This window comes from Ambystoma mexicanum, chromosome 5p (genome assembly GCF_040938575.1).
Source record: "Ambystoma mexicanum isolate Mex_15411 chromosome 5p, UKY_AmexF1_1, whole genome shotgun sequence".
NCBI lineage: Eukaryota > Metazoa > Chordata > Amphibia > Caudata > Ambystomatidae > Ambystoma > Ambystoma mexicanum.
This window is the reverse complement of record NC_090930.1, coordinates 622,379,198-622,523,376: the sequence shown is the minus strand read 5'-3', so window position 1 is coordinate 622,523,376 and position 144,179 is coordinate 622,379,198.

The window sequence follows — 144,179 nt, the reverse complement described above, 5'->3', positions numbered from 1 at the left end:
AAACAGCCAGAACAGCTACCTTTGCATGTTCCTCGGGCACAAATACATGCACCCTTCCAACAGTATGAGGGGTCCTCTGCAACACGGACCTGCATCTCGGGGACCCTATGCGAGGTCCCCTGTAACTGTTACCGACACCCCAACAACATGCGTACAATGTATCATAACTCATGTAAAACTCCAAAAATCTGTGTGTGAACCCCTGCAGACCATTTGTGCACCACATTACACTGTGTAGGCCCACGCCTAAGTTCGATCAGATCCCTGGCTGCGTACACACACCCCTAAATCCAACATGCAAACCCACCTCTGCACTGCGATTCCTATGCGCAAGTGTTCTTACGCCTGCCTTTGGGTGGCGGGGAAATGAAGGGATTTGCATGGATATTTTCCAGGCGAGAGGTTGTGCGTTCTCGTCCATGAATATGCTTTGTCGTGTACATTTGTGGCCGTGCTATGGACTGCCTGTGGCCCATCCCTCGTAATGCCCACATTTTCCCTTGTTCTTCCTCACTTTCCGAGTGCCGCCCCCTACTTCTCCCTCTGTGCAGGCCTCGCCGGCGCTCTGCGTGGTGTCTCGTGCAAGGCACTCAACCGCTCGCAGAGACGTGCCGAGCCTGTGCGAAGTTCCTGCAAGTTATGAAAAAGTTCTGCGCAGTCGATTCAATGAATCAACTAATGGGTTTTCACACACAGAATGGTGTGCAAATCCCATATTTGCCACACAAATAATTCTATGAATCGGGCCCATTGTCTTTATTAGGATAAAATCCTGGAAGAGAACTGTGTGATCAAGATCTGTTTCAAGTAAGACTGTACTTTATGAGGGAGGTAAAAAGACTCACAAAACAAGGACTCTTCCAGAGAGGATAGTGCACTGAAATATTCCACCCTTCTACCAGTGGGTTGAAATTTAAGAGCATCCCCTTTTCCATTCATGAACAAAGGCTTACAGGAAACATAATGGTTACAGCACCCATTTGCTGAACTCACATTGATACATTGATACACATGTCAACATTTTTGGTATTTTCTGCTATATCCAGGACCTTAATAAATTGTTCTAGGGTCATTGAGCATACAGTTCTTACAAGAAGCTCAGGTTCTATCTACACTCTTAGAAGTGGCTCTGCCGTATTAAGGAAAGAACATGGATATTTTTGCATCAATGTTTGTTTGTTTGTTTGTTTATTTATTTGTATGGCGCACCGGACCAGAAGGTATGAGGGCGCAAGCATTACAAGTATATTCTCAACTTAGTTACAGTGCTGTACATTATTTACATTTTTATACAAAGGAATGCCGTGGGAAGATGCACTTACAAGAAGACAGTGAAGTGCAATTACGAAAGAGTTACAAATTGAAAAAGAACATTTGCAGTAGTTACAAAGGTGTCTCTAGCTCTTTTAATATGGTAAACAATTCTTTAGTTTGGTCTTTGTTCTTTAGCCACTGGATGTAGTTACGCCTAAATTGGTGGTAGGTTTGTGGTGCTCTAACGGACGGTGGTAGTGTGTTCCAGTGTTGGGCTGCTTTCACCTGGAAGCTATTACCGCCCAATTTCGTTAGCTTGAATCTGGGAACAGCGAGTAGGTTAGCATTGCTATTTCTGGTGTGTCTGTTGGGCGTGTATCTGGTTATTCTGTCAGCTAGGTAGTGGGGGGCTGCATTGTTAAGGCGCATTTGTGGGTTAGGGAGGCTACCTTAAGCAGGATTTTGTCCGAGGTGGTGAGCCAGTTATGAGTTCTCCTAATATTCGAGATGTGTTCTCTTTTAGGGACGCTAAGCGCTGCTCTGAGAGCATTGTTCTGTAGGATTTGGATTTTATTGGTAACCTGTTTGTTAGCACCTACATAGAGGGAGTTACAATAGTCCAGTTTTGAAAGTATGAGGGCTCTGGCTAGAGTAATGCAGCTTTGGGTAGAGAGGAAGGGTTTGGCAAAGCGTATAAGCTTGTAAGTGTAGGCTGTGGTGGAGGCCATGGAGCTGACCTGTTTATGGAAGGAGAGGGTGGAATCGAGGTACATGCCGATGGTTTTCACTTCCTTAGCTACCTTTATAGAGTTGCCGTCTATGGTGAAGCTGGAGTAGTTGAGGTCCAGTTTGTTTAGGTTTGTGGCTGATCCGAGGATGATGAGTTCGGTCTTGTCATCATTCAGGCATAGGCTATGGGAGGCCATCCATGCCTGAATGATGAGGTACACCTTGTTCACCAAGGCCAAATCCTTGTTGTAATCTCCCGTCAGTGGGATGAGGATCTGGGTATCATCAGCATAGTTAGTGTAGGTGATATCCAGAGCGTCGAGATCATCAAATAGGGGCTTAGTGAACACGTTGTACAGTGTGGGGGAGACACATGACCCCTGAGGGACCCCACATGTAATGGGGATGGGGTCAGCAGAGGCCGTGGTGGAAAAGACGCGCATGGATCTATTGCTCAGGAATGATTTGATCCAGACAATAGCTTTTTGGGAAAGGTGGGCAGCAGAGTCTAAGTGGCTACATAGGATTTTATGATCAACAAGATCGAAAGCTGCCGAGAGGTCTAAGAGGAGCAATAGGGCAGTTTTCCCATTATCTCTCAGGGTGTCGATTTGGGCCTTGAGGTCAATGAGAGCGGTTTCTGTGCTGTGTTGGCATCTAAATCCTGATTGCCGGTGGTTTTGTTGAAGGAATTTTTGAATTTGCAGATAGGCTGTCTTGTCGAGGATTTTTAGTAGGAAGGGGACGGTGGTGATGGGTCTGTAGTTAGTGGGTACGGCTGGGTCAAGTGTGGGTTTTTTTAGTAGGGGGAGGACCCAGGATTCTTTGAGGTTATTGGGGATAGTACCTGAAGAGAAGGAGGTGTTGATGAGTTTGGTAATGAATGGAGATAGGTCTCTGGCTGCGTCGTTGATGATTTGAGGTGGGCATAGGTCGCCTTGGCAATTAGAAGGTTTGAGGCCGAGTATGATATTTTCCACTTCTAGCGTGGAAACTTTGGAGAAGCTGAAGCGAGTGAGGGGGTTGGGGGAGGGTGTTGATGGCTGGGACGTGTGGGGTTGGGTTTGGAGTTGGATAAGGTCTCTTTCTTGTTGTTAATTTTGATTTGGAGGCCTGCAACTTTGTTGGAAAGGGCATTTTGGATGCTGGTGCACCATTGTTTGTCTTTCTTACAGGTGTCTGGGGCCGGGATGGGTTTCTCTAGCTCTTTTAATATGGTAAACAATTCTTTAGTGCTGGATTTTCCATGTAGTATTCTCAGGTTGTAAGATTCTTGTTTGGCGAGAAGGATTTCTTTTTTGTAGGTAGAAGTTATTTTGTTGAGGATCAGCTTGTTGCTGTCTGTGGGAGCTTGTCTCCAAATTTGTTCCCTTTTGCGTTTCTCTAATCTAAGGGCTTTTAGATGGGGCGTGAACCAGGTATTCAAGTGTTTTATCAGCTTGGGTTTTCTCAGTTTTAGTGGTGCGATAGCATCTAAGGCTAGGCGCATGCTATTGTTGTAGCTTTCAACAAGATTGTGGGGGTTTGAGTTGGCTGGGAGTTTGTTCAATATAGGTAGAATGAGAGGGATACGTTTTTCCGCAGTTATATTTTTCTTGCTTCTAGTCGGGATGGATGTGGCTAGGGAATTGTTAGCGATTGGGCTGGACGCTTCAAGTGTGAAGGAGAGGAGGTGGTGGTCTGACCAAGGTTGCGGGGTGATGGCAGTGTTGGAAATCACGCAGTTGTGGTCTGCTATCCAGTCAAGGTTTCTCCCTTTGTTATGAGTAGGGGTGGACACTCTTTGGGTGAAGCCTAGTTCTGACAGTGAGTTATTAATGGCAAATGCTTGGGTGTCTTTAGAGTCATTATAGCCAAGTTTAAAGTCTCCTAAGAGGAGGCATTGGGAGGTATTTTTTAGGTTGTTAGAGAGGATGGAATTGAGGTCTTACTCGAAGGAGCCTAGGGGTCCCGGGGGTCTGTATAGTAGGTGGATGGTGATGTTTTGGGAGTTAGTGGTGGGGAGTTCGGCTGTGAGAAGTTCACATGATGAGTAGTGATCAGTGGTGTCAGGTTTGAGGTTGAGGTGGGTTTTGGCAATTATAGCAAGGCCACCGCCTCTGGAATCTGTTTTGTCTGCTCGGAGGATGGAGAAGTTCTCAGGGATGGCAAGCGTGAGGGCTGGGCCAGCTGCTGCATGAAGCCAGGTCTCAGAGATGGCTAAGAAGTCTAGTTCTTCCGTTAGGATGAGGTCTGCTATGTCTGTCGCGTGGGCTACTACAGATCTTGCATTGATTAGAGCACCTCTTAAAGGTGTAGTGGCAGGTTTACTAGTAGTAGAAGTGGGGGATGAAGATCGAGTCTTGTGTTTGGTCTTAGTGTTGGTTTGGGTGGGCTTAGGTAGGTCTGTGCAGTTGTTGGTGGGGATAGCCATGGTGTAAGGCTGGGGCCAATTTGATGGTTTGGTATGGGTAGTATCCCTAGCTCTAGGCTCATATATTTTGGGGAGTCTGGCGCGTAGTTTGGAGTTTCTAGCAGTGACTAGAAGTATTCAGGGAAGTCATTGGGTGACAACACTCTACATTCATTTTATTCTTGGAGTGTGTAGCCAACTTAGACCTGGTTAAGCTATCTGTACATTTGGCTGCCCTTTCTAATGTGCTCCACTCCCTGGAATGTGGGTGTGAAATCAAAGAGGGAACACACGTAGGGTCATCTACACAGTCCAGCAGGCCTGCTGGATTAGCCTACTCATTGTCCACCAAGCCATTCTAACAGGTGTCTGCATTTGTACTCTCAATCTCCTTAGACCCATCTAAGGAAACAGTGAGTGACTAATGATCAAGATGCATCAACACCACCTGATAACAATAGTGAAGAGAGGGGTCCTGCTCCCCTTAAAGCAACAAGCTTGATTTCAGAGACAGTTTGCCTCCTGTGGAAAGTGATCATTTCTTTCTCTCTGTCTGGGCAGAGGTTATCAGAAGTGTCACTGGCACCTACTTAAGCAAAAGGAGCACCTCTACATATGCACTTGGGTGATCAGCCTCAAAATATCCACCACAAAAATCTCCCAGAGAGTTGAAGGTCTATCCTTTTTGATGGGGCATTTTTAAGAATCGGAGCACACCCATCCTCTCTAGCACAAGGCCTGTTCTCCCTATACCTAGCCAGAGTATTTGAAAAGTCAGCTAAACTACTAATTAAGACATGGTCAATAGAACAATTCACATTCGGAAAAAGGGGGCCGGTAAGGGAATATATAGCTTGATCAGCTGAAACGTGCACTATGTAGTGTAGAAAAAAAAAGAAATCCAAACATCTATGCATTCTTTAGAGGGATCTGTAGTTATGCAGAATTTCCCATCTGATGATGGTTGGATAGGAAGGGGGAAGTAGGAAAACCGGAATGGGGTTTAGGGAGAGGCTATGGATAGATTGGGGATGTTAGGCTAAGGTTTTGACCGCTGTTCATGCTTCTAGTGCACTGTTACAGTCATACAAACATGTGTCTCTGTTTCTGACTCTACACACACATACAATATCACTATAGCAGTAGAGAAAGGCACAACAACATAATAAATACACATGAGGTAGTGCACCACTTAACTTAGGTTAGCTGTCACCCAGAATGTTCCTTGTTATCTCCTGTAATTTCATTGTGCCAGGATGTGTCGTAGTAGCTGTTCAAATGCTGTAAGAGAGTGCTACAATTAGTGCACACATGAAACACTGCCGCATGTGGCTGGCCACGTGCAAGTGCACATGCAGGGGATTTAGCGAGGATGCACGTGGCTACCAAAAATGCAGAGTAGGGGCTGCATTAAGGCCTAGTATCATTCCTACCTTAGCCAGGCAGCCTGAGCCCACAAACCAAGAGAACAGCATCCTGATCATACTAGTTCAATTGCAAGAGGCAGAAAAGGGAAGTGGTACTGGATGTACCCGATCTAATCGAATGAAGGCTGCACCCTGCAAATCACAATTTTTGGCGCATGATGAAACATGCTGTGTATTTGGGCAAATCACCTGTACACATGCGAGTAGTTCATATGAAATGCAATTGCAAGGTGTGCGACCCATGTACAGATTCAAGTACGTGTTCCCGCCACATGCCGGTTTCTATTATCTGATCTCACTGTACCTGAGAACATGTTTGCGCCTTCAGCCGTGGATGTTCTTCTTAAGGTGCTGGTCTTTGACGCGAGGTCTGTTCTATATCACAGACCTGGAAATGAAAATGGAATTATCCTGTTTCCTTTCAGTGTTGGAGGTAATAGTAACAGCAATGGTTTATCATGCTCACATAATGTGTTTTCCTGCTGCAGGAGATTAGTGGGTGGCTGCACATCCATTGTTGAACTTTCTTTCTCCCCTATCAAGGACTGCACGAGGGCAGCTCCACTGATGCCCAGCTTTGCCAGCAATGAGCCCAGAGGGAACTACTGTTGTCCCTAATTTAACAACCAGTCACGCATGGTGGCTCGTGGCTGAGTCGCTCTGGAAAATGCTGTGACAATGCATGTGAAACCGAGGACTGACTCGCGTTCACTACAAGATTTCCTCACAAAACAGAAACACTTGGGGGCTGCTTCATGGAATTTGTGCGCCGAAAAACAGGGATTTGTGCGCCATTATTCCTGCAAACCCCTGTTTAACAAATGGGGATTTGCGGGCAGAATGGCGCACAAATCTCAGTTTTTCGGCGCACAAATTCCATGAATCAGCCCCTTGGTCTCTGTCAATCTTCAGCAATTTCACATGGACTGGGACTAAAACTTGCATTTTGACTTGGCAAGAGTTTCTGCTTGGCTTGAAAGGTTACAATGGGATGGGCCGGGTGTCGGAAATATGGTGCTATGCCAAAAGCTATTTTGGATGGGTGGCGTTAGGGAGATTCTCATTCTTAATGTCTTAATGATAGAACAGTTGAACATTGTGTGATTTACTCGAGAGGTGCAGCGCAAAACATCTGTGATTGCTTCAGTACTGATACATCAGTGCAGGTCATGATAATTATGGTGAATGGCCCTATACAAATGACAAAATGAATGCATGAATACGGGTGCACTGTGAGAGACCTGCGGGCGTCTACATGGGAAAAGTGGTTGTCAAAGCAACATGAGACGTTTTAGTGAGGATACTTTTTTGGAAGAATTAATAAGTGGTTCATTGGTTCAAAATCGCATGTGTCCCGTTCTCTAGCAACACTTGTGAGTGGTACACATATTTGCAACCAATCCTTTCTATTTTCACCTACGCCTCATAATCCCACCTGGGGTATTGGTGGAGTGTGTGTGCAGAGGAATAACTTCAGAATAGAATGATGGGATATGATGGCGCTCCACCCACGTGTGTTATGATGTGGTGCAGTTTGGGACCTCAGAACCGTTCACAAGAAACACACGCATAGAGGATATGTGTGGCACTGATTTATGTCGCCACATTCCTTTTATAGAGCGGCCGTAACATCTTCCATGCGGCGCACACTCATGGCATTCTAACAATACAACATAAAACTTCCTTTCCAAAAAACACAGATAACACAAACCACTCATATACTATAGTCTTGAAGTGTGTTTGACATTCTTTGTGTGGTCCTTGCTAGACAGCAGCAGCCCCACTTTCACTGTGACTGGCTAGCTTGCAGGATGTGGACACAGACAACATGTGTCTCGTGTAGGGCCGGAATCCTGCATGGGCAGTGAGTGAGTGAAGCGCTACAGAATTCAGTGTGTTACGGCAATGGTGAATGGGTCTAGTCTTCTGCGTTAGAGCACAGACTGGGCTACACAGCACAGTATAGAATACATTACAAAATTAAACGTATGTTTTTTTCAGTTGTTTACTTGACTGCATGCCGGGCCACGTGCACACAATATAATGTGTCTCAGTTTCTATCTCTCCACAGTCGGTCTCCTCGCCTCAGCGGGTGTGGCCAAGCAGCAGCAGCTCCTCGAATAGGGCTTGATCAACGGTTTGTCTCTGTCGTCAGGGTCACCTTGCACTGCAGCGTGCATGCCTTGTTGACTAGGTCTACTGCTGTTCAGGCTCATGCTTGCACACACACACACACACACACACTCAGTGCTGCTGCTCTTGTTACTAAAGCTTCCAGTCATCAACTTTTTGTTTTTGCTTTGTCACCCTGAGTGGGACAGGTATGCCCAGACATGGGTCCCGTGCCTGCTGAGCCTAGAGACCCAAGCTACTCCTCCCTGATGAGGCCCAACAAGGCCGCAACATGTTTGGGGATGCTTGTGGTCTTGTGCAAAATGGATGTGACCTAGCTTTTTGGGCTGGACTGGCCCTTTTGGAGGGGACGAAGCCTGATTGGCATATGGTCTTTCCCTTTCTGTAATGGCTTGGCAGGTGAAGAACGATGGTCTGGAGGGTTGCCCAGACCCAATGCCAGTGGTTAAGAGTCATTCTAAACCTGGCAGCCATCACCTCTTTGTTTTCGCTCTTACTTGTTACAACACTTCCTTTTTTCTGTATCTCCAGTCGAAGCATGTGTGGTGGTCATTGGCCAACTGGCCACCCAGCACACACCCAATGCACATGACAGGCTAGCCGGGTGCCGGGTCGGAGGGAGTGGGACGTGTCATGATTGAGTGCCGCCACATAATGTGCCTGCGCTGCTACATTTTAGCAACAAAAAGCCCCATACCCGCTTGAGGTAGGAGGCAGGCAGGCGGTGCACAGGGCCAGCCCCGACCTCCCCACCTGGCAGCCGACAACCAGGACCACAATTGTAAAGTGCAACTTGCAAATTACAACTTGTAGGGCACAAGCCGTGAGCTCAGTCGGCTCAGCGCCTCACATCCGTGAGTGAAGCCTCAGGCCAGCCCCACCATTGGTGTACTTGTGTGTGACTTCACAGTCTTGAGTGAGTGCGCAAGCCCGCCCGAGGCCTGAGCAGGACTGGGGGCTTCCTGGCTGGCGGTGCCACACGATGGCAGTGGCTGGATGGGGCCTGGGGTTTGGGCCACTGACTCAGTGCTTGATGCATACTTTCAGATTCATCAAAGCAAGTTCAAACATAGGGACTGAGTGTTAACTTGCTTTGATGAAACTGTCCAGCGGCAGCAGAGGACATAAAATGAATTGGTCCACGATCGTCTTGATCAATCCAGGAGGAACATGTGTCATGCAGCAGTAGCAGACAGTAAGCAGGTGTAGCCCGGCGTGCATGGCAAAATAGATATGAACTAGCCGGTGGCGACCGCTATAATAATTGCTTAATATGAAACTGGCCCCCCAGGGTGGCTCAAAAACCAGCATAGGCCGCCCCCATGGTCAATTGCATTTGGGGCCGAATGGCTGATAAGCCAATCATCCCCTGGTGGATCATCATCACTACAGCTTGATTCAAACTGCTGGCAGCCAATTCAGTTCTAAAAGACCCACTATTGAAACCTGCAAATTCTTTTTTAATCAATACATTTCATCCACTAAATTATAAGAAGCACCTATCAAACCATTAAAGAATTGCTCAAACTGATCCAGGAGATCACCATAGTTTGCTATCGAGCATACATTTCATAAAGTTATAAGTTTGGTAGAACAATTGCCAACTTTGAAATAAACATTAATGCAAAAACACATTGCAAAAAGGCTCTATCACTCACATAGTGAAACATTATGCACATGATAAGAGGTGGCATCAATAGATAGACTATCTCATGGTGGAAAGTGTGGCTGCAGTGTTGGAGACCTAGCTGCCTTGGATTTATTAGTAGCCTTCCTAAACTTTCATCTACCAAATAACTCTCAACCACCTACAGCAGATAACCCAAAGATTGGAACAATAACACGTTAATCAGTATATGAGGTAATGTGTATTATAAGTACTGATGCCCCCTTATAGCTGTGTTTCTCTGAAACAGAATTCTTCATATCACTTCCCCCACTCCAAGTTGATTCTTTCTATTTATTAAAGTGACAAGGCTAATTAAGTAATTTTGCATCAAATATTACAACTATGATCAAGATAAAGTACCACTCGATAAGTTTGACCAGGCAATGAACGATCGACTGCAGATTTGTTGCATTGCAATTAGCAATTGTTCCCATATGATGGTGATCAAAATATAGATGAACACCTCAAAACATACATCATAACACTAGCAGCACTTCCCTTCACACAGTCAATGGAAATCTTGTCTATACACCTTTATAGCCCACTCAAGCGTGCCTCAAGTTATGAAATTAGAAATACTACAGCATACTAGACTCACAAGAAACACAGAAGCTGCTAATTTTCACTATGTTTATTTTCTGTTTTTGGATGATGCGCTTTGCTTTCTTTTAACCACAAATTGAAAGTTATTCTAGCATTAGACCAAAATATACTTTGCAACGAGTATCTACTTAGGACTGCTGAAATGTCTGATTCATCGACACAAATGAATAGAAAATGTTGCACAATGTTATTATGGCTTGGATGTATAAAAACACATTTCACAAGCTCTGATGTCCTTCAACTGGCTCCCCATCTCAAATAATGTACCCATTAAGGGTTCATGGAGCTTAGGATAAAAGAGATGCATCATTGAGTAAGCATTGCTGAACCACGGCATTGCAAACCACAATAGTCTCTATTATATGTTATGTTACCATGTGTAATGTTTCTGTGATCTATACCATGCACCACAGCTATTTTCTTGTTCTCCAGGAATGCTGGCAGATCTGAAATTGAGGGGTGGTGATAGCGGGGATAGAAGGAAATGCAAGACAAGTTTGCAATTGTATCCTGATGTGAGGAATTTGACCATACGCATCGTGGATGTGTGCTTGCCTACGCTCTTTGAAATGTTTTATTAAATGGAGTGATGGTAGACCAACCTTAGGACAATGTGTGGGGTGAGTCCAAACACATTATCCTATGCTCACACCATGACAAACGCATAGACCTGTGTACTCTTGGTGGACGCAGCATACAGGCACAATCCGCTCTGTCATATTTAGTTGGATGGTAACAGTCAGGAGAGCACTATATCATCTCCAGGAAGGGGAGGACCAACTTTCCCCCTGCCATGCCCAGCCTGATTAACTAACAAAGGCTCCATGAATCTTGTTAAACACTGCAACATAACAATAGAGAACACTTCAAATAGGCCCATAATGGGCCTGGCTGCAGAGGTTAGCAAAGCAGACAGCAAATGCAGCAAGCTTTCATGTGTTACTCTGTCAACCACAAGCCAGCTCCCACTCTCATTATCAATGACAGTGAGCTGTCATGTCTGGGACTGCTGTTTGCAGTAAGCCACCCCACTACGGGAACCCCATCCATAAGGTACGATCATGTGGTTTGCAGGAGCCAGAGAATCTGGTCTCACCAAAGCTTCAAAGGTACCTGACTCTTTAACAGGGACCACATAGAGAAGATAATGAATCAGAAAGAATATTTGCTCAACAACAGGCAGGAAGATGGGTGGGACTTAGTATCACAGGGGATTGTGGCCAGAGATATTTCTGCTGAGAGAAGGTTTAGTTCTGGGGCACACCTTGTTCCGCTTTTCACCCCCTTAGATTTCCTGTTGCAAAGCATTCTGGTTATGACCTCACGCATACAGGAGATTGTTGGTAGGGACCCCAGGTTTGGTTCATTATGGAAGGCTTAGCCTACACCAATGACTGTGGCCCACTTGGCTTTAAAAGAGGGACAACCCCTGTTTTTGCAGATCATCTGAAGTCTTCACCAGAAGGCCCTGACTGAATGCACAGTCTGCCTTACATCTTCCACCAGTGAAGGAAGGCCAGGACCTCCAAAGAGGGAAGCAAAACATCTCCCCTAAACATCTCCCTCGGAACAGAGGGAGATAAAGATCTCAGATGACCATGTAGCCACTCCAGAACTGGTAGCTAGTCAGCACGCAGTGTGCCCTGCTAGGCTCTACAGCAAGCTTCCTAGGTAGGAAGTGCCAGAAAATCTCTGAACCAACAACCAAGGACAAGGCAGATGCCTGCAACACACTCCACAGCTGTGGGATGTCCGTCTTAAAGGACAACATGAGCCCATTGAAGAAGCTTGGAGAAGTGCCTCGATGAGCCCGCTTAAAGGACATTTTCGAGCCTGTGAAGTTCCTCGAGCTGAAACCGACTGCAATGATGCCCGTTGTCAAGCCCCAGTCATTTAAATATGTCTGAAAGGTCTCGACCAGTGCTTCAGAACCACCGATCAGCACTGAGTCAGTGATTTCTGAGCGTGAGCTGCCATGTAGGCCAGCCTGCAGCCATTCGTCCAGCTTCGCTCACTGAGCCATCTTGCCGACTGATACCGGCTGCTGACTCCCATCTTGAACTCTGTCAGAGAAGCCTCCAAAGTGTCATGAAGCTGTCTTGACCCTGTTGAGCAGTAGGAACACATACAGCACAGGGTACATTGTGGTTCTGTCCACCTGGTCCTTCCCGGAAGGCCCCTAGAGACATTTCAAGAAATTGTCATGTCTGGGACTGCTGTTTACATTAAGCTCTGTCACAGAAGCCTGCAAAGTGCTATGAAGCTGACTCGTCCCTGCTGAGCACCAATAACACCTACAGCACAAGGTACATTTGTGGTTTTGTCCCCCTGGTCCTTCCCAGAAGGCCCTTAGAGACATTTTAAGACCTTGTCATGTCTGGGAATGCTGTTTACAGTACGCCAATCTGCTAGGAGAACCCCATTAATAAGGTACGAGAATGTGGTTTGCATGAGCCACAAAAGCTTGTCTCACCAAAGCTTCAAGGGAGACCGGCTGCTTTAACACTGACCACATAGAGAGTAACATGACTCAACCCTGTCGAGCACCAAGATCATCTACAGCATAATGTACATTGTGATTCTGTCCCCCTGGTGCTTCCCGGGAGGCCACTAGAGACATTTTAAGACCCATTGATCCCTTTGTGCTGAAGCCAAGTAACCTTAAACTGTTTTGGTTATTAACCATACCAACTACCCTCATGTCAGTATCGAGAGTGCATCCCTTTTCCTTCTTTGAAACTGTCTGTCCTTTGCATTCCCTTACAGGGTGGGTTGAATTTCATAGTGTTGTTAGACTGTCTGTTGTGATATAAATAAAGTCAATATTTTTGGTACAACCATGACTGGAGGGACTACAGGGAGGTGCCACAGAATGGAGTAGGGTTTAGCCCATTTGAGCTTCTTTTTGGTCACCCTGTGCAAGGTCCCCTCAGTCTGGTGAGTGAGGGCTGGGATGGCAACCCCTCTCCCCAGGCGAGATGTGGTGGGCTATGTACTTGGCCATTGGTCTAGAATGTCAAATTACATGGAATAGTCAACAATAAAATTTCAAGGGCAGTCACAAGATGATGAAGCACTGGCACAACCAGAGGGCAACAGTATAAGGTGATTATCCAGGCCAGTGTATATGGATTATGGAACCTGTCAAATCCAGTGCTCCTCAGGACAAGTGGACTGGGCCTTGCTGTGTGCTTGAAAAAGTCAGTGAAGTAACTTATCAAATTAACATGAAATGGCCCAAACAGATGTTCAGGGTCTTTCATGTCTACCATATAAAACCCCATTATAGCTGGGATGGCCTGGTCATGGCATTAGTGACAGATGGAGAGACTGAGGAGGAGACCAATCCCCTCCAAGACCTCCTGCAGACTAAAGTCACATATGGGTCAGTTGAAAGGTGTCAACCTTGCAACAGACCTTTCAGTACAGCTACTGACACATTGTTGCTGTTTACTGGGACAGTTTGCCGGGAAGTTTTCGCTGACTCCAGGTTTCACAGATTGGTTCACCCATGAAGTGGACAGTGGAGATAGTAAGCCGGTGAATAGCAGGATTCATTGGATGTCTTATAAGGTAAGGGACACCATCAAGGAGGAAGTTTCCAAGATAATGTCACTAGGAGTGATAGAGCCATCTCACAGCCCCTGGGTTAGCCCAGTGGCACTGGTCGCTCAAAAGAACAGTGGTGGGAAGACTGAATTCTGCTTTTGTTTGGACTACAGGGGGCTCAATTCTGCCATGAAGACAGATGCTCAACCCATTCCTCAGGCAGATGAGCTCATTGAGAAGCTTGGTGTTGTCAAGTCTATGAGTACCTTTGACCTCACGTCAGGGTACTGGCAGGTCGGCTTGACAGATTGAGCAAGAGAGTTCAGAACTTTCAACCTCAGAAGGACATTATAAGTTCACTGTGATGCCCTTTGGATTGAAGAAGGCCACTGCCACTTTTCAGAGATTGTTTAACCAGGTTTTGTGTGGACTGAAAAACTTCAGAGTCGCCTAGTTAGACAACATTGCTGTTTTCAGCTGCACCTGGGAGGATCACCTATCCCACCTGAAACCAGTGCTTTAGGTGCTGCTGGACCCAGGTGTGACTATCAAGGCCAAGAAGTGCCAGACAGCACAGGGCACAGTGACTTACTTAGGCCACCTTGTTGGTGGAGGTAAGAAACATCCTCTGGAAGATAAAGTACATGCTGTGAGCTGAAGACCGATAGTCAAATTGAGAGGCAAGCTCTGTCCACTAACCATCCCCAAAGCAAATTGGATGTGACTTGCTGCTGGAGCAAGAGTTGTATGTCTGACATCCATGCTGCTGAACAGAGTTTCACCATACTGAAGGACCCCTCAATGTGTGTGCCAGCCTCCCCCATGTTGGTGAGCCTGAGAAAAAGACTTCCCTTATCCCTGAGACCCTCAAGTGGCACTCACAACTCCTGAGAGCAAATACAGCCAAGACAGCCAAGGTTCTTGTATTCTCGCCACTGAATTAGTGTGAGCTGTGAGTTGAGTGTATTTGACACTATTAGAACCAACAGGATTCTCCAGAGCTATCTTTTGCACTCACAACCCACATCTGCCCATTCAAACCAGTTTGCTGCTGCCCCTCACCAGCTAAAAGTGTGACAATGCCTTGGTGCCAACAAAGAAGCATTGTTAAACCTGCCACGCTTGAACTGCCTTTCAACCACCCGTCTCTTCATCTCCAATCCATTCAACTATCAAACCAACACTATTTTTGTCTCTGAACTGCAGATTTTGAGCCCCACATCGAACCGACTCACCTCTGCATCCTGTCATCATGCAGTCTGCTATAGATCCTCAATTATCAAACACAATCTGGTGACAACCGCGATTCGCATCACTCAAACATTGCTTTGAACTGCAGCCTTCTTCAGTTCAACATCGCCTCGACATCGGCTTCCTGGTGGACTACCACGCCAGGCACATTTTGAACCCAATAATAACGCAGAACAGCACCAAGAAGCCTTGTTCACCATTGTCGCACTGACAAGACACTGCAAAAGTATGATTGCCTGATTACTGCATCCTGGTCTATTTTGGGACATAGAGACTGGCCAGGTCATGTTTGAACATTGTGGCTTTAATTGACTTTTTTCTCCCCTGTTTCATTTCCCAGAGGGCAACATCTTGATATCTTCCATATGCTCTGTTCTCTCTATAGTTGGGGATAATTGTATGGTGTTTTATTTAGTTATTGTTGCCTGCCTGACTTCCTTGTTCACTCAGGCTGCTGATTTCATTGGTCCTCCATCCTCTAAAAAGGGCCAATAGGGAGATGACAGGCGAACGCCGGCCCCCCACCAAAGACCCACACTCAAGCCCCATCCTGCACACCCACCATTTGTGTTCCAGCGACCAGTGACATAGCCTACAGAACTGCACCTCTGCTGAAATGAGAGATTCCACAGAATGTGAGTCGCACGTGATCCCACAAGGGTAAGCTCTCTATGGCTTCTCTCATATCTACTGAAGCGCAAAAAGAAAAGCTTACAAAAAATATGATTTCGAAACAACCACATCCATAATATCCTATATGATGCGACATCAGCTGCGCTCCATTGCCCACACTTCTTAAGGCCTCCCCACAGCTGTATAACCCTCGGTGCATCTCAAGCACACATGGCACTGCTGATTGAAATTTGCCCAAAAATGGCAGCTCCACCATCCGGCACTGGAGTGCCTGCATGACTTCCTTGTTCACTCAGGATGCTGCTTTCATTGGTCCTCCATCCTCTAAAATGGGGCCAATAGATATCCGGCAGGCAAACACCAACCCCCGCACCAAAGACCCACACTCAAGACTCCTGTTATTGCCTTTTTGTGCCCATGTGGCACGTGGGGCACTGTTTCCTCACCCTCACCATCTCTGAGGTAAGCCCCCGCTCCTATTTCTCATCCATGCAGTGCCTGATACCACGCTGAGCTCAAACGGCATTTTCTCCCTCTTCATAACAATGTCGGACACAGTGGCACGCTGCTAATAAGAACAATTAATAACATTAATATGTGCACCTTGAATGTGCCTGCCCTGATTATTACACCTAGCCCATGCCTTTGTGATTATTGCACCTAGCCCATGCCAATGTTATTATTGCACCTAGCCCATGCCTTTGTGATTATTGCACCTAGCCCATGCCATTGTAATTATTGCACCTAGCCCAGGACATTGTGATTATTGCACCTAGCACAGGCCATTGTGATGATTGCACCTAGCCCAGGCCTTTGTGATTATTGCACACTGACTGTGTCTGCCCTGATGCTCGTACCCAGCCAACTTCAAACTGCACCCTGCCGATCTGATATTTGCTCAACCTGCCCGACACTACCCACTACTGCTTGAGACAATATCAAATACCTTTACCCTCTATTATAAAAGCTTATGCACTACCACACCAATCACTCAGCCATGCATATCAAATATCAACCCACCACATGCCTTATCAGACAACACCACAACACAACCACCTCAACTTCCAATACCACTATCATACCCTCCATCCTTTGGAGAAATGAAAGACTCAGTAACAAAACCACAACCACTCATCACACTAGGAACACAAATCAATCCAACGAAAGCAACCTCACCATACCCGCAACAAATAGGACCAGCCTCCCGTCACCAAAGGAGGCCTCATAAACGCCAGATCTCACCATGTGCACGCCCTAGATATATCAGACCTTATCTCTGTCAATGACCTAGACTTCATCGCCATAACAAAAATCTGGCTACATCCAGCCCATCCCTTGCACTCACCCTACGAGAGGGCTACTCCATCATCAGAAAGGACAGAACCACCTCAAAGGGAAGCAGAGTCACCTTAATTTCAAAAAAGAACCTAAGCATAAGGGAATTGCCCAACCAAGGCTTCCCATGAGGGGAATCTCTGTCAGCAAAAATAACATTCTCCGCTACAGCTTCCATACTCCACATAATTTACAGACATCTGTGCCCAAACTTTTCCTTCGAAGATGACATAGCCACACCGCTAACATCTGACCTCAAGCCCACATCCAAGACCATCATTTTAGGAGACTTCAGCTTGGGCCTCAGTGATAACGACAACACTAAAGCCACCGCTCTAGACAAAACTAATGAAGCTCTAGGTATCTCCATTCGTTCTGCTGGCCCCACATACACCAAAGGCTGCACCCTAGATTGGTTAGCCGATCACAACTGCATCATCAACATATCCAACAATGACCCACGCCCTTGGTCAGAACAAAACACAATACTGTTCACCATCAACACATCCACACATTCTTCCTTACCCACTATCAACACACCTGCAAACCAAGTTTGCAACCATTGCAACATCACACTAGCCAATACACTCCCATTGCTCTCCACGATAAGAGATCACAATGATAAGATCACTAACCCCACATCCCTGGTAGCCACCTACTATCAGACCATGTAGGCAGCTATTAAGAAAGTGGCCCCCCCTTGGCACATGCAAAGCCAAACATCAAGCCCACATCAATCAACGGTTTACTCCAGAGCTTAAGAACCTGCACAAGAATAAAAGAAACGCAGAATCTGAATGGAAAATAAACCCCAGACACAACAATGAGAACCAATTCACCACCTTAGCTGCAGAAGATAAATAAGCCACCCTCCAAGCTAAGAGCAACGCGTATAACACACGCATAGAAAAAGTTATGTCCGGCACCAAAGAGCTATTCTCCATCATGCGAGAATTAGAATCACCCTCCCAGGCCCCTGACACTGCCACCAAAGATCAGGTGTGGTGCGAAAGCATACAAAAAGCATACAAAAAGCACTCCTGGACAAAATCACCTACTGGATATCTCAACAGCCTTTGACTTGGTGAACAAGAACATCTTATGCCACCACCTTGCCAGTGATGCCCACTTCTCAAACACTGCCATAAGGTGGATTGAATCATTCCTGTCAAATCGCTCCATGAGAGTCTTCTCCCCCACAACGGCTGCACCCCGCACCCCAGTCATATACGGGGTTCCACAAGGATCTTGTGTCTCCCCCACTCTTTACAACACGTTCACAAAACCGCTCTTTGACAGACTCAACAAATTGAGTGTCACATATACAAACTATGCTGATGACACCCAGATACTCATACCTTTCACAGGCAACCATGACACCGACTCCAAATCCCTGAACACCATCTATTCTGCCATCCAAGCCTGGATGGCACAACATGAACTCTGTCTTAATGACAATAAAACAGAGATCCTGATCATAGTCAGCCCATCTAGATTGAAGAATTTACCATCCACCTATAAATCCTTTGTCATTGATGGGAGCCCAATCACAGTCGCCAAAGAGGTGTAAACCCCCAGAGTCTGCACTAACTCTCACCCGACAAGTCAACACTATAACATCAGCCTCTGCATACACAGCCAAACTCATCACCACCTGCAAACCTCTACTAACTGTAGACAACCGCATCACATTGGCTAGAACCTTGATCCTCTCCAGGATCGATACTGCAATACCATCTTTGCAGGCTCCTCAGCCAAAAGCATCACCAAAATATCCACTGGCTACCAGTCAGAGACAGGATCCAATTAAAAATACTCTCACTGACACATAAATGCCTGCCCAACACTGCCCCTCACTACCTCTCCAATCTAATAACCAAGGCTCGACCATCCAGACCTACCAGATCACCCTATATGGGTCAGCTATCCATTCAAAGATACAAAAGACAAAAAGCAGGAGGCTCCAGTTTCCTGGGTATTGCTGACAACTATTGGAATGCCATGCCCCCAGAGCTCAGGACCGACCCTTCACTTTGGTCGTTCTGCAGAAAACTTAAAACTTGGCTCTTCAAACAAGGCATCAAAAATAACCACTAATCCTACCCATATCCGCTCCCAGACCGATGAGACGAGGCAACCCTAAGGGACCTAAAGATCACCCCACTACAAGCTGTCACTACAAAAACACTTGATTTGGGACCAAGATGCTCACATCTCTGCATGTAACTTGTATGGCTTTGCAGTCTGCATTTGACTAAGCACGAATTTAACTGGATGTAACCAATTCCTTAGATACAAAAGTATGAGTACGCTTGAAAGTAACTGACTATAACTAATTCCTATGTATAAGATTAAGACTCAGTTGAACGTAACTGGTTGTAACCAATTTCCTGATGCTCAAGACCGTTTGTATTTGACTGTAACCATATTCTTAAGCACAGGAGCTCAGATGCCTCAGAGTTAGGTATGCTATATAAATGTAATACATAAATAAATAAATAAATAAATAAATAAATAAATAAATAAACAAACAAACAAACAAATAAATAAATAAATAAATAAATAAATACATACATAAATAAATAAGGTGTTGCTAATGGGACATGTGCACAGAAGAAGGGCTTTGATGATATGTGTGGAATGAGATTGCAGAACACTGTGCAATTAATATTAAACGGTGGTGTTGGATTTGCACCAAACATACACACAAATATTGACCTCCCCCCCATCATCGAAACAGTTGCAGGGTTCAACTGTGTGGGTTTACAAGGCATATTGCTGAGAAGCCCCTTCAAAGGTAATTCTCTTTATACATGTTCACCTATATTCACTGGTATCATTGTAAATAAAGCAATGTAGTGGCAATGTAAAACTTAAACGCTCATACTTTATATTTGCATTCCTATTTTGGTTCTAGCAATGCAATCCGAAATCTGAAAAGACCCTGTCTGCACTGCACTTTAACAATAATTTGACCAGTGAAAGGGTAGGCTCAGAGCAGGCAGAGGGCAAAGAGACACCTAGGAAACACGTGCAGGAAAACCTTACTGAACAGGTTATTAAAAAAAAAAAAAAAGAAACCATGGTAATTACAGTGGAGGGTCTTATCACATTTGCATTCCTGTACAAAAGGTCGCCTCCATTCAATGTTCAACTGTTCCACCGCATAGTGTAAAATGCAAATCAGACAAAATCCTACTTACAACTTACATCTCCACTACAGTTGAGGTAAATTGTGCATTTCACCTGATGATTTTGTGAAGCAGGTGCAATGGATTCTTGTGAAATCTGTTTGCTTTAGCAAGTATAAAGGTTAAGAATGTTTTATAGGAATATATTGTTTTAATGACAGCATGAAACTACGTGATCGCAAAACCATGAGATGTTTTGAAGTGGGGCATGAAGTATGGTGAGCACGTTTTGCCTGACTTAACTTAAAAACAAAATGAAAATCCCACAGACCATTACGTGTGTTGAGAAAAGCGTTAACACATAAATCAATCTTAATATAAACGTCAACAATCCGAGGAACTTATCAAATGGATTCCTGGTTGGGAATGAGAGATTCAAAAGCTTCCAAATGCAGTTTATATTGTGTGAATCAGGCTTGCTGCAGATACCAAAACGTTGGTGAAATGTGGGAAGTGACTTAGGGCCTGATTCACAGTATGTTTGCCTATGAGATTGCTCAATTTTAAAAACACTTTCGTGAATCAGGCCCTTACTCTTTCAAAATGCTGTCCCTTGTTTTTTTTTTTATGAAATGTCCTGCTTCATGTTCTCTTGACCTCTTCCATTCTCGTCACAGTGCACAGTTCAGCCTTTCTTTACTGCCTGATTACTTTTGAATCCTTCTTTGCCTATCTTATATTTCACGTAGTTCTGAAGTGTTGCACGTGCTTGCCTTGTATTAAGCATGATGCAGACCTGGTTTATAAACCCCAAATGGCTAAACATGTGCTTGGTTTGGAGTTTAGCTGACCCAGTTCTTAAAACTTCACGACTAAACAGGGGTTGGGCTGTAGAGATTGTAGAAAATGAGATTTGCCTTAAAATACTTTTTAAGTAAAGTGTTCATTATGGCATTGAGAGGAAATACAATGGAATGCATGAAAACATCATGGCAAATCCAGCGTAAACTATTAACAACATGTATCCTAACAATGGCCCAATCTGACGAATAGTTATCTTTCTCAGGTAAGACATATTTTGAAGCCTATGTAGTCGATCGGCTGCCCCAGCGGATATTTCATCGGAATTCATACACCCTTTGTAATAATTTCTCAGTAAAACCCATTGTGCCACTCTATAAACACGTCAGCCCAATACCCACCCAACTTCGGCTTCAATCAGGGTGCTACTTCCCTTAGCAACATGTACGGAGCAGTTCCCAGAAATGGATTAAATAAAATGCGATCCTTTTATATTGCCCCTTTAGTTTTCTGTATCTTTCCCAGCATATTTTCGGTACCGAGGACACGACTTGGGTTTCATTATCCCGATCCTGTGCATTATTTTCTTTTTCAAGTGTGTTTGTTATATAACCTTTCACATCCACTTTGTCGAGTTTGTTGGAGAATTCAGTACACACCTTCGTTATACTTGTGTTTGATCTTGAGAGTTATCGATTTTTTGTTTTGTTAATACAGTACTTAAGAAAATCAATAATGTCGCCAGTAGCTGAAGTCATTTTACTGCTTATGACCTAATTTCTATGAACCTGAATGCAATGTGAAGTCCCTTTTTTATGAGAAAAGCAGCACGGCATAAAAAAGACATTGTTTTCTCTCATACTATATCCAACGTAATGAGATATTAAGAAATATGTATGGCCTTTATTTTGAACTCATGACACGTCATGATATATGTCCAGGAAGACATTAACACAAAGAGATGGAGGAAATGAGTGACGAAAAGAAGGGGGAAAAGAAATAATTAAGGATGGAAAGGTAGACGAACAAATGGAATAAATGAACATTAGAGCGAGAAACGTACCCATAGAAAAAAAGAGAGAACATTAAAACAAACACAAGCAGGACCAACGAAATCAAAATATACTACAAGTAAAGGTAGAAACGGGTAAGCAGGCTAGACATCCACGAAGGGAAAGAATCAGAAGAAAGCAAATGGCATTGCCATTGGGTGGTCATGGACTTGCTTAAGGTGTCATTCTTTCCAATGCATTCCATTAACATTCACAACAAGCAAAACAGGCAAAACGTGTATCTGATTGCATTGTTTCGCCATAACAGCCGTAGTAACAATGAACATATAACCGTTTCTGCATACCTGTCCATTCCATAGCACGATTTTGCAATCAAGTGCAACAACGTATCACCTTCTTATAACAACTCACAACTATATTTTACCATGCACAATAAGTCAGAAATCCCGTGAAATTATCAAATGCCATCATGGCTATTTACAGTCTGGTTCTCAATCTCGTTTCTTGGGACTTTTGTGTTAACAAAACCATGCACACTTCAAAATGAATAGGCACTCAAAGGTTTATGAAATGCTGCCAGCAGTGAATTAATATCACAAACAACTGTTCTCATCTTTGTCTCAATTCCACAACACAAATTTGCCTCAGTTAGTTTGCGGTGGAACGCTGTCTGAAATTGCTGGCAACGGAGTACGTCACCGGAAAGAATCCAACAATTATGAGTGAAGGCCAAGTGCCATAACGTACACGGTTCACCTGCCTTTCTGCCAAACTCACTGACCCACCTAGCAGAGAAACAAAGCATAAATCCGTCAGTCAACCCATATTCCCCGAAAGTTGTGTATCCCTAGATAAAGAGGCAAGCCATTCGCCAAGAAACCAATGTAAACACTACTGGAAAGTACTGCCAACTGAGATCTAGTGGAACTGGTTATAAATGAACAGAACATGACAACTCAATCACAGAAGATACATATGCATGGCAAGATGATGGGCGGCACACAGAAAACTGTGCATATGTTGCATTCGGCACAACACGGGGGTGCATCCTATACCTCTCACACCTCTACCTGCCATCACTGGGCCCTGAAGAAAATGTTGAGAGGCAAGAGAACACAACGAGGTGAAAACCAACAATGCGTGCAATGTCATGTGTCAGAGACTCATTCACATACATTTCCACATCACTGACGCATGCCTTCTCCCGATCATAGGTAATCACATAGGTAATCACATAGCCATCACATAGCCTCTATTAGACAAGTCCCTGCTTCCAGGTCGTGATTGCAGCGTAGATATTTCTCCTGTACTGTCTTGGCTAACAGGTGGCCATGGACAAAACTGACGCTCTAGTCATGGACCAAGGGCCACAGATATTGTCAATTCAGCACAACCATTCCTGAAGGTGATGAGTGCTCTGCACTTCTGTGTGAGTGGTTCATTCCAGATCACAGTGTGTGGCATGAATCTAACAAATGTAAACAATTCCTTCCACTTCCACCAGTGATGATGCATACCCATGCAAACCCTGGCAATTTAACGCAGTACGTAAACGCCAATCTGTGGCATAGCAGAGTTGTAATTGAGCCCATGCAAAGACCAGCTCAATGCCTGAGTGTGCCTTCACATGCAAAAAGAGGTAGTGCTACTTGCACCGCACAGGTGACACCCTCATGTACGCACATGGCACGGTGTGCAGCCTCATTTTGGAATTACAAGTACTGGCTGTTACTCCCGATTCCATGGATTCCCATAGGGGGGATTTACAAGTATTACCGGTAATACCAACAATTTTTGCTGGTGGGGTGATGGCATTACCTCCAGTTCTTGGCTGAAGGTAATTCTGGCCACTCAACCAGCAAACCTGTGGTCCCTGACCCCCCATTACGATTCTCAAATCGTATTGCTGGTGGTGATTCATTTAGTGGCATGTATCTGGAGGGTCGTATGTGTGTTCAAGTGCTTCTCTTTGTCATCATAGTGCATGTGTGTGTGTGTGTCTGTGTGTCTGCCCTGTACAATTGCAGGGCTCTGAGTCTGTTGCAAGTTTTCTTTAGTGTGGATGTGTGCATGGTCTTGTGACTCATTGGTGTCCATCAGCCTATTCTGTCATAGCATGGATTTGACACCCGTGGCATATGTGTTTTGATGTTTCCTATTGCTGTAATGGGTTTGCCACCTGCATGTGTAGCACTAAGTTGCATTCTGTCCCTCCCCCATGCCAGTCACCCTATCTATGTCAAAGATGGGTAGCAGGTTATGCTGTCTCCCTGCCCAGATGATTGGGTTCTGACCCCATTTGGCAGTGTGTCCTTTGCCTTTGCCGCTTGAACCCTGAAATCTGCTTCCACATTGCATAGGTCTCCCTTGCCTTGTAACATGGCAGACGCTGCATTTAGAGCATCTACAATTGTGGGCCCATGTCCCCCTTGAGACAATTGAGGTATGGGCCTCTGGTCCAAGAAGACATGCCACCTCAGCCATCATCATTTTTGAAATCACTTACGATTCTATGTCCATGAAGTGGAGGCGTAGGGCCTCATTACGAAGTTGGAGGTAAGGGAAAAACGATGGCGGTAAAGGATACCCGGCATCGCTTAACGCTCTGGGTATTCTGACCTGCCAAACCGCTATTAGCGGCACCGTGAATAACGGTGCCTTTAATAGGGGCATGGGTGCGGGCACGCGACCCTTAATCCGGCAATACCGGCATGGCGTAAACAGGAGGACATCACAAGTCAGGCGGACATGCAAATACCGGCATGAAGAAGGTGCTAAAAGTGGATAACGGCATGCCGGCAAAACCAGCTTCGCGAACCACCCGTAAACTGCCATGTGCAGTGTTCTCAACTGCCACAGGTGCACACAACCAGCGCAGGTTTATTCACTGTAGACTGGGCCAGCACAAAAGGAGCACACCACACCCCTTCCCACACCCCCTCCCACACCAAAATGATTCCAATACTAGTAGCAATACTGGGGCTGGAGGACATGCTTCCATTGCTACAACCGCAACAACAACAACAGGCAGCACACAGGAGACACAGGAGGAGAAGGAGGGTGAGACAGGCACAGCATGCCCCACCAGTTCAGGCAGTTGTACCACGCAGGCTGCCCACAATCCCTCATATCAGAACCAGTCCATTCAACCTAACTCCTGAGCAGATCCACACCCTGAACCGTCTGGACCGGGACACCATCACCACTATTGTGGACATGATACACAACAACATCGCCAGACTCATAGACATCCGTACCGCCATCCCCCCTCTACTGAAGGTGGTGTCTGTGCTCCACTTCCTGGCCACAGGCACCTACCAGCACACAGTAGGGCACATGCATGGCATATCACAACCATTATTCTCACTCACGCTGAACCAAGTGCTCAATGCCCTCCTGAAGCACACAAGCGACCATATATCCCTACCATGGACCGCCCAGGAGATCTCCAACACCAAAATTGGCTTCCATTCACTGGCAGGCATCCCAAATTGCATCAGTGCCCTCGACTGCACCCATGTGGAATTGGTGGTCCACATGCCATGGACGTATTGTACCGCAACCGTAAACTATACCACTCCATCAACGTGAAAATGGTATGTGACTCAAACAAGATCATTACACATTGTTATGCCCGATATCCCGGATCAACCCATGATTCAATGGTCCTGCGGAACTCCACGATACCACGCTACATGGAGCCACATGCCGGACAACGTTCCTGCTTACTTGGTGAGTTGCAGGGCAAGCACATGGCAGTGTGATGGGGGGAGATGCATACTTCACCTGGGTGAGACTGGGGGGGAGAGATGCATACTTCACCTGGGTGAGATTGGGGGAGATGCATACTTCAACTGGGTGAGATTGAGGGGGGGAGAGATGCATACTTCCCCTGGGTGAGATTGGGGCGGGGGGAGATGCATACTTCACCCAGGTGAGATGGGGGGGGATGCATACTTCACCCGGGTGAGATTGGGGAGGGGGAGATGCATACTTCACCTGGGTGAGATTGGGGGGGGAGATGCATACTTCACCTGGGTGCGATGGGGGGGTGATGCATACTTCACCTGGGTGGTATTAGTTGAGAGACTGAACAATGACCATACTGTAATACACTGTGACCCAAGCCAGCCCAGACTGAACCTGACATCTGAAACCAATATGCAAGACGTAAGCTGCACAACAATAACAACAAGCCAGTACAGCACCCATACCATATCCATCCACATGTACACTGCACATAATCAGACCATACCCTCTGCAACCCGATGCAGCGACATGCTGTCAGTATGCCCAATGTAAATGACTGCTGAACAGCATCACAGCGGACATGCGTCCATGAGTGCGTACAAAGGAATCACATGAAGGCAATACACAGAATGTCACTGGCACACCACCACAGAAGTGCAGCATGCCAGCATGAGGACATCAAGCGTGGAATGGCAGATCATTAAGAATCTGTTTCCAACGGTGACAGGATCAAAGCATACAATTAACTACACATCACCTAGATCATGGCAACAACTGCCGTAGGCAACCACAGTGCATGAACACTAGCAAGGAATAGGACACTCCTGCATCAACTAGACGATGCGACGCACACCTGTGGATCATGTGACTTCACACATTGCAGTTACTTTGAATATCTCCATTCATGCAGGGATATGTAGGTGTGAGCAAGAAATCAATGCAGGCTTGTGTGTGATAGGTACAGGTTCCATTTGATGAAATCCCTTACACATAACCATTTTTGCACCCATGCAGGTGATGCTGGCTATCCCTTGAAGAGGTGGCTCCTTACCCTGTCCGGAACCCACAGAACAGGCAGAAAGAGGACTACACTCGTGCACATACCTGTACCCGAGTGGTGATCGAGCAGACCTTTGGCCTATTGAAGGCATGGTTTCGATGCCTCAGCAGATCGGGTGGGGCACTCCTGTATGGGCATGAGAAGGTGGCCAAGATCATGCTGGCATGTGTCATGCTGCACAACATATGTATCAGACGGAACGTGCCTCTGCCCACTGACATTGAACTGCAACCGCCTGGTGAGGCTGAGGAGGAGGAAGAAGAAGATGGGGTGGCATGTCAGGCAGGTGGCGATGCACAGGATGGACGTGCTGTGCACCAGAATCTGATAGACCAATATTTCTGATACACATGGATGCAGAGGGAGCAATGGATGTGGGAATCAGGGCACTAGGTGTTGGGGGGACATGGACACTGTGCACTGTTCACCAATAAAGCACACATTCACAATAACCAATGTCCAGTCATGTGATTGAACTTGACACAACAGGTGAATTAACCATAAAGTGAATAGGAAGTGCATGAACCCTCCACCCCAAACACCCTCTCCCTCCTCCCCCCACAACTCCTGCAAACAGACTGTCCCCCCTCCCCCCACAACTCCCCCAAAAACCCTCTCCGCCTCCCCCCACAACTCTCTCGCACATGGCGTGCACTTCAGTGAAGCATTAGTCTGCAAGAGTCACCAATAACAGGCTGCCCCTGCTTCCCATGTCCTCTACCAGCATTGGGAGGTTGCATGTCTGGCCGGCGCAAGGTCCACGCGGACCTGCGCAGGGGGCTGGTCTGCCTGGAGCTGGCAGAGGAGGAGGTGCCTGGTTGCTCCAGTTCCTGTGTGGGACGCTGGCTCTCAATTGTATCCGCGATCCCAATTGTACTGGCTTCTATTGCGAGTTTTATGCCCATAGCATATTCACGCCACTCCTCCCTTGCAAGAGCACCCTCGCTCACATGCTGACCAACCAGCGCAGTGAGCTCCTCCTGGCCCTGTTGGATGAGGCTGATTCCCTGGTCTCTGTCCCTGCCCTTGGTTGATATTGGTGTGGCTTGCGGCATGGGTCCGCCATCAGGTGAGCTCTCCCTGGGGCTCCATCTCCCTGTCAATGACTCTCCACCAGACAGTTCATGGCTGCTGGCATTGTATGTAGGGCGTGGGTTGAGGTGGGGTGACAGCTGCGGGCAGGTTGTGCCCTGTCCTATGGGTATTTGGCCTGGTCCCTCTTCATCCGACAGGGGTGCCGTGGCAGCTGCTTCTCCAACAGAACTGTTGGCAGCGGACAGTGAGCCTTCTGCCACTGGCTCCTTTGTGGTTGGAGTGGCTGGTGTGGGTGCTATTGCATTGTGAGTACCACTTTTAAGCCTTCTTGACGTATCATCCTGAGTGGCTTTTACATTCTGCAGCAGTCCTGGTTTGTCAGTGCCCCTTGATGTGCTAGGCCTGTTGCCACCTTCCATGCCCCTGGCCTTCTTCATTGGGGTTGTGGCCTGCGACGCGGTGTCCTGGTCCGCACTGTCAGATTGTGAGCCTGTGGGGGACCAAGAGAGGGACAGCATTGGTGATGGTTCTACGTGCATCATGCATATGTTGGTATTGCTGCAGTTCTATGCATTTGGACTTTGAGTTGTGACATACAGGTTGCTTGCCATATAGGTGGGTCATACAGGCATACGTCTGGGTGACACATGTATGAGGTGCTGCATGCATGGGGATGTGATGGGGATGTGGACAGCCTATGAGCAGGGTTGTGTACATGTGTGTGTGATGCCCCATGCATTGGCACATTTCAGTGTCACATTTGGGGAACATCGTCATCCTTTACATTACAGTGTTTTGTGTGGACATTCACCTCCATCAGCCGATGGCGGCACACCACGCTCCATTTCCCCCACTCCCTCAATTGTCTCTATGCCTATTGCGCTGGCACATGTCTCCTCCCACTGTGCCATCTTGATCAAGGAGCCTCCTCTGCCACCTGTTCCCATGCCCTGGCTCCGATTGGCTGCAAGTAAGTGTGTCATCTTGATCGGGGAGCCTCCTCCACCACCTGTTCCCATGCCCTGGCTCCGATTGGCTGCAAGTATGCTCCACACACGGAGGCGCAGGTCATCCCAGCGCTTGAGCACGTCCTTTACAGTGTGGGGGTGGTACCCACCGCACTGACTTTGCGTGCCACCTCCTCCCAGATCTCCTTCTTTCTTATCTGGGTGGCACGCCACATGTCTTGCATGAACACGACCTCTGCATTTGCAGCTAGTGTGTCGGTGAGCATATTTAGCTCTTCCACTGAGATACGGACCTTGCGCTGGCACGCAGCGCCTTTCTTCAGGGTCTTGGGCATTCTGATGGGGTGTTAGGTGAAGTTGGGGCTGCTGTAGTGGTGATGCAGGTCCTGGGTGCTGAGGATGGCAATGGATTGTGATTTTAAAGATGGCCACCAAGCTCTTTCCCATTCCTGTGCGATGACGCTACTTCCGGTTCTGCTTATTTACGGTCACCGCTAATGCCGGATCCATGAATGGTGGTTGTGCTATCAGCGCTTTCCTTGATGCCGCTAAGGGCCATTTTTGGGTCTTTAGCGGCATGGCGGTAATGTCCTTACCGGCATGGCGCAAAGCTTGTGACCGCCAACTCGTAATGGCCCGCTATTAGCAGGCTCTTTACTACACGGACACAGTATTGCTCCATGCCTGTAAGGACCGTTACTTACCTCCAACCTCGTAATGAGGCCCATAGTCTAAAACTTCATTAAAATTATTTCAAATGTGTACTGTCTTATTCAATTGAAGGAAGGCACCCATCTCTTCCAGACAAGCAATATTAGTGGTCGAATGTTTTGATTTCATTTGTTTTTGTCAATGTTCAGTTTAGCCAGTGTGTGATAACCTGGAAGTTCATTGAGAGAAGCTTCTGTTGATGTCCAGCATGTGTCCTATTGAGCTTTGCATACATTTGTATAATGCAGACGAGTTGAATTGTAGCATAGCTGTAGATGACGAGCCCTGATAGGCTGATGATTTCCACGATTGCGGTTATATAGATGCTGTAGAAGAGGGGAAATAGGCTTTAAATCAAGAGTGCAGGATTTGAAAAATTGCATGTTCTTGGTCTCCGTTATGTTAGAAAGGAGAGATGTCACACAGCATTGCATTGTTTACTCTATTATTATGGCAGGTAAGATAGCTCAGCACATTAGACACCCGCTGCAATCTGTGTGTGATTTGCAGGTCGCAGGTTTAAAACCCCAGCCACCACAGCCTTTTATCCTTCCGAGGTCGATAATCACCAACTTCGGTTGGGTGAAATTATATGTAAATATGTTCTATGTAAAATGCTTTGGTGAACCTCATCATATCTGCATTTGGTTTTAGGAGAATTTCATGTGTGCTCTGATGCTGCTGGTGTTGTTATTTAAATTGCAACCTAAGTAAGTGGTGCTGCATCAAATTCCCTCTTTGTGCTGATGCAACCCAGGTTCACAAGTAGGTTGTATGGTATTTGTCTCAGCTGGGCCCAGATGTTATTGGTTAATCCATTTCTCAAGCTCATGGTTGGTAAAATACAATATTTGTTTATTTATTTATTTTAAAATTCAAAAGAAATCAGGCACTTTTTAATATAGGGCAGCAATCACCAATGGGGTGATAATTTTAATGAGAATGTGAGCAATGCACAAGGTTTACCCTTCTAGTGGAACACATACACAGCACAGTGGAATAGGAGCACTTTTTGAATAAGGATCCTCAGGAAGAGTGTGTGTATCTAGAGTCTTGTCAGGGACTCTTATTTATAATGCATAGTAACATCATCAAAGTATATCGCTGGGGTAGGCTAAACTAAACACGCCCGGATTGGATAAGGGTGATACCCTCTGCCTCACTCTCAGCTGGTTGGATTTCCCAAATATGATGTCATATTTATTATGTGAGTTTTACAATGTCCAAAACCCCCATGATTACTTTACATAAAATCAATGTTTGCCCTAAATGACACCTTCATACAGTGGAAACATCTAAACAATTACATAAGCAGGGTACATGTGTTATGAAGCACATAACAGTCCAATACTCCAGTTTATGAGACCTTGTTTTGCCCTTATACCAGTTATTCACGTGTTTCAATGGGATTTATATTGCTCAAAATGATATAACTTTATACATGGGTGTGGATGATCATAGGGGATGTATGTACAAAACTTTGCATTTGCAACATGGATCATTTTCTTGTAATCCGCAATACTTTGCCATTTTTGTCCCCAAAGTGTCAGTGAATTCTACCATGTCTTAAAAGAAAAGCTATAAAATCATATTTAAACTATAACTTTTTCGCAAGTTTACAAAGTCTTGAGGCAGGGATAAAAGTCTTTAAAGTTTATTTATGAAATGGTCTCTGGAAGCAAATGGCATTCCTCTGTCTGTCACTGAACCATTTATTTTATTTCTTCAGCTACCACCAACTGTCACTTCAGCCCTGTGTGGGGTGGGGGTCCCCCTCCAGTTCACAGGTTAGTGTCCCAGAACTTCTATTGTCCCAGCCTGGAGCACAGACGAATGTCTGACGAGTGCTTGAACTTTTATTGTCTTGGTCCATTCAAAGTTTTTCAAGCTAGCAATGATCACTTTCGTGTCCTGGAAGTTTATGGTGTGGCTCCCTTCCTAGGTGGAAGCTTTAACTCTGCCAACCAGAATAAACAGTTTTTGACAGCTTGCAAATCCAGCTAAAGCGTTTTAAAACCGTTATTTTCGGATATTTGGTCCTGAATTAAAACAAGCCTCTGGAATAAAATAGCCCATGCATGTATTATTACCAGCAACAAACCATTTCACATTGCTAGGTAATGGAAGGCTCTCATTCAACAGTTTCCTTTTTAAATGGGCATTTTTCTCCTTTAGTTTTGCAAAGCCCATTTTTTCACATGTGGTGAAAACTGCTAGCATTTCCTTTCAAATTCGATTTTGCCATCTGACTTCCCAATATTGCCTTGCAGTCATAGTTATTTTCTTCTAGGCAGTCATTTATTTGAAGCACTGATGCATTGAATCTGACATGACTCATATAGCTGGAGTCCCTTTTGAACTACTGAGCTCGGATACATTTGTAAAGAAATTAACGTGTTTTCCTGTGTGGGAAAAGTGAAGCTCCTTGTTGATTTTTCTCAAAGTTGGTTTGACAGGGACTTTCATTCAGAAATCATGCCTGGTTTTGCTGAGGCGCAATGAAATACTGGGAATGGTAGGGCCTTATTAATCACACTGATTTAAGGGAGTACAGATGGAAATAGCATCAGAAGCATTATTTAAAGGTGAAAAGTTTCCTTTTGACGGAGATCTTGGGCTTCAGCAAAGCAGTGCTGCCTTTACACTCCATTTCTTTTGTACAGGTAAGAACACACTGGCACACTCCCTTAGTGTGTCCTCTTGTTCCATCCTGCCCAATCCGTGCTTGGCAAGAAGGTGCAGCCATATTTTTGTTGCTGCAAAATGCAATTTTGAGGCCATGGCGCTCGCAGGAGCCAGCGCAGCCATTTTGCTGTTCCTGCGCAAATGCAGCTTGGTGATGTGGGGAAATACTGTTGAGTGGGTCAATATATACAACATTATTCTTAGCAGACAATGACGCACCTGGAAAGATGCACGAGGCAGAAGATTATAGACATTCTATAAGATCTGAAGAGAAGATGGTAAAGATGAGCAACATTTTGGGCTTAAGATGAAGATGCTCGTGCTACAGAAATGCTGAAGAATATGTAAATCAGTGTACACTTGTCTAGACACAGTAACACAAGTAGGCAAAGTAATCTTAAGGCTGGCTATGTAGTGATTAGTTTTGCTGCGATGCACCAATGTATAATACATAGCAATGTATAACACCTGAATATTCCACAGTGCACTTTAAGCAAGCCTGAAATCCGTGATTGGAAAGAGTTTTCAGTGTGGCGTAGTTGGAAAATTACTGTTGGCGAGAGAGATATTCAAGAAAGGCTTGGCTTGCCCAGCACCAAGAAGACCAGGGCACAGTGAGCCTGGGTGTCCATCCAGTAGTTACAGTGAACATAAGAAAGAAACAAACTTCTGTTTGAACTGGAATGGAAAAACATTTAAGGCATCATGAGTTCATCATTTAATGATATGATATGATATGATATGATATGGCATTTGTAACGCGCCTATACACAAGTGTTTCAAGGCACGACGAGGCAGGGAGGGGGGAACAAGGGGAAGACAGACAACGATCCTACTAGGCCAGGTGTCATTCAGATCACGCAAGTGCAGGGGTAGGGGGGAAGGGAAAAAGTGCAAGGGGAAGGGGAGGGGGGAAGTGCTGAACAGGGTAAGTAGAATAAAAATAAATAAATAGGGCCAGCTGGTGGCAAGTGCAAGGTAAGTGCAGACAAGTGCTGGGAGGGGGGAGCTGTAGGGATGCAGAGACAGCCCCTCAGTGCAGGGGTTGCCAGGGAGGCAGTGCAAGTGGAGAGTGTCTGGGCCAAGGACCGAGGTCGGTGAGAGTGGCCCAGGTGCAGGTCAGTGCAGTTTAGTGAAGAATTTAGCAGGGGAGAGGGAGAGAGAAAGCAGAAGCAAAGAAGAAGGCTTTGAGGTGCTTCCGGAACCGAAGATGGTTCTCCTCATGTTTAGGGAGGGAGGAAGGCTGTTCCAGAGGGAGGCCCCTGTCGCAGAGAGAGATCTACCCCCAGCTCGTTGCTTCGAGAAACGGCTGACTCTGAGGGAGTTGGAGACAGATGAGCGAAGGGCTCGGGAAGGAAGATATTTAGGAAGAGAGAGTTGAAGGTATTTAGGCCCCAGGCGGCCTTGTGGACAATGCAGAGGGATTTGAACTTAATCCTCGCAGCCACTGGGAGTCAGTGTAGAGATTTCAGTCCTGGAGAGATATGGTCCCTGGGCTTGAGGCCAAGGACAAGTCTTGCAGTCCTGTTCTGGATGAGTTGCAGAGGGCGGAGTGTGGAGTCAGGCAAATTAAGATAGAGGCTGTTACAGTAGTCCAGCTTCGAGAGAACCAGGGCTCTGGATACTGTGAGCTTCTGGGGGAAGGAGAGGAAGGGAAGAATACCTCTGAGGAGGTGCAGCTGGTAGTGTGACTTCTTAGAGACGTCAGATATATGAGGAGAGAAGGAGAGTGTTGAGTCGAAGATGACCCCGAGGTTTTTTGCCTTGCAAGTAGGAGCAGGAAGCGGGCCAAGAGAGGCTGGCCAGAGCGCTGCAGGGAAGGAGGGAGTGGGTGTGCCGATGAGTAGAATCTCAGTCTTACTGGCATTAAGGCAGAGGTCATTGGTGGCACACCATTCCTGGATAGCAGACAGACAGTCGGAGATGAGGGAAGGAGAGGAGGAGGCCGAGGGTAACCTGAAAATGAGCTGGTTATCGTCCGCATAGCACTGAAAGTTGGGGCAGAGAGTGGCGATGCGGTGGGCAAGGAGTGCCAGATACTGGTTGAACAGCCAGGGAGAGAGATTACATCCCTGGGGGACACCACAGGTAGAGAAAAAGATGTCAGAGAGGAAGGACCCCAGTTGGACCTGGGAGGGTCGATTGGAAAGGAAAGAGGTCAGCAACGCCAGAGCCTGACCAGTGATACGCAGGTTATCACGGAGACGGTTGAGCAGGATGGCATGGTTGACAGTGTCAAAGGCAGAAGAGAGATCAAGCAGAATGAGAACACACGGAGTGTTGGAGTTGTGGTTCGAGAGCAGGTCCTCACGGATGTTCAGGAGAGCAGTTTCCGTGCTTCTGGCAGCTCTGAAGCCAGATTGATGGTCATGAAGACTACCAACAGATTCAGCATGGAGGTTAAGCTGGGAGATGGCCAGTTTCTCCAGGAGCTTGCCCAGGAAGGGAGTGATGGAGATTGGGCGATAGTTAGCCGGGCAGGAGGGGTCGGACGAAGGTTTCTTAAGAAGAGGGTGCACAAGGGAGTGCTTAAGGGGGGATGGGAAGACTCCAGAGGCGAAGGAGTGGTTGCAAAAGTCAGCCAGGGCAGTAGCCAGGGAGTCGATGTGGTCCTTGATAGTTTTGGAGGAGCAGGGGTGAACCTGTTTAGACGAGACTTTCATAGATCGGACTTATCTGGAAACCTCGTCAGCAGAAAAAAGGGGAAAGGCAGAGAAGGAGGGAGGAGGAGTGGCTGCAGATGGGCCAGAGGAAGAGCCAGGAAGATATGGAGGTTTGGTGATAGGAGGAGAGTGTGGACAGGATGTCCTGCGTTTTAGAGATGAAGTGAGAGGCCAGTGCAGTGCAGAGGAACTGGGAGGGGACAGGAGAGGTAGAGACTGCAGCTGGGTTGGCAAGCTCCTTGCAGATTTTAAAGAGTTCGGCCGAGTTGTTAGATGCAGCAGAGATGCGGGCTTGGATAAGGGCTCTCTTCTTGGTGAGAACGGTGAGACAGTATTGCCTTTGGAGCAGGCGGCAGGCCAGTTTGTCAGAGGATGTACTTGAAGCACGCCATTTCCTCTCTGCCACCCTGCACTTGCGTTTTAGGGTGACGAGATCCGAGTCATACCAGGAGTTACATTTGGCTTTGGGCTTCAGGCGGATTCTCATGACAGGGGCAAGGATATCAAGAGTATCAGATATAGCAGAGTGGAGCGTGGAGAGGGCTGTGTCACGGTGGGAGTCAGCCGACTGGGGGGGGGCGAGCAGGTGGCAGCGAAAGCCTCAACTGACACACGCTTCATGTGTCGGATGACCGAGAAGGTGGGTGGCAGTGAAGAGGGTGGCTTTGCCTGTGGGGTAGGGAGGGTGAGGTGGGAGGATAGGAGAAAGTGGTCACTCCAGGAGAGAGGAGTGGAGAGAGTGACGGAGAGGGGAAGGTCATAAGAGATCAGAGCATCAAGAGTGTGCCCTTCAGAATGGGTAGGCCCAGACGGGAAAATAGAGAGTGAGAGAGAGTCACAGAGGTCACAAAAGAGTCCAGAGGGGGGACAGGAGGCATCCAGGTGGATGTTGAAGTCACCAAGGAAGAGGAGTTGAGTGGTTGAGGCCAGGAGTGAGGAGGAGAGGTCAGCCCACTCAGAGAGGAAGGAGGAAATTTGACCAGGTGGCCGATAGATAGTAGCCACTTTAAGGGAATGGCTAGGAGAGAGAGAGTAGGTCTGCGTAGGAGTGACAGTGGCAGGAATCCACTCAGGGAAGATCAGGGCCACACCCCCCCTGCACGGTTGGGCCTGAACACGGAGAGGATCTTGTAACCATCAGGTAGGAGTGTGTCAAAGCTGGTGACAGAGCTGGCCGTGAACCATGTCTCAGTGAGACCGAGGACATCCAGGTCCAGTTCCTCAAGAAGGTGACAGATATCAGAGGAATCTTTGATGGCAGAGCGAGAGTTAAGAGTGGCAATGTGGAGAAGGTTGCCATCCTTGAAGGACTTCCAGGGAGGGATACAGATCAGAGGTACTCCCTGCAGAGGTGTAGAAGAGGGAAGTGAAGAAGGAGCAAGAGAGGGGGCAGGGAGGGAGGGTAGAGGCAAGGTAGCCTCCGAGGACAGAGAAGGGGGGACATCAGGAGAGGAAAGGAAGTTGATGAGGCGTGGGAAGCGTCTATCAAAGAGGTGAAGGTTGGCCTGAGGACCTTGGACCAAGACGGTCCCATTAGCGTAGACATTAATGATGGCCTCAGAGGAGCGGAAGGGGGCCAAGAGGACATCCCAACGGGTGCCACCATTAATGGGAGAAGAGGAGAAAGGAGAGAGGACAGAGACCATATGAAGGGTCCATAGGTCAGGTGAAGGCACGAAAAAGAGGATGTCAGTAAGAGTTTCCTTGGAGCAGGCACTAGTGTAGGCGTCAGCGATAGGGAGACCTGGGTTGGAGACCAGGATGTCCTTTTTAAACTTTTTCCTACCAGATTTAGTGAGGAGAGCAGGATAGTCAATAGAGAAGCAGTTAGAGAAGATAGGCGAGATAGAGAGCACCATGGAGTAGGAGGGAGTGGGGGGGGAAGACAGACGATACGAGAGCACGCAGACAGGAAGTGAGCGGCAAGGCCAAGTTTACTACCTTTTAGAGAACATCAGTAATGCGTATTAGGTACACCCAGTGGAGAGGCCACCTAAGTTTGAGAAACCTGCGATGGAAGAAAACCCTAGTTTAACACATTTTAGAGAACAACAGTAATGCGTATTAGGTACACCCAGTGGAGAGGCCACCTAAATTTGAGAAACCTGCGAGGGGAGAAAAACCCTAGTTTACCACATTTTAGAGAACAACAGTAATGCGTATTAGGTACACCCAGTGGAGAGGCCACCTAAGTTTGAGAAAACCTGCAAGGGGAGAAAAAAAAACTCAAGTAGCCACAACTGTGGAACACAGTTAATAGAATTACATGCTACAAAGGCTTGAAAATGCAGTCTCCTAGTCACATGGTCAGATCACAATAGACATTGGGTTGAGCTACACAGAAACCAAGAAGATACTCCTTTTTATTTCTCAGGCACAGAGAGCCTCTACAAGGCCACGTTCAAAGCCTAAGTGACTGGCAGATTGCAAGAGTGATGAAAGATGTGGGGCTAAGGGGAGGCTTGATAATGCCAACCATCCATGCACCTAGAAAGGTAGCCAGCATGCTGCTAGCATGTGGAATTTACCAGAAGGGTACAAAGGTGCCAAACCAATGGTAGGGGACCATGTACCAGCGAGACCTATAGTTTGTATAACCAATCGAGTGTTGCGTATTAGTAGGACAAAAAAAAATGATTTGCACTTGGGATGGGCTTAGTTGCCCACCTGACAAAAGAGACACAATCACAACCCCTGTCAGTATGGAACGTATACCAAGATGTTCCCTGTAATCATATCACATCCCCAAGTAGGTTGTTGTAGTTGTCTGCGTAGTGTGACATCACTTATGATGACTTTTGACTATAAAAGTTGTGTTTTGTATTAAATGCTCCGAGAGAAATCGAGCGGACGTCCATTGATGTCTGTTGTAACTCCCTGTTTTAGACAATTGAAAATAAAACAGACTAACTTTTCCAACTTCCTCAATTGGTTTGATTATTGATGTTTGAGTAACCTCTGCATCCTCGTCCATCTCAAAGTATTGCTACCATGTCTTAAAGGGCCCGAGGTCACTGGGTTCACAAAAATGGATAGATGAAGGAAGCGAGTTCCAGAGCCATGCTGCTGAAACAAAAAAAGGCACAACCACCAACACGTGCCAATTTTACACAAGGCATCTGGATAGTATATGACTGGAGGGAGCGAAGGGGGGGATTCTGCAAATAGGGGCAAAATGTACACTGAAGATACTCAACCCCCATGCCACAAAAAAGAATGGTGCACTACTTGGACTTAAACTCGACCCTACAAATAATCGGGAACCAGTGATGCCTGGACTAAATGGGAGAGATGTGCATAGAAAGGGGAATCTGAGTAGCAGTTCTAGCTGCAGAATTCTGTAGCATTTGTAAGTGATGTGTTAGATATAGAGGCTGATCTAAAAAAGGAGTTACAATAGTCCAGCATACTCAAGACCAGAGGGGCATGGAACTGAGTAGGATTAAAAGTAAGCATGTTTTGCAGCAACCTGAGCTTGTAATGCCCAGATTGACAAACCAAGGCCAGCTGGGCCTCCAATGACAGAGAAGAGGTCAGCTTAACTCCTGAATCTTTCACTACTGAAACAGGTGCATGGAAATGGGCGGAAAAGAGGGGGTATCTAAATAAGAAGCAGAAGGAGGACCCACCACCAGCACCTCATTGTCCCCATTTAATTTCAGACCATTGCCATCCATCCAGCACCACACATCCTCCAAGCAGCCCTGTAGCTGTAACACAAGATTAGGTTATTAGGCTATATCTTATCCATGACTCACCAGCCCTGGTCTTTGCCCACTGTCCATTCTACATCATTTAATATAAAGGATTAGGTATTTCAGCCGTGGTCCATATCTCCCTGTTAGGTAAGAATTAGTGCAGTACAACCAGTAGTAGAAGTGTACCAAAAAAAGTAGTGGAACTGTGGTTTCGCCATTATTTAACCTAGGATGGAACAAGTAATGCCAAAGCCAGTGGGTTCAAAGGAGTGCCTTTAGGGCGCTAGGAAAGCCAAAGTCAATGGACAAAGCCAATAGTTCAGATGCACTTCTTCTTAGATAAAATCTTAACAAAGTTAGTAAGTTCAGGAGAAATCACAGTAAATCAAGTTAACTACTTTGTAGATAGCACACAATGTTAGGCAATATAAAATAGCAACACATGATGACATATTTGCACGCAGAATACACGGGAAAAAAATTAGACAAAAGGCTAGCGAGCTTAGAGCACTTGAAAATGTACAAGGAGGAAAGAGAAGAGCTGCCTCCTGAAGACTATACTTAAAATATGAAAAGAGGGGGTGAAGAGCCATCTACTCCCCCTGCCGCATCTGAAGTAAACGGCGATAGTAAGAAAGATGAAGAGAACTTAAGGCAGCGGCAAGCTACAGCAATTTGGCATATGAGTCGCCTGCGCATATCAGTGACAAAGGTGTAGAGAACATTCCTGAAAGAGAGGTGATCCCTAAAGTCCCAAGGGACAAAGAGAGAAAGGACAAGGAAAGAAGTGATCGACCGAGTACATCCTTAGATATAGGAAGGGTAATAAAGAGATGGAAGGGAGAAAAAGATAAGGCTAATGAGGTAGCGCTAATACAGAAAGAATGTATGGGTGGCCAGATTTTGCTCAAACTCGATGGTAAGAGCATTGAGGAAGTAAGGCAAAAGGAATATAGAGACAAACAAGACAAAAAGGCTATAGAAAGAGAGGAATGATTGAAAGAAGATGGGTGAGAAGGAATGATAGACAAAGATGAGAACAGTTGTTTCAAGACGAACAACTGAAAAAGCAGGAAAGGGCAGAAGAACAGAGAAAATATGACAACAAAGGGCAATCGAAGAAGAACAAAAGTTGAGGGATAAAATGATACAAAGATGCAGAGAAGAAGAAATACGTAGGGCAAATGAGGGAAGAGATATGAAAAGAAAGGGAGAAGAAAGGGTAAGAAAAGAAGCAAGGAAACAGAGAGTTTGATGATGAAATTAAACAAAAAAGAAGGTAGCGAGCATGCAACATGTAGAAAAAGAATTAATGGAGCCTAATTCAGTAGTAGGATGAGAGGACATAGAAGAATTCTTCCCAGCACATGAACCAATGCTAGGTCCATCTAGAGTAAATCTAGAGGATGTGTTTGACTCTAGAAGGATTGGGGATGCAATCAATAAAGTCTATCATGATATGAGGACTAAGCAAGAATCAAAAGGAAAGAGTAAAAATGATCGACTCGAGAGTACGCAGTTGTACGAAAGAGAGGGATGCACATGTAGTTTTGAGCCTAAAGAGTTGTCTTTAGACAGACTTACTCTCAATAGAGATGAAGAGGAGCAAAGTCATACAAGTTGGGGACAAGATTTGTCAGATGAGGACATAGAAACCTTCCGTGTGGAGGAGGGAGGTAACACATGTGATCCTGAAGGATGTTCTCTGATGGACAGAGAAGTGAGATGGTGAGATCTAGATTTACCCAAATCAAGGGCGTCAGAATCTCTGGCATGACTAGATTGACCTAGAGGATGATCCCATAGTGAGAGGGGGGAATGGCCACCTTATTTGAGCATGTTAAGATCGCTGCCAGGAAGAAGGCGGTGTGGAACCATTGTCCCTGCAATGGACAGAAAGACAATGGGAGATGAATGTGAGTTTGGAATATTACAGTTTAATTTGTTAGAAAAAGGGGGAGACAAACCACAATATATACCTTGGCCACAGATGGACAAGGCCAATTTAAGGTGCAAACTTCTGAGTTTAAATTCTGGCACTGGGAAATGGATACATGAGTTAGAAAAAATGACACAAGGAAACACGTTAGCTATAGGAAACAATAAAGGACTTTTAGTCGCTATCGTTGGGGAGAGATCAGACAACGTTTTGTCGAGAGAAGGATACTCAAGTGTCACTTTGCAGAAAACGGCTCACGATGGAGCACCTTTTAATAACTGTAGGGCGACAGTTTGGAAAGCGTTCAGAGTGCTGTATCTGGACACTTCAGATATGGGAGCTGAAAAGACAAAAAAGATGCAGGAAGGGGATGATCCTCTTGTTTACATTCAAAATTTTCATGAGCAGTGGCCTTTGGAAATGCGCGAGCTTTGGTGGAAATCTATACCTGTATTTTATCATATGCTAGGCCAAGGGCTGCCAGAGCCAGTACAAAATCAGCTCAAAAAATTGGTGGGCATCGAAGCAAAGCCATGGTCAGAGATTCAGCTGACCATTGTGCACTATTACAAGAGAAGAATCGAAAGAAAGATGATTCTAGAAAAGGAGAAGAAGCAAAATGAGTGCAGAAAAAATTGTCAAAATACACCATAGAAGGGGAGATGTTGACTTGCCGAGAAGGGTCGAGTTCATAGCAAAAAACAGGCATGCCGCAGGTGAATTACCAAAGGCAGTTCAATCAAGGTAATAATGGATTTGTACCACAGGGAAGGCGGAGGCTTCCGAGGCGGAGGCTTCCAGAATAATTAGGGACATTTCCAGAACAACCAGGGTGGGTTTCAAAGCACACAGAATGATAGTCAAGGCATGCCACAAGGGCAAATTAGGAGACCTCATGTAAGTTGGACATGTGGTATGTCAGGACACCTTGCACGCATGTGTAGAAGCCAAGGATTTATGCAAAACTGACAATTCTCAAAAGGGGGGACCACATACCCGCTTGCATACCCTCAACAAAGTGGAGACTGGTTTGCCCAAAATCAGACAGTGCAGCAAACACAAGCCTTGAGAATGTAACCAGGTTTGCAAACACAGCAGACAATAATGAATCTGCTGTAAGGGCAGTCACAGCATGCACCCATGCATATACCGCAGGACACAAGCACAGGACAATGAATGACTCCTAGGGTAGGGGGTGTCACTGTAAAAGGAGGACATTATTTTACAGGTACGGGAATAAGCATGTATCCACAATAGGACAGCACGCAGTGATACTTGATGTGTTTAGTGCTATTAGTGACTCTGAATCCTCAAGAGGAACAAAGGGTTGATGTCACTATAGGAGGCAAATCTTTTTTCTTTTTTAATAGACACAGGTGCAACACGCTCATGTACATGAGAGGGGAAATTTACATTACCTGGGAATGCCATAAATGTTCAAGGTTTCACAGGATCTACAAGTAGAGTTCCTTTCACTGAAAAATTGCCTATCCCTATAGGAGAATGCAACATGTCTGTACCATTATTGTATTCGTGGCAGACAGGCCAAGATTTAATGACAGAATTGAACATGATGATTTTGTTCACTGATGAAGGTATAGTGTGTTCAATTCCAGGAATGCATCATTTAAACACGAGTGACTTTATTATGGCGTTTACTGGACAAATGGCCATACGAGGAGTACTGCTTGAACCAGAGGTTTTTTACTATGGGTTACACATTTTGTTAACATGGCTACAACGTTTAGTGGGTAAAACGGTGAGAGTACCTGATGAGTTTTTATTGAGACCAAAGGTACATATGGATGAAGAGGGAGGACAAGTCTTCCCCTTAGAATTACAAGTAGCCATAGTGCAGGGAGAAATGTCTCTGCTTGATGGAACTGATTATGAAGGCGGACAATGGAGCACAGTGATTGCTATTGGGGAAAGTTATAGATTGAATGACGTCACTGACGAGGATATGCTTAGAGACCATTCGTCAGATGATGAAGTAGTATTTGAAATGAGTATTACTTATTGGGTGGGAGCAATTAAACAGGAGGTTCCTCAAAAAATGATGCTAGCATTGAAACATCACAGGCTTTTCAATGAAGATATGGCAAAGTGGCCAGTTTTATTATAGACTACAGGCTCCTAAATTGTAGGCCTATTGAAAAGGGGCTGGAGAAGTTAAAATTAAATTGAAACCAGGAGCAATTTTACCTCGAGCATGACAGTATCCCATGTATCGAGAGGCAGACAAAGGTATTTTCATGACGTTAGCCGCCATGATGCAACAAGGGATTCTAGTGATGTGAGAGTCATCATGGAATGCATCAGTGTACCCTATCAAGAAATCTAAGGGGAGTTTGTGGTGTTTATTGCATAATTTACGCCCAATTAACTAGATTGTAGAGGCTGAGTTCCCTCTAGTTCCTAATCCTAACAATCTTATGTAGTATCCCTGTTGAGGCACGATATTTCACAGTGATTGTCTTGAAAAACTATTTTTTCTCAATCCCATTACATAAGGATTCTCAAGATCTGACATCATTTACGTTTCATCAGACTAAGTTAAAATCATGAGATTTCCTCAGGGGTACTGTGAGTCTTCATCGATGTTCAATAGAGTCCTGCAGATGGAATTAAGCAATATCGATTTGCAAAGTGTTGTGTTGCAATACGTAGGTGACATATTGGTTTGTAGTACCTCAGAGGAAAAGTGCAGACATGATTCCGTTCAGCTGATGATTATTCTTGCAGAAAAAGGTTATAAAGTAGACAAAGAGAAATTGCAGTATTGTCAAGAGGAAATACTATCATAGGTCAGTTAATTTTTCACGAAGGACAGAAAGTTACTCCTGAGAGAGCTGAGGCTATTTTGAACAGCAAAGCCACACACAATAACGCATATGCAAAGATTTATGGGACTATGCAATTATGTGAGAGCATGGGTCTTTGTTTACAGTTCATATATATGGCCCTTGATGCAGGCTCTGAAATAAGCACAGGCAACCCCGGAAATAATTGTCTGGACTGAGGAAATAGAGAAAGGGTTTGACGAGTTGAAAAAGGCAATTTGCACAGCTTCAGTTTTAGGGATTCCCAATTATGCTGAAGTATTCTTATTTTTGCATACAAATGGCACAGTCATGACGGCAGTACTCACACAGAGACCACGGTGGGGTACAAGCCTCTAGCATATAACAGTGGGTTTCGGGACCCACTTATGAGGGGTCACTTTCCCCTGACCAATCTTTGGCAGCCACCGTGTTCACCATTGAGAAGGCTGCTTGCATTGTAATGGGATGTTCCATGACGTTATTTGTTGAACATGCTTTGTTTGCCTTTTTGGAGAAACCTTAGGGTATGTTGACTTCTCAAAGGGCTTCAGCCTATGAGTTAGTTGTATTTAATCCAGCAATTAAAATAGACAGATGCAGAATAGTTAACCCTGCCATGTTTATGGCAGAACCACTGGCCAAAGACAAGCATGTATATAATTGCTCGAACTATGAGGAATTCTATGATGAGATCCTGAGGGTGAAAGAAAATGCTTTGGCAGCTGGAGAGATTTTGATTATTATCGGTTCTTCTAAAATCGCTCAGAATGATGGACAGAGATATACAGGTGCCGCTGTGGTAAAGCACAGGGCCAATGGAGAATTTGAAGTAATTATAAGTGCACAACTATCGTCTACCATCTCACTTTTCGGCAAAGGCTGCAGAATTAGTGGCACTGATTGTCGCGCTTGAAAAAAATGCAGACCAGAAAGTGACCGTGTATAGTGACTTACACAGGGCTAGCATGTTGGAAAAGGAGGGGCTACCTCCGAGCGGGCAGCACTCCATTGCAACATGCCACTTTATTGGATAGGTTCATTAAAGCACTACAACCCTGTTAGGGAGAATTTTCAAGAATGGCTAATTTCCCTTACCTGCTGAGTCCCTCGGCAGCTTTGCTGGATTTCTAGGATTTGTTTTTTCACCTGGTAAGAGTCTGAGCCCTTTTTTTCCACTCTTACATGTGTTTTGCTGTGTGTGTTTTACATTTTCATGTGTTCATAGACTGTGGAGCCTCACCTACTCCATAGGCATCATCTTTTTATTGTGTGTTACACAACACCTTCATTGCAGAGACACAGGGTTGGCTTTTAGACCTCCCAACTCAGACTCTATTTTCTGGGACTGACTACTGTCTCTCAGAACATGTAACCTTGCAATTAACTTTATTAGTCTTTTAAAATCCACAGACCCAGTACAACCTATCCTACATAGAGTACTGGAAAGGGTTAATACTTATCCCTTTTTGTCTGTTTCTCTCAGAGCATTGTTTCGCTCCCTTTTCATCAAGACTTGGCTGGTGGCAGTGGTAACTACCCTATTTTTCCTACTGCTGTAATCTTAAATTACCTTCGTATTGTTTTAGACTATCTTGGTAGTCTCGGACACACACCCACTAGGCCATATAGGTTTTTACACGGTTCTGGATGGGTTTATTCACCATTTCATTTGAAAAATGTCTTTCTCGTGTTTTACTCCGCACGCCAAACCAGATTTGGTTCCTTTGTTCGCCATCTTTTCGCAGGCTTCTCCACAGAAGCCCTCCTTAGGCACCTGAAAGTCTGGGTAGGCAAGATGTGAGGGAGGGGTTTTAGGACCCCTGCCATGGGTTCCCTTGGTAACCCAAGTCACACTCCTGTTTGATTTTCTAGGTGACTGTCCCGGCGGGACAGCCACCCTGCTGTGTGATTGACAGCCAGGCTGTATGAATGGGGGAAAAGTGCATAAAAAGCAGGTCTCTGGGATTGGAAAGGCAGAGTCGCCACTGGAACGAAAGAACTGATGAGGAGCTGACAGAAGAGGACCCTACAATGACTGAACTGCCTGGTGAAGCCACAGGTCCGAATATTTAAGCTCCAATGACAGAGAAGATCTACCAGGAATCTTGCTCCCCTGAGCTGGTGGGACCAACCAGTTCACCCAAACTGCAAGCCAGGATTCCCTCCTCTGGTCGAATTTGCTGTACAGAGATACAGTGAACCGGATAGCCAGGACGGTCGGAACCTGCTTGGGTTTTAAGGAGCGCACCTTTTATTTGTTACTTTGCTCTGCTGCTGGTTTCTTCAATGGGCAGTGCAGGACCCTCCAGTCTTCCTACCTCATGTCAGTCTGACAGTCGCTTCAGGAACCGTGACCCTGCAGGAACTGCCAGGAATGTCCGCCTCAGCTACAGCTTCTCCATTTAAAGGTACTGTGCAAATCCAGTTGTTCGTTTCATCCAGCTGTAGTGAATGTGGGTGAAACCTTTTGCCAATCCGAGTGCTTGTCATTCTCTACTCTTTAAAGTAACTTTTCTGCCGACCAACTTTGTCCAGAACTTTTGGCAAAGACTTAACCGTGAACTACCCTGAACTGTGTGATCTTGAGCAAAATACTTTTCTCCTATTGACTTTAGCCCTAAGCATTTTTGATTTGATTCCATCACTGTATTTTCTCTTTCTAGATTGCCCTGCTTACTTACCTGTTGGTGCTGCTCAATTTTACCTAACTTTGTCTTTCCCTCTCTTTTTAAATTACTGGAGTGCCATTTTGCTCATACTTCATTTTGAGTTTAACTTGTCCAGAATCCATTAGTCATGCTGTGGTGTATTAAGAGTGTGATTTTTCAACTGCTTTACTTTATTGAGATGTTATACAACTGATGTGTAAATAAATGTATGTTCTTTTACTCAGAAACCTTGAGTCAGTGTTTGGTTGAATCATAGTAGTTGCTGTCCTTTGTGTAACGATTGATACTGTTCAGTTGCTCTTGAAATATGTCTGGCTGCTCAGTCATCGCTACCACTTTACTGTGTAGTACAGGCTTGTACCAAAGGTGAATTTGTACTGTTACTTGTAGTCTTGATTGTGTGTGGTGTTCCCAAAGGGTACTGCATATAATTCTGCCGAACAAACCCCCAGTAGCCATCACAGTAGTTAAAAGCGTGGCTCACACTAGACGAGTAAGCGAAATGTGTTGCATATTCAGAAAATATTATGAAGTTATATACGCCTGATATGAATGAAAGTATAGTGGTGATGATGAGTATGCCTGATTGTTATAACAACTTGTCTAAAACTCAGTTAACGGAAATTCAAGGGGAAGCGCTGCAGGATGATAAAGACCTGTGGACGCAGAGGGTCTGTTCTTTAACTCCTTCCAAATCATTCTAGTGACAGGAAAGCACTGGTAAACTGGTGATGCCTGTAGCCTTATTAAGGGTGACATTGGAACATCTGCATTACCCTGCCCTTGTCACTAGAGAAAGTCTTGCAGCGACGATTGCAGAGGAATGGTTTGTTCCCGAATTTATTATAACATATTGCATTTTATGTAGTAAACTGCATCGTATGTCAAAAGTTTACTGCTGGGCACACAATGCATACAGTTAGAGGAGTTATCCTGAGACCTAATGGTCCTTTCCAGCATTTACACATCAACTATATCGATATGCTGCAGGTCTGTAATGGATACAGATATATGATAGTGGTAGTATGTCCCTTTTCAATGTGGGTTGAAGCTGGTCCATGTACACATCCAGAATCCACCTGCACAACGAGATCTTTAGTAGGAGAAGTTTTTCCTAGATGGAGAATATGTGAAGTAATAAGATCATTTTGATAATGAAGTCTTTGAACAGATAAGCTTGTTGGTCAGTACAAAGCACAAGTTTTCATCAGCTTATCAGCTGCAAGTGAACGGAGTCTGTGAGAGACTCAACAGCCTGCTTAAAGAAAGAATAGCCAAATTGAAGCTTACCCTGAAGAAAGGATGGTTGCATTGCCTACCACTGGAATTGTATGCATTGAGAAATCAACCAGGTTCTGACTACCATTTTATGCCCCATGAAATACTAACAGGGAGGCAGATGAGGACACCCCTACACCTCCAACTAGAACTAGAAGTGATGCCCAGATGACAGCAGAATTGTTAGAAAAGGAGTTAATTGATTACTTAACATGTATGACTACAAGTTCTCTGCATTTTAGATCAGCTCAAATGGAAGGGCTGTGGGGCTCAAAACACAGATGGAGATCATGCAACAAATGGACTTAAAAAAAGAACATCTTCCCAAACTTTTCCCCGGTGATCATATCTTAATCAGGAACTTCACACGTAAATGGCACGAGCCGTGCTTTAACAGCCATTTGTTGAGGAGGATGTAACACCATCAGCAGTGAAAGTGCTAGGAAGACGTGTGTGGATATTTCTCGGCGACGTGAAGATCTACGCTGAAGAATCCCCTTGACCCTCACCCCAATCGGAAGCAAGTGTCGGGGAAGAACCTCAGCACATGCAGACTAGGTCCATGACAAGGAAGAAGGATGCAGAGACTGTCCAGTAAGACAGATAAGAAGTACATTGTACTGTGGCTTGTTTTGAGACACTTGTTTAAGGTGCGAAAAAAGGAGTGATAGAAAGCTATTTGTTCTTGAGCCACAGGAACTTGTTAAACATGCCGGATCTGGATTGATGTAATGATTTCGAGAGGTGTATTTTGAAACAAATTAAGGGCAAATCACAAACAGTGATTAATAAGAAATGATTGCATTTGGAACAGAAATTGATTTTTTTGTCAAAAAGCCATATTAGTGGTCTGAATGAAGAAGTGGAATGGCACAATGCCTAACTGTGTAATTAGAGAATAAGTTCATTGTATTTTATCTCCTAGACATTTGTAATGTAAAGTGAGACGTGCTTATTTGTTGTTCTGGAAAACCAAGAATTAGTATTTTTTGATTTGTTGAAATTTGAATGAGATTCTTTTTTTTTTTGTATTGTGTTCGCATACACTGGGACACAAACAACATTGTCCATTGAATAGGGCAAGTTTCATTTCCTAAAAACAAATGCTACCATTCTAATTCTATTAGCAATGCTGGGCATCCTATTATGTAAGCCAAGACTTTTTTCTAATTGGGCTTTTTTCACGTTGTATTTGTGCCATGTTCCCGATTTTGAGGCTTCATAATATCCTACATTTCCCATACTAACAGGGATTTACCAAGTCTCTACTGATGTTTACCCGCTGTCGCATAGGCGTCCCCGTAGACGTGATAATGTCATGGTGTTGCATAGTGATGTCATGACGTTGCATGGTGACGTCATGACGTTGCATGGTGACGTCATGACGCGGCGTGAGTCACGGGCTCACCCGCAAATGTTAAGCTGACCTGAATTGCCAGTACACAGAGTAACTATAACCATACGGGAATACTCGAGCGGATTCGAGCTGCAGGCAGAGTTATAAGTAAGTGTGGAGGACAGAACATGTGACATAGACAATATGGGATTACAAGCTGTAGAAGCAATCTGGTGTCAAAATTGCAGTGTTTCAAAGCTTTGTTTTGCTTTGTTTTGTAGAGTTTGACTTAAATAAGGAACATGAGGCCACTGACATGTATTGATACAAGGGTCCCTGTGTGATGAAATCTGGAAATTAACATCCTTATCCATAGCCAAAAGTAAGTGTGTTGGTTTATTCATCACATAGCGCTTTGGAAGTTTGGTTTTTCAACTGAGTAATTTGAACAGGATATATGGGCTCTGTTTTACAGGGTGACAACTGTTATCCAGAGAACAGAGATATTAACTTAGAAAGATACAAAATAAGTGGATGGGAGAATCCTAATTCTGGGTAAGCAATATCTCCTTATGCTTTCTAGACACTCAAAAAATATATATTGTATGACAGTTTTGTCCTACGGTAATAATATGCAACTATTGTACACTAAATTAGAGAAAAGAGGAGGAAGAGCAAGAATTCCTATAAGAAATTGGGAATCTGCAGCAATTATCAGTAAAGGTCCAAGAACCATTACAAGGCAAGAGAGGTATGTAATAATGAATAAATAAGGATGAGGGTTTGGATAAATGGAAATAGAGATCAATATCGAAAATGTGAGTACTAATAGGGTGTCCTTTTGATTAACAGGGTACTCGCCCCAACTAAAGAATATTTTTAATTTCGGCACAAGACACACTCCTCTGAAGAATGTCCTGCATTGTTTGTACATAAAGGACAGAAATTTGTACAAGTCGGGTTTTTTTGAGACATACCAATAAGAAACAAGCTGAAATTAGTGAGGCATTGGAATCAAAGTGTTATTTGGTTACACATATGTTGATCCTTTAGGAATTACTGTATCACGACTCACTCATGGTGTTTCTACTTGTGTTGTTTTAGTATATTGTATGTGTTTTATGTACTATGATCATTTTTATGATTGTTTTTATGGAATTTGCTGATTTATGACTAATAAAATGTGTGATAATTATTAAGAAGCTCCACTTGATGTGGGAAGAGTGAAGGGGGACACCCAAATAGAAAATAGGACTTCTTTTTGGATATAGATAATATACGTTCACAGCGCAAGAAGTCTGTCTATCCCTACCTGTGTTTCAGAACCGTTGTTGAGATCAAAGCCCAATGTCAACATTCATCAGAACTTCCTTGCTATTTTTCCCTACATGTTTCCTTCATGCCCTTCGTTGGTGCGGAGAACTTCTAGCGTTCATCTGTTCCTACAAGATCGTAAGAATGGTCCAATTGTGAGGAGATTGCTTGCAGCCATAATAGAGCAAGTTCTGCAGCTTTCCGGGTACAGTGGAGAAAACACAAATGCCCCTATCTTATGAAAATGTTCATAGACTAGTAGTCTTGGTTTTCCACTACCTGATTGAGCAATGCCCACATCTTCTTGGAAGACGAACTGATGTTTGCTCCTTCTTGAGAGATCGGAGGAATACAGTGCCACTTAACGAATTGCTATGTGCTGTAAAGAGATTTCAATCAGGCACACACCCAAGTCTCGCCCAGCATGTCGAGCGCAAATTAAACCCTTATTTATTTTTGTCTATACATTCAATATTCTGAATGATATACCACTCATATCACACCCTTCTCAAAATCCCCCCCCCCCCCGGTCACACTGAACCAGGAATCAGGCTAGTTTGCAACGGTAAATATGTATTTATTTATTTAGAATTTAAACTCCCAATATATTTTAATAGGTAACAACAATCACCAAGGGGTGACAAGAACAATGAATGATAACTTTATTGCACTGGGAATCAGGTAATGAACACAAAGAGAATGCAGCAAAGAAAAGAATACTTTTGGGTTGGTTTGGAACAGATAACACTGACGTTAGAGGTTCCCCCGCAACACCCCCAACCCACCAAAAGGTAATTTAAATAGATACTCAGGAACAATACAGACCAAACAGTATATCACTTCCACCTTCCCCCCTTCAAGAAAAGAGAAAAATGGATTTGACTTTTCCACTGTTAGAATGTCTTTGAAACTGGCTAAGCAAAAACACTAAAACCCTGATTCATGGATTATTTGCGCCGAAAAAAACGGGATTTGTGCGCCATTCTTCCCGCAAATCCCTGTTTAACAAATGGGGATTTGCGGGCAGAATGGCGCAAAAATCCCATTTTATTTGACGTAAATAATACATGAATCAGGGCCTAAATGTGGTCAAAAATGCTTACATAATTATACATTTCTATGGGAGCCGCTTTGAACAGATGCAAGCAAGCAAAAGCAATGATTTAATCAAAAGAAAACAATTGGAATCTGAAAGGCAAAGTGGGGAATAATTTAAAGGCAATTCACACGTGTAAAACTTTTGCAAAATGTAACTTTGCGGCAAACTTTTACTATGGGTTGTGGAGATAGCTAAGGATGGGTGTTAGGTATCAGTGGGAATTGAAATTTTGTTTCTATCTTTAAAACTGAGGGAATTATGGAGGTTTTAGTGAGAGGTGTTTTTCAGAAATAAAGACACGAATTTCGACAAGCACTTCAGTTTAAAACCTGAAAATATGGGTTATGCTTTTACTCAAGACAGGAGCATGTAGGCTGGACAATCGGGTTGGGATGAAGTAAGCTCTGAGGCTGATTCAAGACTTTAGTAACAGATCCCCGGCACCTTGCCCAGCGGAACCAGTCCAAACACTCGAAGTGGGATTTTTGGATAAGAGTTACACTAATAAAATGACTATGAAAATGACGCTTTAGCAAATAAACAGAATAAGATAGCACTAAGATTTTGACACTGTTACTGGTTATGAAATTAAGGATAGTTCAGAGATTTAGGGTGGGACAAGGTATGGCAAGATATACAATAGTTCTCTAGCATCCTATTAATACTCACACTCCACTGGGATTTAAGATTTTTGGCCCGTCAAGATTATGGTCAATGGATCGGGTCTATCAGGGAAGGACAGCACATCAGCTAGGATCAGCTAGGCCGGTCACCGGAAATGCGCAGGATCTGCACTTCCTGTTTCTGGATATTTCAGATCAGTAGGATAGCAAGTTCAACAGGCAAGCATTATGCTAGCAAGCCAGATAGTTTCAGGATGCTTCCCCACACCACAGCGCTCCACTGGGTTGTAAGGATTAGTTGAAGATTAATTGAAGATTGAGGCATAGCTGAAGATGGTTCAGCTACTGCTTGGCCTGGTGATTGCTATCTGGAAGGATGTTAAAGGCTGGATGTTGAATGCTGGATCAGAGTGCTTTGCTGGAATTAGAAGAGAGAGTCTGCCTGTGTTGTCAGCTGTCTCTATATATCCTTTCCAATGACATCACAAATATGGGTGCATGGGCCGGCTTAACTAAACTCACCCCTGTGAACTGGGATAGAATCAGAGCCTCATCTCTGCCTTGCATCCGAGTGATTGGATCAAAGACAGATAATGTCAAGTTTTATGGTTTGGTTTTTACAATACTTAGAAACCTCCCCTAGCCACTAGTATCAACATCGAATTTTGTCCTAAATACATATTTATACATTTGTAAGCTCTACAAAAATCACATGCGAGGATTACATATTTTATGGCGTATATGTTCATCAAACTCCCTCAGTGTTGAGACCTTGTTTCGCCTTTTTGTAGCATTTTGTCCATTTTGCCTTGAAAACATTTTCCAAACATTCTCCAAATTTCCACAAATATGCATGTTTACCATAGGAATATGTGTGCAAACGTTTCACAATTCTAGCATACATACAGTTCCCATAAAAGCACATATATTGCCATTCCTGTTCAGAATATGCTACACATGTCCACCATGTTTTGAAATGTAGGGCCAAAAAGTTGATTAACAAATCTGCCCTTTTTAAGATTTTTCACCAATTTTGATAGCGAGGTATAAGCCTCTAAAAAATGTTTATTACATATTCTTAGCAGCAAATGGTCGCCTTGTGTCTGTCTCTGGGGGCAAGGAGCAGCCCCCACCTTTGGGATTTCCTTCTGCAAGCCAAGATTTTGAGTGTTGGAAATTGTTATGTACAGGCATTTTGAATTTTCAGCAGCAAAGTAAATGTCATTTACAGGCAAATTTTGGAGTTTCACTTGCAAAGCGCTGCTTTCCCTCTGCACTCTATGTTTACTTGTCATGGATCCCACTGGCACTTTTTCTGCATCGTGTGCTCTGCTCCACCACACATGCACCATGGGTGCCAGGTTGTGCAGCTATCTTTTTGTGTGTTGAAAACGCGGTTTTGGAGGTTTGGCGTGCACACGGGTTTTGCCGCCATTTTACTGTTTCTCGCACTATAGATAGCAGATTGAGGCCGCATAGTATAGCAGAGTGGGTCAATACATCCCACAAATTCCCCCTCCCAACTTTGTTTTGACTTCCAGTCTAGAGGGAGTCGGGTGAGTGGGATGTTCTTTCCTGTCCAGGTGGAAAAATTCAGTTGATTCGCCCTTCAGCGATTGAGGCGACACGCTCTCCTCGCCGGTTCAGGTTGGGATGGGACGACACTCCAGATTCCTTGGGTTTTTCCTCCCGGTCCCCGAGTGGTCCTCCTTGGTGATTCTTGGGATTTAAGTGCCAACACTAGAAAACAGAATATAACATGGTTATGAAAATGTTCCCACTACTGTACCCACACATCTTCGGGGGATCTCAGCAGTGGGAAAGACACTTGCATTCCCTAACAATTGGCAATATTCCCCATCTATTATTCAGTGATATTTTACCAATTTTCTCAGATGTAATAAATGAATATTTAATGATTTTTCTAGGTGTCCGGAATTTCCCCCTCTGGGTTTCTGGTAAGCTCTTCCATCTGCTGCAAAGTATGCCTGCGGTGGCAACTCTTTAGATGGTTATGTGGACCCACTTGTCTCCCCCTTCTGTCAAATTGCCCTTGGGGTTGCATATTCTGTAGGTGACTGGTGAGATTCTGTCCACAATTTCAGAAGGACCCCGCCAACAAGGGAGGAATTTGTGCTCTTTGGCTTGGTTCCTTTGGAAATTGTACAAGTAGACCTGGTCTCCTAATTGATATTCCTTTTTAGTTGTCTTAAGGTCATAGTGGGTCTTTATACTGTCTGCATATCTTTCAAGATTCCGCTGTGCATACACAAAAGCATGTTGAATGTGTTTTCTCAGATTCTCAACATACTCATGAGTTGTGGAGGCATTTATCAAGGTCTGCCCTTGGGTTCTGTAGAGCAGATGCTGGGGTAGCACCATCCTTCATCCAGTCATCAGCTCAAATGGAGACATTTTTGTTGCAGAAGAAGGGGTAGATCTGATGGCCATCAGGACAAGGGGTAATCGAATGTCCCAACTTGGCCCAGAATCTGCCACAAACATTTTTAATATGCTCACAATAGTTTTATTGTACCTCGCAACTCCACTACTAGAAGACTCCGGAAGGCAATGTGTAGTTTCCTTTTTACCCCAAGTATCTCCCACATCTTTTTCATCACTTCGCTAGTGAAGTGACTACCTCGGTCTGACTCAATCCTTTGGGGTAATCCAAAAAGCGAAAAGATGTGATTGATCATCATCGCAGCTGCTGTTTCTGTCTTGCAATTTGGGGCCGGGAGACATTCCACCCATTTAGTGCACAAGCATTTTACGGTCAACACGTACTTGTTCCCACTAGAGGAGCGAATCACGGGCCTGATCAAATCGACTTGCAAATCTGACCAAGGCAGTGTCATCCGCCTCTTTTGGAGGGGAGCACGGTGTGTGAGTGATGTTGACTGAAATTGTGCACACACAAGACCCCCCTTCAAATAGTGGTCGAGGTCCTGCCCCATGTGTGGTGAGTATGCAACCTCTCGCAAGATTTCTAATGTTGTATGAAACCCCCAATGACCGGCTGTGGCTGCATCATGGGCGTGACTTATCATCAGGCTTTGGAATGAGGTAAGAACCACCCACTGGTCACAACCAGATATGGATCTCCTCACCAACAAACCATGTTGGATTCGGAACGTTTTTGGACATTTCATCAACACTCTGAGGTCCTCTTTTCCCAATGCAATCGGTATCCAACAGGGGAAAGTTCTCAGTGTCTTCAATGTGTTGATGAAACTTACCAATTATTGGATCCCCTTTTTGAGCCATAATCAAATCAGCATCTGGGGTCTCCTTACTCCATTGGGCAGTTGAGAGTTCATTGTGAACATTTGTCTGGGACCTAGTGATAGCAGTGACCTGGATTTCCCCCATCAGGGACTCGATCTCAATTAGGTCCCCTTGGATGGCTCTGGTTTTGGCCAACTGATCAGCTAGGTCATTTCCAGTTTTGTCTGGTCCCTCTACTTTAGAATGACCCTTAATCTTTTTCCAGTAGATGGTCATCCCATTCGAGGTGACCAGATCATCAATGTTTTGTATTCGTTTTCCATGTTTTAGTGGTTTATTGTTAGCACATAGCATGCCTCTGGTTTTCCAATTAACCAGGTGCTCCACGAACCCGTTCTGTACATAATCTGAATTAGTGATTATGACCAGTTTGTGGAATTGGTGTTGGACAGCAGTTAGTATGGCTTGATGCACAGCCATCAGCTCTGCCACTTCACTACAACGGGACCGATTTTGTACCCAGCGGAGGGTCCTGGGGCATCATTCACTCATGCATTTCCCACACCGGCCACATGTTCCTTTTCCCCATTGTTATCAACATGGTAGGAGCAAACATCTACATAGACAATGGACATTCTCTCACATTTGCCTTCTTCATAGACCTTGTGTGGGGAATTAAGGCACACCTCCATGTTGTCCTTGATTTTAAGACTTTTGTCCTCAAGACAGTTTTCTCTGGAACAATTATGCAAGTCAGCCAGACCTTGTGCAAGGGGACTCTTCTTGTTTTGCCCATATCTGACCTCCACAAGAAAGCCTTGCATTGACAGAATCCAGGAAATAATTCGGGAATTACTCACATTTCCGGGCCAGATTTTGTCACTTTGAAGGTATTGCACAGGCTGGTGGGGAGTCTCCACTATGATGTGTTCCCCCTGGATAAATGGGCGGTAATTTTTCAATGCCCACACCGTTGCCAGGAGTGCCTTCTCACAGTCGTTGAATTTTTCCTCCACAGAGGATAGTGTCTTACTCTCATAGGAGATGACTTAATTGACCTTGTCATGCTTTTGATATAATACTGCAGCCAAGCATGTATTTGAGAACCCTGTCTCCAAGGAGAACCCCTTGTTTTTTACAGGGTAAGCTAGGCAAGGCACTTGTGAGAGGCTTCTTTTGAGTTGTTTTACTGCCCCAGCTTGTTCTGGACCCCACTCACACTTGACCTCCCCTTCACCAGATGGATCAAGGGTCTTGTGATCTCTGCATAATCCTCATTGAACTTTCTACTGTAATTAGTCAGTCCAATGATGCTCCATGGCTCCCGCAGAGTTGTGGGGTATTTAATTTTCTGGAGTGCTTCTACTTTCTTTTCCTAGGGACAGAGACCCTCAGGAGTTATCTCATGCCCCAAGAAGTTGACACGGGTCCTGCATCACCGTGCCTTTTGGGAAGAGAGTTTTGCTCTGGCAGCCCTCATCTGTGTCAGAACATAATGGATCTCTGCTATGTGTTCCTTCACAGTTGAGCTTTTGATAAGAACATTGTCTACATAGGCCAGGTTACCCCTTTCACCCAAGTCGGGCATGGCCTTATGCAGAAAGATATTAAATTCATTGTCGTAGTCGATGTATCCAAAGGGAGTCCAGTTCCAAGTGTTCTGCTGCCCCGAAGCTAAAGTCCAGCTTGTATTGGTCCTCCCTACTGACAGGTACAGTCCAGTATCCATTGGTCAGGTCAATGGCAGTGTATACCCTTGACCCCTGGATCTGTGCCTGTCTTTGGTCAATGTAGGTGTTACTCACCACTCCGAAATAGGCCGAAGATGTGGAGGAGTGACCTTGGAGATGATGGTGGTACAAGAATCGATATTCAGCCTTCCATCCCAGCTCCCCTGAGTACAAGACTCAGGCTTCCTCAAAGAGGGGCTCTTTTCTACAATGTACCTCTCTGCTGTTTCAGTTGGGACAGACAGAGGTGTCAATTGAATAAAAGGGCGGGGAGAACACACACCGCCAATACCAATGCTGCAAAGGAATACAAAGATATTAGACAGTGTTGAAGTTAAGGCAAGTAATCAGAACAGTTGAATTAAATGGGAAACTACCTAACTAGGTATTGGAGTGGAGCTTCCCCGGGGTGGATCTACAAGGAATATAACACAAAATGAGTGGGAATGATCTAAAGAGCCTTTAAAGTATCAGTTCCAACTTATATATATATATCGAATTGGAAGGGAACAACTAACCTGAATAAGGATATTTTGAGGAAAGGAATCCAGGACACAGAAGACAACGAAAGGAGAAAATAACAAACAGAAGGTTAGTATAGGGAAGTAGACCCGGACGGCACGAGGGTCGCACTAGTGCCGGGTTGGTGCAATTTCAGCAGAGCGTTTATATGCACTTGAAGACAAGTTCAAAGGATAGCAGTCAATGTCCCAGAATCCAACAAGAGACAAATATCCAAACAAGTCGTGGAGAGGATGGGAATTTCCAATTAAGTATGTACCTGAGCAAACGTGTATCTAGAGTAGATGTAGAATAAGTTCCGGATAGTTGACAGCAAGTTTTCAGCTTTGGTTCTGTATGCAGAAGCGGCAACCGGGAATTAAGTACCGGAAGAGACAGAAAGGAGCCGGATCCAGTAACGTTCCGAGTCAAAAACCAGATGAGCACGACAAGAATAAGGAGGAGACAAGGCAATCTGGTAGTCAGGCAAGGGTCAAAACCAGGAGGTCAGATGAGGAATCGTGTAAAAAGACACAAAAAAGTAACGGACGTAACCGCATGTAGCTTGTAACTCTAATTAGCAGCAACAAGCCCCTTGGAAAACGCTGGTTTTAAAGCCGTAAGGGGGCATGCCTTGCCGTACGTCTTCCACGTACAAGACGTGTCAGCTGACCCAGAGTCCGTCGTAGTTTGTACAAGCGCCATGGCAGCCTGTATCTGGTCCATAGAGGAGCTTGTAAAGAAGTCGTGTTCTGTAAGGAGGCCCGCGGGGAAGCCTGAAGTGTAACAGTAGGGAAGAGGCCATCCGAAAGTGTGGACCCATTTGTCGAGCTCCCTTATGTCAGCACAGAGTCTCCACTGGCCATTTGGTTTCAAAATCCACAGCACCGGATTATTGAAGGTGTTGTGGACTGGATAAATTATCCCACGGGACTCAAGGTTCTTAATTATTTCAGTAAGGGAATCCATTGATGCGAGAGGCAAGCTGTATTGCTTCACAAACACTGGAGTCATGCCAGGGTCCGTGGGATTTGTTGTTGTATGGATTTTGGTGTGACCACAGTCATATGAGTCCACCGCAAAGAGATCTTGAACATCTAAGAAAACTTGTTTCAACCTTTGCTTTTGCTCCAGAGTCTCACAGGCATCAGCTAGGTTGACCCACTCCTCAATCATCTGCCTGAAGCCCGGAAAGACTTCTGGATTGGCTATCTCAGCGGCCTCCTCCAGCTGGGTGGAGAAGTCCCTGGTTAAAGTATTGACTTGGACTGATGGCTTCAGGTGGGCAAGGCAGTCCTGGTGGACTTGAAAGATCACCTCATCCCTCCTGAAGTCAGAGGTCACCTCTTCCTTACCATAAGGGCAGGAAGAGAACACCAGGAAATTTCCCCCATGCCCCTGGGTGAAGATCCTGTCTGGTGTTGTGTCATTGTCGCTATCACCGTCAAAACTGTCATTGGGGATTGGTCCTGCCAGTTCATTCTATGGAAAAATGTAGGTCATCAACCGTCATTCCAATAATGGTGCCTGCGCCCAGATTGATACTCCTAAGGTCGCTGTTATCCACCACTATTCGAATGGTGTTGTGTTCTGTATTGACTAGTGGTGTTGGGTTTAACCCCAACCCTTACTGTTGGAAATGGGCATTGAGGTGAACATGTGCATCCAGATTTTTCCGTTTCTGTCCTCTTTTGGTCCATTCTGGGATGGTGACTTCCTCTCCAATCTGAACTTCAACTGCATATGGCAGCAATTGAGCTGACCGAAATGCTTTCTCTGGATCATCAAAGTCCATGGGATTACCCGCTAATCGGGACCAGGCTTTGAAGTTTATTAGGTCCAAACTAATGGCAAAGCGATTGAGAATGTCACTGCCTAAATAAAATGCAGCAGGGACATCTCGCACAACCCAACAATTATGGACTATGCTCTTGTTGCCAATGGAAATTTTGAGCATACACCTGCTAGGCAGGAAATGTTTGGAATTGGGTGTTTCCAGGTCCATTTCCCATTTGTTTATCAATTTAAATGTGGATGGCTGAATCTTTTGGGAGTTTTCGGAACATGGCCTCGCTGATGAAGCTCTTACTGTTGTTCACGCACACTCTGGCGAGAACAGAGTGCTTCCCCCATTTAACTGAATGGGGATGAACAATTGTTCTCCAATTTTCTGAAGGTCAGCCAAGCTTTGAGCTGGTTTCTCATCATTTTGGACTATAGCAGTGGGATTTTCTGATTGTGAATTTGTATAGAATTGCAGAGTATTCCTTTCCAGTGTGGAATGCCACTTGAGACTGGAAGGAAGGTTGATTTTCAGAAATAGAGAGGACTTCCCATCACCAGTTTGTTGTCCTACTGCGATCACTGTCACGTCAGGGGTTTGGTTATTTTGAAAACGGAATTCAATTTGGTCAGGTTTTTGTTCAACCATGTGGCATGTGCCATTTAAAATAACATGGTTGACACTATGTTTTAATTTTATTGGTCGGTTAGTCTGGGTCCAGAGGACATTGTTTACAGAATCTATTAGGGAAGACAATCTACGCAGGATGTCATTCCCTAGTAAACATGGTGTACCCTCTGGATTTACAACTATGACCGGGTGTTTCACCTTGTGTCGCCCAATTTTAATGTCTAAATCCGCAGTCCCCTCGACAGGAATTTCCTTCCCATCGAAGTTCTGAAGTTGTCCAGGTAGAGGGGTGAGAGGGATGTGGTATTCCTCCTCCCTTCCTGAATTCAGCTGATCAAAGGCCCTTTTTGACAGAAGGGTGGCTTTGGATCCAGTGTCCACCAGTGCCAAAAGTGTACATTGCCTCTGTATTTGGACTGGGGCATAAAATCTTCCCTCCTTTTCCTCAAGGGGGCAAAGATAATGTGCATTTTGGGCCAATTGGTGGGTTCATTTATTTGCTCTGGATTCTGACAGAGGGGTAGTTTGGGCATGATTTTGTTTGGGATCTTGGGAACCTGTAAGAAAAAGGTGCCAGTGGGCTATTGGGGGAGTTTTGGACTCCCCTGGTTCAGATTCTGGGCTGCCCCCCCCCCTCTTTTTTGAGGTAGTCACCAGAATTGGTTTGGGCCAGGTGATTTTTCTGGCTGGTCATTCTGGGGTTCGATGATGGTCGGTTTTAACTCAGTCCCCACATCTACCCAGTCTGAATCAGGATCTCTTGGGACCCATTTTTCTTAGGGAGGAGTTCCCCCATCCCTGTGCCGTGCCGCGGCATCGAAGCTGGGAGAGTTTGCCAAGGTCTTGGAGCTTGAATATGTGAAAGATGATATCATTCCCCTCTTCACCAATCTGGCTTCGGACGAGCAGGTAAGTGCCTTGACTCTGCTCTAAAAGCACACCTACATAAAACCCATGATTAGGCGTACGGGGAGCAGGTGCAAGTGGATCTAGATCACCTGGCCTAAGTCCCGCCCACCTGGTGCCTTCCTGCTTGCTGCTCTTTTTCACCACTTAGCAAGCTCTGCCCACCTGGTGCCTTCCTGCTTGCCGCTCTTTTTACTACTTAAGGAGCCCTCCAGCCTCTTTTCCTTTGCAGATTAGGAGCAGGTGCAAGTGGATCTAGGTCACCTGGCCTAAACCCTGCCCACCTGGTGCCTTCCTGCCTGCCGCTTTTTTTCACCACTTAGCAAGCCCCGCCCACCTGGTGCCTTCCTGCTTGCTGCTCTTTTTCCTACTTAAGGAGCCCTCCAGCCTCTTTTCCTTTGCAGATGGGGAGCAGGTGCAAGTAGATCTAGGTCACCTGACCTAAGCCCCACCCACCTGGTGCCTTCCTGCCTGCCGTTTTTTTCACCACTTAGCAAGCCCCGCCCACCTGGTGCCTTCCTGCTTGCCTCTCTTTTTTCCTACTTAAGGAGCCCTCCAGCCTCTTCCTATGCAGATGGGGAGTAGGTGCAAGTGGATCTAGGTCACCTGGTCTAAGCCCCACCCACCTGGTGCCTTCCTGCCTGTCGCTCTTTTTCACCACTTAGCAAGCCCCACCCACCCTTTTCCTATCTCCTCCCCTTACTTTCTTCTATGCACTTACTCTATCGGAATTGTCCCTGGATCTAATCTGATAGCAACCTTGTCTGTTTCCTCCAACCTCCCATTATTGTTTTTTCCTCCCCACACCCCCTCCAGCACTATTTGAAATGTCGTCATGCCTAGTATGATAGTTGCTTGTTTTGTTCCTCTCCTCCCTTTCTGCAATCCTCTCCCTCACCTTTTGTTTTCTCCGGCTCTACCAGAAATGTCATCAGGCCTAGTACGGTAGTCGCCTGTCTGTTTCCATTTCCTTCCCACTCTCCCCCTCCCTTCCTTATCTATGTCTTAGATCTTGCACTATCTGAAATGTCGTCAGGCCGAGTAGGATAGTTAATTTCACATCCTTACTGTTCATGGCCTGTAAGAATGTCATTGTATTTTCCCTTGTTCCCTCCCTTGCCTTGAAGCGCTTTGAAACACATTGTGTATAGGCGCTATATAAATAAACTATCATATCATATCATATCTCTGAAGGAGAGATCCTTTTCCCAGAATCTTCTGAGGATGCCTCTCCTTCAAATTGGAAGACTCTAAACTCCTGCACAACATGGGTCTTTTTAGGCCCTTTATTTCCCCTACCCGCCCTCTGTTCCTTAGGTTGCAGACTTTCAGGGGCAGGAGATTTTGGTTCTGGTTCCTGGTTTCCAGGGGCTTTTCACGAGTGGGGAAGGAAGCTTCCTCTAAGGGAAGCGGTAGGTTGTCAGGGTTCTCTCCCCGTCATTGCTCTGGAGTACCAGACCCTTGATTTGAAGGGTTCTGGCCTCCATGTTCATCTGAGGGTTCTGCTGAGCCCTCAACATGCAACCCAGATCCTGTGACAAGTTGTGGACTTGGCGCTCCAGTTGGGACACCCGCTCTGGTTGGTACAGGGTTCTCTGGTCCATCCTAGGTTGATCACGGGAAGGGTAACTGTCCCTTCTCCCATAATACCCTGGGTTGGGATAGTTCTGCTACCCCTCCCCACTTGGCCTCCCCTCTCCCGGATTGGGCTCTCTGGGCTCAGGAAAATGGAGAAAGAAAGAAGGGTTGTTTTGGGGGTTGATGTTTGGTGGGTACCGGGGAAGGAAACTCAACCCGGCATTTCAGGGATTACTGCCCTCCTGGGGAAAGTTAGGAGGGAAGTTTCCTGGGTTGGCAGCTACTTTGTTGGATTCCCCCCTTGGGCTGGGGGAGTCCACACATAGCCCAGGATGGGTCTGCTGACCTTGTAATGGGGGCTGATATAGTCAGTGGAGTTAGGGGTCCCATTTGTGTGATTACCTCCCTGACTACCTGTATGGGATTGGCCCAAGGGCCTTCTGGTTCTTTGGTTAGGAGCATTTTGCACAGGAATATGTTTAGGTCCCCCCATCTCCAGATCTAAAATGGAGGCAACCTTCACCTCCGCCACCTTAGCAGCAGCAGGGGTGTTGGTTGGTTTGGGGTTTTTATTGGTACTTTTATATTCTACCGGTTTCTGCACTTCATAAATGCCAGTTGCCTGTTCAATGACCCATTCTAGTGATCTCTTCTCATGAAAGTCCCTCACCGGCTGGGTCATGATGTATTTAGAGAGTGCATGAAAGAAGGTATTGTTTGTTTGTTTGTTTGTTTGTTTGTTTATTTATTTGTAATGCGTGCCAGACCCAAGGGTAACCGGGCGCAGTGAAGAGAATATGCACTGCTTACAAGGTTACATAGAATTACAGTGTTGCAACAAATTGTAATTTTACATAGAATTACAATGTTACATGATTTACAGTGATAAAGAGAAAGGTATGTACAGATTTAGCAGGGAGCATATCTACATATATACATTCAGATAAAGTAGCATAACGCGAGTGTATATCAGTACCTTACATATTTTTGTCATTGAGGTGTTTGATAAGATTCATTCTAAAGTGTGAGAAAGGTTGGTCTGTTCTCAAGTTGTGTGGCAGGGCATTCCACCATTTAGCGGCTAGCACAGGGAAACTGGTGCCGCCAATGTTAGCAAGTTTAAATCTAGGAGTTACCAAGCAGTTGGAGTTGGGAGTTCTTGTAGGCCTACTGGAGATTTTTATTTGTATTTTGTCCATCAGATAACTAGGAGCAGCGTTATTGAGGGCTTTGTGCGTCAAGGAGAGCATTTTTAGATGGATTTTATTTTCGGTGGAGAGCCATTTGTATCGGTGTCTGAAGGAGGAGATATGTTCACTTTTATTTATGCCTAGAGCAGCTCTAAGGGAATTATTTTGTAAGATTTGTAGCCTTTTGATGATAGTTTTGTTAGCACCACTCTAAAGGGCATTACAATAATAAAGTTGGGATAATATTAAGGCTCTCGCTAGGATCATGCAACTATCGTTAGAAAAGAAAGGTTTACATGCTCTTATTAATTTACAGGTATACGCTGTAGTGGAAGCTAAGGAGTTAACTTGTTTGGTGAAAGTCATGGTGGAATCGAGATAGAAACCTCGTGTTTTTACTTCTCTCGAAACCTTAATGCTATTGCCATCTATGTTAAACATGGAGTAGTCCTTGCCTAACTTGTTGATATTGGCCTGCGTGCCCAGGATAATCAGCTCGGTCTTATCATCATTGAGGCAGAGGCCATACGATGCCTTGCATGCCTGAATAATGAGGTACACCCTATTCACCAACTTCCTGTCATTGCTGTGATACCCAGAAAGTGGGAGGACAATCTGTGTATCATCTGCATAATTAGCGTAGGTGATACCTAGAAGGTCCAGATCGTCGAAGAGAGGTTTAGTGAATATGTTGTATAGGGTCGGTGAGACACAAGAGCCTTGAGGGACTCCGCATGTGATTGGTGAAGGGTCGGCTGCTGAGTGGAGAAGTGTGCAGCAGTGTCCAAGTGTTTGCAAAGGACCTTGTGGTCCACTAGATCGAAAGCAGCTGAGAGATCAAGTAGAAGGAGGAGTGCTGCCTTACCTTGATCTCTCAGTTCATCTATTTGGGTCTTTAAATCAATGAGGGCAGTTTCAGTTCCATGGAGTGGACGGAAGCCAGATTGTCTAGCTCCCAATAGATTATGTAGTTCAAGGTGTCTTTGAATTTGTGTATAGGCAACCTTGTCTAGTATTTTCAGTAAGAAAGGTACCGTAGTAATGGGCCGATAGTTGGTAGGGATGAGGGGGTCTAGAGTCTGCTTCTTGAGAAGTGGGAGCACCCATGATTGTTTTAGGTTAGCCGGGATGTTGCCTGTGGCGAAGGAGGCGTTTATCAGTTTGGAAACGAACGGTGAGAGGTCTCTGGCAGCATCTTATTAGTTGTGCTGGGCAGATGTCACCTTTGCAGTTCGAAGGTTTGAGGGAAAGGATGGTTTTCTCTACCTCTAAAATGGTAGTTTTAGAGAAGGAGAATGTGTTGGTAGAGTCGTTGGTGGTGTCGTTGAGTGGTGGTTTATTTGTGAGGTTTAAGGATTCTTTTTTTAGTTGGATTTTGTTTTGCAGTGTGGTGATTTTATTTGCTAGGGCAGTTTGGATATCTGTACTTCAGGTCTGGTCCTTAATACATGTATCTGGTGTGGCAATGGGAGACTCAGGTTCTTTCAGGATGGAGAAGAGTTCCTTCATGCTTGAATTAGAGTTGGCAATGCGAACATTGTAAGAGTTGCGCTTTGCTTGGTAGATTTCATTTTTGTAGTGCTGAGAGATGTTAGTTAAGTTAACTTTGTTCTCCTCGGTTGGAAATAGTTTCCAGTCTGATTCGCATTTTCTTTTGGTTAAGCGCAGGGCCTTAAGTTCTGGCGTGAACCATTTGTTTAAATGTGCCTTGGGTTTGCTTGTTCGCATTTTGAGTGGGGCGACTTTGTCCGTAGTGGTACGCATGATATTGTTGTATTTGTTGACCAATGCACTAGGGTCGAGGTTGTCTGGCAGTGCATTTAAGGTTGGAAGGATCAGGGCAATAATATTATCCACTGTAATATTCTTTTTGTTTCTTTTGGGGCAGGGTGGAGCCACCTGTAGGACTGGAATGGGTGGTTTAGTGGTTAATAGGTTAAAGGACACCAGAGAATGGTCGGTCCAGGATAGGGCCATAATAGAGGATACTATGGCTGAGCAGTTGGAATCAGCGATCCAGTCAAGTATTCTGCCCTTGACATGGGTGGGGGTTTTCACTTTTTGGGTTAGTCCTAAGGTGTTAAGGGTATTGGCAATAGTTGATGCATGAGCATCTGCTTGGTCATTGAAGCCAAGGTTAAAGTCCCCTAGTACCAGCAATTGTGAGGTAGTTTTGGTATTGTTGGACAGAAGGCTGTGCAAATCCTCCTCGAAAGTTCCAAGTGGACCCGGTGGTCTGTAAATCAGGTGAATAGATAGAGTTTGGGTATTGTTTATGGGAATTTTTCCAGTGAGAGTTTCGCAAGATTGCATGGTTGTGGCAGGGGCTAGTCGTAATGATAGGTTTATTTTGGATATAATGGCAATTCCACCTCCACGGGAGCCTTCTCGGTCCTGCCTGGATATGGTGTAACCGTCAGGTATAGCCAACATGAGTGATGGACCTGCCGCACTATTTAACCAGGTCTCGGTTATAGCAATGAAGTCTAGATTGGCTTCTATAATTAGGTCAGCTAGGTCGATGGTGTGTGCCACTAGGGATCTTACATTAAGGAGTGCGCCCTTAAAGGAATGTCCTTCAAGGTCCATTTTAGTTAGGGCAGAATTTGATGAGTTAGTATTTGTCTTGAGCTTGAAAGTATGGGTATTTATGTTCATTGGTAGAGAGTGAGGGGGATTGGGACCATTACATATCCTGGTATGTTGGCCTTTCATTGTACACTTTATAGAGGGAAGGGATCTTCTAAGTGGTTCATAGAGTTTATTGAGTCTGGCGCGTAAATTGAAGTTTCTCTCGTGAGTTGGAATAGGCTGAGAGGTATAAGCTAGTTGGTCTGGCATGGCCTGGTGCAAGGGGCTCGTGTGGCCAGAGTAGTTGAGTACCTTAGGAGTGATGGGTGGGAGAGGAGGCGCTAGAACTGACTTGCCTAGGGGAGCTTCAGTATGGCACTTCTGGGTACTGGGGGCATGAAGCGTGGCCATGATCATTATAGTATAAATATTAAGTAAGCTTGACATAGTGCAAAGCTATCCCTGGTGGCTAGCAATGCCACTTGGTGTGAGCAGACTAGGATTTCAGGCAGTCTAAGTTACTAGGTGTCGGATAACTATATGACTAGGAACAGTCATGTTAAAGCATCTGTGTGATAGATGGAATTACCAGAAAATGCTAGGTGCATTTTTCCAAGTGTGGCAGAATCTATGCAGTCTAGATGCAAATCAATAGTAGGGGCACACATCTGTGAGGCATGAATAGTCAGTGACTAAAGTCCATAGCATAGGATGCACCTAAATGCACCAGTCCCAGGAAGGCTAAAATGCAATGAGTAAGGGCACCTAGATGTGGCAATCAAACAATTACTAAAATTCAGATTATAGCTACCCTGAGGCAAGACAAGTAGTGATACTTATATGGGTGAGAGGGTACATTTACAATGCAACAGTAGCTCTCTAAGCAGCATACATGCAATGGAGGCTAGAGACAAATGAGACAATGCTAAGAGTATCTGGGCAGTAAGTGTGGATTTCAATCAAATTACTTTGTGTATTGGGTATCTATGACCGTATCCTGTCTACACATGCAGGTGCTGAGTTAGTATATATCCATGCAAAGGATGCACTAGCGCCCAGTGCAGTGCAGGTACATTATGACAAGACGTTTAGATTATACATTAGATAGCATAGTATGAGATAGTATTATATTACGTTCTGAGATTAAAGCTTTACTGGGGGAGTGTCTATGTGTGGGTACACAAGAGGTACAGAGTTCAAACTGGAGAGAGTCAGTCGTTGTCGGGGTGAATCTGGGCAACGTGCATTGTTATGGGATGAGACATGATGGTAGATGTTGCAGGGAGCAAAGTAGCAATAGCAGCTTACCTGGAGCAGAGCGGGCAGACGTACAGGCCCCAGGCTCCTAGGGCTTCGGACAGGCTCAAGACAGGGGTAGCCTTGTGTGTATGTCTTCGTGTGGAGGCCGGCAGCCAATCGGTGGTCAGGTTGGGTGCAGCTGGGGCTTTCAGGATGTAGCTGGTGTGCCGCGTCAGCGAGCGGCCATCTTCAAAGGAGTTTGCCTCGTGGCAAACAATGGCGATCAGCGGCGTATTGGGCTGTGGAAGGTGCTGCATCTGACCTGCTTTGGAAATGCAGGTTTAGGCGGTGCAGAGCGGGTACAAAGGCGGCCGTTCCGCGAATTTAGGCAGCAAAATTCTTGATCTGGGGAGCGGCGTGCATAGGGGCCATCCTGCTTCCCTATCTGCTAAAGGATGTATGGCCTTGTTGTAGGACTGCTACTTCAGTGCTGGGGGTGTGAGCTCCTGCTCGAACACGGGATGGTGGGCGAATAATGGGGAAGACAGGCTCAGGCAGAGGTAGCCTTGTGTGTCTGCCTTCGGTGGGGGCCGGCTCTCTCGTCTGCCGGCTCTCATTGGCTGGAAAGCAAGGCCCGGCAGCCATCGGTGGCCAGGTTGGGTGCAGCTGGGGCTTTCAGGATGTAGCTGGTGTGCCTTGTCGGCGAGCGGCCATCTTCAAAGGAGTTTGCCTCGTGGCAAACAATGGTGATCAGCGGCGTATGGGCTGTGGAAGGTGCTGCATCTGACCTGCTTTGGTAATGCAGGTTTAGGCAGTGCAGCGCGGGTACAAAGGCAGCCGTTCCACAATTTTAGGCAGCAAAATTCTTGATCTGGGGAGCGGCGGGCATAGGGGCCATCCGGCTTCCCTATCTGCTAAAGGATGTATGGCTTTGTTGTAGCACTGCTCCTGCAGTGCTGGGGGTGTGAGCTCCTGCTCGAACACGGGATGGTATTGATGAACTCCCTACTGTCTGTGGTCACCCTCCTGGTGGTCTGCGCAAAGGCACGTTTGAACTCTTGTGCAAATTATTGTGGGGCCTGGTTTTCCCCACATTGCAGATTGTAGGCCACTTTGCGGGCCTCTTGAGGGTTTCTATGTATGGAGAAATGCTTTAAGATGGCTGCCCTATAGGTGGACCATCTTGAGTGGTTCTGATCCTCCAGCCCGCAAAGAAGCTGGAGTATTCAGGGGAAAATGTCCACTTGACATATTGAATACAACTTTGGCCATATTTCAGGTGGAAATTATCCATCATTTGCTCATACAACTCAAAGGTGCTCCCAAACTGAATATTTGGCATTTTTTATTTTAGGGAGTTATGATGCTCCTAATGGCCTTGATTTGTTTCAGGGAATCTTTCAGTAGGGCCCTCTTAATTCTGTTGGCCTTTTTCGTCTTAGTCACCCTTGTCCACTCATCCTCTGACTCAGAGGCACTGCTACAGGAGGTGGCTATCTGATCATCTATGCTCTCCCTGATTCTGCAAGCTTGGGAATTGCTTGCAGAATATGGGGGCATAGTCTCTTGAGACCTGTGGTGCTCAGAAGAGTCTTCTGACTCTCTCTTGCTCCCAGGATTGGCTGAGTACTCCCCCACTGCCCAAGCAGGGAAGAGATTTTTAAGATACTCTCGGTGGGTCTAGTGTCATGGAGTTCCCCACCAAATTTGACAGACTGATCCCTTGGTAGGTGATAATTTTGAGGATCCAATTCTCTGATTCTCCCCTCAATGGAGTCTTCCTGCTCAGAGAGGCTAGCCCTCACATTTGGGAATCTGTACAGCAATGCCCGCCCATCCATTTCTGGGAGGCGCTGGTCTGTCAGTCCCATATTTCCCATTGTGCTAAAGTCTACCATCCCCTTTATTGTCTGTGTCATGGGCACTATCTTAGGTAGCACTATCAAGTCACCTTCATATTCATTTCATGATGGCAAGAGGGGAAAATAGGCAGGAGCACTGTGGGTATGAGCATGGCGAGCAAGGATAGGGTTAATATCCATTTCACACATTGGTACTCCCTGCGCCCACAGAATAACATGAGACTTCCTGTTTCCATTAGTATGGATCCTTTAGTGCCAACCCGGAACTAAGTTGAACGCCAGTGGCGGCTGCTTACATTGGGCGGGGGGGCGCCGCCCCCCCACCACAGAGAGAAGAAGAAGAGAAGAGAGTCTCTCTTTCTCTTCTTAAAGTTAACTTACACATTTAAAACCTGTGCAAAGTGGCAGATTAATTATTTATTTATTAATCTGACGCTCTGCAGCCTTGCAGCCTGGGCTGCTGGACGGGCCCACCAGGCCTGCTACTGCGGCGGGGCGCGTCCCGATTTAGTAGCTTTTCGGCAATGTAGAGTGCGTGGAGCTTGTAGCTCCACGCACTCTACGTAACCATTCGCCCATTCAAGAAGCTGGCGGGGCGCTGGAGGGGTGGCCCTGCACTCTTGGCATTCTACGCAAACAGCGTAGAGTGTCCACTCCTCCTTGTGGGCTATGGAGCACGCATAGCAACAACAGATTATGGATGGATTCTCATTGGCTGTTTGCCAGCCAATGACAATCCGTTTGGTGTGTGGTGGGTGGAGTCGGGTCATGGGCACACGGTGCCTCGCCTTCCGTTCTAGTTGTTTCTCTCCAAGCCCTGTTGCTGGTCGATGTGGACTTCTTCCAGCCAGGGACTAGGCCCATCCACAGACGAGACTGGTCACCGGACATGCTGTCTCTGCTCGCCTGCTGCCTGCCCTCCCCCTGACGGAGTCCAGTCCAGATTGATTCGCAAAGGTAAGTTAATTTAATAGTAACTGCGAGAATCCTGCCTGCCTGAATATGCGCTGCGGCCCGCACAATGCTGGTCGTGTACTTGTGTGGGCCGCAGAGTTGCAACTTGCAGTGTATGCTTAAACTTGTAAGCTTGTAGGTTCAGGCCTACAAGCTTATACAAGGGAGAAGCATACACTGCAAGTCTGCAATGGGGGTCCGGTGGTGGTGTATTATCTCGCCCACCCGCTTTGCTTGATTGAGCCACTTCGCCCCTAGTCTCTACTAGCCCTCCCACCTCGCAGCAGATAAGCCTCGCTGCCAGCCCCACTGCCCCCACTACTCTGCACCGGTCCGGTGGTCCCTGGCCCGCAGTCCTCTCCTCGTGGTGCCTGGAACTGGCTTGAGTGCTTGTTTACTGCGTTACCGTAACAAAGTAAACGAGTGCTCACCGGGCCAGTTCCAGGCCGTTACCCCCAAAATCTGCATAGTCGACAACGACGACTGACTCCCTGGCCCGCAGTCCTCTCCCGAGTCGTGGCACCTGGAACTGGCTTGGTGAGTGCTCGAATAGCGCCGATTCCACCAGGAAGCAGAACCTCAAAATATCAAATGCATCACTTTGCAAATAGTGCCAAGTGCATGAACGACCCGAGCACAGAACTGCAATCAATTCAATTGGTTCAAATGTATGAAATATTTCTACCTGTGAATGCAGCACATACTATTGGCTGGTCCTGTCATGTATCATTGATTTTGAGGGTTTATGGCCGAAAATTCTGGTACATAATATGATTTTTTTAAAACTTTCTTGCATGGCCGATTAATTCTCGTTGTGCCTTGGACTGCAGTGCTGCGCAATGTACTGTTAGCGCCTAAACATAAAATGCAGCATCTCCGCCAGTGAGCCAGCTGGGCTGGCAAATGTATTATTAATACATTAATGGACTCCTTTTCTGGGGTGGCACTGCACCCGTGGCTACTCAGGTATGCACTTTGCTTATGCTGGCCTGAGCTTCAGTCTCCTTGGGTACTTGTGTGCGCCTGTGCAGGGGTGGCAGTGGCACCGACCTGTGGCTGGTCATTTTATTGCTCAGGGACCATTGTATGCATTTTGCTTATGTTGGGCCCCCGGCGGTGCCCCACGGGTGTGCTTAACTATGGCAGTGGGCTCTGTGGTGCTGCTGGAGCACAATGGCAATGCTGGTCACTTGGCTTGAGGATAGTGATGCTGCTAGATTGCTGTGCAGTGTATTTCATGGGGCTGATGGCAGTTCTGGATGCTGGTTGGTGCTTGGTTGCAGTAGTGTGCACTTCTAGGGGTTGCTGGTAGTGCTATTTGCTGCTGCCATTTGATGGTAGTGCTAGACGCTGTTTTCAGTTTTAGTGCTGTGCTCTTTTTAGCTGCTGAATAATATTGCACTTCTTTTCACTGCACTGCATTACGAGCAGGCACTGTGCACCTAGTGTTACCCACCAGCAGCCCCCATTACCACAAGGCAATTTACACCATCGGGATTGCTTTGACAAGGTTATTCGGCACGCTGCACCTATGCCAGAATAATTGCATACATGCGTGACACACCTTCCCTCCTCCACCGGAGGCCTTCCTAGCTCGGCTCGGCTGGGAGAGCTTCTTGACTCTTTCCTTATTGCCACATAAGGCACATCATGACAAACATATATGTTTCCATCATTACTGGGTATATAATGAATTTCGTTATGCATACACCATAGTACCAGCTATTCTCAATACAAGCTGCTGTAAAATACACCGTCACACTTGCACACGTACCAGTAATGTACCACCATTAGTATGGAAAACCTAATGCTTTTTGTCATATTTCGGTGGGTTTTTTGGACAGTAAATTGGCATTTTTCAAAAAATTTTGCGGGGGGACAAACCCCCCTGCACCCCTTCTAGGTGTGGTGGGCTGGCGCGCTGCGCGCGCGAGCTCACATATTGCCCCGGGGAAATGTACGCCCCCCCAGGTTTCAAACTCACCAGCCGCCACTGTTGAACGCTCTAGTCTTCGGACGTGGCTCTTTATAAAAGCCACGCCCAATGAACAAGCCATGCTTTGTGTGCATTCTGTAGCTTCGAGCACATTCTTACCTGGCTCCTGAGACTGCTACTGCATTCTACAGCTCTCACAACCAGCAGGTCGATCCTCTTCACTGCGGACTCCGTGCCCGAAAAGAGAAGAACAGAGACGTTAGCTGACCGGCGGTTTTCTACTCACCTTTTCCAGAGGTTGTCTGGAGGTTCCTGCGACTCCCTTTTCCACTCGCGGACCGACAAGTCACTCCCGCTTGTCTTCTCTGCAAGCGCTTCGAGATTTTCCAACCCCGAGTAACTTCTGGCAACCTGCAAAGAGAAAAAACAAAGGAAAGACAGGTTAGAAATTGAAGACACATTGTTGGCAAAAATCTCCATAGACAATAGGAACCTGAACATTTCACATGCTCTAACCCAGTGAAGCAACTGGGAATTGAACGACATATAGCACTTAACTGATCCGATTTTAAGTTCCAATTGTGCATGTCTGCCATTCCGGCAGCACGAAGGGTCCAGTGAGGTAACTGGCCCTGGGATACTCTTCTGGAGCTTCAGGACTCCACTAACCAAATAAACGGTGGTGTGTACATCGCAGTACCAGCACAGCAAGCAGCAAAACCAGCACCAAGTCAGCGCGACAGCCAACTGGTCCTGCACCGTAGCACCCTTGCAGAGGCAGGACAGAGAGCCCACCATTACAAACTAAGAGGTGAGCCCCTTAGACACAGTATTTCAGCACACAGGGAGTCGGGGAGGAGGGTTTTCCGGGGTTAAGGTAACATCACTCACTAACCCGTCATTCTCCATACAGGTAGAACTCACATATTCCGGGTGAGGAAGGAGCAGGGCAGAGGTCGGCGGACTCCATCGCTCCTGCGGAGATTCAGGTAAGCGTGACAGAACATGAACCCTACCCTAAAACACCTCTGCCTGAGCGATGGAGACCTCACGGGTAGATCAGCTGTCACAGTTATTGGGGGAGCTGCGGGCTGAGGAGCAAGTAGCTCGTTCTGAGACAAATGCCTTGAGGCGTGAACTGGTAGTGAACAGGGACAAGACAGATGAGATTGCTCGCCAATTACTACAGCCTCAAGCAGGATTAGCTCCATTACCAGTGGGAGCCACGGCTATGCCAACTTCACCACCCCAACCCATAGCAGCACCAGTACAAGTAGTCCTTTCAGGCAATATACCACTGGCGCCCCCGGAGAGGTTCTTAGGAGAGCCCAAAAGGTTCGGGACTTTCATGAACCAGTGTCGTCTACATTTCCTGTGCAAACCAGGGTTGTTCCCCACAGACCAATCAAAAGTGGCCTTTGTGTTGTCATATTTGGGGGGACAAGCCGCAGACTGGTCCATACCGTTAGTCAATAGGGACGACCCTTTGCTCAGGAATTTTGCTGGTTTCCAGCGTGAGTTGGAAAATCTTTTCACCCGCAGCACACACGGACAGGCCTTGGATGATGAGTTGTTATCTCTTCGGCAAGGAAACAGGATCTTTTGGCTTATATAGCAACTTTTAATTATCTGGTAGCCGAAACAAACTGGCCCGAAGAAAAACAAACAACTCTATTTTACCTATTTTAGGAGAGCTCAAAGACGTCCTGGCACAAGTAGTTAACCCACCAGATGGGTGCGCTGAATACATTGACCTAGCAATCCAGCTTGATCATCGTTTACAAACCCGGAGGGCCAACCGCACATGCTCTGAGAGGAGGGCGTTTTACAAGTGGCCCAAAGAGACGCCGGGTCGCCAGCCCATGGAGCACATCCTGAACCCATGCAATTGGGTGGAGTGCGAGGTCCACTCACCAAGGCAGAACGTGACAGAAGGCGGCAAGAGCAGTTATGCTTGTACTGTGGACAGTCCGGCCATTTTTTCCGTAATTGCCCGGCAAAACCCCCTTGATAGACTGTTGGAGCTATGGATGGAGCAAAGGAAGCAACCGAGGCAGAAAACTCCGAAGACCGACAAACATAGAGGTCGGTTTGTTGAGCGCAACTTAGAATCCCTTGACCTCCCACTTTACCATCCCGGTGACCATCGTGGACCAACGCCAGCCCTCCAGGTTACACACACTTGAAGCATTTATGGATAGTGGAGCCATCAGACATTATTTGGACTTCGAGATGGCAGACAGAATCGGTTTACCAGTCTGTGGAAAGGAAATCGTAGACAATGTAACCACTGTCGATGGAGCTCAGCTACTATCAGGCCCGGTTACCCATTGTACTGCAAAGGTTGTTATGCTCTGTCAAGACGGACATAAGGAAGAGATCTCATTTGATCTGATTTTGGCTCCACAATTCCAGATGATCCTTGGCATACCTTGGCTCGAGAAACACAACCCACTCATAGATTGGCATAGTAGGTCGTTAACCTTTCCCAGGGGCTGCAGACACTGTTATGAGACAGGTCAGGCACCGGAACATCCGATATCTGCATCTCAGAAGACACTCCCAGTATTGGGGATACTAGGGGTTTTACCCACAGAATACCTGGATTTTCAAGACGTATTCACCAAAGAACAAGCCAATTCACTACCCCTGCATCGTTCTTACGACGGCCATATTGACCTGGTCCCGGGGGCAAAGGACCCGGGCAGCCGCATTTATGCCGTGACGGAAGGGGAAAACACCCATCTAAAAACCTACTTGGACCAATACCTTGCAAATGGTTTCATACGCCCTTCCAAATCCCCCGCGGCTTCTCCCCTCTTCTTCGTCCCAAAGAAGGAGGGGGACCTAAGATCGTGCATAGATTATCGCGCGTTAAACCAGGTTATGGTAAAGAACCGGTACCCGTTACCTCTAATACCTGTGTTGCTCGACCAAGTACGACAAGCGCAAGTGTTTACGAAACTGGATCTTCGAGGGGCCTATCACCTGGTGCGTGTAAAAGAGGGTCATGAATGGAAGACCGCGTTCCGCACCAGGTACGGCCTCTACAAGTATCAGGTAATGCTGTTCGGGCTGTGTAATGTGCCGGTGGCATTCCAACACTTCATGAATAATGTCCTGCGAGAACTGCTAGACGTATGTACATAGTGTACATAGATAGTAAATCCTTTTGAGGAATCTTTCTCCAAGGGACACTTATCAAAATGGACCTCAGCGCCCTTAGATCTATTGCAGAGATATTTTGTGTCGCATGAGTTGCACAACAGCGGAGAAAATGTGGTTCCTCCACTCCACTCTATAAATCAACGAAGAAAAACATTGTTGTACTCTCTCTTTCATGTGCCACTTAAACAAAGAAAACTCCACTCAATTGGAATATAGAAATACATTTTTGTATTGGTGCGGGTAAGTGCCCTTTGTGATGACACATGTTTCAACGGACTACGCCGTCTTTTTCAAATCAGGGCTAATTAATTAAAAAATGATACAATACAAATAAAAATAAAAATAAAAAGTTGAAGTCCAAAAAAAAACAACCCATTCAATATGTCAAGTGTAGCACAGACAGAGAGGGTGGGAAATGGGAAGGATTAATTGAGATGAACAGTGTGATATTAAGCATCAAAACAGAAATTGATTCATTGTGTAATGCAATTCAATAAACAAATTGGAGACAAAAACGGGATAGGAATGGAAAAGGGTTTGGTTGGAGAGAAAAAAAACAAATAAAATGCCATGAGTTAATTTGTCTCTGAAAACATGAATACGTAAATAGAATATAAAATTGTTTTTGAAATAAATGAATCTTACCCAATATTATAAGTTGCTTAATTTGGAACGTTGCTTTTCAGCTTAACAAAAAGATTCACGGGATCAATCCCAGCCTGCCAAACAATATTCGGGTTATTAGATTCTGCATTGGCACATCTGTTAGATTATGCTTGTCTCGTTAGTGTTTCAAGAGGTATGATTACGTTCATAGAGAGTGTAATTGATATAATAAATCATGTTTATCTTTTAATATGATCAAGTATCTCCATTCAGTTATGTCTTCTTGTGAATACAGAAACAAAGCACATCTGTCGTGCTCCTAACAAACAAAAGAGTAAAAGAATTTCTGGGTGTCTGATACAGTAGTTGTACCATTCAATCTAACATCGAGCTGCTTAGAGAGTGCGCTTCTATATCTCCTTGTGCTACGTGTGCTCATTAGATCAGTCTTCTCCCATGCCGTGCGGGCTGGGGCAGCAAAATAATCCCTTAAGCGTTTCTTACCTCTGCAGTACCGTATTAACACCTCCGTACGATTCTGTCCGCGTTCGCAGAATAATCCAAAATGGCGGCTTTATAAAGTTGTTGGTGTGGTTGTCACAGCAACCTCAACAGTCCTTTGTTAGTTACTGATATGAGCGCCATCTTTTAGTGTTGTGTAAACGTACTGCCTATTATCCATGGTTAAGTATGATCTTGCTTTAAAAATAATACAGATTACATAACGTGTATTACAGATATTTGTGAAGTAAAGATAAGAAATGTCACCAAAATACAAAGCAAATCTGATTCAGATTGAGGAACAATTATCCCGGACGTTAATGTTCTGGATGGATACAATAAGATTGAAAGTAAGAGCATTCATATAAAACATGTTAAATTAAATTTGTTGCTTACAAAGTATATCTTTGGGAAGTGTTATTAAGTCAGATTAAGATAGACTAAATAGAAAAATGGAAGAATGTGAGGTAGTTAAGTATTACAGAATACAGAGAGGGTGAACCAATGTTAAGAAATATACCTTCCTGTCCATATATGCAATTGTCTACTGAGTTTCAAATACTAACATTCTGAACTGTTAATTGCAATGCAGGGCAAGCTTGTTATGCTTTGACTTTGAGATAGATATCTAGCAGAAAATACATAGTTTATACAAAATTCAAATGTCTCATAAGAAGGAGGACATCTCATTGTCTGAGTTCAGACCTCTATCTACTGTCCAAAATCTACATATTAATTTCGCCTCCCCTTGTCTCAGTTTCTTCTCTTGATCACCTCCCCTCGGTCCAAGTGTTACTTTTTTGAGACCCAAATATGTAATGTCTTGTTTGTTGCTTAATTGATGTTTTCTTTGCCAGTGAGATGTCAGTGGTAAATTGGTATTTTGACTGCCAATGCTGGACATATGTTCACGGATTCTGATTCTCATTTCTCTAATAATGCTCCCAATGTACATCTTTTTATATTGACAAATGATTGCGTACACCACAAATTTAGTTTTGCAATTAATAAAGTCAGTGATTTTGTACTTAGTGCCATAGGAATTTTCAAAAATGTCAGTATTACACATTGCATATTGGCACATGGAGCATGCACTGCATTTCCGAAAACACGCAGGTAATTGTGGTAACCAGGAAGTTGACTCTACATGTTTTTCTTCAGGTAAAAATGAAGGACTGAGGATATTTCTCAAAGTTCTTGCTCTTTTAAATGTTACAGAAGGATTTTCATCAATATAATTTTGTATATCTGGATCCAATTTTAAGAGTTCCCAATACTTTTTGAGGATCTTCCTTATTACAGAGTTGTTAGCACAATAGGTTGTAATGAATCTGATCCGTTTTGGATTGTTTTGATTTAGTCTACTAGAGATAAGCGTATTCTCTCTGTTAAGTCCCCTTGCTTGTACGCGTGCTTTAGCAATGTTTTTTTGTGGCATATCCTCTGGCTAGAAAATGAGTTGTAAGTAGTTTACACTCCTGATCAAAGGCTGCTTTTGCTGAACAGTTCCTTCGAGCTCATATGAATTCCCCCTTAGGGATGTTTTTAATTACGGGATTGTGATGACAACTCGTCGCAAACAAAGTTGAGTTCACCTCTGTTGGTTTCCTGTATGTTTTGGTCATAATCTCGTTTTCTTCTATGTAAATTGTTAGGTCTAAGAAATTGACTTCTAATATGCTGGATGTTCCCGTAAACTGTATTCCTAAAGAGTTTGATTTGCTCGTAGTTTAAATTCTTGCAGCTGGTCGTCATTGCCCTTCCAGATGAAAAAAACGTCATCTATATATCGGTTCCATAAAACACCATTTTCTTCATAATTAGGATCCAAATAAATATGTTGATCCTCGTACAGAGCCATTACAAAGTTAGCAAGTGCTGGAGCATACTTCACTCCCATAGCTACACCACAGGTCTGTCTATAATATTCCTTGTTAAAAAGAAAAATGTTATTTTTCAAAGTCAAGAGCAGCATTTCTTTAAGCATCTGTATTGATTGGTAACTTGACGCTGTATCTTGAGAGAAAGCGTAGTCTATAGCATCCAAAGCTGTGTTATGCTTGATCGAAGTATAGAGTGCTGTAACATCCCATGTGACTAGGATGTAACCAGGTTGCCAAATGACACTTGTTAATTTGTTGATAATTGTTGTTGTGTCTTTAAGAAATGACTTAGTTATATTTACTTTGGGCCTAAGAATGTTATCAATATATTCTGCCATATTTACCGTAGCCCAACCTATTCCACTGAGGATAGGTCTCCCTTCTGGAATTCGCTCAAATGGTTTATGGAATTTGGTAAAAAGTAAATGGTCGGTAATGTGGGATGTCTGATTTACAATGCTTGTTTTTCCTCATCTGATAGAAGACCTTGACACTGCCAGCATGTGATTGCTCCCATGAGTTCTTCAATAATGTTTAATATATGATTTGATGTTAACTTCTCATAACAGAATGGTATCTTTAGATGATTGTAGGCCATTATTATATAATCTTCGCGGTTCATCACCACAATTTTACCTCCTTTGTCAGCTGGTTTAATCGTTAGTGTGGAATCTTGTTGCAAGCGTTGAAGAGCTTTTATTTCTGTTCATGACAGGTTGTCAAATTTGTGTTTGATTTTTGACATTCTGTTAGATTTTGTTGTGTCAAATGCATCATTAAGGTCCTTAGTCATTGTTTTGTAAAACACATCTATTAGGTTATCTGGCATTAGCTGAGGTGTAAATCTTGATTTATTTCTCATTTCTTTTTGCGCAAGGCTGATTTGTTGAATACGTAATTCATGTAACGTCTCATGTATGGGTTGTTCAGTATTGTCTTCCAAAGATCTGAGTAAGTGAATGTAGTTGAAATCTTCTATTGTAAGTTCACTTAGCATAATAGGAACTCCCTTATGTCGATACGTATTAGTCAGTTGAGTAGCAAACCATTTTTTAAGTTTGAGTTTTCTGACAAATTTAAACAAATCTATATGGACATCCATGGTATTGTAATCTATTGTCGGAGCAAAAGAGAAACCTTTGTTCAGTAAAGAAATTTCTTCTGTTTTTAGGTGTCGGTTTGATAGATTGAGAACAAGATTATCTACTTGGTCTTTTTCGCAGCAGCTCTTGTAAGTCTTCTGAAATCTTCTAATGCGTCGGGATCCCCTGGATCTCCCACTCCCACGCTTCCCCCTGGACCTGTGACAGGTTGTTGTTCCGTCGTTTGAGGTGGAAGTAAAAAACGAACTTTTTTCTGGTACATGGTACGGGTGCCTTTTTTAAATCTTCTAATTTGATTCAAAAAACCTAGTCCTGTGTTTGGTTGATCGCCTGTATCTGTTTCCTTGTCCATTTCTTTTCCTTGATCGCCTTCTGAATCCACATCTGAGCTGCCTGGTGATGAAGTTGGTGTACTCTCTCTCTCGAGACTGGTTTAGACAGTTGTTTGTATTTGTCATGAAATGTATACACTTTATCATCTTGATAATCACGATCATCTCTAAAAAATGTCCTAATTTTTCTTGATTTAATTTCATCTTGATACTCCTTTAAATTTTCGAAAATCTTTTGATAATTTTTCTCTTTTGTAACTTCGAGTGCTTTAGCTTCTTGAATCTCCTTTTTCATAGTGTCTATCTGTTCAGTAATTCTTTTATGTTCTCTGGTGTTCAACCAAAAGATCTAACATGTTCTTGGAGCTAAGATTCTGATTCTTTTCCCATAGTTCTGCCAAATCCTTATCTTCGTCTCGTTTAAAATCAGGGGAGATGAGAAGTCCCCTTGGTTTTTGCGCTTTACTTATGTAATTTTTAAGGGAAATGATTTCCCAGTATTTATCTATTTCACGTCGGGACGCTCTCTCCAGTTTAACAAATTTGTAGCGTAAATCTTCTCGTGGTTTCAGCAGACTGGATGTGAATGCATGAGCGTTACTGCCTTTTGGAGCACATAATTTCATCACATCCTGTTCTCTAGTTTCTAAATATTCAGCCATCTTAATGGATATTAACTAATTAAATCTTGGTTAACAAGGTCCCAAGTGTCCTGTTTTGTACAAAAAGTAAATCCTTTTGAGGAACCTTTCTCCAAGGGACACTTACCAAAATGGACCTTAGCACACTTAGATCTATTGCAGAGATATTTTGTGTCGCATGAGCTACACAACAGCGAAGGAAATGTGGTTCCTCTACTCCGCTTTTCTTCTAGTGTACATAGATAACATCCTCATTTACTCGGCTACTCTACAAGAACACGTATCACATGTGCGAGCAGTTCTCTGCAAGTTACGCGAAAACCACCTATATGCCAAGCTTGAAAAATGCTCCTTCCATGACAACGAAGTTGAGTTTCTAGGATTCGTGTTGTCACCACAAGGGATCCGAAATGACAACAGGAAAGTAGAGGCAATCCTCACTTGAGCAATCACCCTCATCTCTAAAGGGAGTGCAGAGCTTCCTTGGTTTTGCGAATTTCTACTGACGCTTTATACCAGGATTTCCTCACATGGTGCATCCTTTTACTACCCTTCTACGCAAGCACCGAAAATTCAAATGGACTCCTGCAGCAGAAGAGGCCTTTCCTGTTCTAAAGAGCAAATTTACGTCAGCCCCTGTATATCAACATCCACAACCAGACCTCCCTTATATCCTTGAGACTGATGCTTCAAGTGTAACCATGGGAGTGGTCTTATCCCAACGGAATCCCGACACTGGTCAGCTACACCCCGTGGCTTTCTGGTCAAAGAAGTTTTCCACAGCAGAACTGAATTATGCAGTTACGGATAAGGAACTGCTTGCGATTAAAGAAGCCCTCAAGGAATGGAGGCATTATCTACTCAGGGCCAAGCATACCATTACCATTATAACTGACCATCGAAATCTCCAGTACTTGTGCTCGGATAAAGCACAATCGTCCTGACAACTTCGCTGGGCTCTGTTCCTATCAGAATATGATTTTGTGATCACTTACCGGCCTAGAGTAAAAAACGGGAAGGCAGATGCTTTATCACGCATCGGCAAAGGGGAACAAGCTTACAGTATTCCTGATCCGGTGGACATCATTCCTGGTGACAAGACACTGGGTCTGTGTGGAGATGATTCTTCATGGGAGGCATTCAAGCAGAAGATAAAGGACAGCCTGTCCGTAAAAGAATTACGAACATGGGGAAAAAAGGGAGTCAACTTTTCCATCAAGGATGACCTACCATATCACCGACACCATCTTTACCTCCCAACGCGTACCTTACAAGAAGAAATACTCGCTGACTACCACGATTCGCCAATTGAAGGACACCCAGGAGTGGCATAGACTGCTGAAAATATTGAAAGATCCTACTGGTGGCCAACTTGGCGACACGACACCCACAAATTGTTCAACTCATGTGGAACATGCGCTCAAAACAAGGTCTCGAGACAAAAACCCACCAGCTTATTGCAACCGCTGGCGATACCACCCAAACCCTGGCACACCGTCTCAATTGCCAGTGGTTTAGATTCATTCGAAACCTTCCACCCATCACTTTTGTGGTCAGTTTGTTTCTCCTTGTGAGAAAGGGTATGCCCAGATGTGGGTCCCTTGCTCGCTGCGCCACAGGGAACCAGGCTGCACCTCACTGAGGAGGTCCAACAAGGCCGAAACATGTCTGGGGTTGCTTGGTTTTCTGTGCAGAGGGGACCTGGCCTAGCAGTTCGGGCTGGGCCGCTACCTTCGGTGGCGGCAGCTGCTGACTGATTTGCACATGGATGGTCCCCTGTTGCAATGGCGCAGACGGGCTAAAAAAAGGTGGTGTGGAAGGTTGCCCAGAGCAATTGCCAGTGGTTTAGATTCATTCGAAACCTTCCACCCATCACTTTTGTGGTCAGTTTGTTTCTCCTTGTGAGAGAGGGTATGCCCAGACGTGGGTCCCTTGCTCGATGCGCCACAGGGAACCAGGCTGCACCTCCCTGAGGAGGTCCAACAAGGCCAAAACATGTCTGGGGTTGCTTGGTTTTCTGTGCAGAGGGGACCTGGCCTAGCAGTTCGGGCTGGGTCGCTACCTTTGGTGGCGGCAGCTGCTGACTGATTTGCACATGGATTGTCCCCTTTTGCAATGGCGCAGACGGGCTAAAAAACGGTGGTGTGGAAGGTTGCCCAGAGCAATTGCCAGTGGTTTAGATTCATTCTAAACCTTCCACCCATCACTTTTGTGGTCAGTTTGTTTTTCCTTGTGAGAGAGGGTATGCCCAGACGTGGGTCCCTTGCTCGCTGCACCACAGGGAACCAGGCTGCACCTCACTGAGGAGGTCCAACAAGGCCGAAACATGTCTGGGGTTGCTTGGTTTTCTGTGCAGAGGGGACCTGGCCTAGCAGTTCGGGCTGGGCCGCTACCTTCGGTGGCGGCAGCTGCTGACTGATTAGCACATGGATGGTCCCCTTTTGCAATGGCGCAGACGGGCTAAAAAACGGTGGTGTGGAAGGTTGCCCAGAGCAATTGCCAGTGGTTTAGATTCATTCGAAACCTTCCACCCCATCACTTTTGTGGTCAGTTTGTTTCTCCTTGTGAGAGAGGGTATGCCCAGACGTGGGTCCCTTGCTCGCTGCGCCACAGGGAACAGGCTGCACCTCACTGAGGAGGTCCAACAAGGCCGAAACATGTCTGGGGTTGCTTGGTTTTCTGTGCAGAGCGGACCTGGCCTAGCAGTTCGGGCTGGGCCGCTACCTTCGCGGCGGCAGCTGCTGACTGATTTGCACATGGATGGTCCCCTTTTGCAATGGCGCAGACGGGCTAAAAAACAGTGGTGTGGAAGGTTGCCCAGAGCAATTGCCAGTGGTTTAGATTCATTCAAAACCTTCCACCCATCACTTTTGTGGTCAGTTTGTTTCTCCTTGTGAGAGAGGGTATGCCCATACGTGGGTCCCTTGCTCGCTGCGCCACAGGGAACCAGGCTGCACCTCACTGAGGAGGTCCAACAAGGCCGAAACATGTCTGGGGTTGCTTGGTTTTATGTGCACGGGGGACCTGGCCTAGCAGTTCAGGTTGGGCCGCTACCTTCGGTGGCGGCAGCTGCTGACTGATCTGCACATGGATGGTCCCCTTTTGCAGTGGCGCAGACGGGCTAAAAAACGGTGGTGTGGAAGGTTGCCCAGAGCAATTGCCAGTGGTTTAGATTCATTGAAAACCTTCCACCCATCACTTTTGTGGTCAGTTTGTTTCTCCTTGTGAGAGAGGGTATGCCCAGACGTGGGTCCCTTGCTCGCTGCGCCACAGGGAACCAGGCTGCACCTCACTGAGGAGGTCCAACAAGGCCGAAACATGTCTGGGGTTGCTTGGTTTTCTGTGCAGGGGGGACCTGGCCTAGCAGTTCGGGCTGGGCCCCTACCTTCGGTGGCGGCAGCTGCTGACTGATTTGCACATGGATGGTCCCCTTTTGCAATAGCGCAGGCGGGCTAACAAACGGTGGTGTGGAAGGTTGCCCAGAGCAATTGCCAGTGGTTTAGATTCATTCGAAACCTTCCACCCATCACTTTTGTGGTCAGTTTGTTTCTCCTTGTGAGAAAGGGTATGCCCAGAAGTGGGTCCTTTGCTCGCTGCGCCACAGGGAACCAGGCTGCACCTCAATGAGGAGTTCCAACAAGGCCGAAACATGTCTGGGGTTGCTTGGTTTTCTGTGCAGAGGGGACCTCTCCTAGCAATTCAGGCTGGGCCGCTACCTTCGGTGGCGGCAGCTGCTGACTGATTTGCACATGGATGGTCCCCTTTTGCAATAGCGCAGGCGGGCTAAAAAACGGTGGTGTGGAAGGTTGCCCAGAGCAATTGCCAGTGGTTTAGATTCATTCGAAACCTTCCACCCATCACTTTTGTGGTCAGTTTGTTTCTCCTTGTGAGAAAGGGTATGCCCAGAAGTGGGTCCCTTGCTCGCTGCGCCACAGGGAACCAGGCTGCACCTCAATGAGGAGTTCCAACAAGGCCGAAACATGTCTGGGGTTGCTTGGTTTTCTGTGCAGAGCGGACCTGGCCTAGCAGTTCGGGCTGGGCCGCTACCTTCGCGGCGGCAGCTGCTGACTGATTTGCACATGGATGGTCCCCTTTTGCAATGGCGCAGACGGGCTAAAAAACAGTGGTGTGGAAGGTTGCCCAGAGCAATTGCCAGTGGTTTAGATTCATTCAAAACCTTCCACCCATCACTTTTGTGGTCAGTTTGTTTCTCCTTGTGAGAGAGGGTATGCCCATACGTGGGTCCCTTGCTCGCTGCGCCACAGGGAACCAGGCTGCACCTCACTGAGGAGGTCCAACAAGGCCGAAACATGTCTGGGGTTGCTTGGTTTTATGTGCAGGGGGGACCTGGCCTAGCAGTTCAGGCTGGGCCGCTACCTTCGGTGGCGGCAGCTGCTGACTGATCTGCACATGGATGGTCCCCTTTTGCAGTGGCGCAGACGGGCTAAAAAACGGTGGTGTGGAAGGTTGCCCAGAGCAATTGCCAGTGGTTTAGATTCATTGAAAACCTTCCACCCATCACTTTTGTGGTCAGTTTGTTTCTCCTTGTGAGAGAGGGTATGCCCAGACGTGGGTCCCTTGCTCGCTGCGCCACAGGGAACCAGGCTGCACCTCACTGAGGAGGTCCAACAAGGCCGAAACATGTCTGGGGTTGCTTGGTTTTCTGTGCAGGGGGGACCTGGCCTAGCAGTTCGAGCTGGACCCCTACCTTCGGTGGCGGCAGCTGCTGACTGATTTGCACATGGATGGTGCCCTTTTGCAATGGCGCAGACGGGCTAAAAAACGGTGGTGTGGAAGGTTGCCCAGAGCAATTGCCAGTGGTTTAGATTCATTCGAACCCTTCCACCCATCACTTTTGTGGTCAGTTTGTTTCTCCTTGTGAGAGAGGGTATGCCCAGACATGGGTCCCTTGCTCGCTGCGCCACAGGGAACCAGGCTGCACCTCACTGAGGAGGTCCAACAAGGCCGAAACATGTCTGGGGTTGCTTGGTTTTCTGTGCAGAGGGGACCTCTCCTAGCAATTCAGGCTGGGCCGCTACCTTCGGTGGCGGCAGCTGCTGACTGATTTGCACATGGATGGTCCCCTTTTGCAATAGCGCAGGCGGGCTAAAAAACGGTGGTGTGGAAGGTTGCCCAGAGCAATTGCCAGTGGTTTAGATTCATTCGAAACCTTCCACCCATCACTTTTGTGGTCAGTTTGTTTCTCCTTGTGAGAAAGGGTATGCCCAGAAGTGGGTCCCTTGCTCGCTGCGCCACAGGGAACCAGGCTGCACCTCAATGAGGAGTTCCAACAAGGCCGAAACATGTCTGGGGTTGCTTGGTTTTCTGTGCAGAGGGGACCTGGCCTAGCAGTTCAGGCTGGGCCGCTACCTTCGGTGGCGGCAGCTGCTGACTGATTTGCACATGGATGGTCCCCTTTTACAATGGCGCAGACGGGCTAAAAAACGGTGGTGTGGAAGGTTGCCCAGAGCAATTGCCAGTGGTTTAGATTCATTCGAAACCTTCCACCCATCACTTTTGTGGTCAGTTTGTTACACCGTCTCAATGGACTTTGTCAGAGACCTACCTCCCAGTTCCAGATTTAACACCATCCTTGTGGTGGTAGATTTATTTACCAAGATGGCCCATTTCATCGCCTTAAAAGGCATTCCATCTGCACAGACCTTGGCTCGGGTATTTCCAATAACATTGTGAAGTTACATGGATTTCCATCCATATTAGTCTCTGACAGGGGAAGCCAATTTGTGTCACGATTCTGGAAGCATTGTTGCTCTTTAGCTGTAATAGAAATCTGGTTGTCGACCAGTCGCCATCCACAAACAGACGGGCAAACAGAGCGCACCAATCAAACTATGCAGCAATACCTTCATTGTCTATTACATCAGACAGAATGTTCTTGGTAGGAGATCCTGTGGATGACCGAATACGCACACAATAATTCAATACATACCTCCACACGCATGACACATTTTACACTCTTTATGGCTGCAACCCAAGAACTTCGACATATGACCCGCCAAAGGCCATAGAAATGCCAGCCATTAAAACCTTACACGGAAGAATCTCACAAGCACCAAAGATGCAATAGAACATCTTGAGACAGCTAAGGCTACACAAAAGAGGTATGCTGACCGTCACCGACAAAAGGCCCCAAACTACCAAGCAGGAGATTCAGTATGGCTTGCATCAAAATATATAGCATTAAAAGGGGCCAGGAAATTCCAACCCAAGTTCTTAGGCCCGTTCACTATTGAAAGCGTAATTACACCTGTTGCCATGAAGTTGACTCTACCTCCACAAATGCGCATACACCCGGTTTTTCATGTTTCCTTGTTGAAACCTGTACATACTGGGACTAGAACACTAGCTCCACCAGCCCCCATAGTAATCCAAGGGGAAGAACCAGAGTACGAGGTCAAGCAAATACTACACTCCAAAATAGTATGAAACACCTTGTATTATTTGGTGTATTGGAAAGGATATGGGCCCCAAGATAGGTCATGGGAGCCAATCGAGGACATTCATGCCCCTCAGTTACTTCTCAAATTCCATCGGAACAATCCCACCAAGCCCGGTCCAGGAAGCACACCATTGGGAGGGGCCTTTAGGGGGAGGACTGTCATGGGTACTAGCTTCGAGTAGCACTATCAAGTCACCTTCATATTCAATTCATGATGGCAAGAGGGGAAAACAGGCAGGAGCACTGTGGGTGAGAGCATGGCGAGCAAGGATAGGGTTAATATCCATTTCACCCATTGGTACTCCCAGCGCCCATAGAATAACATGAGGCTTCCTGTTTCCATTAGTATGGATCCTTTAGTGCCAACCCAGAACTAAGTTGAGAGCTCTAGTCTTCGGGCGTGGCTCTCTATAAAAGCCACACCCAATGAACAAGCCATGCTTTGTGTGCATTGTGTAATTTCGAGCACATGCTTACCTGGCTCCTGAGACTACTACAGCATTCTACAGCTTTCACGACCGGCAGGTCGATCCTCTTCACTGCGGACTCTGCGCCTGAAAAGAGAAGAACAGAGACGTTAGCTGACCAGTGGTTTTCTACTCACCTTTTCCAGCGGCCGTCCGGAGGTTCCTGTGACTCCCTTTTCCACTCGCGGACCGACAAGTCACTCCCGCTCGTCTTCTCTGTATGCGCTTCCAGATTTTCCAACCCTGAGTAACTTCTGGCAACCTGCAATGAGAACAAACGAAGGAAAGACAGGTTAGAAGTTGAAGACACATTGTTGGCAAAAATCTCCATAGACAATACGAACCTGAACATTTCACATGTTCTAACCCAGTGAAGCACCTGGGAATCCAAAGACATATAGCACATACCTGATCCGATTTTAGAGATCCAATTGTGCACATCTGCCATTCCGGCAGTGCAAAGGGTCCAGTGAGGTAACTGGCCCTGGGACACTGTTCTGGTGCTTCAGAACTCCACTAACCAAATAAACGGTGGTGTGTACATCGCAGTACCAGCACAGTAACCAGCAAAACCAGCACCAAGTCAGCACAACAGCCAACAGGTCCCGCACCATAGCGCCACTGCAGAGGCAGGACGGAGAGCACACCATTCCAAACTAAGGGGTGAGCTCCTTAGACACAGTATTTCAGCACACACAGAGTCGGAGAGGAGGGTTTTCCGGGGTTAAGGTAACATCACTCACTAACCAGTCATTCTCCATACAGGTTGTACTCCCATATTCCGGGTGAGGAGAGAGCAAGGCAGAGGTTGGCGCACTCCATCGCTCCTGCGAAGATTCAGGGGAGCGTGACAGTCTGCATGTTTTTCCTGTATGATTCTTATGTGGAGGTACAGGTAGGCCACTATTTTGGCAATTTTACACTGTTCCTCTTTTATTTTTCGGGCCATTTATAGCTCGCTAAGCGCTTGATGTAATGGACCCTTGTCCTGCCAGGTATCAAGGTCGATTGCAGTGACTTGTTGTTTTATTTCCTGCATACAAACCTGTTCATCCTGTTCTGGCGACTCACCCCTGACAAACAGTATGTGCAGGAAGTGTTCTCGGGCAATATTAATTTCCACTGGGGTTGACATCTCAGAAATATTAATTTCCTTCTGACTTATCTCAGGGTAAATTTACTTTAGCAAACAGGCCCAATTCTTTTGAGTATTTTTTTTGAGAGGTGCTTGTCAAGTGTAGCACAGTATGCCAACCCAATAAGGTGTATGTACCCTGGCGGCTAGTATGCTGTGTTAAACAGTCACGTGTGGTAGATCAAATTTAGGATCCCAGACAAGCCCCCAAGCTGTAAAGGGATTTCAATCAGGCACACACCCAAGTCTCGCCTAGCATGTAGTGCGCAAATGAAACCCTTATTTATTTTTGTCTATAAGTTCAATATTCTGAATGATACACCACTCATATCACACCCTTCTCAAAATTACCCCCCCCCCCCCGGTCACACTGAACCAGGAATCAGGCTAGTTTGCAACGGTAAATATTTATTTATTTATTTAGAATTTAAACTCACAATATATTTTTAATAGGTAACAACAATCACCAAGGGGTGACAAGAATAATGAATGATATCTTTAAAGCACTGGGAATCCCTCAACCCACCAATAGGCAATTTAAATAGATGTGAGGAGAGAGCAGGTACTCAGGAATAATACAAATAATACAGACCAAACAGAATATCACTACCACCTTCCCCCCTTAAACAAAAGAGAAACATGTATTTGACTTGTCCACTGTCAGAATGGCTTTGAAACTGGCTGAGCAAAAACACTAAATGTGGTCAAAAATGATTAAATTATTATACATTTCTACAGGAGCTGCTTTGAACAGATGCAAGCAAGCAAAAGCAATGATTTAATCAAAAGAAAACAATTTGAATGTCAAAGGCAAAGTGGGAAATAATGTAAAGGCAATTCACACATGTAAAACATTTGCAAAATGTAAATTTGTGGCAAACTTTTACTATGCGATTCTTGATATAAATGGGTCAAAGACACTGTCAAATGGGTCAAAGACATGTATTGAGTTGTGGAGATAGCTATGGGTGTTAGGTGTCAGTGGGAATTGAAATTTTGTTTCTATGTTTAAAGCTGAGGGAGTTATGGAGGTTTCAGTGAGAGTTGTTTTTCAGGAATAAAGACATGAATTTGGAAAAGCACTTCAGTTTAAAACCAGAAAATATGGGTTATGCTTTTACTCAAGACTAGAGCATGCAGGCTAGACAGCCAGGTTTGGACGAAGTAAGCTCTGAGACTGATTCATGACTTCAGTAACAGATCCCCAGCGCCTTCCCCAGCGGAACCAGTCCAAACACTCGAAGTGGGATTTTTGGATAAGAGTTACACTAATAAAATGACTATGAAAATTACACTTTTGCAAATAAACAGAATAAGAAAGCACTAAGATTTTGACACTGTTACTGGTTATGAAATTAAGGATAGTTCAGAGATTTAGGGTGGGACAAGATTAGGCAAGATATACAATAGTTCTCTAACATCCTATTAATACTCACAATCCACTGGGATTTAAGATTTTTGGCCCGTCAAGATTCTGGTCAATGGATCGGGTCTATCAAGGAAGGACAGCACATCAGCTAGGATCAGCTAGGCCGGTCACCTGAACTGCACGGGATCTGCCCTTCTTGTTTCTGGATATTTCAGATCAGCAGGATAGCAAGTTCATCCCGCAAGCATTATGGTAGCAAGCCAGATAGTTTCAGGATGATTGAGGCCTAGCTAAAGATGGTTCAGCTACTGCTTTGCCTGGTGATTGGTATCTGGATCTGGAAGGATTTTAAAGGCTGGATGTTGAATGCTGGATCAGAGTGCTTCGCTGGTATCAGAAGAGAGAGTCTGTCCTGTGTTGTCAGCTGTCTCTATATATCCTTTCCAATGGCATCACAAAAATGGGTGTATTGGCCGGCTTAACTAAACTCGCCCCTGTGAACTGGGATTGGATCAGAGAGTTTATGGTTTGGTTTTTACTATACTTAGAAACCTCCCCTAGGCACTGGTATCAAAATAAAATGTTGTCCTAAATACATATGTATGCATTTGTAAGCTCTACGAAATACACATGCAAGGATGACATATTTTATGGAGTATCTGTTCATCAAACTCCCACAGCTGTGAGAACTTGTTTTGCCTTTTTGCAGCATTTTGTCCATTTCGCCTTGACAACATTTTCCAAACGTTCTCCAAATGTCCACAAATATGCATGTTTACCATAGGAATGTGTATGCAAATTTTAACAATTCTACCATAAATACAGTTCCCATACAACCACATATATTGCCATTCCTGTTCAGAATATGCTACACATTTCCACCACGTTTTGAAATGTAGGGCCAAAAATTTGAATAACAAATGTGCCCTTTTTAAGATGTTTCACCACTTCTGATAGCGAGTTATAAGTCTAAAAAAAAATCATTACATATTCTTAGCAGCAAATGGTAGGCCTTTTGTCTGTCTCTGGACTCAAGGAGCAGCCCACACCTTTTGGATTTCCTTCTGCAAGCCTAGTTTACGACCTTTTCACAAGTCTGTTTCCTGGCCTGGAGAATCTGCCATTGTTCAGTCCGTGGGAGCAGATAAAAGTCTGGTCTACCCTTGGGTGGGAACCTGTTTTTCAACCTCTTTCAGGCCCAGCCAGCCTAAGTTCATTCTTAATTTCTTGATTTGAATCTGGCACAAAACAAACGTGTTGCATCAGATGACATAGATAAATAACACTCTTAGATTTAAACCTGTGGGATCAAACAACTGAGATATGTGTTCCTTTCAGCAACAGTCTTTTTATATTTGCTAATCTGGCAGATCTTTAGTTTTAGACAACTTTAAAGTTTGATAAAGAGAGCCCTTTTGACAGGGGCTGTTACTCACAGGTAGCCCAGTGTGGCTGCACACAGATTTTTGACAGGAATTGTCATTCACAGACAATCCAGTTTGCTAAGAAAATGTTTGCTCTTAACATTTCAGGACCTTGTAAATTCACAGTGCTACATTAGATTAAATGAATGTTAGCGCCAAGCAAGATTTTGAATCTTGGAAATTGTTATGTACAGGCATTTCGAAGTTTCAGCAGCAAAGTAAATCTCATTTACAGGCACATTTTGGAGTTTCACTTGCAAAGCGCTGCTTTCCCTCTGCAATCTATGTTTACTTGTCATGGAGCCCACTGGCACTTTTTCTGCATGGTGTGCTCTGTTCCACCACACATGCACCATGGGTGGCAGGTTGCGCAGCCAACTTTTTGTGTGTTGAAAATGCAGTTTTTGGAGGTTTTGGCGCGCACAAGGGTTTTGCCGCCATTTTACTGTTTCTCGCACCATAGATAGCCGAGTGAGGCTGCATAGTATAGAATAGTGAGTCAATACATCCCACAGTGACATAATCGAGCCAATTAATCTATATTCTGAGCGACCATTGAGAACGTCCTGAGTGAGACTTTTGAAGGAAGAGATCCAGAGCCTACTGTCTATAGTTTTCTATTTCTTGCTGGATAGGCATCCACATTTTGTTTGGCAAAAGGACAACTCTTTTCATTAAACCAGGAACCCTGTTAATCATCCTGCAATCACCCAGCATTTTGAAGAGCTTTTTGAGGAGATTAATACATTGCCAGAGTATTGAATGATGTTGCCCGAATAAAAGTTGATTTTTCCTTCCTTAAAAAAGATTGAGAATGGGCAGCATCAACAGTAATAATGTCATTGCCAACAATGAGAGACTGCGATGTGCAAGAAGCTACTGCTGCATGAAGTGGGCCTTTTTATACATGCATCTTGTGTATTGTGATTTGTATTTCACTTACAGTATGCACTGCTTTTTATTTGGACCCAAATAAAGCAAGGATTCCTGTACATCTTACTATGCAGAAGGAGGGTACAGATGTGGCAACCCTCAGACCACAGAGACCTTATGTAATTGGCCCTACTCTAGAGATACATTCAACAGCACCTAGTCCTATGATAGGTAAATCTAGGCTTCCTTTTGGAGGAAGGTCATATATGGAGATTATACGGGACTCCTTTATGCCTTTATATCATGTTGATAGGATGTGGATTCTGGAACTTTCTCCTACACAGGTAGCACATGTAAAAATACTGAGTCCACTGCCAAATGTTTCTGTAATTGGTCCAGTAAGAAGGAATTATGCTGATATTCTTCATGGCAGGATTATAAAAGCTCATAAGAAAAGAAAGAGACCTAGGAGAAGTGCTAGGGAGGATGATCATGAGCTAAATGATTACCTGGTATGTACAGCACACCATATGGTATCAGCATATGAAAGAAGTGGGAGGAGGTCCTCAAATTAGGAATGCTCTGTATGTGCACTCCTGGCTTATAGCATGGGGAGGTCCAAGATGTTCATAGCCATTGAAATGAACGTTCAGACAGCACATTGTCTATCACACATAGCGCCCTGCGTTACAAAGGGTAAGTTCATGGACCGAACAGCTCATCTCAAAAGGGTAAATGAATGGACAGATCCATAAGAAGATGATTTTGTTCAAGACACAAAGACATGGCTGGGAATGCATACTAAGAATCACATGATCAGATCAGATATGAAAAGCCTGCTATGAAAGGAGCTGGAATCAGATGTGAGGTAAACAGAAGACTGGAGAACTCCAGAAGAAATTTGTAGATGGAAAAACAGAGGCCAAATGCATATCTGGGGATGTGTGCTTTCACCAGATGGACGAGAAGAAGGAGTGGTCATCTGCAGAGCCTGGGTAGTCATTGGATTTTATCAACTAACCATTGACATAGTGCAGAATGGATGCATGCCTCTATGACTGAGACTTGCCAAACTACTGACATGTGTCGAGGAGAAAGGAGGTCCTTTGCAGATAGTGTCTTTGGAAAGTGCCAAGCTGTGCTTCAGAAATAATGGCACATTAAATGTCAGAAAAAAACAGAACTGTGGTCAATTCTTTGATGCACCAGGAATGAGCATTGGAACAGCAGTGATCATGGATCAGGAGTGTGAATCCAGAGCTTACATGAAGCTGCCCAAGGACTGGGGAGGACGATATTCTGTAGTAAATGTTCATGTTCCAGCGCTGGTGATTCCTAAAAGTGACTTAAGCATTGACAGCTTTCCTAAGGCAGATGCTCATCTGAGGTAGAAGAGATCTGTGGAGCTGATAAACAGACTGACGATAGAGAACTATTTCTCAGCCAAGTCAATAGAAAACTTTTATTCTTTTCCATATGAATACAGACTGTTCAGCCAGACTGCTTCAATATTCACGTTGATCTTTATGCCAAGTATCCAAGTTGGAGCAAATACTAAATGGCCTGGCTGGAGATCACCAGATGGGAGTTGTTGCAGACAATCAACACTGCCATAAAGGGATTCAATGCTCTCAGAGAAGAGCTGAGAGCCACACGACTATTCAGAATAGACACACCCTAGACATGATCACAGCTATGGATGGAGGTGTTTTTGCAAAAATTGGAGAACCATGTTGCACATTTATACCTTCTCACGTTGACGAGAATGGCACCTTGACAGAGGCCTAGAAATGCTGACAAAGCTGCACGTCCAAATGGTGGACGACGTGGACGACATTGCTGATCATAGCTGGTTTGGATCACTCCTTTTTTGTGTTACAAAATTGATGGCAGATATGTTCAAGTTTCTTGCAGCCCTGACAGTGATGATATTGCTAGGATTCTGTGTGATTAGGATAATCATTTCACAATGCAAGAAGATTGCAATGAAAGTCATAGGGATTAAGATCATGAATGATGTTGAATTAGGATGTAAAACCAAAGAGCTAACGGATGAAGATATAAGAGATTTTGTGAAGGCCAGCATCCATGCACCTGAGGTAACAGAATTCCTGTATCCAAAGAACCATAAGAAGTATGTGGGAAAGTGTATCTATTGTAGTCCAAGTGGACAGTACATGGTCATGACATGGAACAAGGATCAGCATGTGAAATCAGCTGGATGCCAGAAAGAAGTAATAAAGGTCTGGATCCCCAAGAAGCATTTCTTCTGACAAGGATGTCTAGATGTAAAGGATGATGGGAGGGTGGTCGATGAATTGCCAAGAGGGGGAATGTAAAGAATGAGCCAAGTACCCCCACCTCAACCATCTCGCACATAATCCCTATATGTTGGGAACCAGAGTTTCAGGCATGTACAGTACCAGTGAAAATACTGATACCAAGGAGAATCCTGGAGGAAAAGTTCCCATTGTGAAAACCATGCCTGCATATGAGACGGTATGATGGCCATTTGAATGAAATCCAAGAAGAAGCAGGACCAATAAATGAAAGAACAGATTGGTGATGGTATGCAATGTAAACCTGATGCACCTAGAAGAGATGCAGAGACAAAAGAACAAAGATATTCTCTAAGGCATCAAGAAAGTATGAAAGATATGAAGAAACTTATACTACAGAAATGATGAAGATATCAAGTTATTTTACACGTGTACAGATGCAAAGGAATGCAAGCAGACAAAGTATTCTTGAGGCTGCAATGTTTTGAATAGATTGTGGCAAGTGCTGATTTAAACATTTAAAGGAATAAAGTAAAGAATGGATGTTTCCATGACATGGTATTGCAGAGCTGAACCAGAGAAGGAAGGCCTTTTTTTTTCATTGTGTCGCAGTTGAAAAATCAATTGAATTACAGAATTGAATCTCAGAAAGGCGTGGCTGGATCAGCCCCAAGAAGCCAAGGTGTTATTGGATTGGTATGAGAAGACATTAGTTACAATTGTGTGAAAGAATGAAACTCCTGTTCAGAAGGCATGGATGAAAACAAGGAAGATGTCAGAGGTTTATTAAATAGAAGTATTTTAAATAGACCAGAGCTAAAATTTGTGGTCTTTAGTCACGTGGATGGATGGAACTAGACAAACATGGCAAACCATACCTACGCAGAAGAGCAGAGCGTGCCTCTACTCGCTTGTATTCTCCAGAGTGAAGAACATTTCCAAGACCAAGTTCAACACCTTCATTGACGTGCAGACCATTGAGGTGATGTTAGATGATATGCTAATTGGTGGGAAGCTAAGGTTATGACCAGCTCACCAGCACCTGGAAGTCCAGCCTGCATGCTGCTAACACGGGTGTAAACGTACTTTCAGATGTAAGAGTGCCAAGCTATTGTAGGGGGGTGCATAATTAAGGGCCCTATAGTTTGTGTAACCAATAGAACATTGTGTATTTAGTGATGTTCATAGTGACTTGTTTAAGGGGAGGTCTTAGTTGCCCAACCTGATGTTAAGGAGCCTATCACTTTCTAGACTAATATGGAACGTATACCTAGATGTTCCTTTTAAGCCTATCACATTTGCCAGTAGGTTTTAGAAGTTTGCCAAGTAGGATTACATTAGCAAATACCTAGGTTGACGTCAGCTATGACACATTTTTGCTATCTGTATGATGTTTTTTATGAAATGCATTGAGACCATGCTGTGAGACGTCCCTTGATGTCCGTTGTACTCCCTGTTTTAGATAATTGACATTAAAACAGTTAGCTTTGCCAACTTCCTGAGTCTTTTTGATTGGTGTTTGAGTAACTTCTGCATCCCCATTCATCTCATAACATTGCTACCTCGTCTTAAAGGGTTGGGTCGGCTCACCCGGTTCAATATCCTTTAAAACTCAGCAAAAAATGTTTGTTAATTCAAAGTTAATATGACCCAATTCATCACAATAACACTCAGAAAATGTGGTGGTTGTGCACATTGCCAATAATCTTAATTCTGAGTCAACTGTGTTGCTCAGGTCACGTGCACATACAAAAGAGCCCAGCATGGAGCAACAATGAGATGAAAAAGGATATCATGGGCTAGAAATGTGTCAGGGCTTTAGAGTTAAGTTTGTCAGTGCTGCCCAGACCCACCAAATTCCCTGTGTTTTGATGCTAAGAATCTAATAAACTTAACTGTGTTTTAACAAAAGGTTCTACACTGAATAGTTCAATCTATATATGTAGCCAGATATGTATTGATACATTGTCAACGTCTGTAGGTAATGGATGCGCCACAACACAACAGGATGTTTGCATACATCCTCAGATAGTTGCCAAAGGTTGCGGTCTCACTTTTAATTTGTCTGCAAATATATGTTCAAGTGAAAATGTGTTAGGTACCACTTTCACATAAACAAATCCACACTGATGTCCTCATGGCCATGGTGTCACCAGTGGATGTGATGTTACGATCAGGATCCCGAAGATGTCATCATGACAGTGCTGATGTCCAAGAAGGAGATAATGTAGTTGTAATCCTACCAATGTCACTGCCGAAGCATTTTCGTCCACAGATGCATTAATGGGATCACAATCCTGTTGACACGCATCAACGAATGACATGATGTAATCACAGATATCGTGGACTTCATAATGAAAACAAGTACATCTGGCATGACCAGGCTTTGCAAGGATCAATGCTGCTTGGTGGCAAACGGATAAAAAACTGTTTCACTCCCTTCCTCCCAAATGTAGAGTACAATATCTTCCCCTGTATAGGTGCCACACTCATTTTTAACTTTTCCCTCCACGTTTTCCCACTTGTTCTGCCTTTTATTGTCCTCCAGGCTCTGCAGGTAGGGAGACCACTCCACAGACAGTGAACACTCAGGGTACTTACCCATTTATTTTCTTCATTTCCAGAGAACCTCAGATCTGAAAGCTGCCTTACTTCCCAGCACTAAAAACTAGAATTTATAAACTCTGATGGCAGCAGAACCCCTTAGCCAGGTGCCATGAGCACCCTTTCCAGTTGGAGGACAAGGGGAAAGGAATAACAGGGACACAAGAGGGACATAAGAGCAAAATAGCAGGAGGGGGATTTGGATGAAGAGGAGGATGTGCAAGAAGTTGTGCAAGAAGTTGTTGGACCACCAGCGGCTTCAAGTAGTTATGGTGTGGCAGTTGTGCGGCAGGAGATAATACGCCTACATGGTGAATGTTGCCTTACCGGGAGAAGTTGTATTCCTGCAAATTAATGCGTTTGGAGTGCTAGCCCTGCTGGGATTGCCAGAGTGTTTGTATCAAGGGTTGTCATGGTAACCTTGGGTACAGGCACTAAAAAACTGGTGGCCACCTTGGAATGGATATTTCAAAACTGAACTAACCCCGGTGGTGAATCTAAACCAGGTTCTACGAGTGTCTAATTAGTGCTACGGTCATGAGAATTAAACAAAAAGTTTATGATTTTGACCTGTATCAATATAATACCACGTGTAATGTTTAAGGCATTGAACTGATAGAATATCTGCTTTGTATATACATTCTTTTGCACTGTTGTATATCAGTTAATGTCTTTTTTGTTTGTTGGGAATGCCTGTTGTTCACTCACATGTGCAAATAGTAAACATGTATTTAACATTATTTTTGTTGTTTAAAAAATCATTAAATAGTTAGTCTTTGCCTATCTCGGCTTGCCCTGATCATTGGTTCGATATATAAAAACATTCCATGTTGCTGCATGAAGGGAATTAATTATTCCAAACCTTCCCAAATATGTTCCACCTCATCCTCTTCCTCCACATCTGCCTGTACCAGCAATATCCAGGTTGGGTCATGGGGTCCCTTCCCAATTTCACAAATACTACAGGAGGAAGCTAACACACACCTTCAGCAGTCAACTATGATCTCTATTTATTTACTAGCTGTTGCCCACAGCTTCACTCACGTGGATTTTGTGATTTGGCACAATTGTTTTTGAAACACATTTGTTCAAATTGTACGTAATATAATTCATAGGTTGATATTGCAACAACTTGTTATTAAACACGCTATAAAAGAACAATTATTATTATTATCATACATGAAAAATATTAACATATCCATAAGACATGAGGAATATTAACATAAGCAATGTATAAGCTGAATGCAACCTAAACAACTTGCAAATATAGTGTACTAACATAGAAATGCAACAGTAATGGGCCTCCATCTTTTCCAAAATGGAAGTCACAACATGCTTATAAGTAACTGAAGGGCCTCAAAGAAAAAAACTAAAAATACTGAAATAACAAAATACTGCTATGTGCAGAGCTCAGACAGTAGCTAGCAAACCAAGCCAAAGTTACCTTGAATAAAGAAGGATAGGAACGGCAGAGAGAATGCACAAGATACCGACACCCAAGAAGCAACCCATATATTCTCAGATTCATTAAGAATACAACTAGCCTTTGTAAACCAGGCCAGGTGCAAGACAATTATAAGCCAAAAGACTCCATGAAGAATGACTCAAGAGTGTCCCCAGTGGTAAAAGAAACCTTAAAACTCACATTAATATTAGCTAAAATCCAAATCAATCCAGAGTAAAATAATTCCAAATATGGTCCAATCGCATGTGACCCATGATTAAGGAACACTGTCTATTCATTAGCAACAAGCACAGATAAGACACCTGCCTTACTCCTTACATGTATCCCCAGAAAAGAGATGCCACACAAGGCCAAATACAAGAATCACCCTGGCTCCTAGAAATGAGGAGGGTATCTTCTTTAATTGAAAGGAAAGCAGTCTGTGGACCTCTCTCCCTGATTCTGTCTGTCAGTCTTCCAAGGTTGGGTAGTAAGTAGCCAACCAATCAGATTCCTTAATGTTTGGCCGTCCATCACATATTATGACAACCAATAGTTTATCGAAGAGATGATGGGCCTCATTACAAGTGTGGCAGTCCATAAAATAAGGGTGCTGGACGCACCGTATCAGCACCCGTTCGGTACCGCCAAATGACATCTCTGCCTTCCTGGTCTGACCTGCCGGGCACAACGGCCCTGGTAGGCAGAGTTGTCACGGAAGCACCGGCACCGTTAACAACGGGACTCCATGGGAATGGGGACTTACACTTTCTGCCACCTCATATCCCGGGCCACCGGGACTTGTATGTCCCCTGGCACCAGGATCTCAGGCAGTGGAAATAGTGTTACGAGTCTGGTAGCAACCAGCTGGTAGCACCAGTGGTTTGCCGCCAGACTCTAAATGAGGCCAAATGTCTTTTTACTGTTATCAATTTAGAGGTGGTTTAAGGAGGAGCCAAAAGAGAAGAATTAGCCAATTAGAAATGTACCCCCTATATAAAGTATATGTAGTCATCACTATTATCCAATCTTGTGCCCCATATGTGTTATACCTAAGATTACAGTATGATGTCAGTTATGACGAATATTGAATTTATAAACTGTTGTTTTCAAGCATGCTGTCCCTGTTTTATTTTGATGATAGTAAAGCTGGATTTTGCCTCACATTTTTGTCTATTTCCGTTATTGATACTGGTTTGATCTGGCTCTGGAAACTCTGTGTAATTTGGGACTTCCCAGGCTTTCTCAACAATTACAGGAGCTCATTTTCAGGGTCATTGATATGTAGTCCATCCTTTCAACAACATTAATTGCATCATTGTGAATGTTTCAAAATAAGTCATACAGTGTTCATGAAGAAATTGAGAAACAGCTTAATTAACAAAAATTTTCAATTTGGAAAGAAAAGTCTTTTGATATTGTCCACATTTGTGTTTGAGGAGTGCCGGAAAAGATGCATGTGTTTTGTGGAGAAAGCAACATGTAATCTCAAAATGTATATTTGATGGCAAATTACAAATATATGCCAGTTACATATCCTAAACTATGACCTCCACTATGAATTAAAATCATGAGGAGATTCTTGCACTCACACATTGGTAAAACCTAATTCTATGTTTTACCACAAACTGCCCCACCAGCTCTGAATTTACAAAACAATGTTATGCGAAAAATGAAGCCCCTTACATATTCCTCCAGTCAATGAAACCACAAGTATCCAATGTGCCTTACAGTCTTCTGGTTGAGTAATATGTCTTCAACAGTTCACAGAATGAAATTAGGTATATGCTTTTCTACTTTCATGTACAACTTCTCTCCACAAACAGAACACCTGATTGGTTAAAGCTTCCGGACAGATGAGTGTCTCTGTTTCTGTGAGTTTTGTTAGTCCACTTTGACTACAGGGTATGAAAAGAACATGGCAGAGGGTCACTTTCCACACACAATGTTTTAAAAAATATGTAGCTATACCTTTCCAACCATTAACATCTAAAAAGTCATCCTGCAGTTATGATAATAATATATAACTTTTCGTTTTAAAAGAAGCATATGTGAGGGTGCTGAAGGGGGAGACTGACATACAGGTGGCATGGTGATTACCATAGATATTTATTAATCAAGAAAATAAAGAGAACACCTAACTCTTTCTATCTCTAAGAGGGGTTTCACTGCCTTAACTAAAGTTTTAATGAGTCTGTCAGGATGTCTTTGAAAACTAACAAGTTCACTATCAAAACTCTAGTTCTGTCAGTTACACTTATAACTGAACTACAAGGACGTGTTAATGTTCTTGCTCCAGGAGAATTACTCCCTCCTCCTGAATAGGATGAAACAGTTCTGGTTATATGTTCCTTACCAAGGGGAATGACTCCATTCCCCAGTTTTAAGTATTTCACAAACAAACAAAAGGGTTGCAGATCCTCTAATACTCTGCGTCAGAACTTTCACTTGTTTTTGTATCCCAAGGGGAAGGCCACCCTTCCCCTGGATCACTGGCTTGGATTTCCTTGATGGCTCAATTACCAGGAGCATGACTCCCTTCTCCTGGCTTTCTATAGCTTTGCTCTCATGTTCACAACACCAAGGGAAATGACTCTCATCCACTGGCCTTTCTCAGACTTTCAAAGTTCACAATACCAGAGGGAATGGCTCCCTTTCCCTGGCCTTTCTCAGGCTTTCGTTTCTGTTAGGCAGAAACATGTGCAGTTCCCTCTGGGAACACTGCAAAAGATTTAAGACTACAGGTGTTTGGCAGTACACCCACTTGGTAGCAATCTGTACCACACATATTCACTTGGTAGCTGTGGCTGAGCAGCCAGACTTCCCTCAAGAAGAGTTAGGCAGTATACAGAGTATTCACAATAGGTCAAGAGAACACAATAGAACATGTAAACACTGACCAGGGCTTGGTGTAAAAGAGATATAATTATTTATTTAAAACCACATTTAGAAAAACACACAGGCACTAATAGTAAGCAATTCAAAAACACGGTCACTAAAAGATATACACTCCCTTAAAAGAATATTAGACAAGTCTTAAGTAAAGCCCCACTTATTTTCAGACAGCGGTGAGCGCTTAAAGTAGATGGCACTCTAATAGTTTGTTTTTAAAAGGGAGAGTAAAACAGAGAATAACTGAAACAGATCCAACACTTTTACAAGAACATAACAAGAGGGGAAGGCAAAGTAAAACCATGAAGTTAGAGTTCAATAGGCCGGATCCACTATAAGAGGATTAAACGAAATGTGTCCAAGGTCACACGGATGCAGAGCACAAAAGTCTTGTAACGGTTCAAAAAGGAGTTGGACCAAAGAAAGGAACCAGTTAGAGGGTCAAGGCGGCCAGCCCAGTCCAGAAGGTTAAGGGGTTATTATTACCTTGTAGCAATCTTTAGAAAGGGAGGCCTGGCGGAAACAGTACCTTAAGTGGTGAGAATACTCCAGCGGGGGCAGTTGTTCCTGGCAGCAGATTCAAGTCGGTGCTTCGCCCGGGGGAAGAGAGGATCTCGTCGTGGAGGAATTCTGGAGTCCGTTGCACTGCCATGGAAGAAACCAGCTGCAGAGTTTCTCAGGTACAAGGAGCGGTCCGTTGATTCGCGGTTCAGTGGTGAGTGGCTATCCGGCCGCCGGGGTGCTTGGCACGGGCAGTTCGACCACCAACCGGTCTGGGGTGTGAAGTAAGAAGGTAAAACTGGTTGTGCCCACCAGTCAGGGGAAAGAAGCCTCTCCAGCCGGGAGATCTTCTCTGTCGTCGGGAAGTGGTGAGTCGGTTTCCGCAGGGCTCCACTGGTGGTGTCGTCGTGGTAGGTCGGCTCAGCTTCTCCCTCGTCGGATTCTCAGGTCATGTGGCGACTTCTGAAGTTCCAGTCCCCAAAGCCCTGCTTTTATGCAGCATACCCCCATTCACTCAGCCTAGCTGTCAATCAAACATGCTAAGTGGTGAGGCACAGATCCACCCTACTGATGAGGTCCAACCAGACAGAAACACGTGTCTGGGGTTTCTGTTGGTACTCTTGTTCAGAGGAGAATTGCCTAGCATTTCGGTGCTGGACTGCCCCAGGGCAGGACAAAGACTGATATATTTGGGATATTTCTTCTTTGTGAAAGATAGTGAGCTAAAGACTCTGGGTAAGTCTCTCGTAACCAGGACTAATGTCTGGCAGAGGGACTCCCAGGATCCCCCTTGTTCACCAGCCAAAACTCGATCAGGGGAGACGGAGACGTGCCCCCTTGACTAACAGACCCCGGGGCAATTGAATTGCCCCGACCAGTACGTCCACAATATGATGGTTTGTACTGGTTTCTGTTAATAATGTGGGACTAGTAAAGCCAATGGTGACTTTACATGCCCTGGGAGACAGTAGTCAGTCCCAGGGTATGGAGTCTATGGTGGGGTGTCACTATGACACCCCGTTGTTACTACACGGAGGGTGCTGTGTAACACACATAGTAAAAACACATGAGACCCTATGGAGTAAAGGACCCCATAGCCCATAAAACACATCAACAGTCAAAGGGGGACTCACTAGGTTAGGAAATTCAGCCTAAAGAGTGAATTCTCCCTAACAGTTTCCAGTTCACAACACAAGGGGAATGTCTCCTCTCCCCTGAGCTTTCTAAGGAAGCAAAGATCCAATTGTGATGAGGGTTCTAGACCGTGGTTTCTCTTGATTCCCCAGGAGTACTTGGTGCATGCTTTGTCAAAGTACTGTGATACGAAAGTGGGTTTGAAATCTTCTTCTCTTTGGGTGCAGATCCCAGGCCCGTACTTCATTGTGGCTTATTTTTGGCAGACCTGGTCACTCTCCTGACAGGTACTGCTGCAAAGAAAACTTTTCCAATGTGCTCTCTCTTACTGTTTGTTTCTGGAATGGTTTGCGGCCAAACCCTGCGCCAGAGAGGGAGAAGACTCTTGATGCACTCTTACTGTTATTTTCAATAGTGGTCTGGAACGAAACACTGCGCTGAGGAAGATGACTCCTGAGGCAATTCTTAATTATGGCTCTCACACCCGGTCCCCATCTACACTTTATCAATCTCCCGTTACCTGTTTACCGTGAGCTCTTCACTGGATCTCTATGGGCTGCAGGTCTAGGTTTGTGCTATTCTTATCGGCTCTGTATGATTCTTCATGGCTACACTACAGGTTGTTTCTGGTGGTCACGTTGTTATTCTGTGGACATTTGGTCCACCCAGTTCGGGTCACGCCACCACCCTTCATCCTCCTGCTCGGCATAAGGCTTGTTCCATGCCACTGGGTCAAGTATTCCCATCTCCGAACTCTGGACTTGGGTAACGGGCATCTACCAACTTCCTTGTTAACCTCTCCTTGAACTTCCCGGCCTGGAGTGCATCTTGTGCTGGTTGGCTGCTTCCATTCTTGAAGTCCTTTTTCTATCTATTTTTATAGTGGTTAGTTGGGAATGGTTGGCATTAGGATTCAAGTCCTTCTTCAGTATCTTTGGAACTTTGATCTTCATTCCTCTGCACCTCCTCATCATCTCGGTACTTTTATCATCAGTTTTCCTTGGATAAATTCTCATCTCAGTGGAAGTTAAGTCTATTGCACTTCACAGGTACATGGGCTGATAAGGTGTGTGGTTGGGGCCTATATGGAGGTATATATGGTGTTGGGTGAGGGTTGTTATACGGCTTTTCCCTTAGATGGCTGTCCTTCTCCCCAGATGGGGTGTCTCTCTCCATGAGATCCTCCCGCTGAGTACCATCCACAAGGCGACCTTCAGGTAGCGGTCTCACCTCCCTGGCCTCATGGGAAGTGGCTCCCTCTTGGGGAGAGGTGACGACATCTAAGGATTCATCAAACATGTAAAAACAATATGGTAGTTAAACTTAAAAGCTAAACTGTACTACCAAGCATTTTACTGTAAGCAAAATGAAGTTCATCCAAATTATAATTTGTGTTTTGCACTTGAAATGGTGCTCATTTTGGAAATAAATTATAGCAAGTCTTTTTTTATTTAAAGGTTATTCTGCTGTCATTATTTACATATGCTTAAACTAGAAGTGCACTATTCTGAGTATAAGTGATGAATGGTATAATGTATTCACCATGTCCAGATAATACAATTGATACTTTACACTTTAAAGAAAACAATAATTCTTTAGCAACTTAAATACATTCACAAAACATGGTGTGAAGTCAATTTTGAAGTCGGTTTTCTTTTTCTTAACACATCATCCACCTTACATTTCAAGATATGTCCACCATTGTGCACAAATAAAAGAAGAACTACAATACACAATGCATATTTGTGTTACTTGCAGATCTTTCATTAAGGTGCAGTTTGCCTTGTTCAAATAGGGAGCACAATCAATGCACTGAACAGCCCATTTATGGTATTTTTTTTCTTCTTTTTCTGCACTTATCAGACTACTCAGTCTGCTGCCTTAAACACAGCACTTGCCACTTGCCGGATGCACAACCACTGTTTATTGCCTCAATGTTCTATTTATTATTTATTCTGCTCTCCTCTGCTCCGCACCTTCCACTCTCCCCCTTCCATGCACTTTTTCCCTTTCCCATGCACTTGCGCATTCTCAATGTCACTGGGCCTAGTAAGATCGCTGTTGTGTTGTGTTCTCCCCTGTTCAAGTCCCTTGCCTAGTCGCGCTCTGAAACACTTGTGTACGAGCGCAATTTGAATAAAATATCATATCCTATCATATGTAGTATTTTTAGGATTTGTACCATATTACAATGCCAATTAATGGTCAACTGGTGCTCTGCCAGATATGGAAGAGAGTGGGTGGGTTTCGTTGGCTGGGAGGAGAAGGAAAAAGCAAGGTTGCAGTGCTTTCTGTTAAAGTTGCAAATTGGAAGTACCCTGAGCTCTGCCTGCTTGTAAGCTTCCACGGTTAGAAATCCAGGAGGCATCAAGTGCTTTGCATCCAGATTAGTGTGTGTCTGTGTTGGCCAGAGGCAGAGTGTATCTCAGTTGTCATTAGAGGTGTACGTTTGTGATGTTCGATGTTTGGGGAAGTTTTCCATTAAGAATTGTGTTTGAGTGGTTGTTTTGCATGTGCAGTAAATAAGGGGCAGTGAGTTTGAGGCTTAGTCAAAAGTTCTGGAGTGTTGTTGGGGTTTCCATAGTGCTTTCAAATTATTTGGGCCTCATTACAAGTAGGGCGGTAAGGGTTAACGGTCACCGCTAACGAGACCGGTGCCGTTAAACCCTTACCGCCCTACTATGTGTTCCCTTTGCGAGTCCTTCCTTAACGCCTGCTTTTAGCAGGCGTTAAGGACCGGACCCGCAAAGGGACTTTAGAGCTAATAACGGTACTGTAATTTACGGTACCGTTATTAGCGCCTTCCCCATTCCCATTGAGCCTATGGGGGCTCAAATGGGAATGGGGAAGGACCCTGGTGAATGGCGAATTACCGGTCCCGCCAACCTTGGAATGGACCGGTAATTGCTCCATTCACCAGGGCAGAATCGGAACGAGTTTGGAGGCAGCCATGCCGCAAATAGCGGCGTGGTTATCTCCAAACTCGGAATGAGGCCCTTTGTCTTGCTATCAATTGCACCATGGTGAGATGAGTTTGGCTTACCTAGTTGATACATGAATATGTCCTCTGTTGATGTTTACCAATTCTGGTAGACCTGGAAGGCATTCCCTTGGGGTTTTGCTGGTGCTTTAATATGAATGGGTTTCTCCAGTCATTTTAGTTTCTTATGTGTTGTGCATTGTGTTCCAAGCAGACTGTCAGGAGATGGTATTGTGTTACCTTAGTTTGCTACCGTGCATGAAAGTTGAACTATTGAAATGTCTATTTTCAGCTCCCTGATGGGAGTAGGGAGTAGGTTAAGCTTTATGTCGTTAAGCATTTAAGACCAATATTTTTAGAGTTCCGATGAATTTCAGGTGGTTGTTTAGGGTTCTGATTTCCATTGGTTTTACATTCCAGTGTTTGGAAAAGCCAGACCCTCTGTGAATCTTCTGATTTCTAATCATATGATGATTCGAAATCTTACATCTCTGGTTATTTGCAAGAGCGAGATTTCATTTTGGAGGAATACAGCTCTGGGGTTTGCAGTGTGTTTTTTAAAGGGAACTCTGAGAGTTGATGCTATGTATTTCCTTCTGTTGAATCTGAGTAGTATTCTAGATGCTGAGGTTTGGATCCATTTCAATGTTTTCAGTAGTCATACATATCTAGGCAAATGCTGTCTCTGTATTAGATTGCTGAAAGCATCAGGGAGAGGAATGCCTGCACTCTGTGTCCGAAAGAGTGGTTGGGCATAATCCCTCTTAAAGAGAGAGAGATGTAAAATAATGTTTTAACTAGGTTAGCTAGCCCATAGTCTTGACAACCCCGACATTAGCATAGTCCCAGTTCTTTTCCAGACCTAGCAGCACCGCTTGTGATTGGCAATGTATAAATGGTTCTTAGTGTACTGATGACATCTTGCATGCAATGTGACTGACTTCCTCTGTTGCCTCTAGTATGAAAGAGGTAGGTCACTCATTGTAAGATAAATTTCTGTGATGTCAACACATATGCAAAATAGGGCAACTTGAATGTCCTTTGCGGCACAGCACCTGACAATACCTAGACCCACCCCTGTGTATTTCAGTAGAGATTGAATTCATTTGTTAACCTTAAACAAACAGTAACAGCCAAGAAATGTTTAAAAGCCACATTTAATTCCATGCCATGTACTACAAACTATCTGAAACCGAAATCACTGCACTTTCATTGTGTTATTTTGATAAGTGTATAACAGGACACTGACCATAAATTAGTTAGTGTGGGTTTTATATTACAGGAAGGATAAAGTGTCAATGAGGTGTCCACGCACTCCCAGCAAAGGTGACAGACCATAGAACCTGGTTGTGCGTGATGGGTGGCAATGTTTTATATCAATAGGACTGAAAATCCACATTGCACCAAACAGTAATTTCGGGCCCTTCTGTGAATTTTTTCAGGTTAAACGCAGCAAACATTTTTACGCAGTTTGGCATGACACAAGGTACAAATGCATTTTTTGAAATGCTAAAAGCATTTTGTGCGATTTTTGTTTCCAATGTACAAAACGTCCTGTGAGCAAAATGTTTTTTTGATGTTCGGTGAAGGTCCTCTTCAATTAACCACTGCCCCTTCCCTTATAATTACACAGGCTCTTCCTGGCTGTGGTTTATACAAGGAAAGCAGAGTACCTTTAATATGTATGCTATCCTTGTAAATATTAACAAAGGGTGTTGAGGCTGGGGGCATGGCAGAGCACAGCCTCCAAAAACATTTCACAAGTGTCATCATTTCTCTTACCTACATGGAAAAAGCATCAACATATATATGTGTTGATATTTTGCTTTATAACAACTAGGGCTGGCTGGGAGGCGTGCAGAGTTTAATGCTGAGCCCAGGTTTACATACAGTTAACATTTTTGAAGGAGACGTGGCCTAGCCTTACATTACTGACCGACTGTACATCTAGGCACTCTATATCCCGGCACCCCCACTACACCAACATGTGTGATCTGGGTAACATCACATCAGACTTCAAGAGGGGCAGCGTAGAGGCTCTGAGAGGGGGCAGCTCATTGGCTCAGAGGGACATCTCGCTGGCAAAAAAAAGCCCCTATCAGTCTCAGAAAGGGGATGCTTGCAGTTTCTTATAGGGACAGCATGACGGCTCATACAGGCAATGGCATTACTTCATATATTAAATTATAACGCAGAGCAGATTTACCGAGAGCAGAGCCTCTTGAGTGGCCAGCCTGATATCTTTTTTGTGGTCGATTGTTCAGTTGCATGTGGTGGGTGGGCTTAGCAGTGGCATACTTGCTGCCTGGTCCTCGTTGATCTTCCGGAGCACCGCCTGAACTCTGCACTGCGCATGTGCTGAGGACTCGGGAGGCACAGGCGGTCAGGCCAGGCCTGGGAACTATCTGAGAAGCAACACATGTTGCTTTTAATATAAAATAAGCATCTGGGCTTGCAGAGATCAAGGCCCACATCACTGCTGACACATGCAGCAGAACCTTGGCTGGACTTTCGTGCTACTGGTCACTGCTGCAGTGCTCAGAGTGCAAGATTTCATATCTCTTATTTTTGTACAACTACAAATAAATGATGCATGATTGGAGTTGTTCTGGTGCACCCCAGCAGCTGGCACCTCAGGCAGCCGCCTGCACTGCCTGATGCAAAGACCGGCCCTACCTCTATCTCACACAAACACTATACATTTAAATGTTTTAAGAAGTTATACATATCTAGGCAAATGCTGTCTGTGTATTAGATTCCTAAAAGCATCAAGGAGAGGAATGCCTGCACTCTATGTGCGAAAGAGTGGTAGGGCATAATCTGTCTCATAGAGAGAGATTGTAAAATAATGTTTTAACTATTTTGTTGACATGCAGTTCCAGCATGATTCCATTGTCCATTAAAATGCTCAAGATTCTGATCATGTTAGATTGTTTAGTGCAGTTATCCATCTCCAAAATCCATGGTAGATGTGTTTAAAGTGTGGCATGAGGTGAGAATTTCATTGTTTCAATTTTGTCTGGATTGAGTTGTGGATAGTTTGCCATTATCCATAAGCTTATTCCATTGTGGTAGTGCTGGAGTTTCAGTCTTCAGTCATTTTTATGGTTTATGTGTCATCTGTGTGACGGGGCGACACCACAAAGAACCGCACTGACTCCTAAAGTCAAATTTCAAGGGTGTTTATTAAACTTAATTATCAGAATGTATGTTCCTCTTTGGGTTTCTCAGGGCCTAATGGACTTGAAACTTTGGTGCTAGGGCTGGCCCTTTTCTCTCTCAACTTCTTTGACGGGGGGACGCCCCAAAAGCCCCTGAGTTAACTGCCAGGCTTTATTCAATACCAATCAGTAGCACCTATCTATTCTTCTAACTATGACTGTAAGTGTTTTGCCTAAGACGCTAGCTAGCTGTCTCCATATGGAACTAAGTAAACCTGGAGGTTCCCTTGATGTGAAGGGCCATAGTATGGCTGATTGTAGTTGTCACTCCCCCTGCCTACTCCAGCACCCTTTCCAAAATTGCCCCACTGCCCACATGTCCAGCACTGTTTTGGGGTCCCTTGCCTTGGCCCCAGACCCCCAAATTCTCCCCTCTCCATCCTCAGAACCCACCTTGTCCTTGCTGCTGTACTCCAAGCCACTGGTGCCCTGAAAACTGTGAGTTACCGCCCCACTGTCCTTGTCCTCCTTCGGCTATTCTTGCATTTGCTGCGTAAGGGGCATACCCTTCCTCCTCTGCCGGTGCTGGCCCTGTTGCTACCACAGCTACTTTACCTAACTTGTTTTGGACCAGTTTCACTTCCTCCGCCTGTCGCCTCTGAATTGTTTCCTTCTCATGCTCTTTTATTCTTCTACAATGGTGAACTATAATACTTGGAATTTCGGGCCATCCTTTCGCTTCAACGCCTACTATTTTGCCAAGCGCCTTATGCACTTCTTTAGGTAGGCCCCTTTTTATTATAACATAGAAAAGTGATGTTGATTGGACACAGGCACTGCCTGTTTCTGCTGTCCACATCTCTTGGACCCTGAGAATGTACTGCATTGCGTGTTCATCATCTCCCATTGTACACTGCATGATCGATTGTAAGTCTGAGCTATCAGGGAAAGTGTGTTACAACGCATCCAATACCCTTGCTCTAATCTTGTTAAACAAGGATCCATCATGGGCATCATTGTTCATTGTTACTCCTGGGTACCCTGCTTTGACCCACACAGTTTCTGCTTGGTTCCCAACCACGCCCACCAACAGGCTTTTAATGTCGCCTATTGCTAAGGGCACCCCTGCTGTGTTCTTTTCAAACACATAAATCCATTTCCCAGCCCCCGCCGTGAGTTGTGGGAGTGCCTTGAGGAGGTTGTTCTTGTCCATTTAAGCCCAGGGTACTTAGTGAGGCCTTTCTGCTCCCTTGTGTATCAGCGTCATCAGCATGTTCATCTTTCCTTTCCCCCTCTTAGTCTTGCTTCCCTTTTTCCTTGCTAGTGCTATAGTGCCAAATGTTTCCCTTAACCTTCTGTAACCTGGGTGTGCGCTGGTGTTGCTATCATCTTGCCCGCCGATACATAGGTTGGGTTTGTATACCCTTCCGCTGGGTGAGTTGCTAGCAGATATATCCCTTTTCTCATCTCCATATTCTTCCCATTTTCTCCTGAGTCTGTCTCTTTGCTACTGTCAGATCCTTTGTGTCCTCAAACATTTTCCACAGGCTCAATACTTCCCTTCTATTTTGCAATGGTCTGCCCTTATATTTTTCTGTCAGGAAGGTGGAGATGTGTTCCAGGGGACTCTTGTCAAAAGATCCTTGCTCTACCCAGGAGTGGGGCACCCCCCCTTAAGTCTCAGTCACCCACTTGTTGTGACATTTCTTAATCTTTTCAAATTACAAGGGCAGGGCCATCCATATGTGGTCTAGAAGTGTTTCTACCCCCATTGTTGTGTTCCTCGTCTGTCTTGTCTTGGTGCTGTGCCTATTCTACTGCACCACAGATAAACAGTAATTTGTTCAAGAGATATACAGTTCAGTCTTGTCTCTAGTCCATCTTAATTCTGTCAACAGGCTCACAAATGATCAATTCCCTTTTCCCCAACCCACTATCCCCCAATAGAGCTTCTTACACATACACCTCACACTCACACCATAAACACACCACATACACGCCCCTCCTGGGCTACCTCCTTGCATCTTAAAGTACACCAATAAAACAAAATAAAATAACGAGCTAAAACAACAACCACTACTATTCCCGAGCTCCCTAATCATGTGGAGCTCCTGTATGTGGCCTTCTTTTTTTCCTGCACAGGTCAATACAGTGCACGTGGCACCACCTTCCCCCCTCACTCGGGGGAACTCGCTCTATTCTGTTTTCCTTTTCCTTAGTATCCTTTAAAAATTAGTGAAATCCCCCAAAAATGAACACAATCCATAAACATGCCACATTCTTAATTCACAATCACAGCTTGTTCAATATATCCACGCTGCTCCATGTACCCAACCCTACTTTTTTATTCCTTGCAGGCTATACTCACGTGCACACGTTCTCCCGAAGACTTCCATTCATGGGATTCCACAACCTGCCTGCACCTTTCCTTGGGGCCTCACTCTGCTCCAACTAGCGTGCAGGATTCTGCAAAGATTGCTCGCACAAGGCCACTCGGCTTACACGTTTATTCGGACTGGTAGCTGTAGGTGGGCCCAGCTCTTCCGGAGAGACCACATGGACACTCCTCAGGTACAGGGCACGATGGGATCACGTCTGTGTCACAAAATGGAAGGTAGTCCCTGTTTATGCTCATGCCAGAATTAATGCACCATCACATGCAGTAACAATTAGCACCACTGATTGGCGAGACCCTATACATGAGCCTGCTCATAGGGGGTGCCAGGCTACAATTGGTTTGTTTCCTCCACCTTTGGTCCATCCCCACCTCGGGCAGCTGGGCTTATCTCTCCGCAAAGTAAAGGTCAGGTCTCTCATAAGTTACATTATCATAAACTGCAATGATAAACTAAGCCTGCTACTACATCACTGTGGCATGCATCTGGGAAGCTCGGGAGTGGTTCCAGGGTCAAAGGAGGAAGAACGAAGAAATACAGTTGAACTGACCCACACATTCTCCTTACGCACCCAAGACTTCCAGCCTCATTTTGATCTATGATGGATCCCTCCCTGCACCTCATGTTACAAAGGGTGTATTTATGCAGTGAAGAAGTTGCATATGGCCAGTTGGTTTACGATTTGGGCAAGGGTAATTAATTATCTTAGAATGCAGGGGTGTGGAGATCAGGTAAGTGGTTTGGGTCATGGTTCTGGGTAGACTGGGTGGGGGTTAGAGGCCTGCTGGCAGCTTGGCTGTGATGAATGGGCACTGTGAGGAGCCTGGTGTTGTCTCACTGCCTTGCAGGATGCATTCCTCCCAGTGATATTGAGTAATTGCAACAATGGAGGGAAAAGAGGCCGCTTTCATGAGAACTGGTTATGCGGACTCATCCCATCTTAATGACCTGGGCCAAGCCAAGTCCTTCCATGGAGCTAAGGGATGCTGTGCAGACTTGTCAGGCTATGCATCTGCCATAATAAAAAAATGGAATTTCTTTCTATGCGCACGCTAGTGTTATGCATCTATCATCCATGCTATATTATATACAATGCCGAATTTCATAGCACGGTCCTCTCCCCCCTTGTACACTACACAAATTCATATGGGATTTGCCTCACTGTAAAGCGCCTAGGGGGATAGACTCATTTCCATCCCAACACTATCCACCCTGAAGAGGAAACTTTGGTGGGGACGGAGATAGGAAATAAGCAATTCATATTCATGGTGGATTCGGGTGTAACTAAATCATGTATCATGGAAGGACACTTGACACTATCAGGAACAAATCTTGACTCACAGGGATTTTCTGGGGCTATTTCCAAGGTTCCATACACTGGGGAGTTGGATGTAAAGGTGGGAGGGAAGGTAGTTTGGCCTCCCTTACTATATTCCGAGAGTTCCCCTGTCAATTTACCGCTCTGTAAGTTAAACTTGACTATATCCTTTACAGACCATGGAGTAGTCAGTTCCACGCCTGGAATATGCACTCTATGGGTGATGTTGATAATACACCCAATGACAAGAGAGGTGCTAGTCTACAGAATTCCCGTAGACCCAGACATGTTTGTCTATGGTATTACAGTGCTTGTGAAGGCGGTGCCCCAGATTGGCAAACTATGCTGGTGAGTGCCCACTGAATTTATTTTTCACCCAGCTGAGTTGCCCGAGGTGGTGGCAGGAACTATATTATCCCTGGACCTACAGGGGTTGTTGGTTTCGGACAAAAGGGTTGTTCTATTGGGAATGGAGAGGGACGGGTGTGAGGGGCGCACAGTGCTCTGTGTAGACGCAACAGTGCAGCTAAAGGAAATGATGGATGACAAACTGTTTGGGAATAACAACAAAGAAGTGGAAATAACACAACATATTTGCATTTCATGTGAGACAATGATACAATATCGAAGAGTGCAGTGTCCATTAATAGCAGCATGAACCCCATCCCCATTTTTCAATGAAGATTTACAGCACGTGCCTTCCCAATTGCGGACCACAAATCAACATGATGTAGGATTATTGAAAGGTGCAGCACCTGTGCATATCACACTGAAGCCAGTTGCGGTGGTGCCCAAGGGTGAGACAATATCCACTGTCAAGAGAGGCAGAAGAGGGCATATAATGCCATCTACAACCCCGTGTAACACAGCAAAATATCCTGTTAAAAAATCAAAGGGGGGCAATTGGAGAATGATCCAGGATGTGCATACCCTAAAGGATGTAGTGCAGAAAGAGTTTCAGTAGTTCTGAATCCTGCGACAATTTTATGCAGCATCCACTAAGAAGCCACGTATTTGACTGTGGTGGATTTGAAAAATGCATTTTTCCCCGATTCCACTCCATCCACAATCAAGTTACCTCACAGCATTTACGCAGGACCAGATGTGGTTTGAACACACTAGATTATCCCAGCGGTACTGTGAGAGCCGAGCATCTTTTACAGAATACTTCACACCAATCATGGGAATGTTGAGGTGCCTAGTATGATTATTCAGTATGTGGACGATCTGCTAGTGTTAGTGACAGTGAACAGCATTTCCAAAGGGACTCCATTGCACTCCTACAATTGGTGGCCTGCAAGCGGTACAATGATGATAAGGCCAATTACAATTTTGCCATCAGGCAGTAATTTATTTGTGGCAGTTCATATCGGCTAATGGGGATGGGATACTACCCGACAGGTAAGCGTCAGTACGCGCCACCCCCAGACCCGCCTTAGTTAGAGTGATACAGAACTTTCTATGCCTATGAAATTACTGCAACGCCTGGATTCTGGACTATGCAGCATACACGAGACCACTGATTGCAGTGGATGGCTGAAATGATCACACAGTTTGGCAACTTAAAGTAAGTTATTAGTTTGGCACCTACAGAGGAATTGTATTTGTTTTCACATTCTGATGGTCAGTTTATGACAGCAGTGTCGACGCAAAAAAGCACCATGGGCCACATGCCATTGGCCTATTATAGTGGCCCTCTGGATGCAGTGATGCAAGGGCAGTTTGCGTGCGAACAAGCATTAACAGCTGATGCCTTTGCCATAGAGAAAAGATCTATGATCATAATGGGGTGTTCAGTAATGTAGCATGTGGAACATTCTTTGTTTGCTATTCTAGAAAGGTCAAAATATACCCTTACAACGCAAAGGTCGTCGGCATATGTGATCATCCTCTCAAAACCCAATATTCATGGGGTTAGTTGTAAGACAGTGAATCCTGACACCTTTTTAACGGACATGCCTACTACAGAGGACATGAAGGCACACGATTGTACCACATATGAGAGAGAGGGGGATGATATTCGCAAATCAAGGAACTGTGCATTGACAAAGGGTGAGATACTTTTCGTTGAAGGGCGTATCTAATGAAATACCCGCTGAGTAAGTCGTAACTGTCCCACCCGCAAATGAGCATCCAGTGCCGTACACAGCATTGCCCATCTCTCACATTATCAAACAAGAAAGGGCACCTGAGAGGGAGAAGAAGTTGTAGTTACAGAGAGGATGTAAGCAATCTCCAACAGATGTGTAATGGAGGCAGGAGAGCTCTGGGAAGACAGTAATGCTCCAGGAGCTGCTACCAGTAGCATTTGAACAATTACACTACTCGTCTCACAGTTCTAAGCAACACATAGCAGCAGACATACAGGAGGACTGGTTCACACTAAAGAACCAGGAAAGCAATACAGAAATGGTCATACATTACACCACTTGTCAATGTTTTAGTACAAAGATGACACTAAATACATTATGGGGCACGCTGTCCCACCCTACTGGGCCGTTCCATGAATTATACATAGACTACGCTGATATGGGTGAGCATTGTAATGGATCTAGGTAGCTCATTGTGGTGGTCTGTTCTTTCTCAAGGTCGGTGGAAGCAGAGCCATGTGTGCACCCGGATGCCAAAGGTGCTACAAGGTTTCTTGCGTGGGAAGTTCTCCCATGCTGGGGTGTATGCAAGGTTTTGATTTCAGATAATGGCACACATTTCTTCAATGTGTTATTCCAACACATTAGAACACTTCTTGGCATCAAGCATCAGACAGTTTTGATGTATCACCCACAGGCCAATGGAATTTATAGCGAGAATAAATGGCCTCCTTAAGAGCAAGTCATCCAAGTTGTGTACCACGTTCAAGAAAAACTGGGGACCTTTTTGCACCCGGCCCTTTTCAGATTATGCATGCAGCCAAGGAAATATCACCATCTGTCACCACACACGGTGGTAATTGGCTGGCGTATGCATACTCACATATCTCCTATAAGAAGGGCTTCTGACGCACATAGGACTGCAGCGGTCTTAGGAGAGGAATAAAAAGAATATTTGATGACACTAACTCGGCCCATCAAATGTGTCTCCCGACAGACGTCACTGCCAAGAATTGTGACACCAGAAACTGAACATTTTACAGTGACAGATCCTGAGCACATAACAACTCGACCACGCTGCCTGGGGACTATATGTTTGTTTGCAATGTTGGATGCAAGTGGAACAACCCTTGGTTCCAAGGCATGTATGAGTCGATGTTTTGTACTCCCCTCAAAGTAAAAGTGAAGGAATTATGCTACTAGGACCACCTCTCTGATGTTTGTAGGGCACCTCCAGGGAGCACAGTGGTCCATCACATCTTAAAACAAGGGGAAACAATACACATACCCAATTATCTCACCGGCCTGTCCAAGGGTGATATGGGTGTGGTGGCATGTCCGAGTGGCAGGCCAAAGTTCAGCTGCGAGCTCTGTATTTTTTTTTATCAGAGCATTTTTCATTCTCTCACTCTTGACCGCTCTCTTTCTCTTCTCTCTCTCTCTCTCTCTCTCCCTCTTTTGCCCCCTTTCGTTTCTTCTTCCTTTTTGTACAGAGCAAATACTGTATGTTTTTCCCCTTTTTCGTTTTCTTATGTGTCTGTGCTTCTATTTCAGGAAAGAAGAAGATGGACGCAGCTAGCGTACATAGTTTGTGAAGTAGGGACTCGAGGTGTAGAGAAACGAATGAGAGATTGTGGACATATATCTATTATTGAGGGTCAGTAATTGCTGGAGGATTGATTGTGATATTGCTAGTACTTTTGGGAGTGTATTGGGGTAGGGCATTATTGGGGGAGGTCCTATAAAGGGGGGAATAGGGGAAATAGGATTGTATATTGTCCAAATGGTACGATACAAATACATGTTAATAATATGACTGGTTTTACATATATCAGTACTAATGTGAAGACTGATGAGAATAATGGAAATGGATTTAATGACGCTAATATGCAGAATACATCTGTGAAGGAAGCAGAGAACAGGTTATTTAAAATAAGTAGGCAATTCTCTACCACTATGAAAAGGTATAATGTTATTTCGGACAGTACTGCTAAAGCGGCCATCCTTGATTATATGTATAGAAGAATGAAAAGAGAGGCAAAAGTATGATACGTATCACTGACTGGGTTTTGATGTGATTGAGTATATTCATCACCCCGAGTTTACTAAATCATGGTACTCCGATATGTGTGGTGATATGCGTGCTGTGTGGGGAAACACTGTGAATGGGTCTGTTATGTGTGTTCACTCATTCCACACGCGTCAGGTGCTCCCAAGGTGTTAGTACTACAAGCAATCCTCATTTTAGAGGCACAATGCCCGATTCATCTTGCACTATACAAAATAAAAGGAACGTACCAGGCACACAGTGTGCAACGACAAACGGTGTGCCCAGATTTTATAAAATGCACCGAAGACCCAAGGAATATCAAGTGTGGAGTTACCCTATTTGATGGGGAAGGGGCAGAAATATTTCAATAATAACTGGCAGGATAGCACAATACCTTGCTTAGAAAAAGGACTGGTAACATATAGCAAGGAAAGGATAGCATGAGTGGTCAACTTCTGTGTGCAAATCTTGACAGAGGATATCACAAAACTGACATGGATTGCAACGATTTAAAAGGTGGTGCAAGAGTACAAGGAAGAAGAATATAGTCTCTGTTTCTGCAGCAAAGGCACAACAAACATTGTAATAAAACTCTCTTTGTCAGAGACATGAAGAAAGGAATGGCAGCACTGATAGATTACTACTGGATCTGTGGCCGGCAAGCTGACTTGCAACTCCCAGCATCGTGGAGCGGCTGTTGTTTGCTGGCCACATTGCATTCTACACTTTTAGTTATCCCAGAAGAACACCTGAAGGGGGGAGCACTGCCTGCAGAGGGGCCAACGAGTTTCCCCACAGCGGAAAATGAAGATGAGAGTTTGGTGCCCACGCAAGAGCCGCACACCCCGCTAGGGAAAGGACAGGTCCAGCAACCGCGGAGGATGAACAGATTGAATTACATTTCTAAAGATTCTTCCACATTGCTTGCTGAAATAACAGAAGAATACAGGCTTTTCAGTTAAGCAGAGAAGTGTTTTGTCTCTTTACTGATGCTGGGATTGCAGGCTGCAGCCAATGCCAAATGGCTGCAGATAGTGAGGTGGGAACTGGCCCAGCTCGCAATTGACATGGAAAATGGGTTTGATGTGATCAAGGTCAAGTTGCTGGCATTAAGACTTATGACAATGCAAAATTGCTATGTGCTCTACATATTAACAGCGATGGAGGCTTGTGTTTGCAAAACATTTGGAGATTCCTGTTGTACATTAGTGCCTCCAGAGGACACGTAGAATGCATCATTATCCCACATCATTTCAGCCGTCCATGCCTGGGTGTTTGCATGAAGGAGGAGGGAGGAATTCATGACAGTGATTGGCTGACTATGACATTTAAATGTGCCCAGTCATGACTAGGAGCGATTGTGAAGATGTTAATGACCATCATTGTTTTCATACTGGTCCTTTTCCTGCACTTGTCAGCTGGTTCTTCAATGCTGTGCAACCGTGACACCTGATAGCGCAAGAATGATGGTATTAATTGGGGGTCAGAAAAGGACCTCACGAAAACAAAAATCATTGAAGTGCAAACTGATGTTCCATAGGTTGGTACGAAGTATGAAATGGTCCCCATCCCATATGGAGATGACGTTGATCATCTATACCACACTATCATTTCCCCACCCCATGGGAATTGCACAGAGGTTTGGGTGGACCTGGCGGGGAGAGGGGGATTTCATTTATATGACTTGTTCACCTGAAGAGTATGTGTGTAGGGGGGGGGTGTTTGTCATCAGTGTGTAGGACTTTGGTGCCAAAAAAGAGAACCCAGAAATATGTGGATGGAGAGACTGGAGAGGGGGATCGTAGAAGTATTCCAGAATTTGTTACCTTAAAGTAATGAAAGGAGGGAATGTTGGGAAGGGGGAAGCCCCACCCCCACTAGGCACTTTAAGGTAAGGCGAGATGCATTGAGGCACTGTGATGAGCCAGGAGGAAGGGGGGCAGCAAGAGGGATGCCTTCCGTCCAGCAGGACCCCATGTTAATACAACCTATTTATAGTTTAACTACATGGTGGGGCCCAAGGCTCAGGTGGCATCGCTATTTCGCGTAGGTATAAATAATGCTAGGAAGAAGGGAAGGCCTGCATGGTAAATGCGGCATTACATGCACTAGGCCCAAATCTTCGAGGCCACAGAAATCTTCAGTCATACCCGAGCTCCCATGAGGACAATTCACACCCCCACCCACCACACAGTCTATTCAGTGTTCCAGTGTTGCAAGGATGTGTTTTTCACCCGAGGAATGTGCCCTACACGGCCGCGATCAAAGACCATCTCCTGGTGTGCATGTTATCTCATACTGGTCATAGCATGACCCAGCCCATTACTGACTTAACTCTTAAAGCTCCCCAAATTCCATGGCACCAGGTGCCCTTTGACCAGCAACCCCAAAGAAACAAATCCTGAAATGTTCAAAGAGGTTGGTCAGGGCATATCATTGAAGCAACAATCATGTGATATTTATTGTGAGGTAGTGGGAGGGATGAATTATAGTTCAAAACGAGGGCGGAGACCTTGGTGCCTTGGCGCAGAGGCAGTGAATGACATGTGTGTGTGTGAAGGTTAGTGTGCCCCAGAACCTCCTGTGTGTCCATATTAAGGCCTGCCAAGTGCACAGTATGAGTTATAAAACAAGTTGTATAGTTAATATGTTTTTTGACCTTTAACACAAGAAGAAGAGCAGCCCCATAGCACCCACATGATGGAAAATGGACGGACTGGGCTAGGACCAATAAACTGCCATCCCTTATGGATGAAGGTGGTACCTGTATAGGGTCCATCCAATCAGCCGCCCAGGTTTTTACTGTAGGTATTGCATCATTCATGACAATGTTTTGCTTTATAAGATTCTGCTTGTACTACTTTTCTGGCCGAACGTTCTTAGCAGCAGAGTTTTTTGTTGTTGCTCTCACATGAGTGTGAGATTGAATTTGTTATCCTTACAAGATTGAATTGGGCTTTTCTTCCCTAGCGGGTTGCATTCTATCTGGTGTGAGCATTGAGGGGCGTGCCGTCAGATAACACATGGAAGGAAATATGCAGCTCTATTAAACTCTGCCTTACATTCTACAAACACATGGCAATGCCTTGTCCTTTCTGTATACGCTTCCCAAGACTGGGTAAAAGGTCAGTTGACTTATTGGGCCTAGAGGAGCCCTATATTTCACAAAGGGTTTGTGGAAAAGAAATGTGGAACATGTCTAAAAAAACACACTTCTTGATATATCAAAGGTTCAAAAAGAAAGGGAAAGCTACAAACAAGGGAAGGGGGTGTTAGTGGGGTAGAAGGAATGGTAGAAGTAAATCCATGGTTGTTTATGGTTACAAGTCTCAAATACCTGAGCACTGAACTTTGATGGGATTCTAGGTGTGTTGGGGTCATAGATAGCAGGGAGAGCCCAAGATGTATCAATTGAAGAAAGACCTTAGACACTGGTGTGACAGGTTCGATAGAGCTAGAGCAATTAACACTAGTGTTGCTCGATTAATGCAGTGTATTTGTAGGCCGCTTTATGATGATGTGAGGGCTGATTGTGTGAGCAGTGGAGAGGCGTTCTAAATAAATCAACTGAGCCATTGAGAGCCAGTGTAGTGTACAGAGGGATTTATGATGTATTTGAGTCTTTACAAATGTCACTGCTGTACTTTGGAATTGCGGTATCCTATCAGTAGGTAATCTTCAAACTCCAGATAAAATATTTTGGTGTATTGCCATTGTAAGGTCAATAGTGTGATCACTGCAACGTTCTGTGCAGAATGTTAGGTAAGTCCTGATACACCAGATCTTTCTGAGGGAAAAGAAACAATAGATGTTAAGAAGTAACATTGGTGGTGTATGTTGGAGTAGCATAGAGGCCCTTGGAGCCTGTGCAAGCCATCCACAATGTTAAGGCACTCCTGGAGGTGAGGGAGTATGTGGTGGATCACACAGGTCTTCTCTCCCCACCCAAAACATTGAGGGGGGGCTTGGAGAGGATGGCACAATCGGATTCAGGCAAAAATAATAAACACAGCCAAAACTAGTAGTGACAAAGTTGTTAAACAGGAATCTTGATTGGAAAACTAACATAGCTGTTGGCTGAACTGAGACTTTTAGAGGCATTTGTACCTCTCACAGCTAATCCATCAAAAGGTTGGCGTGAAAGCTAGCCAGCAAATAGAAGACCCAAAACAGTCCTTGTGCTGCCACACTCCAACCCACTGAACTCTGTCCAACCGCATGTTGGCAGCGCCCCACCATGCTTCACTTCTCCAAAACACTAAATATATGACTTTTCCATCAAATACTGTGCCCAATTAAATCCAGGTGTTTCCACCTTTCCAACAACAGCAATGCCTACTGCTCATAAACTCCATGTGCAATATTGGCAAATGCTCTACTGCAAATGAGCTGGATTTGCACTACAAATGATCAAAACAAACGGAAAACAAATATGCCACACTAACAGTGCATAGGAGAAAGTGAGCAGAGCAGGATTCACAAGACTGCATCTGCTTCATTTACACAGTGAATCAGGCAGACAGCTTGCAAATCTAACTGTATTAAAGCACAAGTAATCATCACAGATTCTAGAGAGTTGGTCTGCTTGACATTCCAGAATGAATATACACAGGGAGAGCTGCTAGGATGGATGCAGCTGTAGAAAAGAATAAAAGGAAAAAAATAGGCTGACAGTATGGGAAAACGCTTGGAGATCTGTAGAGGTGATGCAGATTGAGAGCAAGAGAGGGTGCAGTGGCATCACAGCTTAGTCACTGTCATGGCATACATTGGAAGGGATTTGTGTTGCAAGACCCTGCTTTCAGCTAGAAAATACATCCTTGCAAAATCCAGAGAAAACTCAATAATATAGGTTCAAATTGCATTACTGCTTGTGTCAATATCCAAACGCATTGCTGCAGCCAAGGTTCTACAATGGGAAGAACCAAAGCAGCTAGATATGGGTTCCATCCCCTGGGCTGATGGGTGAGCATGGTTTCAATCTGAAAACCACTCAGTCCCAGGGGTGGAAGAGACTGCTGATTGTAATCTATATGGTCATCTCCTAAACCAAGGGCTACTCATACACACCTGCTGGTAGATAATAGTTGTTTCTACATCCTAGGATCCTACACAAATGAACTGCAACCCAGGATAATTATTTTTTGAGGCAAAGAGCAAGCCTAGAAGAAACCAGGAAAGTGTCCTTGGAACATGGTGTCTACGAGTTAACTGAAGATATCCACCAGCCAGATCTCCTGGGAGAGTCTCAAGCAAGTCTTTAGCTCACTGTTCTTTTCACAGAGAAGATGTTTCCCCGCATATCAGTCTTTGTCTCTGAGGAAAGAACAGTGAGTTAAAGACTTGGTTGAGACTCTCCCAGGGGCCATCCACCCAAGAACAAGTCAATGGGCTGTGTTCGTGCTGGTAGAGAGTTTCCCAGACCCCCCCTTTAAAGAGTTGGAATTAGATTCAGCCTTTCAACCCTTTTTGTTGTTTAGTTAAGTTTAGTTTGTTCATTTGTATTGTGCACCAGATCCGAGGGTATGAGGGCGCAGGAGCAACAAGGTTATTTACAGCTTGGTTACAAGTTAAAATGCATTACAATAATTACAATGGGGCAATGGATGGTTGAAGCAGTCACAATAAAGGCAAGACTTTTGCAGATTTACAAGTATACATATTTACAAAGTTTATAGCGGTGAGGTGGGTTGGGTGGTATTAGCGGTCATTGTTCTTTATCCAATGTATATAGTTGCGTCTAAAGTGTGTGTAGGTTTGGGGTGTCCTTAGAGAGGGTGTTAGGGAGTTCCAATGTTGGCCTTCTTTCACCTGGAAGCTGTTGCAACCCATTTTGGTGTGTTTGAACCTGGGAACTGTGAGTAGATTTGCATTGGAGGTTCTAGTATGTCTATTGGAAGTGTATTTACTTATTCTATCGACTAAGTAGCTGGGGGCAGCGTTGTTTAGGCATTTGTGTGTTAGTGAGGCTACTTTGAGCTGGATTGTATCTGTAGTGTTGAGCCAGTTATGGGCTCTCCTAATGTTAGAGATGTGTTCTCTCTTGGGGATGCTAAGCGCTGCTCTGAGAGCGTTGTTTTGTAGCGTCTGCATTTTTTTAGTAACCTGTTTGCTAGCTCCTACGTAGAGGGCATTACAATAGTCAAGTTTTGACAATACAAGGGCTCTGGCTAACATAATGCAGCTCTGGGTGGATAAGAAGGGTTTGGCTGCTCTTATAGGCTTACATGTGCAGGCCGTGGAGGATGCCATAGAGCTGACTTGTTTATGGAAGGAGAGGGAGGAGTCAATGTATATTCCTAAGGTTTTCACGTCCTTGGCTACTTTGATCAGGTTCCCGTCTATAATGAAGCTGGTGTAGTTGTGGTCCAATTTGGTTAGGTTTGCGGTGGAACCAAGTATGATGAGTTCAGTCTTGTCATCATTCAGGTATAGACTGTATGAAGCCATCCATGCCTGGATGATGAGGTACACCTTGTTCACCAATGCCAAATCATGGTTGTAATCTCCCGTCAACGGGATGAGGATCTGGGTATCATCGGCATAATTAGTGTAGGTGATACCCAGACCATCTAGATCATCAAACAGGGGCTTCGTGAACACGTTGTACAGTGTAGGGGAGACACATGAACCCTGGGGGACTCTGCATGTGATGGGGATGTGGTCAGCGGCAGCTGTGGTGGAGAAGACACGCATGGATCTGTTGCTGAGGAATGACTCGATCCAGCTGATGCTTTCTTGGGAGAAGTGGGCAGCTGAATCCAAGAGATTGCATAAGATTTTGTGATCAACTAGATCAAATGCTGCAGAGAGGTCAATGAGAAGCAATAAAGCAGTTTTCCCATTGTCTCTAAGAGTGTCAACTTGAGCCTTCAGGTCGACAAGGGCCATTTCTGTCCCGTGTTGGGGTCTGAAGCCTGATTGCCGAATACCGAGGGAATGGTTTATTTCAAGGTATTTTTGGATTTGTTGGTAGGCTGTCTTGTCTAATATCTTGAGCAGGAAAGGGACGGTGATAATAGGTCTGTATTTGGTAGGAGTGGAGGGGTCAAGAGAGGGCTTTTTGAGAAAGGGGAGGGCCCAGGACTCTTTGAGGTTGCTGGGGACGGTACCTGAGGAGAAGGAGGCGTTAATGAGTCTGGTGATGAATGGCGAGAGGTCTCTTGCCGCATCTTTAATAATTTGTGGGGGGCAAAGGTCGCCCTGACAGTTAGATGGTTTTAGGCTGAGAATGATTTTTTCCACTTCAAGAGTGGAGACTTTGGAGAAGCTGAAGCGAGTGGGGTTGGGAAGAGGGTGTTGTGGTATGGGGTGCGGGGCAGTATTAGTGGGTTTGGTTGGTTTAGCTATGGAATCTTTCTTATTTTTAATTTTAGTTTGTAGGCCTGTGACTTTATTGTTTAGGGCATTTTGGATACTGGTGCACCATTGTTTGTCCTTCACACAAGTGTCTGGGATTGGCAAAGGTGTTTCCAGTTCTTTAATGATCGTAAACAGCTCTTTGGTGCTGGAGTTGGATTGTGCAATTCTCTGGTTGCAAGACTTTTGTTTGGCAGCTATGATTTCTTTTTTGTAGTTGGACGTTATTTTATTGAGCAATATTTTGTTGTGGTCTGTGGGAGATTGTCTCCAGGCGTGTTCCTTTTGTGTTTTTCTGATCTAAGAGTATTAAGGTGACTAGAGAACCAGTGTTTGAGATGCTTTTTCGGTTTACATTTTCTTAGTTTTAATGGTGCAATGAGTCTAAGGCTGTGAGCATGGTTTTGTTATAGCCTTCTACAAGGTCGTAGGGGTTGGAAGTAGCAGGGAGTTGGTTAAGTGTAGGGAGGATGAGAGGGATCCGTTTTTCCACTGTGATTTTTTTTTTACTTTTCGTGGGGATGGCAGAGGCTAGCACATTGTTGGTGATGGGGCTCGAGGCTTCGAGGGTAAAGGAGAGAAGATGGTGGTCGGACCATGGTTGAGGGGAGTTATCGGTGATGGAGGCCGCGCAGTTGTAGTCTGCTACCCAGTCGAGGGTTGTATCTTTGTTATGGGTGGGGCCAGATACTTTTTGGGTAAAGCCTAATTCAGACAGAGTGTTGGTGATGAGGGTAGCCTGGTGATCTTTGGGGTCCTTAAAGCATAAGTTGAAGTCTCCTATGAGGAGGCTCTGGGAGGTGTTTTTTAGGTTATTGGTGAGGATGGTGCTAAGGTCATCCTCGAAGGATCCTAAGGGTCCGGTATGTCTGTAGAGTAAGTGAATGGATATTTTTTGGGACTTAGTAGTGGGCAGCTTAGCTGTGAGTGATTCAGATGATGGGAGGTGGGTAGAGGAGTCAAGTCTAATGTTGAGATGTGTTTTGGCAATTACGGCCAGGCCACCGCCTCTAGATTCTGTTCTATCCACTCGGAGGATGATGTAGTCGTCGGGGATGGCTAACGAGAGGGCTGGACCTGCGGTTGCGTGGAGCCAGGACTCGGTTATGGCTAAGAAATCTAGATCTTCTGCTACAACCCAAGAGCCATTCACCCAGGAACAAGTCAATGGGCTGTGTTCGTGCTGGTAGAGAGTTTCCCAGACCCCCCTCTGTTTAGATTTTTTAAAGAGTTGGAATTAGATTCAGCCTTTCAACCCTTTTTGTTGTTTAGTTAAGTTTAGTTTGTTCATTTGTATTGTGCACCAGATCCGAGGGTATGAGGGCGCAGGAGCAACAAGGTTATTTACAGCTTGGTTACAAGTTAAAATGCATTACAATAATTACAATGGGGCAATGGATGGTTGAAGCAGTCACAATAAAGGCAAGACTTTTGCAGATTTACAAGTATACATATTTACAAAGTTTATAGCGGTGAGGTGGGTTGGGTGGTATTAGCGGTCATTGTTCTTTATCCAATGTATATAGTTGCGTCTAAAGTGTGTGTAGGTTTGGGGTGTCCTTAGAGAGGGTGTTAGGGAGTTCCAATGTTGGCCTTCTTTCACCTGGAAGCTGTTGCAACCCATTTTGGTGTGTTTGAACCTGGGAACTGTGAGTAGATTTGCATTGGAGGTTCTAGTATGTCTATTGGAAGTGTATTTACTTATTCTATCGACTAAGTAGCTGGGGGCAGCGTTGTTTAGGCATTTGTGTGTTAGTGAGGCTACTTTGAGCTGGATTGTATCTGTAGTGTTGAGCCAGTTATGGGCTCTCCTAATGTTAGAGATGTGTTCTCTCTTGGGGATGCTAAGCGCTGCTCTGAGAGCGTTGTTTTGTAGCGTCTGCATTTTTTTAGTAACCTGTTTGCTAGCTCCTACGTAGAGGGCATTACAATAGTCAAGTTTTGACAATACAAGGGCTCTGGCTAACATAATGCAGCTCTGGGTGGATAAGAAGGGTTTGGCTGCTCTTATAGGCTTACATGTGCAGGCCGTGGAGGATGCCATAGAGCTGACTTGTTTATGGAAGGAGAGGGAGGAGTCAATGTATATTCCTAAGGTTTTCACGTCCTTGGCTACTTTGATCAGGTTCCCGTCTATAATGAAGCTGGTGTAGTTGTGGTCCAATTTGGTTAGGTTTGCGGTGGAACCAAGTATGATGAGTTCAGTCTTGTCATCATTCAGGTATAGACTGTATGAAGCCATCCATGCCTGGATGATGAGGTACACCTTGTTCACCAATGCCAAATCATGGTTGTAATCTCCCGTCAACGGGATGAGGATCTGGGTATCATCGGCATAATTAGTGTAGGTGATACCCAGACCATCTAGATCATCAAACAGGGGCTTCGTGAACACGTTGTACAGTGTAGGGGAGACACATGAACCCTGGGGGACTCTGCATGTGATGGGGATGTGGTCAGCGGCAGCTGTGGTGGAGAAGACACGCATGGATCTGTTGCTGAGGAATGACTCGATCCAGCTGATGCTTTCTTGGGAGAAGTGGGCAGCTGAATCCAAGAGATTGCATAAGATTTTGTGATCAACTAGATCAAATGCCGCAGAGAGGTCAATGAGAAGCAATAAAGCAGTTTTCCCATTGTCTCTAAGAGTGTCAACTTGAGCCTTCAGGTCGACAAGGGCCATTTCTGTCCCGTGTTGGGGTCTGAAGCCTGATTGCCGAATACCGAGGGAATGGTTTATTTCAAGGTATTTTTGGATTTGTTGGTAGGCTGTCTTGTCTAATATCTTGAGCAGGAAAGGGACGGTGATAATAGGTCTGTATTTGGTAGGAGTGGAGGGGTCAAGAGAGGGCTTTTTGAGAAAGGGGAGGACCCAGGACTCTTTGAGGTTGCTGGGGACGGTACCTGAGGAGAAGGAGGCGTTAATGAGTCTGGTGATGAATGGCGAGAGGTCTCTTGCCGCATCTTTAATAATTTGTGGGGGGCAAAGGTCGCCCTGACAGTTAGATGGTTTTAGGCTGAGAATGATTTTTTCCACTTCAAGAGTGGAGACTTTGGAGAAGCTGAAGCGAGTGGGGTTGGGAAGAGGGTGTTGTGGTATGGGATGCGGGGCAGTATTAGTGGGTTTGGTTGGTTTAGCTATGGAATCTTTCTTATTTTTAATTTTAGTTTGTAGGCCTGTGACTTTATTGTTTAGGGCATTTTGGATACTGGTGCACCATTGTTTGTCCTTCACACAAGTGTCTGGGATTGGCCAAGGTGTTTCCAGTTCTTTAATGATCGTAAACAGCTCTTTGGTGCTGGAGTTGGATTGTGCAATTCTCTGGTTGCAAGACTTTTGTTTGGCAGCTATGATTTCTTTTTTGTAGTTGGACGTTATTTTATTGAGCAATATTTTGTTGTGGTCTGTGGGAGATTGTCTCCAGGCGTGTTCCTTTTGTGTTTTTCTGATCTAAGAGTATTAAGGTGACTAGAGAACCAGTGTTTGAGATGCTTTTTCGGTTTACATTTTCTTAGTTTTAATGGTGCAATGAGTCTAAGGCTGTGAGCATGGTTTTGTTATAGCCTTCTACAAGGTCGTAGGGGTTGGAAGTAGCAGGGAGTTGGTTAAGTGTAGGGAGGATGAGAGGGATCCGTTTTTCCACTGTGATTTTTTTTTTACTTTTCGTGGGGATGGCAGAGGCTAGCACATTGTTGGTGATGGGGCTCGAGGCTTCGAGGGTAAAGGAGAGAAGATGGTGGTCGGACCATGGTTGAGGGGAGTTATCGGTGATGGAGGCCGCGCAGTTGTAGTCTGCTACCCAGTCGAGGGTTGTATCTTTGTTATGGGTGGGGCCAGATACTTTTTGGGTAAAGCCTAATTCAGACAGAGTGTTGGTGATGAGGGTAGCCTGGTGATCTTTGGGGTCCTTAAAGCATAAGTTGAAGTCTCCTATGAGGAGGCTCTGGGAGGTGTTTTTTAGGTTATTGGTGAGGATGGTGCTAAGGTCATCCTCGAAGGATCCTAAGGGTCCGGTATGTCTGTAGAGTAAGTGAATGGATATTTTTTGGGACTTAGTAGTGGGCAGCTTAGCTGTGAGTGATTCAGATGATGGGAGGTGGGTAGAGGAGTCAAGTCTAATGTTGAGATGTGTTTTGGCAATTACGGCCAGGCCACCGCCTCTAGATTCTGTTCTATCCACTCGGAGGATGATGTAGTCGTCGGGGATGGCTAACGAGAGGGCTGGACCTGCGGTTGCGTGGAGCCAGGACTCGGTTATGGCTAAGAAATCTAGATCTTCTGCTACAACCCAAGAGCCATTCACCCAGGAACAAGTCAATGGGCTGTGTTCGTGCTGCAGAGAGTTTCCCAGACACCCCTCTGTTTTGCATATCAAGTAACTTTGGGTCTCACCCTAAGTTACCAGGAGAATCCAGACGTGGACCCCTTGCTCACTGCTCTTAGAGAGGCACAGCTTCACCTCACTGATGATGCCCAACTAGGCTGATACATGTGTATGGGGTTGCTGTGATACTCTTGTTCAGAGGAGAATTGCCTAGCATTTCGGTGCTGGACTGCCCCTGGGCAGGACAAAGACTGATATGCAGGGACATTTCTTCTCTGTGAAAAGAAACAATGAGCTAAAGACTTGGTTGAGACTCTCCCAGGGGCCATCCACCCAAGAACAAGTCAATGGGCTGTGTTTGTGCTGGTAGAGAGTTTCCCAGACCCCCCCTCTGTTTAGATTTTTTAAAGAGATGGAATTAGATTCAGCCTTTTCAACCCTTTTTGCTGTACCTCCATTCTGACACCATTAAATAAAAGTATCCTTCTTTTGTTCCCTTTACAGACCTTAGACCATGTTGGAGTTCATTCAACCCGTGCCCTGGTAAGCCAAAGGCCATGGGAAACTAAAATGTATGAAGCATATTTGGAAATTGGCTCTGGAGGAGGAGGGTAAGTCTAGTCTAAAGACTTCTGAAATCATTAAAATCACTAATCTTGAATAACTAGGGTTTTGTTCCTTCACCCTTTTCATTCTTTAGTATCTGTTCATACTGTTCATACTTTAGATAAGTTTGGACTCATATTTTGTTGTGATGACCCCTAATGCAACAATTGGCACTCATCCAGCACTTCTGCCCTTTTTTAATTGAAATATATGTGCACCAGGAACTGAATTTCTTGTTGAATGCATTCACTTGATTTCCTTTTATTAAAAAAAAAAAAGGCTGTTTTTTCCGATAGATGGAAATCATCCCACCTGCATTGTCCGGTTGTAGTGGATTTAATCAAAAGGCTGGATAATGGCACAATAAATACTGTTTCGGGCCATTAATCATTCTTTATCTGGTTTAAGAGGTTTTTCTGCAAATATCCTTCTTATTTCATATGACATGTGTGACGAATTGGATTCAGCAGGCAGAAGGACAAGGATTAGTAGGGGCTAAAATGTTCACTCACCCCTCCCACTGTTACAAACTAAGACCCAACACAATCATAAAGGTAGAACAGACAGAGTTAAGAGATATACCTCATTTGCCTTTTGTGTTAACAAGGGCCGAGGGAACGCTATGCAAGAGGGGTTTTAAAGTGGTTCAGTAGTGAGTAAAGTATAACTGTCCAATCGAGGTGCTATTTGAAAATAGGTAGTCTTTAATAAAACACACCCTCTGCCAAAATAACTAAATAGAGAAACACTACAAAAATCCTACCCCTGAGGAATGAACAGAGAACAGACACAAATAGCACAATGTTGCAATCTTAATAATGAATCTGTTTTGTAAGGCAATTAAGCCACAATGATCTTAAAAAGGATATGTTTCTTGGATGGAAAGGGTGCAAAAGTGACCTTAGCATTCTCTACGGAAAAAAATGGACCAAAGGACAGTTATGGCTCAATAGTAACTTGTTTTGTTTCTTTGGTGGCAGTCGACAGTATCGAACCTGGCTTTGCACAGTGGTGCAAGCAGATCAAGCTCATTTCAGGTATGGTGGATTGTGTGTGACCCAGCAGCAAGTGGGCATCGGGCAGTGTTGAATGTGATATGTCTGTGCAAGTTGCATGTGGCGCTCAGCGAATTAGCTTTGGCACTCACTAGGATCTGTTCGAGCTCGAGCCGGGTTGAGTCAAGTTGTGACTGCCGGAAAAGTCAATTAGTGAAGATCCAGCGGTTCAATTCATCGGTGGTGAGCTATCAAAGAATTAATCCTGTTGCTCCATTTTGCAATTCTGCAAAGCCAACAGTTTGAAGGGCTTTTGAATCGTGGTTTAACACATGTTTTGAGCCGTAACGCAACTATCCAGTGGGTCGAGCTAAGGATGTGGTTGATTCAAGGCTAGCAGGTGATGGGCTCAGCAAGGGCACAGTGCAGCATCAAGATGATTCCATATGTAGACAAAGTAATTTGAAGGTTCGGAGGAGTGGCAAAAAGTAGCACAGGTGGGATCTGTTGGAATTGATGACTTCTAGCTCGGCTTTGACTGCAGTTCAAACAGTTTTGAGTTTTCAGAATGGGGAGCCTTAGCTGATCTGGTCCTGCAGATGTTGTGAGACCCATTTCAGGAGCTTGAGGAAAGGATGAGTCTTTTCAGGGTCTACAATCCACGTTTTGGAAGATTCTGGTGCAGAGTGGCAGGTCCTGGTCTACAGTAAGGTTCACCCCCAATGTGCCATGAAAGTGGGTATGGCACAGAGATGAACTCTGCCTTGGACTGCTCCTTCTTCACCTCACTGGTAGAGGGCTTTGGAAAGTGCAACATTTCCAAAAGCGGTCCAATTAATCCTTTTAAGATTGAGGTGAGTCCACACCAGGAGCTCAGGGAAAACAATTGGCCCTTGTTCTTGAGCTCCCAAACACTTGGGAGACAGGCACACAACTGCAGAGGTTCTTCACCAAGGTAAGGCCCGGGGTACCGCTGTGGACACTCAGTCTTCACCTCACTGCCAACGGTCTTTGGAAAGATGAACTCTCCGAACAAAGGAACACTGAAATCTTTAAATGTTGGAGTCCAAAAGATGATTCAAAGAAGTGATGGGAGACCCCTTCTTTTAAGGACTAGGGTTTTCAAGTGATTAGATTAAAGATAGCGTGCCTTAGTGGTCCAAGCCCTGTTCTTAAAAAAAGTGGACATTGACCGCCTGACATCACACCCAAAGTGTTTTGCTCTAGTGGAAGTGGGATAGACAGGAAGGGCAGAGAAAGGTAGAGATAAACATGATGGTGGAAGTCTTCCTCCTGTGTATAAAGAACTCCAGTCTTATCTAAACCCACACCCTTCCCTTCTCGTTAGGATCAAAAGGCCTTGAAATGAACTCTGGTGTGAGGATACTCCCTTTCAAGGGTTTGCTTCCTTGGATGCCTGGGACCAGCACAGCTGCCTTTGGTGCGGCTGTCTCTGGAGGAGGATGCTACTTAACATTATAAAGAGATCAAAGAAGAGGTATGACCATTCAGATTCCTGTCTTGTCAGTTGGCAGGCTCAGCCAGTCTGGCTAGAATACACACCAGATTCCAGAGCTGTGCTGGCTCACAGGAGTTGACATATGTGTTATATCAAATTGAATGTGGCTGCAATGGTCATGATTAGTAACATGCACCATGCCATAATCTAGGCATAGTTTATCTTTAGAGTTTACCCTGCCATCATTGTGGGTTACTTATGATCATCAAGGTGTTGGTACAGAGGTGCATATCTTAAAGGCAGCCCCTAACTGCAGCAACTTGGCTGTCACTGAAGCTGTTAAATCGGAACCTGTGACCTCTGAACATGTTCTGTGCTACTGGTAGAACAGGTGCTGCAAATCAAGATATTTATGCAGAAAGGCACAAATAAACACTATACTTTGAAAGGGGAGATGAAATGACCTGCATTATTTCATTAATAAATCAACATAAAAAAATCCATGGCTTCTACACCCTTGTCATAAGACAATCAATCACAATTCTTTTGTGATTTGGCATCAGTCACAAAACCTGATTGGATTCAAACATTGCACAGCCAATTAGGCATCTCAGAAATGCTATAAACTGTTCATAAAGCATGGTTTTGCATGTCATGCTAAATTAATGCAATGTTTCCATATTGTACAAGGTGAATGGTAGCTTCTTCTGGGGTTTCTTGCATGTTAATATAGTGTTGTCTGTAGTTAGATTTACAAGTTAACATGCAGCCCTCATATGGTTAGTAAGTCCCGTGGGTTGCATCTTGGGGGAAAGAACCATTTCAAATGTCAATTCAGTGCATCAGCAAACCTTCAGATTTCCTTAGATAAAGATGATTGTGAAATTCTTATCCTCTGTCTTTTGATTCACTTTAGGGAGGAAATGGCATAGTCAGAGTGTGAACACGTGAGTTCTGCTCTCAACCCTTGAAAGGTTTGGTAGCCCTAGCCATGTGGAAATACCTTTACAAATGACCAAACACTTCACAAAAACTTACGTTAGTGAGTGAAGGACATCAGTCTCTTCTTCATTCCCTGTTGTGTGTACATGGACCAAAGTCTATGTGACTTCTATGAGCAAAGCATTTCTTCCTTATATTATTAATTGATTTACTACTTCTGAGCATGTAGTGCTCCATTTCTGCTTTAAGCATCTGCTGTGTTGGTAAAAATTATAGATTCCTACATTTCCTGCATACACCGTAACTTTTATCACAATTACACCCAGTCAATGTCTCTGATGGATTTCATGTTGATTGCCAATATATAATGTGTTGTGATAACACATCCCATTTTATTTGTTTTACATGTTACACAATATTGTTGCAGGATTGGGCGCAAGGGGAAATTCATACTGTAATATATTTTTTAGAGTATGCAGACCCTGAATCATCCTCCAACTTGATCCCCTTGATTTTTTGATGGGGTACATAGCCGTATTGCAGAGAGAATTTGATGACACAATAATGCCTTGGTGCAGGAGGGTCATGATGATGTGATATATCACCTCCTCAGCTTCCTTGGACAATGGATACTGGCTTAGATGTAATGTGTATTGGGACAATATTCAATAAGAGCCCCACATTGTGGGGATTAATGATACACACATTGTTAGGAACTTGTGCTAGATCTCATTGGGAAAATAATAGGACACTAGCTTCTGACAGCATGGGGCATGGGAATTGTTGTTATTGCATCATTATCTCACAGGGGACACACATTCCCATTATTATATGCCCATAATTATGCACAACTCTGAATAAATCACTGTCTGTAACTACTCTTAAGGGCTGAGTTGGGCCAATGCACAGGACTCTGTGCCATTCTCCTCCCTCAGCATCCGTCCCTAGATTAATAATCTTCTCTTTTGAAATCACCACCCCCTCTAATTCAAGTATAAGAATAGTTCCCTTCATACAAAGAATGTCAGGTTTGTGATTCATGTTCTTTTCCTTTTTAGAGTTACCTTATATGTACTTATAGGAACTACTTGACACCCAACAATTCTATCTATTCCTTTGTGTGGTGACTAGCCCTAGACAACACTAAGGGGCTGCTTATCTAGGGTATCTAGGGTTAGGTGATAGATAAGAGATGAAAAAACGTGGGTGTATTGTTAGGTACGATACCCGCTAGTAGCCCTTCTAAGTATGTGTTAAGAATAGTTCCCAAAGCATGTTACTGGGCTGGGCTGATAGAAACAAGAACTCAGATGGCACTCTCAAAGACTGGCTCACTACATTCGGTACCGCATTGATCAATACTGTAGCCCCATACATTAACAGGTTTGGTTGGACTGGTATGCCCCTAGCAGCTGATTCATACACCAGTGCTCGTATAATCACCATTGCCCTTATATAACAAATACATGGGGTGGAGCACACATTCCCTCTTCAGTGAACGAGATGGTCATGTTCAATTTACTCAGAATGTCTCTCCCAATAGATTGATAGGAGATGCTGTTGAAAACAGCAATGGTGCTCATACCACCCTGCCCCCTACCTTAAGAGGCAGTCCTTCTGTGAACCAAACCAATTGTATTGCCCCAGAGAACACCTGCATGTCCATTACATCAACTGGCAAATGGAATTATCCCTCCATGATACATGATGTTGTGGCACAAGTGTCTACCATAAAGATGAATGGTTTGTTGCCTATCTCCATGCCCAACAATGGCTCCTCTTTTGGGTCAGTAGTGACTGATAGGACTGGGTACACTAACGTTCTCTATGGGCTGTCCTAATCAAGTGGCAACTGTTTTTCCTTAGAAAGACAAAAGGTTTTCCTCTGATCACACTGGCCCCTTGAAAGTGTGTCAATTTGCCATGAGGCACTGTATTACTGTTGGGCACTTGAGGGGCCTGTGGCTACACGGGATGTACACATAGGCTGGTGCACCACAAGGTGCCATTCCCTGCAGCCACGGAAATTCTGGTGGGCAAACAGGCAGGGCCATGGGCGGTGGTGCACCATGCGTACCACTTGCAAATTATTGGGCAAAAGGCTGTGGGTATGGGGCGGGAACGCCTTGCATTTCCTGGCGGAATTTCCTGGTTTTATGAAGCCACTTGTCTGCTCCTACACTCCCGTGGGAAATGACCCATTCCCCTACACGTCCAACAGTGCCCCACGTTCCCCCCTTGGATCCAATTCTCCAAAACCCTCTCTTCTTCTGCAGGGGCCTTCAAACCCCCTTCTTCCCCTGGGATACCCTCCCACCCATGATGCTCTAGCTGCTAATCGCAGTTCCAACCATTTCCTGCCTGCACCTCTCCCAAGAACACTCACTGTTCTTTCTGCCCTTCTTGGTGCATGGCTACAACCCCCCGCTACTGACAATTTCGCCAACTTCTTTTGCACTCGACTCACTTCCTCTGTCTGTACCTTATGTGCTGTCTCCTTTTCTTTCTACTTCTACCACTTGCAATGGTGCACAATGATAGACTGCATCTCCGCCCACCCCTTTGCTTCAATCCCTACTACCATACTAAGTGCCTTCTGTACCTCTTTGGGAAGCCCTTTCTTTACCACATAATAGAAAAACAGAATTGACCGATCCCATGGTTCACCAATTTCTACCCTCCACATCTCTTATATTTGTAAAATGCACTGAGCTGAGTCCTCATCATCCTGCATTGTACATTGCATTATAGACTGGAGGTATGGTGTGTTGGGATATATGTGCCACAGCATCACCCACACCTGGTCCCTGATATCATTGAAATGGGCACCGTCATGATTTTAATTCCCTAATCACACCCTGGGATACCCTGATTTAGCCAAATGGCATCTGCCTAATCTCCCAGAATTGTGAAAAACACACACTTCATGTCACCCACAACCAGGATAACACGTGCTGTTTGCTTTTCAAATGTGTTAATCCAGTTTTCCTGCCGTAGCTGTGAGGGATGGTAGTGTGGCCCTGGTACATACTGTGCCCTCCCTGGTGCTTTGTGAAACAATGGAAACCTTGACCCCACCATTTTCGTCACCCTTTTTTTTAATCCCCACCTGCTTTCCCTTCTGAACTGCTACATGCCCAAAGCAGTTCCTCGACCTAGTCCCCAACAAACTCTCCAACAGTGGCGATCTCGCAAGCAGGGCCGCTTCCTCTCGACATTCATCCACTGTGTCCCACATTTCCTCCTCTGCTCCTTTTCCTGTCTCATCGAACAAACTCACAGACTCATACTCCAAACTCCTTCGCCAAGGCCCTTCCTCCCTTGACAATCTATACTGTTGCTCCATACCTTCCTTTTCAATATGCACGTCTTTAATCACTGTAATGTCAATTCTGAACAGAATGTCTCCCGCTCGCCACTCATCTGTCCCCATAATTGCTCACACTCCGTCCCCCGGCCAACCTCAATCTCGCTAACCATTCCCCTGCCATCCTTAATGCTTCTCCTAACTCTCTGTGTTCATTATGTTCTGGTTAACTCAATTATTGAGCTCGAGTGGCTTGGGACGTTATAGGGTTTTGGAGATTCTGGTACTGGGTCGACAATGACAGAGGAGGAGGAGCAGTAATGGGTAGAAGGACATAAAAGGTATTTGTTTACCCTGAAGCTGCATAGATAGCACCCTAATGGTGGAGGCTGTGCTGCTTGGGTTGTACTGATGAGATGGGAGATTCCTGGAAAGACAGAGCACTGGGCATAGCTGGGACCAGAGCACATGACAGAAGGGTTCTGCCTGCTGTCTTCCTGGGGCTGGGGGAGCATCTTGTAAATCCTCTACCATCCTCCATAACTAGCCCACCCTATTTAAGCATTATGCAATGCCTTACTTCATTTCAGCTCCGATCCAGCGGTGCCCTAATGTCCACCCTTTTCCTGTTACCAATACCTTGCCATTCCCATTCGTCGGCCTCGGATCTCAAACCACTACTTCCCATACTCTCTCACACACCGTTCACACCCTTACTTCGCTCCATTTCAAAATCTACAAAAACTGGGCCTCTCTTCGGTCCACACCACCACAATAAAAACACCAATAAAAACACCAAAAAACTACTTTTTCCTTCTCATGCCCTCTTAATACCGGGTGCAGAGATCCCAGGCCCTCACAGACTCTCTACTCCGAGTACGTTTTCCTTCTCACTCCCCCTTTATATCGGGCATAGAGATCCCAGGTCCACTCAATAAACAGAGCCTCTTCCTTTATTCCTCTTAAATAACACAGCACTGACTTTCCCCAATCGGGAAGGATCACATTCCTCTTGACTCCATATCATAATAAAAAAAAAGAAAAGTAAAAAAATACAAGATGCCACATGGTCTTTCCAAACCACAATCGCACCACTGGCCCACACACATACTACACTCCACACTCTCAAACACTCACTATTCCCTCACCCATGATGTTTTGACCTGAAAAGGTGCACTTTCATATATGTGCTCTCCTGAATTCTTCCATCACAGGGACCCATCACCTGCCTGAAAAATCCGGGAGCAGGCCCTGCTCTCAAGTCCAGACAGGAATTCAGGCAACATGGCTTCTGTAAACATCTCCAATTTGTGCACAGGGGACTGGTCTCTGCAGGTGGATGCTTTCCCTGTGGATATGCTGCCATGAATCCTCAGTCTCTGCAGAGAGGCTGAGATCACGTTGGGGTCACCAATTTGTAAGGTAAACCACCAGACAATCAACCAGATATAAAACAATTTTCTAAGGAAAACAGCTTGGTGCACCTCTTTGCAAGGAAAACAACATTTATTTTATACATAAAAAGGAAAAAGGTGACAGAGGGTGTCGTAACCCAACTGCCATGGAGTTCACTCTCGGGGTTAGTCGAACTAATGAAAGTGGTTAAATAGCAAATAAATGTCACTTCTGATGCAAACAGTATACAGTGTTATCCCACCACCCTCATTGACTAGCACCTTCCTGCTACATATACACCACATCTTCATCTAACCTTGTCCTCTAACACGCAGTCTTCTACTCCATCACCTTTGTCCCCTGCTACCTGATTGGTGGGTTACGTCATATGTTAGAATACCCACAGGCCTAGTTACATGACATGCACCTGGTCATTCACATGAGCTCAGCGGATACTCTTGAGGTCAAATTGGCCATTTAGAATAAATAAGTGCTTCTCTTGATCCTAGGCATATGGGTGTCCCCATAATGCCTTCCCGTCGCAGGACTTAATTTGTTGTCCTCACCTCTTGCTCCTCGAAGTGCAAATCACAGGATGTTTCTCTCCTTGCTCGACCCCCTTATCGGCTGCCCCTACAGGGAGTGCTGACTGGGCCTCTTGGAGACCACACAATCAGTCATATTCTGAAGGATTTAGGGGTCTTGTTTGTGTTGATCTGGCAATTCAGAAGGCATAGTCATTATTTATGGGAGGTGCAAGTGCCCTAAATCTAGTCCAGGACTTTGGCAGCTCAAAACCTCTGCCCAGTCTCCCGTGGGTTGGTCCTTCGGAGACAGGCACATTCTTTTCAGGTTTCACAGATCTGCAACACAAGGCAATTGTATTTTATCTCTCCGACCTGAAGGCCTCTACGTTCGGTTTCCCTGTTGGGGTTTGGGATGGAAAAGTGATTCTGACCTCATTGCTATGTCATGCTGCTACTTTCAACATGGCCGGCGGTAAACTAGGTCTCACTTTAAATATGGCAATACCTCTGTATTTCTCATGGCAGGGATGAGGGCCTACAGTTTCATTGTTATACCCTATATTTAAATTATTATATTTCGATATTACTCATGCCCTGGTCCTACCTACGTTCCCATGACTATTGGAAAACACAACATTTTATGTTTCTGCATTGCATGCTCCACCCCTCTGCAGTCACACACGTGCATTTCCTCGCACACTATTATATTTTCCTCAATCTAAATTGTTTGGGTGTGCATGGGACCTGAACATGCATCCCAACAGTAGATCTCAGTGAAGCAAACCTCCCCAGATCCAAGGTCCATCACCTAATATAAGAGTGTAAAATGTCAATGGGTTTGTAATGAGGTTTTATAAGACAGTGATTCTCAGGAACTAGACCTAGAACAGCGTGAGACTAAATCAGCACTAGTTATGCTGTGAAATGTCATTGTTTGCTCAAAAAATGGAATTTTATGAGCATGTCTAGGGCAGAAAAAATTGTTAACAATTGTTAGCATTTACACCAGTGCCAGTTTGGTCCTTTCCCAACTGCATCACCCTTTTTCCTGATTACCTACAAACATCTTTCACATGCAAATAATTACCTCACAAATGGCAATTGTAGTGCATTTTACGAGGAATGGGATGTCACCATATTTCAGAATTGTCATAAATGTCCAGCATGTGGGTGCAGTATAACTCCATGTTTGCAGCAGAACAGTCAGACTGCAGAAGTGGCAGTGGTACACTGGAGTTCATAAGGTAAGTGGGAAAACGCAAAACACCAAAGCAGAACACTATCAGTATTGATTATACCCATATACAAACATTGAGCATGGCCAAGATAAAGCTTGTTTGAACCTAAATCTATTTTCTGAAAGAAAAAATGAAAAAAATAAAACATATTCTCCTCCCAGTTATGCACTGTCCCCCAAACCACAACGTCCATAGTATAGTCTGCAAAATCATCAGTATTTACACTTTAAAATGGTCTTGCGCTTGACAATCCAACATAATTGTGTTAATATATGGTATGTTATTGACAATTATTAGGTGCGTATACACCACGGGGGTGGCTTATGGGTGTTACACTCAACAGGAATAATACGAAAGCATGGGTGTTAATTTCGTTCCTGAAAGTCAAGTGGTTGGAAACAGCACAAGGTTTGAAGGGAACGCTAATTCACTATCTAGGAACAAACACAGAGACGCATCTGCTGCATATAATAGGACATTGGTAGTAAGGAATTTGACAAAAGGATTTGGTCAGAAGAATAGAGTAAACGGAAGGGTGCAGGTTTATTAGAACAATGCATGAGGAAATAGGGAACAGAAAAAAGTGGGTAACGCTTAACAACTTGAAGATGATCCAAAAATTGATAAATAGGCAATGAAGTTAAAAGACAATTGGTGAAAGGTGATTGACCTTCTTCAGCCCGGTGACCTGTCATACTGCAGCATTCTCAGCAATCTGCAGACTTGGCAAATTGGAAGTGCAATGCAGAAGTGGATGCATACAACTTAAGGTCAAAAGGTCTTCGACAGACAAGATGCAACTGATAGTAGCAAGATAGGCTAAGTGCACTAATCTGGCAATGAAGAAAGAGGCGAGATCAAGTTTAAAGCTTCGATTCTGAACAATTGAGACAGGATGAGGACAGATGTCCAAAACCAAGAGGGCCCGAGATGCACAACGTCCAACCACCATTACCTCTCAGTGTTCATGTAGAAGACATTGTAGACATCCGTTGAAAAGCTGCAGACATACCTTCCTGAATCAAGTGGTCATCCAGACAGATGAGGACGTGTTTACTTACTGCTGCATAAGTAAATACATATTACATGGACGCTGTAGCGTCCATGTAGTTATGGTTAAGTTGGTGTTTCCATAGGAAGAGCACTTTTTGGGTGGCTTATAACTTCGCTCCCTCTGGACGAATCCTCACCAAACTTTGAAAAAACCTATATGGCCCAGTCTGAATTTTTTTGCAAAGTTTGGAGAGGTTTGGTCCAGGGGGGGCAAAGTTATAGGGGGGGTCCCAAAACTTTTGTTTTTTCCTATAGCCATAAAGGGAAAAAACTTTGCGCATGGCTACAGCCCGAACCGCTGGACGGATTTACACCATATTTGTGGCAGGAGCGGCGTCTTGGTCCCGAAAGCGTGCTTTTGCAAATTTGGTGTAAATCCGTCCAGTAGTTTTTTAAAAAATAACCAAAATGTAAGGCAAAAAAATTAGTGATATCTGTGTTCGCTTCGCGGACGGACTTCCCTGTTCGCTCCCCGGACAGCACCCCGATTGGCCCATGGGCTTGCGTCATGTCCGCGGACATGCAACGTGTTCACTGATTGGACGGCGTGGGGCGTGGAGTGCATCAGATTTTCTGTGGCGCCCGCCATCTTGTATTCGCCATCGACAGGGCAGTGAAACTTGGATTAAAAATTGTATTTAGTGGAGTGTGTTGGTGTGTAAGAGTGTTTGGGGAGGGTGGGGGAGTATGAGATAGGTTCAATGTTTTGTTTTTTTATGTACTATACGCTTTTGTTGTGTTCGATTTGTCCGCGGAGGACACAGCTGTTCTGACATTTTGTAAATAAACTAAATGGTGGGGTGTTCAGAGGACGGAGTATGTGTCCTTTTTGTTCGCAAGGAAGGTATAATTGAGCTAAAAACACTCGCGGTGTATTTAAATGTTCGTAAATACACAAACTGGGGGTGTCCTGAGAACGCTGTCCGTATTGTAATCTGTCAAGTTGAATGTGTTCTAAGAACACTCGCGGTGTCCCGAAATGGTTGCAATTACACAAAATGGGGCTGTTCTGAGAACGTTGTTTGTATTGTTTGTTGTCAGGTTGAAAGTGTTTTACGAATCTTCCTTTTGTCCGCTGATAGTACAATTTCCTATGGGCCTCACCTGACTTTTTGTCCACTAAAGAAACGATAAATCAGGCTGGTGTGCGCCGCCATTATGTGATAATCCTATGACTGGCGCTATTGACCTGGCTGACTTGCTTTTGCGACAGTAAATCATATCTCCCGCCCCTAAGACTGACCTTGTGAAAGCATTCATATTCCCCGCCTCTCTCCGTGGCGTTACAGGGTGCGTCATCAAACGCCAGTCGTCTCCAGTCCTACGCGACTTTACACAGAACCCGGAAGACAACACACATTATGTCACAACACAGCGCGCCACAATTCGGAATATGAAACTGTGATTTAAAAGCAAACAGCAAGATTGTAAATTTTGTAAAGTACATTTATTTGACATCAAATGTTTAGAGAATATTCAGCGATTTGCATGTGTCTTTGTTGTCGATCCGCAAAAGTTCATGTTGAGCCACGCGATGTTCCTTTGGGGTACAGAGGGTGTTAGATCAGCTTAGAACACAGTGCGCCACAATTCGGAATATGAAACTGTGGTTTAAAAGTAAACAGCAGGATTGTACATTTGGTAAAGTAAATTTATTTCACATGAAATGTTTAGTGAATATTCAGCGATTTGCAATTGTCTCTGCTGTCGATCAGCAAAAGTTTATTTTGAGCCATGCGCTGTTCCTTTGCGGTAGATAGGCTGTTGGTTTATGATAAAAGCAGTAAATGGTCTCACTGATAATCGGAAGGTTGCTCCAACAACGAGGCATTAGACCACCATAATGGTTGGTATGTTGCTTCTAGCCGCTAGTACTGCGTAAGGGCATATTGGTCCTTGGCGATTGTCCCATAAAATGGTGAGGGTCATGAAGTTGCTTACATGGAGCTGCACCTGGCAGTTGAAAAATCCATCCGCTGGAGTTTGAAAATCGTGACATTGGCAAAATGGGGCAACATACCTGTTTTAAAAAAACATAAATTAGTCTCACCAGCTGATCTTTATTAAAAATATTCATTTTATTTATTAGGGCGTGAAACTATTTGCTAGCGAAGATAGTGCAACGGAGTATGTTAATAATAAAATAATAATATTTTCGCATTTATATAGCGCTAAGAACCGTCAGGTATCTCAGCGCTGCTTATTATTACCCACGGTGTGTGGTGCTCATTTATCGACCACGGAAGGATGAAAGACTGAGTTTGGCCGTGCTGGGATTCGAACCTGCATTAGCAAGCTGTGCACGGATGTCAAAGCGAGCGCTCTACTCGCTGTGCCACTTGACTGGCTACATTCTATTTCTATTAACCCACCCTGTGTCGTCTGCCTTTTTCAGAGCCCTCTAAACGACAGGGGATCAATTCGGCGGTGATAGTGTGCGGTAGAAAACAATATGCCACATTGAACGAACAAGTACAACTTGACCGGGCTTTAATGCTACGCTATTGTTATTATATTCCGGTATAAAATAATCTAAAGGGTTACTTACATTATAATTGCATTTTCCATTGTCCAAGTGTAGTGCAGTCCCAAAATACGACTCTGTGTGTGCCAACGATCTTTCTCAAAGTGATATAATGTACAAAAGTGGTTTCGTTTCAGAAATTTCATCTTTATCGTGTCTTAGGTTTTTGCTACACTTCTTCAAAAGAAGTCTTTCAGCACAATCTCTGTCTGTCAAGGTAAAAAAAAAAAAAAAACTTATACTGGGAGTCGTGGGCCTCTCCGGGCCGCGAGAAAAAAATGGAAGCAGCTGACCTTCACTGTGAACGAGCATAAATGCTTACTTTGCAGCATTCTGTGTAAAGCCATCTGTGAGAACTTGCTGTTTACACTACATCTTTGTATATTGTTTGCGTGCTAATAAAAAAAGTTTGTTTAAGGGACGTTATGGTTCCAAGTAAAGCCGAAAAACCCCTGAAATTCGCCAGTATGGTAAGCTAAGCAACCATAACCCACGTCACCACGGTGCACTGCTAAGACTAACACCCAGGACATCAAAGATGACATCGCAAATGTCATTGATGACATCAATGATGACATCACATGTGCATTTACTTTTCATGAAATTTGTGTACTAGGGATTTTTATTATAATGTTGTGACAAAAGTGTCAAGGATCATTGCAATAAATATCATACCGTAATTAGTGCTTTGAACGATGCATTGATATAAATAGCATTGTATTATGGGGTTCTATTTAGTATACTGAGCTACTAATGGAGAAACATAGCATTATGTGCAGCGTACAAGATGAAAGTATAATATTTGTAATGTTAATATATTGAATAATGAAATGATAATTTTCCTGAAATGTTCGAAAATAAACAAAATGGGGGTGTTCTGAGGACGTTCTTCGTATTGTGTGACTGCTTAGCTGTGTGCAATGAGGGAATGGCACAGAGAGTAAAGTGGAAATGGTAGAAGGGGTATCGAAGAGTTACGCGGTCTGCGGACACCGCGGCTGTCCGTGGACAGGGCGTGCTACATCCGGGGTTTTCCAGCAAATCCAACATGGAAAGAAGACTGTACGGATTAGCCAATCAGATGTTGAGGTTGTGGATTTGTGTTGAAAGAGACAGTGTGTGGTGAAGATGGCAGAAGTAGAGAAAGTCAGGGTGTTGGTGCTTGGAGATATGTTTGTGCATGGTTTACAACAGTACGCTCGATGCAGGCATGTTGAAAAGAACTTTGATGTGAAAGGAGTGGAGGTGGTGTGGAGCACTGTGCCTGATTGCAATGTACAGGGAATTGTACAAGTGTGTGAGGATATGGCCACGATGAACAGTCCGCATGTGGTAGTTTTGCACTATGGTGCTTTCCATTGGGGCAACGTCAGTTGCCCAAATCCCTTGTACAGAGTTTTCATGAAAAGTAAATGCACATGTGATGTCATCAGTGATGTCATCAATGACATTTGTGATGCCATCTTTGATGTCCTGGGTGTTAGTGTTAGCACTGCACGGTGGCGCGAGTTATGGTTGCTTATCTTACCATAACTGCCGAATTTCAGGGGTTTTTCGGTTTTACTTTGAACCATAACGTCCCTTTAACAAAGTTTTTTTCACTGAATTTCATAGGTTTTTAGTAGCGCAACTTACCATAACGTCCCTTTAACAAAGTTTTTTCACTGAATTATAGAAATAGGCAGTATATTCCCCTCTCTATCCGATCATCATCTTTCATGAGGAATGGAGTTGGATGTTATTTCGATTTCGAAATCAAGAACAGTGCCATTTGTAAACGAGTTCTCATTTTGCAAAACGATGTTAAAGGTGTACTCAAACATTGCGCACAAGACAAACACAAATTGATTTGTTCCATTGATTGTTTTACAATGTAATTTTCAGCAGCCCACTTTGTCCAGCGGCCATTACATTTTGACTTGCCAAAAATGAATCCTCACATTTTCTCTTCGTCAAC